General features: G+C 42.4%; 1 protein-coding gene across 1 annotated transcript; it reads right to left on the bottom strand.

Annotated features, from left to right (window-relative positions):
• Positions 1–85,826: 85,826 nt before the first annotated feature.
• reep5 (receptor accessory protein 5) lies at positions 85,827–138,993 on the bottom strand. The gene is made up of 5 exons (XM_070988493.1): positions 138,760–138,993; positions 138,368–138,461; positions 122,492–122,630; positions 88,675–88,843; positions 85,827–86,958 (listed from the first exon to the last, which is right to left on the bottom strand). Exons 1-5 carry the CDS (start codon positions 138,875–138,877, stop codon positions 86,909–86,911), a joined length of 570 nt encoding a protein of 189 aa, XP_070844594.1. The 5' UTR covers positions 138,878–138,993; the 3' UTR covers positions 85,827–86,908.
• Positions 138,994–144,179: the final 5,186 nt, after the last annotated feature.

The raw sequence follows: 144,179 nt of genomic DNA, 5'->3' as shown, positions 1-144,179 counted from the left end.
TGTGTGTGTGTGGGAGAAGCAATTAGGCTCAGAGGTTGCCACGGCAACTTGAGATCAGGCCACCTGCGGGTCTGCGAGACTCTGAGAAACGTCTGAATTTTGCCTCTGCGCACCCTCCGAACAAACGCTTCTCACCCCGACACCGAAACTCCTATTGCCGAAATTTCTTCACCGTGAGAGCCACAAGGCTTTGCTGTACACTCTGATCACTTTCTTTTTTCGCTGGGCTGAAAAATGCGGATTTTAGAGCGAGTTAAAAAACGGCTGGTTTCTGTCTCTCCCATTTTTCATTTGTATTGGACCTTATGGGCGAGGTCAGAGGCGCTCTCCTCGCTCAGAGGCTCACAACTCAAAAACCGAAAGTCCTGCCGCTTAGCCAGGCACATTGTGAGAATCAGCGCAAGTGGCACTACAACCTTGGAAAGTTTTGCGCACGTACAGCGAAATTTGTGCTTTGGAGGAGCGTGGAAAGACAAAAGTTTCACGCAATTTTCAGAGCTTCTCTCCACTCTGGCAGTTAATCCCCTCCACTCTAGCGCGAACATTCCGTGCAATACACACCCATTATAAACTCAAAATTTTTCCCAAAACGCTCACGGTCATTGAACGGCGACTGCTCAGAAATTATACGACCTATCAATACGACAATTACTACATCAATAGACGAGACTGGTGTCTACGTTTTAAAGTTGGAACGGCATCTCTAGGTAAAAGTATGCCCGAGCAGTAACCCTTTGAAAAAGGGGGAGATTTTTTCGCATTTTTCGCCGTCTCCCATTCATTTCTTATGGGATTTTTTCGTGCGTTTTTCGCGTCTTACGACGCGAAAAACGCGTATTCTGTAGAGAAAAATAATAGCCATCGATTCCCGATCGAGCCGCACGTTTTGATATATAATTTGCCTGGGTGCTCGCTATCGTTTTAGACTAGTAGCGAACCGAAAAAAGTACGGAAGAGGAATAATAATACTAGACAAATTCCCCTCGGCGGGAAATTTGGAGAGTGATACAGTGCGCAATCGCCGGGCCGTGCGCGTGCCTATCAGCGACAATGCTAAGCTGACATTAGCATGTCAAAAAACACATTGAAAAGGTCTGAAACACCCTTAGAATGCCTTTACCAATCATTTTAACATATGTTAGCATGTTAGCATTAGCATGCTAAATTAGCATGTCAAATAACACATTAAAAACCTCTGAACCATCATTAGAACGCCTTCAAGATTCATTTTAGCCTAAGTTAGCATATTAGCATTAGCATGCTAACATTAGCATGTTAGCACACCAAACTGACATCACTAGTCAAACCTCCAGGCACCACCAAGTTCATAGGACCTCATGTTAGCATTAGCATGTTAGCATTGTGGCTAATGCTAACAGCCCAACATCACTCATTACATCACTAACATATACAACTCACCAGTAGATAGCTTGGCTGTGGCTGGTTAGCATGTCACTACAGAGCTTAATGGAGAACTGGTCATTTGACTGAGCTGAACTGCAGCTGAAGCTACATATGTGTGTGTATGTGGGAGAGGAGTGCTCAGAGAAGTACTGAGGCTCAGAGGTTGCCACAGCAACTTGAGGTGGCCTGATCAATGATGTCATCCACTCAGACACAGGTGCAGACACACATGCATTTGAGTGGAGTCAATGAGGGGCAGACAGAGAAACGTCTGAATTTGGCCTCTGCGCACCCCTCGAACAAACGCTTCTCACACGACGACCGAAACTCCTATTCCAGAAATTTCTTCATCGTGAGAGCCACAAGGCTTTGCTCTACATGCTGATCACTTTCTTTTTCCGCTGGGCTCAGAAATGCGGATTTTAGAGCGAGTTAAAAAACGGTCAGTTTCTGTCTCTCCTGTTTTTGATTTGTATTGGACCTTATGGGCAAGGTCAGAGGCGCTCTCCTCGCTCAGAAGCTCACAATTCAAAAACCATAAGTCCTATCGCTTAGCCAGGCACATCGTGAGAATCAGCGCAAGCGGCACTACAACTCTGGAAATTTTCACGCACGTAGAGCGAGATTTGTGCTTTGGGGGAGCGTGGAAAGACGAAAATTTCAGACAATTTTCAGAGCGTCTCTCCACTCTGGCAGTTAATCCCCTCCACTCTAGCGCGAACATTCCGCGCAATACACACCCATTGAAAATCCAGCGGTTGCCGTGGGGACGAGGTTTTTCGTTTTTCGCGTCTTACGACGCGAAAAACGCGTATTCTGTAGAGAAAAATAATAGCAGACCGAGTCCGATCAAGCCGCACGTTTTGATATATAATTTGTCTGGGTGCTCGCTTTCGTTTAGGACTAGTAGCGAACCGAAATTTGTACGGAAGAGGAAAAATAATATTAAGAAGAAGAAGAAACACGCAGAAGAACAATAGTGTTCAGTGCTTCGCACTGAACACAGCAGGGGCTTCGCCCCTGCTGTGTTCAGTGCTCAGCACTGTATCACTAACTAGACAAATTCCCCTCGGCGGGAAATTTGGAGAGTGATACAGTGCGCAAACGCCGGGCCGTGTGCCAAACGCCGTGCCGTGTGCATGCCTAGTGCCATCATATTAGCACAGCAACCCGATATCACAAGTCAAACCCGTTCATAGGACCCCATTTCAGCATCGGCGACAATGCTAAGCTGACATTAGCATGTCAAAAAACACATTGAAAAGGTCTGAAACACCCTTAGAATGCCTTTACCAATCATTTTAACATATGTTAGCATGTTAGCATTAGCATGCTAAATTAGCATGTCAAATAACACATTAAAAACCTCTGAACCATCATTAGAACGCCTTCAAGATTCATTTTAGCCTAAGTTAGCATATTAGCATTAGCATGCTAACATTAGCATGTTAGCACACCAACCCGACATCAACAGGTATACCTCCAGGCACCAACAAGTTCATAGGACCTCATGTTAGCATTAGCACGTTAGCATTGTGGCTAACGCTAACAGGCCAACATCACTCATTACATCACTAACACATACAACTCACCAGTAGGTAGCTTGGCTGTGGCTGGTTAGCATGTCACTACAGAGCTTAATGGAGAACTGATCATTTGACTGAGCTGCACAGCTGCAGCTAAAGCTACATATGTGTGTGTGTGTGTGGGAGAGGCAATTAGGCTCAGAGGTTGCCATGGCAACTTGAGATCAGGCCACCTGCGGGTCTGCGAGACTCTGAGAAACGTCTGAATTTGGCCTCTGCGCACCCTCCGAACAAACGCTTCTCACGCCGACACCGAAACTGCTATTGCCGAAATTTCTTCACCGTGAGAGCCACAAGGCTTTGCTGTACACTCTGTTCACTTTCTTTTTTCGCTGGGCTGAAAAATGCGGATTTTAGAGCGAGTTAAAAAACGGCTGGTTTCTGTCTCTCCCATTTTTCATTTGTATTGGACCTTATGGGCGAGGTCAGAGGCGCTCTCCTCGCTCAGAGGCTGAGAACTCAAAAACCGTAAGTCCTATCGCTTAGCCAGGCACATCGTGAGAATCAGCGCAAGCGGCACTACAACCTTGGAAAGTTTTGCGCACGTAGAGTGAAATTTGTGCTTTGGAGGAGCGTGGAAAGACAAAAGTTTCACACAATTTTCACAGCTTCTCTCCACTCTGGCAGTTAATCCCCTCCACTCTAGCGCGAACATTCCGTGCAATACACACCCATTATAAACTCACAATTTCTCCCAAAAAGCTCACGGTCATTGAACTGCGACTGCTCGAAAACTATACGACCTATCAAAACGAGACTTAATACACCCATACACGAGACTTGTGTCTGCGTTTTAAAATTGGAACGGCGTCTCTAGGTCAAAGTATGCCGGAGCAGTAGTCCTTTGAAAAAGGGGGAGATTTTTTCACTTTTTTCGCCTCTCCCCATTCATTTCTTATGGGATTTTTTCGTGCGTTTTTCGCGTCTTACGACGCGAAAAACGCGTATTCTGTAGAGAAAAATAATAGCCATCGATTCCCGATCGAGCCGCACGTTTTGATATATAATTTGCCTGGGTGCTCGCTATCGTTTATGACTAGTAGCGAACCGAAAAAAGTACGGAGGAAGAATAATAAGAAGAAGAAGAAACACGCAGAAGAACAATAGTGGTTCAGTGCTTTGCACTGAACACAGCAGGGGCTTCGCCCCTGCTGTGTTCAGGCAAAAGCACTGTATCACTAACTAGACAAATTCCCCTCGGCGGGAAATTTGGAGAGTGATACAGTGCGCAAACGCCGGGCCGTGTGCCAAACGCTGGGCCGTGCGGTTAGCGCTAGCATATAAGCGCAGCTAACATTAGCATGTCAGAAAACTCATTGAGAAGGTCTCTAACATCATTATAATGCCTTTACCAATCATTTTAACCTATGTTAGCATGTTAGCATTAGCATGCTAAAATTAGCATGTCAAATAACACATTAAAAACCTCTGAACCATCATTAGAACGCCTTCAAGAGTCATTTTAGCCTAAGTTAGCATGTTAGCATTAGCATGCTAACATTAGCATGTTAGCACAACAACCCGACATCACTAGTCAAACCTCCACGCACCACCAAGTTCATAGGACCTCATGTTAGCATTAGCATGTTAGCATTGTGGCTAATGCTAAGAGCCCAACATCACTCATTACATCACTAACATATACAACTCACCAGTAGGTAACTTGGCTGTGGCTGGTTAGCATGTCACTACAGAGCTTAATGGAGAACTGGTCATTTGACTGAGCTGAACTGCAGCTGAAGCTACATATGTGTGTGTATGTGGGAGAGGAGTGCTCAGAGAAGTACTGAGGCTCAGAGGTTGCCACAGCAACTTGAGGTGGCCTGATCAATGATGTCATCCACTCAGACACAGGTGCAGACACACATGCATTTGAGTGGAGTCAATGAGGGGCAGACAGAGAAACGTCTGAATTTGGCCTCTGCGCACCCCTCGAACAAACGCTTCTCACACGACGACCGAAACTCCTATTCCAGAAATTTCTTCACCGTGAGAGCCACAAGGCTTTGCTCTACAAGCTGATCACTTTCTTTTTCCGCTGGGCTCAGAAATGCGGATTTTAGAGCGAGTTAAAAAACGGTCAGTTTCTGTCTCTCCTGTTTTTGATTTGTATTGGACCTTATGGGCGAGGTCAGAGGCGCTCTCCTCGCTCAGAAGCTCACAATTCAAAAACCATAAGTCCTATCGCTTAGCCAGGCACATTGTGAGAATCAGCGCAAGCGGCACTACAACTCTGGAAATTTTCACGCACGTAGAGCGAGATTTGTGCTTTGGGGGAGCGTGGAAAGACGAAAATTTCAGACAATTTTCAGAGCATCTCTCCACTCTGGCAGTTAATCCCCTCCACTCTAGCGCGAACATTCCGCGCAATACACACCCATTGAAAATCCAGCGGTTGCCGTGGGGACGACGTTTTGCGTTTTTCGCGTCTTACGACGCGAAAAACGCGTATTCTGTAGAGAAAAATAATAGCAGACCGAGTCCGATCAAGCCGCACGTTTTGATATATAATTTGTCTGGGTGCTCGCTTTCGTTTAGGACTAGTAGCGAACCGAAATTTGTACGGAAGAGGAAAAATAATATTAAGAAGAAGAAGAAACACGCAGAAGAACAATAGTGTTCAGTGCTTCGCACTGAACACAGCAGGGGCTTCGCCCCTGCTGTGTTCAGTGCTCAGCACTGTATCACTAATTATACTAGACAAATTCCCCTCGGCGGGAAATTTGGAGAGTGATACAGTGCGCAAACGCCGGGCCGTGTGCCAAACGCCGGGCCGTGCGGTTAGCGCTAGCATATAAGCGAAGCTAACATTAGCATGTCAGAAAACACATTGAGAAGGTCTCAAACACCATTAGAATACCTTTACCAATCATTTTAACCTATGTTAGCATGTTAGCATTAGCATGCTAACATTAGCATGTTACATAACACATTAAGAACCTCTGAACCATCATTAGAACGCAATGAACATTCATTTTAACGTATGTTAGCATATTAGCATTAGCATGCTAACATTAGCATGTTAGCACAACAACCCGACATCAACAGGTATGCCTCCAGGCACCAACAAATTCATAGGACCTCATGTTAGCATTAGCATGTTAGCATTGTGGCTAACGCTACCAGGCCAACATCACTCATTACATCACTAACACATACAACTCACCAGTAGGTAGCTTGGCTGTGGCTGGTTAGCATGTCACTATAGAGCTTAATGGAGAACTGATCATTTGACTGAGCTGCACAGCTAAAGCTCCGTGTGTGTGTGTGTGTGGGAGAGGCAATTAGGCTCAGAGGTTGCCACGGCAACTTGAGATCAGGCCACCTGCGGGTCTGCGAGACTCTGAGAAACGTCTGAATTTTGCCTCTGCGCACCCTCCGAACAAACGCTTCTCACGCCGACACCGAAACTCCTATTGCCGAAATTTCTTCACCGTGAGAGCCACAAGGCTTTGCTGTACACTCTGATCACTTTCTTTTTTCGCTGGGCTGAAAAATGCGGATTTTAGAGCGAGTTAAAAAACGGCTGGTTTCTGTCTCTTCCGTTTTTCATTTGTATTGGACCTTATGGGCGAGGTCAGAGGCGCTCTCCTCGCTCAGAGGCTCATAACTCAAAAACCGTAAGTCCTGTCGCTTAGCCAGGCACATCGTGAGAATCAGCGCAAGCGGCACTACAACCTTGGAAAGTTTCGCGCACATAGAGCGAAATTTATGCTTTGGAGGAGCATGGAAAGACAAAAGTTTCACACAATTTTCACAGCTTCTCTCCACTCTGGCAGTTAATCCCCTCCACTCTAGCGCGAACATTCCGTGCAATACACACCCATTATAAACTCACAATTTCTCCCAAAACGCTCACGGTCATTGAACAGTGACTGCTCAAAAACTATACGACCTATCAAAACGAAACTTAATACACCCATAGACGAGACTTGTGTCTACGGTTTAAAGTTGGAATGGCGTCTCTAGGTGAAAGTATGCCGGAGCAGTAGCCCTTTGAAAAAGGGGGAGATTTTTTTGCGTTTTTCGCCTTCTCCCATTTACTTTGAATGGGATTTTTTCGTGCGTTTTTCGCGTCTTACGACGCGAAAAACGCGTATTCTGTAGAGAAAAATAATAGCCATCGATTCCCGATCGAGCCGCACGTTTTGATATATCATTCGCCTGGGTGCTCGCTATCGTTTATGACTAGTAGCGAACCGAAAAAAGTACGGATGAAGAATAACTAGACAAATTCCCCTCGGCGGGAAATTTGGAGAGTGATACAGTGCGCAAACGCCGGCCCGTGTGGCAAACGCCGGCCCGTGCGCATGCCTAGTGCCATCATATTAGCACAGCAACCCGATATCACAAGTCAAACCCGTTCATAGGACCCCATTTCAGCATCGGCGACAATGCTAAGCTGACATTAGCATGTCAAAAAACACATTGAAAAGGTCTGAAACACCCTTAGAATGCCTTTCCCCAATCATTTTAACATATGTTAGCATGTTAGCATTAGCATGGTAAATTAGCATGTCAAATAACACATTAAAAACCTCTGAACCATCATTAGAACGCCCTCAAGATTCATTTTAGCCTAAGTTAGCATATTAGCATTAGCATGCTAACATTAGCATGTTAGCACACCAACCCGACATCAACAGGTATACCTCCAGGCACCAACAAATTCATAGGACCTCATGTTAGCATTAGCATGTTAGCATTGTGGCTAACGCTAACAGGCCAACATCAGTCATTACATCACTAACACATACAACTCACCAGTAGGTAGCTTGGCTGTGGCTGGTTAGCATGTCACTACAGAGCTTAATGGAGAACTGGTCATTTGACTGAGCTGCACAGCTGCAGCTAAAGCTACATATGTGTGTGTGTGGGAGAGGCAATTAGGCTCAGAGGTTGCCACGGCAACTTGAGATCAGGCCACCTGCGGGTCTGCGAGACTCTGAGAAACGTCTGAATTTGGCCTCTGCGCACCCTCCGAACAAACGCTTCTCACGCCGACACCGAAACTCCTATTGCCGAAATTTCTTCACCGTGAGAGCCACAAGGCTTTGCTGTACACTCTGATCACTTTCTTTTTTCACTGGGCTGAAAAATGCCGATTTTAGAGCGAGTTAAAAAACGGCTGGTTTCTGTCTCTCCCGTTTTTCATTTGTATTGGACCTTATGGGCGAGGTCAGAGGCGCTCTCCTCGCTCAGAGACTCACAACTCAAAAACCGTAAGTCCTGTCGCTTAGCCAGGTACATCGTGAGAATCAGCGCAAGCGGCACTACAACCTTGGAAAGCTTCGCGCACGTAGAGCGAAATTTGTGCTTTGGAGGAGCGTGGAAAGACAAAAGTTTCACACAATTTTCAGTGCTTCTCTCCACTCTGGCAGTTAATCCCCTCCACTCTAGCGCGAACATTCCGTGCAATACACACCCATTATAAACTCACAATTTCTCCCAAAACGCTCACGGTCATTGAACTGCGACTGCTCGAAAACTATACGACCTATCAAAACGAGACTTAATACACCCATAGACGAGACTTGTGTCTACGTTTTAAAGTTAGAATGGCGTCTCTAGGTGAAAGTATGCCGGAGCAGTAGCCCTTTGAAAAAGGGGGAGATTTTTTCGCATTTTTCGGCTCGTCCCATTCATTTCTTATGGGATTTTTTCGTGCGTTTTTCGCGTCTTACGACGCGAAAAACGCGTATTCTGTAGAGAAAAATAATAGCCATCGATTCCCGATCGAGCCGCACGTTTTGATATATAATTCGCCTGGGTGCTCTCAAAACTCTAGGACTAGTAGCGAACCGAAAAAAGTACGGAAGATGAATAATAAAAAAATATAAGAAGAAGAAGAAACACGCAGAAGAACAATAGTGGTTCAGTGCTTTGCACTGAACACAGCAGGGGCTTCGCCCCTGCTGTGTTCAGGCAAAAGCACTGTATCACTAATAATAAGAAGAAGAAGAAGAAGAAACACGCAGAAGAACAATAGTGTTCAGTGCTTCGCACTGAACACAGCAGGGGCGAAGTGCTCAGCACTGTATCACTAATAAGAAGAAGAAACACGCAGAAGAACAATAGTGTTCAGTGCTTCGCACTGAACACAGCAGGGGCTTCGCCCCTGCTGTGTTCAGTGCTCAGCACTGTATCACTAATAATAATAATAACTAGAAATGCATTTCCTGAAGAAAATGCGTGGGCAAGCTGGTAGATGCAGGAACTATAAGCCAAAAGCACAGCAACACACTGAATACAGAAGACGCCGTCAGTCACGTAGTCAAGCCACATACACATCCACACCTCACCTCCTTTACCCGGCATCAATTTCAAAATAAAAGTTCCTTCAGAATAAAAGACACATGTATGGTGTGTTTTCCGCACGCATTTCCATTAATTTCACACGTCATTCTATGTCTTCCTGTGTTTCTGTCACACACACACACACACACACACACACACACACACACACACACACACACACACACACACACACACACACACACACACACATATACAGGTTTGCAAATCTGCGCGATTCCCAGATCACACCCTTTAAATGTGTAAACGCTACGCTGAAACTACGCTGGAACTGAAGCTATTTAAAAACTCACCTCTTCTCTGGGCTATAAAATAACAGCACCACAGTGTGACAGAAGACAGATTTCTCTACGTTTGTATTTTAACATTGTACATGAAGGTTGAACAATGAGGGAAATACAAGACGTTGAAAGACGTTTGACGAGCGGAGCTGAAGCTCGAGCACGGGTCACATGACGCGCGCTGTCTGTTTGATGCCGTCCCACAGCGGACGCGATCTAAGTTGGTTTTCTATTAATACATAAGAAATTTGGAACTTCCTGAAGCACTGTCGTTACTTCATAATTCCAGCATTAAGTGTGGTTGAGAAGGAGAGAGCACACACACACACACACACACACACACACACACACACACACACACACACACACACAGGTTTGCAAATCTGCGCGATTCCCAGATCACACCCTTTAAAAGTATAAACGCTACGCTGAAACTACGCTGGAACTGAATCTATTTAAAAACTCACCTCTTCTCTGGGCTATAAAATAACAGCACCACAGTGTGACAGAAGACAGATTTCTCTACGTTTGTATTTTACCAGAAGGAAAGAGCGCACACACACACACACACACACACACACACACACACACACACACACACACACACATCACTCCTCATCATACTGTCTTCATTTCCACGGGGAAAATGATGTATGGCACGCTGGTATCGAACCCGTGTTTTTCGTTTCTTAGCGCTAATTCTTATCCGTTACGCCATGGAAAAGCAACACGCAGCCACGGAGAACACAGCATGATAACAAGAACCTGACGTCGTTAGCTGGCGCGTAGAAACATGATTGAAACCACAGACTTCAGAGTTTTACTATACTTTTCCTATATCTCTGGTTAAAAACTCACCTTTTCTTTGGGCTTAGTCCTGTTTTGAAATGGTCCGCAGACACCACGGCGCGCTGTCTGTTTGATGCCGTCTCCATGTGCGCGCTTCCCAGATCACAGCCTTTACAAATCTAAACGCTACGCTGTCATACGTCCACGTAGAAACATGATTGAAACATTTTTCGGGTCTCAAAGACTTCAGAGTTCTCCGGTGAAATCTGTATTTTGATATCTAGTAGGGTTCTGACAATATCGCAATTTAAAAAGTCCCCTCATTTCCGTGTTCAGGCAGTGTTTCGCAGCTGCAGTTTGAATGGCTGTCTATGGGCCTGGTGGTCGGCACTCTCTGCAGACAGAGGCGATGTATTCCAAAACCGTAATTCGTATCACAATGACAACAACACTGTGTGACAGAAGACAACTTTCTCTACGTTTTTATGTAGACATTGCGCATGAGGGTTGACAAATGAGGGAAATACAAGAGGTTGAAAGAGATTTTTTCAAGCCAGACAGCGTTAGAGCGTAGGTCACGTGATACGCTCTAGCTGGGCGCAATACACACCAATGGGACAGATCTGAAAGGCTCGGAAAACAGCAGTAAACTTAAATTATGATATCGCCGAAACTATGACACATACCAAAACGATGTGTACAACATGTAAAGTACAACTTCTTCTGACCCGTTTAAAAGTTGAATGAAATTTCTAGGTGAAAGTATGAAGGAGTAGTTAGAGTTCAAAGAGGGCTGAGTTTGAGCTTTTCCAAACGTGTGTTCCATAGACTTCAATGTTAAAAATATTGTGGAAAAAAATTAATTATTGGAAGAGTACAGGACATATCACAAAGTTGAATTGTAGAAAAATTCTGCTAGGTAAGATGAATAGTTTAGATTTTAACTGAAATTTCTGGCTGGAATTATGAAGGAGTTAAAAATCTGGAAATATTGCTGATTTTTTAACTTCCAGTCCAATGTTTTTTAATGGAGAAAAAAGAGGACATACTGTAGAATATTTCCAAGACTATGACAGATATCAAGACTCAAATTAATAGCATACTGAATCAAAGGAGGCTTCATTTTTTAAACTTTGTTTGAAATTTTTAGGTTCAGAATTGAAGGAGGAGTTAGGGGTCAAGAAACTGAGAGAATAATAATAATAATAATAATAATAAGAATAATAAATAGTGGGAAGAACATAAGTGAGCAAGCGGCTTTGCCAGCTTGCCCACTAACTAGACAAATTCCCCTCGGCGGGAAATTTGGAGAGTGATACAGTGCGCAAACGCCGGGCCGTGTGCCAAACGCCGGGCCGTGCGCATGCCTAGTGCCATCATATTAGCACAGCAACCCGATATCACAAGTCAAACCCGTTCATAGGACCCCATTTCAGCATCGGCGACAATGCTAAGCTGACATTAGCATGTCAAAAAACACATTGAAAAGGTCTGAAACACCCTTAGAATGCCTTTACCAATCATTTTAACATATGTTAGCATGTTAGCATTAGCATGCTAAATTAGCATGTCAAATAACACATTAAAAACCTCTGAACCATTATTAGAACGCCTTCAAGATTCATTTTAGCCTAAGTTAGCATATTAGCATTAGCATGCTAACATTAGCATGTTAGCACACCAACCCGACATCACTAGTCAAACCTCCAGGCACCACCAAGTTCATAGGACCTCATGTTAGCATTAGCATGTTAGCATTGTGGCTAATGCTAACAGCCCAACATCACTCATTACATCACTAACATATACAACTCACCAGTAGATAGCTTGGCTGTGGCTGGTTAGCATGTCACTACAGAGCTTAATGGAGAACTGGTCATTTGACTGAGCTGAACTGCAGCTGAAGCTACATATGTGTGTGTATGTGGGAGAGGAGTGCTCAGAGAAGTACTGAGGCTCAGAGGTTGCCACAGCAACTTGAGGTGGCCTGATCAATGATGTCATCCACTCAGACACAGGTGCAGACACACATGCATTTGAGTGGAGTCAATGAGGGGCAGACAGAGAAACGTCTGAATTTGGCCTCTGCGCACCCCTCGAACAAACGCTTCTCACACGACGACCGAAACTGCTATTCCAGAAATTTCTTCATCGTGAGAGCCACAAGGCTTTGCTCTACAAGCTGATCACTTTCTTTTTCCGCTGGGCTCAGAAATGCGGATTTTAGAGCGAGTTAAAAAACGGTCAGTTTCTGTCTCTCCTGTTTTTGATTTGTATTGGACCTTATGGGCAAGGTCAGAGGCGCTCTCCTCGCTCAGAAGCTCACAATTCAAAAACCATAAGTCCTATCGCTTAGCCAGGCACATCGTGAGAATCAGCGCAAGCGGCACTACAACTCTGGAAATTTTCACGCACGTAGAGCGAGATTTGTGCTTTGGGGGAGGGTGGAAAGACGAAAATTTCAGACAATTTTCAGAGCGTCTCTCCACTCTGGCAGTTAATCCCCTCCACTCTAGCGCGAACATTCCGCGCAATACACACCCATTGAAAATCCAGCGGTTGCCGTGGGGACGAGGTTTTTCGTTTTTCGCGTCTTACGACGCGAAAAACGCGTATTCTGTAGAGAAAAATAATAGCAGACCGAGTCCGATCGAGCCGCACGTTTTGATATATAATTCGCCTGGGTGCTCGCTATCGTTTTTGACTAGTAGCGAACCGAAAAAAGTACGGAAGAGGAAAAATAACTAGACAAATTCCCCTCGGCGGGAAATTTGGAGAGTGATACAGTGCGCAAACGCCGGGCCGTGTGCCAAACGCCGGGCCGTGTGGCAAACGCCGGGCCGTAGCATGTCAAAAAACACATTGAAAAGGTCTGAAACACCCTTAGAATGCCTGTACCAATCATTTTAACATATGTTAGCATGTTAGCATTAGCATGCTAAATTAGCATGTCAAATAACACATTAAAAACCTCTGAACCATCATTAGAACGCCTTCAAGATTCATTTTAGCCTAAGTTAGCATATTAGCATTAGCATGCTAACATTAGCATGTTAGCACACCAACCCGACATCAACAGGTATACCTCCAGGCACCAACAAGTTCATAGGACCTCATGTTAGCATTAGCATGTTAGCATTGTGGCTAACGCTAACAGGCCAACATCACTCATTACATCACTAACATATACAACTCACCAGTAGATAGCTTGGCTGTGGCTGGTTAGCATGTCACTACAGAGCTTAATGGAGAACTGGTCATTTGACTGAGCTGAACTGCAGCTGAAGCTACATATGTGTGTGTATGTGGGAGAGGAGTGCTCAGAGAAGTACTGAGGCTCAGAGGTTGCCACAGCAACTTGAGGTGGCCTGATCAATGATGTCATCCACTCAGACACAGGTGCAGACACACATGCATTTGAGTGGAGTCAATGAGGGGCAGACAGAGAAACGTCTGAATTTGGCCTCTGCGCACCCCTCGAACAAACGCTTCTCACACGACGACCGAAACTCCTATTCCAGAAATTTCTTCATCGTGAGAGCCACGAGGCTTTGCTCTACAAGCTGATCACTTTCTTTTTCCGCTGGGCTCAGAAATGCGGATTTTAGAGCGAGTTAAAAAACGGTCAGTTTCTGTCTCTCCTGTTTTTGATTTGTATTGGACCTTATGGGCAAGGTCAGAGGCGCTCTCCTCGCTCAGAAGCTCACAATTCGAAAACCATAAGTCCTATCGCTGAGCCAGGCACATCGTGAGAATCAGCGCAAGCGGCACTACAACTCTGGAAATTTTCACGCACGTAGAGCGAGATTTGTGCTTTGGGGGAGCGTGGAAAGACGAAAATTTCAGACAATTTTCAGAGCGTCTCTCCACTCTGGCAGTTAATCCCCTCCACTCTAGCGCGAACATTCCACGCAATACACACCCATTGAAAATCCAGCGGTTGCCGTGGGGACGAGGTTTTGCGTTTTTCGCGTCTTACGACGCGAAAAACGCGTATTCTGTAGAGAAAAATAATAGCAGACCGAGTCCGATCGAGCCGCACGTTTTGATATATAATTCGCCTGGGTGCTCGCTATCGTTTTTGACTAGTAGCGAACCGAAAAAAGTACGGAAGAGGAAAAATAACTAGACAAATTCCCCTCGGCGGGAAATTTGGAGAGTGATACAGTGCGCAAACGCCGGGCCGTGTGCCAAACGCCGGGCCGTGCGCGTGCCTATCAGCGACAATGCTAAGCTGACATTAGCATGTCAAAAAACACATTGAAAAGGTCTCAAACACCATTAGAATGCCTTTACCAATCATTTCAACCTATGTTAGCATTTTAGCATTAGCATGCTAACATTAGCATGTCAAATATCACATTAAAAACCTCTGAACCCCCATTAGGACGCAATGAACATTCATTTTAACGTATGTTAGCATATTAGCATTAGCATGCTATCATTAGCATGTTAGCACACCAACCCGACATCAACAGGTATACCTCCAGGCACCAACAAGTTCATAGGACCTCATGTTAGCATTAGCATGTTAGCATTGTGGCTAACGCTAACAAGCCAACATCACTCATTACATCACTAACACATACAACTCACCAGTAGGTAGCTTGGCTGTGGCTGGTTAGCATGTCACTATAGAGCTTAATGGAGAACTGATCATTTGACTAAGCTGCACAGCTGCAGCTAAAGCTACATATGTGTGTGTGTGGGAGAGGCACTCAGGCTCAGAGGTTGCCATGGCAACTTGAGATCAGGCCACCTGCGGGTCTGCGAGACTCTGAGAAACGTCTGAATTTGGCCTCTGCGCACCCTCCGAACAAACGCTTCTCACGCCGACACCGTAACTCCTATTGCCAAAATTTCTTCACCGTGAGAGCCACAAGGCTTTGCTGTACACTCTGATCACTTTCTTTTTTCGCTGGGCTCAAAGATACGGATTTTAGAGCGAGTTAAAAAACGGCTGGTTTCTGTCTCATCTGTTTTTCATTTGTATTGGACCTTATGGGCGAGGTCAGAGGCGCTCTCCTCGCTCAGAGGCTGAGAACTCAAGAACCGTAAGACCTATTGCTTAGCCAGGCACATCGTGAGAATCAGCGCAAGCGGCACTACAACTCTGGAAATTTTCATACTCGTAGAGCGAAATTTGTGCTTTGGAGGAGCGTGGAAAGACAAAAGTTTCATACAATTTTCAGAGCTTCTCTCCACTCTGGCAGTTAATCCCCTCCACTCTAGCGCGAACATTCCGTGCAATACACACCCATTATAAACTCAGAATTTCTCCCAAAACGCTTGCGTTCATTGAACAGCGACTGCTCAAAAACTATATGACCTACCGAAACAAGAATTACTACACCCATAGACGAGACTTGTGTCTACGTTTTAAAATTGGAACGGCGTCTCTAGGTCAACGTATGCCGGAGCAGTAGCCCCTTGAAAAAGGGAGAGATTTTTTCGCATTTTTCGCCGTCTCCCATTTACTTTGAATGGGATTTTTTCGTGCGTTTTTCGCGTCTTACGACGCGAAAAACGCGTATTCTGTAGAGAAAAATAATAGCAGACCGAGTCCGATCGAGCCGCACGTTTTGATATATCATTCGCCTGGGTGCTCGCTATCGTTTTAGACTAGTAGCGAACCGAAAAAAGTACGGAAGAGGAAAAATAATTTTAATAAGAAGAAGAAGAAACACGCAGAAGAACAATAGTGTTCAGTGCTTCGCACTGAACACAGCAGGGGCTTCGCCCCTGCTGTGTTCAGTGCTCAGCACTGTATCACTAATAAGAAGAAGAAACACGCAGAAGAACAATAGTGTTCAGTGCTCAGCACTGTATCACTAACTAGACAAATTCCCCTCGGCGGGAAATTTGGAGAGTGATACAGTGCGCAAACGCCGGGCCGTGTTGCTGACAGAGGTCAGTGTCCAGTACTAAAAACACAACGCAAAGCTAACATTAGCATATCAAAAAACACATTGAGAAGGTCTCAAACATCATTATAATGCCTTACCAATCATTTTAGCCAAGGTTAGCATGTTAGCATTAGCATGCTAAAATTAGCATGTCAAATATCACATTAAAAACCTCTGAACCCCCATTAGAATGCGATGAACATTCATTTTAACGTATGTTAGCATATTAGCATTAGCATGCTAACATTAGCATGTTAGCACGCCAAACCGACATCAACAGGTATACCTCCAGGCACCAACAAGTTCATAGGACCTCATGTTAGCATTAGCATGTTAGCATTGTGGCTAACGCTAACAGGCCAACATCACTCATTACATCACCAACACATACAACTCACCAGTAGGTAGCTTGGCTGTGGCTGGTTAGCATGTCACTATAGAGCTTAATGGAGAACTGATCATTTGACTGAGCTGAACTGCAGCTGAAGCTACATATGTGTGTGTATGTGGGAGAGGAGTGCTGAGAGAAGTACTGAGGCTCAGAGGTTGCCACAGCAACTTGAGGTGGCCTGATCAATGATGTCACCCACTCAGACACAGGTGCAGACACACATGCATTTGAGTGGAGTCAATGAGGGGCAGACAGAGAAACGTCTGAATTTGGCCTCTGCGCACCCCTCGAACAAACGCTTCTCACACGAAGACCGAAACTCCTATTCCAGAAATTTCTTCATCGTGAGAGCCACAAGGCTTTGCTCTACAAGCTGATCACTTTCTTTTTCCGCTGGGCTCAGAAATGCGGATTTTAGAGCGAGTTAAAAAACGGTCAGTTTCTGTCTCTCCTGTTTTTGATTTGTATTGGACCTTATGGGCAAGGTCAGAGGCGCTCTCCTCGCTCAGAAGCTCACAATTCAAAAATCATAAGTCCTATCACTTAGCCAGGCACATCGTGAGAATCAGCGCAAGCGGTACTACAACTCTGGAAATTTTCACGCACGTAGAGCGAGATTTGTGCTTTGGGGGAGTGTGGAAAGATGAAAATTTCAGACAATTTTCAGAGCGTCTCTCCACTCTGGCAGTTAATCCCCTCCACTCTAGCGCGAACATTCCGTGCAATACACACCCATTATAAACTCAGAATTTCTCCCAAAACGCTCACGGTCATTGAACTGCGACTGCTCGAAAACTATACGACCTATCAAAACGAGAATTACTACACCTATACACGAGACCTGTGTCTACGTTTTAAAGTTGGAACGGCGTCTCTAGGTGAAAGTATGCCCGAGCAGTAACCCTTTGAAAAAGGGGGAGATTTTTTCGCATTTTTCGGCTCGTCCCATTCATTTCTTATGGGATTTTTTCGTGCGTTTTTCGCGTCTTACGACGCGAAAAACGCGTATTCTGTAGAGAAAAATAATAGCACACCATTCCCGATCGAGCCGCACGTTTTGATATATAATTCGCCTGGGTGCTCTCAAAACTCTAGGACTAGTAGCGAACCGAAAAAAGTACGGAAGATGAAAAAAAACTAGACAAATTCCCCTCGGCGGGAAATTTGGAGAGTGATACAGTGCGCAATCGCCGGGCCGTGTTGCTGACAGAGGTCAGTGTCCAGTACTAAAAACACATCGCGAAGCTGACATTAGCATGTCAGCAAACACATTGAGAAGGTCTCAAACACCATTAGAATGCCTTTACCAATCATTTCAACCTATGTTAGCATGTTAGCATTAGCATGCTAACATTAGCATGTCAAATAACACATTAAAAACCTCTGAACCACCATTAGAACGCAATGTACATTCATTTTAACGCATGTTAGCATGTTAGCATTAGCATGCTAACATTAGCATGTTAGCACAACAACCCGACATCACTAGTCAAACCTCCACGCACCAACAAATTCATAGGACCTCATGTTAGCATTAGCATGTTAGCATTGTGGCTAACGCTAACAGGCCAACATCACTCATTACATCACTAACACATACAACTCACCAGTAGGTAGCTTGGCTGTGGCTGGTTAGCATGTCACTATAGAGCTTAATGGAGAACTGATCATTTGACTGAGCTGCACAGCTGCAGCTAAAGCTACATATGTGTGTGTGTGAGAGAGGCAATTAGGCTCAGAGGTTGCCACGGCAACTTGAGATCAGGCCACCTGCGGGTCTGCGAGACTCTGAGAAACGTCTGAATTTGGCCTCTGCGCACCCTCCAAACAAACGCTTCTCACGCCGACACCGAAAGTCCTATTGCCAAAATTTCTTCACCGTGAGAGCCACAAGGCTTTGCTGTACACTCTGATCACGTTCTTTTTTCGCTGGGCTCAAAAATGCGGATTTTAGAGCGAGTTAAAAAACGGCTGGTTTCTGTCTCTCCCATTTTTCATTTGTATTGGACCTTATGGGCGAGGTCAGAGGCGCTCTCCTCGCTCAGAGGCTCACAACTCAAAAACCGTAAGTCCTGTCGCTTAGCCAGGCACATCGTGAGAATCAGCGCAAGCGGCACTACAACCTTGGAAAGTTTCGCGCACGTAGAGCGAAATTTGTGCTTTGGAGGAGCGTGGAAAGACAAAAGTTTCACACAATTTTCAGAGCTTCTCTCCACTCTGGCAGTTAATCCCCTCCACTCTAGCGCGAACATTCCGTGCAATACACACCCATTATAAACTCAGAATTTCTCCCAAAACGCTCACGGTCATTGAACTGCGACTGCTCAAAAACTATACGACCTATCAAAATGAGACTTAATACACCAATACACGAGATGTGTGTCTACGTTTTAAAGTTGGAATGGCGTCTCTAGGTCAAAGTATGCCAGAGCAGTAGTCCTTTGAAAAAGGGGGAGATTTTGTCGCTTTTTTCGCCTTCTCCCATTTACTTTGAATGGGATTTTTTCGTGCGTTTTTCGCGTCTTACGACGTGAAAAACGCGTCTATTACGGAGAAAAATAATAGCACACCATTCCCGATCGAGCCGCACGTTTTGATATATCATTCGCCTGGGTGCTCGCTATCGTTTTTGACTAGTAGCGAACCGAAAAAAGTACGGAAGATGAATAATAAAAAGAAGAAGAAGAAACACGCAGAAGAACAATAGTGGTTCAGTGCTTTGCACTGAACACAGAAGGGGCTTCGCCCCTTCTGTGTTCAGGGCAAAAGCACTGTATCACTAACTAGACAAATTCCCCTCGGCGGGAAATTTGGAGAGTGATACAGTGCGCAAACGCCGGGCCGTGTGCCAAACGCCGGGCCGTGCGCATGCCTAGTGCCATCATATTAGCACAGCATCCCGATATCACAAGTCAAACCCGTTCATAGGACCCCATTTCAGCATCGGCGACAATGCTAAGCTGACATTAGCATGTCAAAAAACACATTGAAAAGGTCTGAAACACCCTTAGAATGCCTTTACCAATCATTTTAACATATGTTAGCATGTTAGCATTAGCATGCTAAATTAGCATGTCAAATAACACATTAAAAACCTCTGAACCATCATTAGAACGCCTTCAAGATTCATTTTAGCCTAAGTTAGCATATTAGCATTAGCATGCTAACATTAGCATGTTAGCACACCAAACCGACATCACTAGTCAAACCTCCAGGCACCACCAAGTTCATAGGACCTCATGTTAGCATTAGCATGTTAGCATTGTGGCTAATGCTAACAGCCCAACATCACTCATTACATCACTAACATATACAACTCACCAGTAGATAGCTTGGCTGTGGCTGGTTAGCATGTCACTACAGAGCTTAATGGAGAACTGGTCATTTGACTGAGCTGAACTGCAGCTGAAGCTACATATGTGTGTGTATGTGGGAGAGGAGTGCTCAGAGAAGTACTGAGGCTCAGAGGTTGCCACAGCAACTTGAGGTGGCCTGATCAATGATGTCATCCACTCAGACACAGGTGCGGACACACATGCATTTGATTGGAGTCAATGAGGAGCAGACACAGAAATGTCTGAATTTGGCCTCTGCGCACCCCTCGAACAAACGCTTCTCACACGAAGACCGAAAGTCCTATTGCCAAAATTTTTTCACCGTCAGAGCCACAAGGCTTTGCTGTACATGCTGATCACTTTGTTTTTTCGCTGGGGTCAAAATTGCGGATTTTACAGTGAGTTAAAAACATGGTTGGTTTCTGTTTCTCCTGTTTTTGATTTGTATTGGACCTTATGGGCGAGGTCAGAGGTACTCTCCTCGCTCAGAGGATCATAACTCAAAAACCGTAAGTCCTATCGCTTAGCCAGGCACATCGTGAGAATCAGCACAAGTGGCACTACAACTCTGGAAATTTTGACGCACGTAGAGCAAAATTTGTGCTTTGTAGGAGCGTTGAAAGACGGAAGTTTCAGGCAATTTTAAGAGCTTCTCTCCACTCTGGCAGTTAAACCCCTCCACTCTAACACAACATTCCGTGCAATACACACTCATTATAAAGTCACAATTTTTCCCAAAAACGGTCACGGTCATTGAACGGCGACTGATCAAAAACTACATGACCTATCAAAACGAGATTTAAGACACCAATAGACAAGATTTGTGTCTACGTTTTAAAGTTGGAATGGCGTCTCTAGGTGAAAGTATGCCGGAGCAGTAGCCCTTTGAAAAAGGGGGAGATTTTTTTGCATTTTTCGGCTCGTCCCATTCATTTCTTATGGGAAACGCATGAGACGAGCCTGAGAAACGTCTGAATTTGGCCTCTGCGTACCCCTCGAACAAACGCTTCTCACGCCTACACCGAAACTCCTATTGCCAAAATTTTTTCACCGTGAGAGCCACAAGGCTTTGCTCTACAAGATGATCACTTTCTTTTTCCGCTGGGCTCAAAAAAGCCGATTTTACAGCGAGTTAAAAAAAGGTCGGTTTCCGTCTCTGCTGTTTTTGATTTGTATTGGACCTTATGGGCGAGGTCAGAGGCGCTCTCCTCGCTCAGAGGCTGAGAACTCAAAAACCGTGAGTTCTATCGTTTAGCCAGGCACATTGTGAGAATCAGCGCAAGCGGCACTACAACCCTGGAAATTTTCACGCGCGTAGAGCGAAATTTGTGCCTTGGAGGAGCGTGGAAAGACGAAAGTTTCAGACAATTTTCAGAGCATCTCTCCACTCTGGCAGTTAATCCCCTCCACTCTAGCGCGAACATTCCGCGCAATACACACCCATTGAAAATCCAGCGGTTGCCGTGGGGACGACGTTTTGCGTTTTTCGCGTCTTACGACGCGAAAAACGCGTATTCTGTAGAGAAAAATAATAGCAGACCGAGTCCGATCGAGCCGCACGTTTTGATATATAATTCGCCTGGGTGCTCGCTATCGTTTTTGACTAGTAGCGAACCGAAAAAAGTACGGAAGAGGAATAATATTAAAAAAAATAAGAAGAAGAAGAAGAAGAAGCGCACAGAAGAACAATAGTGTTCAGTGCTTCGCACTGAACACAGCAGGGGCTTCGCCCCTGCTGTGTTCAGTGCTCAGCACTGTATCACTAATAATAAGAAGAAGAAGAAACACGCAGAAGAACAATAGTGTTCAGTGCTTCGCACTGAACACAGCAGGGGCTTCGCCCCTGCTGTGTTAAATAATAGCAGACCGAGTCCGATCGAGCCGCACGTTTTGATATATAATTCGCCTGGGTGCTCGCTATCGTTTTTGACTAGTAGCGAACCGAAAAAAGTACGGAAGAGGAATAATATTAAAAAAAATAAGAAGAAGAAGAAGAAGAAGCGCACAGAAGAACAATAGTGTTCAGTGCTTCGCACTGAACACAGCAGGGGCTTCGCCCCTGCTGTGTTCAGTGCTCAGCACTGTATCACTAATAATAAGAAGAAGAAGAAACACGCAGAAGAACAATAGTGTTCAGTGCTTCGCACTGAACACAGCAGGGGCTTCGCCCCTGCTGTGTTCAGTGCTCAGCACTGTATCACTAACTAGACAAATTCCCCTCGGCGGGAAATTTGGAGAGTGATACAGTGCGCAATCGCCGGGCCGTGCGCGTGCCTAGTGTTCAGCATCAGCGACAATGCTAAGCTGACATTAGCATGTCAAATAACACATTAAAAACCTCTGAACCACCATTAGAATGCCTTTCCCCATCATTGTAACGCATGTTAGCATGTTAGCATTAGCATGCTAAATTAGCATGTCACATAACACATTAAAAACCTCTGAACCATGATTAGAATGCCTTCAACAATCATTTTAGCCTAAGTTAGCATATTAGCATTAGCATGCTAACATTAGCATGTTAGCACACCAAACCGACATCAACAGGTATACCTCCAGGCACCAACAAGTTCATAGGACCTCATGTTAGCATTAGCATGTTAGCATTGTGGCTAACGCTAACAGGCCAACATCACTCATTACATCACTAACACATACAACTCACCAGTAGGTAGCTTGGCTGTGGCTGGTTAGCATGTCACTATAGAGCTTAATGGAGAACTGATCATTTGACTGAGCTGCACAGCTGCAGCTCAAGCTACATATGTGTGTGTGTGGGAGAGGCAATTAGGCTCAGAGGTTGCCATGGCAACTTGAGATCAGGCCACCTGCGGGTCTGCGAGACTCTGAGAAACGTCTGAATTTGGCCTCTGCGCACCCTCCGAACAAACGCTTCTCACGCCGACACCGTAACTCCTATTGCCGAAATTTCTTCACCGTGAGAGCCACAAGGCTTTGCTCTACAAGCTGATCACTTTCTTTTTTCGCTGGGCTCAAAGATACGGATTTTAGAGCGAGTTAAAAAATGGCTGGTTTCTGTCTCTCCTGCTTTTCATTTGTATTGGACCTTATGGCCGAGGTCAGAGGCACTCTCCTCGCTCAGAGGCTGAGAACTCAAAAACCGTAAGTCCTATCGCTTAGCCAGGCACATCGTGAGAATCAGCGCAAGCGGCACTACAACTCTGGAAATTTTCATACTCGTAGAGCGAAATTTGTGCTTTGGAGGAGCGTGGAAAGACGAAAGTTTCACACAATTTTCAGAGCTTCTCTCCACTCTAGCAGTTAATCCCCTCCACTCTAGCGCGAACATTCCGTGCAATACACACCCATTATAAACTCACAATTTCTCCCAAAACGCTCACGGTCATTGAACTGCGACTGCTCGAAAACTATACGACCTATCAAAACGAGACTTAATACACCTATAGATGAGACTTGTTTTTACGTTTTAAAGTTGGAACGGCGTCTCTAGGTGAAAGTATGCCCGAGCAGTAGCCCTTTGAAAAAGGGGGAGATTTTGTCGCATTTTTCGCCGTCTCCCATTTACTTTGAATGGGATTTTTTCGTGCGTTTTTCGCGTCTTACGACGCGAAAAACGCGTATTCTGTAGAGAAAAATAATAGCACACCGATCCCGATCGAGACGCACGTTTTGATATATCATTCGCCTGGGTGCTCGCTATCGTTTCAGACTAGTAGCGAATCAAAAAAAGTACGGATGATGAACTAGACAAATTCCCCTCGGCGGGAAATTTGGAGAGTGATACAGTGCGCAAACGCCGGGCCGTGTGCCAAACGCCGGGCCGTGCGCATGCCTAGTGCCATCATATTAGCACAGCAACCCGATATCACAAGTCAAACCCGTTCATAGGACCCCATTTCAGCATCGGCGACAATGCTAAGCTGACATTAGCATGTCAAAAAACACATTGAAAAGGTCTGAAACACCCTTAGAATGCCTTTACCAATCATTTTAACATATGTTAGCATGTTAGCATTAGCATGCTAAATTAGCATGTCAAATAACACATTAAAAACCTCTGAACCATCATTAGAATGCCTTCAAGATTCATTTTAGCCTAAGTTAGCATATTAGCATTAGCATGCTAACATTAGCATGTTAGCACACCAAACCGACATCACTAGTCAAACCTCCAGGCACCACCAAGTTCATAGGACCTCATGTTAGCATTAGCATGTTAGCATTGTGGCTAATGCTAACAGCCCAACATCACTCATTACATCACTAACATATACAACTCACCAGTAGATAGCTTGGCTGTGGCTGGTTAGCATGTCACTACAGAGCTTAATGGAGAACTGGTCATTTGACTGAGCTGAACTGCAGCTGAAGCTACATATGTGTGTGTATGTGGGAGAGGAGTGCTCAGAGAAGTACTGAGGCTCAGAGGTTGCCACAGCAACTTGAGGTGGCCTGATCAATGATGTCACCCACTCAGACACAGGTGCAGACACACATGCATTTGAGTGGAGTCAATGAGGGGCAGACAGAGAAACGTCTGAATTTGGCCTCTGCGCACCCCTCGAACAAACGCTTCTCACACGACGACCGAAACTCCTATTCCAGAAATTTCTTCATCGTGAGAGCCACAAGGCTTTGCTCTACAAGCTGATCACTTTCTTTTTCCGCTGGGCTCAGAAATGCGGATTTTAGAGCGAGTTAAAAAACGGTCAGTTTCTGTCTCTCCTGTTTTTGATTTGTATTGGACCTTATGGGCAAGGTCAGAGGCGCTCTCCTCGCTCAGAAGCTCACAATTCAAAAACCATAAGTCCTATCGCTAAGCCAGGCACATCGTGAGAATCAGCGCAAGCGGCACTACAACTCTGGAAATTTTCACGCACATAGAGCGAGATTTGTGCTTTGGGGGAGCGTGGAAAGACGAAAATTTCAGACAATTTTCAGAGCATCTCTCCACTCTGGCAGTTAATCCCCTCCACTCTAGCGCGAACATTCCGCGCAATACACACCCATTGAAAATCCAGCGGTTGCCGTGGGGACGAGGTTTTGCGTTTTTCGCGTCTTACGACGCGAAAAACGCGTATTCTGTAGAGAAAAATAATAGCCATCGATTCCCGATCGAGCCGCACGTTTTGATATATAATTTGCCTGGGTGCTCGCTATCGTTTTTGACTAGTAGCGAACCGAAAAAAGGTACGGAAGAGGAAAAATAAAAAGAAGAAGAAGAAACACGCAGAAGAACAATAGTGGTTCAGTGCTTTGCACTGAACACAGCAGGGGCTTCGCCCCTGCTGTGTTCAGGCAAAAGCACTGTATCACTAACTAGACAAATTCCCCTCGGCGGGAAATTTGGAGAGTGATACAGTGCGCAAACGCCGGGCCGTGTTGCTGACAGAGGTCAGTGTCCAGTACTAAAAACACAACGCAAAGCTAACATTAGCATATCAAAAAACACATTGAGAAGGTCTCAAACGTCATTATAATGCCTTTACCAATCATTTTAGCCAAGGTTAGCATGTTAGCATTAGCATGCTAACATTAGCATGTCAAATATCACATTAAAAACCTCTGAACCATCATTACAACACAATGAACATTCATTTTAACGTATGTTAGCATATTAGCATTAGCATGCTAACATTAGCATGTTAGCACAACAACCCGACATCAACAGGTATACCTCCAGGCACCAACAAATTCATAGGACCTCATGTTAGCATTAGCATGTTAGCATTGTGGCTAACGCTAACAGGCCAACATCAGTCATTACATCACTAACATACAACTCACCAGTAGGTAGCTTGGCTGTGGCTGGTTAGCATGTCACTATAGAGCTTAATGGAGAACTGATCATTTGACTGAGCTGCACAGCTGCAGCTAAAGCTACATATGTGTGTGTGTGGGAGAGGCAATTAGGCTCAGAGGTTGCCACGGCAACTTGAGATCAGGCCACCTGCGGGTCTGCGAGACTCTGAGAAACGTCTGAATTTGGCCTCTGCGCACCCTCCGAACAAACGCTTCTCACGCCGACACCGAAACTCCTATTGCCGAAATTTCTTCACCGTGAGAGCCACAAGGCTTTGCTGTACACTCTGATCACTTTCTTTTTTCGCTGGGCTGAAAAATGCGGATTTTAGAGCGAGTTAAAAAACGGCTGGTTTCTGTCTCTCCCATTTTTCATTTGTATTGGACCTTATGGGCGAGGTCAGAGGCGCTCTCCTCGCTCAGAGGCTCACAACTCAAAAACCGTAAGTCCTGTCGCTTAGCCAGGCACATCATGGGAATCAGCACAAGCGGCACTACAACCTTGGAAAGTTTCGCGCAGGTACAGCGAAATTTGTGCTTTGGAGGAGCGTGGAAAACAAAAGTTTCACGCAATTTTCAGAGCTTCTCTACACTCTGGCAGTTAATCCCCTCCACTCTAGCGCGAACATTCCGTGCAATACACACCCATTATAAACTCACAATTTTTCCCAAAACGCTCACGGTCATTGAACTGTGACTGCTCGAAAACTATACGACCTATCAAAACGAGACTTAATACACCCATACACGAGACTTGTGTCTACGTTTTAAAGTTGGAACGGCATCTCTAGGTCAAAGTATGCCGGAGCAGTAGCTCGTTGAAAAAGGGGGAGATTTTGTCGCATTTTTCGCCGTCTCCCATTTACTTTGAATGGGATTTTTTCGTGCGTTTTTCGCGTCTTACGACGCGAAAAACGCGTATTCTATAGAGAAAAATAATAGCACACCATTCCCGATCGAGCCGCACGTTTTGATATATAATTTGCCTGGGTGCTCCCTATCGTTTTTGACTAGTAGCGCGGCGAAAAAATACGGAAGATGAATAATAAAAAGAAGTTGAAGAAGAAGAAGAAACACGCAGAAGAACAATAGTGGTTCAGTGCTTTGCACTGAACACAGCAGGGGCTTCGCCCCTGCTGTGTTCAGGGCAAAAGCACTGTATCACTAATAATAACTAGACAAATTCCCCTCGGCGGGAAATTTGGAGAGTGATACAGTGCGCAAACGCCGGGCCGTGTGCCAAACGCCGGGCCGTGCGCGTGCCTATCAGCGACAATGCTAAGCTGACATTAGCATGTCAAAAAACACATTGAAAAGGTCTCAAACACCATTAGAATGCCTTTACCAATCATTTCAACCTATGTTAGCATTTTAGCATTAGCATGCTAACATTAGCATGTCAAATATCACATTAAAAACCTCTGAACCCCCATTAGGACGCAATGAACATTCATTTTAACGTATGTTAGCATATTAGCATTAGCATGCTATCATTAGCATGTTAGCACACCAACCCGACATCAACAGGTATACCTCCAGGCACCAACAAGTTCATAGGACCTCATGTTAGCATTAGCATGTTAGCATTGTGGCTAACGCTAACAAGCCAACATCACTCATTACATCACTAACACATACAACTCACCAGTAGGTAGCTTGGCTGTGGCTGGTTAGCATGTCACTATAGAGCTTAATGGAGAACTGATCATTTGACTAAGCTGCACAGCTGCAGCTAAAGCTACATATGTGTGTGTGTGGGAGAGGCACTCAGGCTCAGAGGTTGCCATGGCAACTTGAGATCAGGCCACCTGCGGGTCTGCGAGACTCTGAGAAACGTCTGAATTTGGCCTCTGCGCACCCTCCGAACAAACGCTTCTCACGCCGACACCGTAACTCCTATTGCCAAAATTTCTTCACCGTGAGAGCCACAAGGCTTTGCTGTACACTCTGATCACTTTCTTTTTTCGCTGGGCTCAAAGATACGGATTTTAGAGCGAGTTAAAAAACGGCTGGTTTCTGTCTCATCTGTTTTTCATTTGTATTGGACCTTATGGGCGAGGTCAGAGGCGCTCTCCTCGCTCAGAGGCTGAGAACTCAAGAACCGTAAGTCCTATTGCTTAGCCAGGCACATCGTGAGAATCAGCGCAAGCGGCACTACAACTCTGGAAATTTTCATACTCGTAGAGCGAAATTTGTGCTTTGGAGGAGCGTGGAAAGACAAAAGTTTCATACAATTTTCAGAGCTTCTCTCCACTCTGGCAGTTAATCCCCTCCACTCTAGCGCGAACATTCCGTGCAATACACACCCATTATAAACTCAGAATTTCTCCCAAAACGCTTGCGTTCATTGAACAGCGACTGCTCAAAAACTATATGACCTACCGAAACAAGAATTACTACACCCATAGACGAGACTTGTGTCTACGTTTTAAAATTGGAACGGCGTCTCTAGGTCAACGTATGCCGGAGCAGTAGCCCCTTGAAAAAGGGAGAGATTTTTTCGCATTTTTCGCCGTCTCCCATTTACTTTGAATGGGATTTTTTCGTGCGTTTTTCGCGTCTTACGACGCGAAAAACGCGTATTCTGTAGAGAAAAATAATAGCAGACCGAGTCCGATCGAGCCGCACGTTTTGATATATCATTCGCCTGGGTGCTCGCTATCGTTTTAGACTAGTAGCGAACCGAAAAAAGTACGGAAGAGGAAAAATAATTTTAATAAGAAGAAGAAGAAACACGCAGAAGAACAATAGTGTTCAGTGCTTCGCACTGAACACAGCAGGGGCTTCGCCCCTGCTGTGTTCAGTGCTCAGCACTGTATCACTAATAAGTTTAAGAAGAAGAAGAAGAAGAAACACGCAGAAGAACAATAGTGTTCAGTGCTTCGCACTGAACACAGCAGGGGCTTCGCCCCTGCTGTGTTCAGTGCTCAGCACTGTATCACTAATAATAATAATAATAAGAATAATAAATAGTGGGAAGAACATAAGTGTGCAAGCGGCCTTGCCAGCTTGCCCACTAATAACCTGAATTTCAATTGACATATGTAACGTGTCATACTGAAAATCACCAGTAGGTAACAGTGTAGGATCATGAATAACACAAAAGCCTGGCGCAGCAGGCAGGTCACGTGACCAAACTAAACTGAGACAGCCCCGGTAATTACCGATCCGGTCAATCTATCACACTTGCATACAGTATAATAGCAGCCTCAATGAGCAACAGCTACACGGCTAAACAATGACAGGAACAATTAAATGCACGGTAATTAGCTATGTTACATGCCGGGCCGTTCACGTTTCACGAGGCTCTGTAAACATGCTACATGGTAAGATATACATGGAACTTATTAACCTGGTAACAATAACAACTCTCGTTACGTACAAAATATAAACAACATCCGCTCATCATATAACTTACATCATCACCGACGCACACTGTCGTACTGTACAAAGGGAATAAAGGAGAGTGCTGCCAATCGGCAAGGAGTTACTCACTAGTGAGCGACACAGAAAGTTATCGAACACACACTGCGCGTGCGCAGAGCAGTCCATAGTCTCTGCATGGGGCAGCTTGCTGTGACGTGGGGTCCTCACAGCAGGGAATTCACAACACAACTCTACCCTCAGCTTACAAATCTCCACCTCGTGGGATTTCCTTTTGTCCACCAGCTGTGCAGAAGGGGCCAGGGACACACCTAAAAGAAAGAAACTGTTCATTATAAACGTTTAAGTATTCATTTCTATTCAGTATATCTGTATATAGTCCGTCCTCCACAGGGGCGTAGCACCAAATTCTGGGCCCTGTACACTCTCAATGTCAGTGGGCCCCTATCCATGCCAGTGCATGAGGCGCGTGGGCAAAAAAAAAAAAAAAAAGAAAAGAAAAAAAAAAAAAAAAAAGAAAAAGACAAAAAGAGGGTATTTATTTGAAATTAAAAAAGCATAAATAGGGTTTTAAGCTACAGCCAGATCAGATTATATTGATGAGTGGTTCTTTCATTCACCACCTGAATTGATGCATTTGGTCTACTTCTGCTCAAATACCTAAAACATTAGGCTACATCTGGTTTCTGTACTAACGTTTTGATCCATGACAACAGGAGAACAGGAGACAACTGCACACTCAGAAACATCTCTCTCTCTCTCTCTCTCTCTCTCTCTCTCTCTCTCTCTCTCTCTCTCTATCTATCTATCTATCTATCTATGGCAAAAATGTATGGCAAAAATCATAATCACAATTATTTTTGATTCATATTGAGGTCACACTTATTTAACATGATTACTCATTGGCTTTGGTAACATCATGAATTTATTGAGCACTGATAATAGCTTTTAAGTACAGCACTACTCTGCACTGTTAAGGCTTTTTACCAGACAAAAATAAAGTTCAGCACAGAGTTTTACTTTTCAGCTCTGCTGTGTCAGTAGACAATAAGCTATAGCACATGGACTGAACCAAAAGGCTAACTTACTTTAAACTTAAGGTAAACAACTCGGATTTAGGCAGCAATTCTACCAGCCAGCGGCTCTCTCTCTCTCTCTCTCTCTCTCTCTCTCTCTCTCTCTCTCTCGAACCAACATACCAACGTAAGGGGGGGTCGGAGGGGGGAGCTCATCTTCAGAGGATCCGCCAGGACTGGCCACTGCTGCTCCAGCTGCTGCAGCTGCGCCACTGTTTGTTTCTGAAACTGGTTAATAGTGACAACTAACGTTATCTAAAGCTGCAAAAATCTGCAAGCAGCCTGGTTGGAAACTAGCAAAGCTAAAGACTTCACATGAGCATACAAACATCAGCAGCAGCTGTCTGTAGTGGCCTACGTTAACTTTAATTGGATTTTGCAAAACAAGCAAACTCGGTTCACCTTTTGGAAAGAAAGCAGTCAACAGCTGCCTCCCTTCATTCTGCCTTTTTTCTTTTGCCTTCCGCTCTTTCTTCTTTTGATACCCCGATTTTTGCTTTTTGGGCAGCATGCTGTCTAACCCCCAGGTCATTCAATCTGGGCTCACTGACGTTACACTTGTCGCCGGTCGCTGTCGGGCGGACTAAACCATTTTGCGCGTCCAAGAGGGGGGGCCCCCAGAATGTCCAATATGTTGGAAGGACTGTGACATAAAGTTCATTCTCTCAGTTGATGTTATAAATATTTTTGAAATAAATTATGACACCAATTAATTGGAGGGCCAAATTCATTCGAAATAAAAACATCACAAAAAAAAAAATAAAAATAAATAAAAAATCAGGATTGTCATGGGCCCCTCTCCCTACTCGGGCCCTGGGTAGTCAGGTCCACTTTTCCCCCCACTACTACCACTACTGCATTTGGCAGACTGATTCATGACATGTACAAAAAATACAAGTGGTCATACACAGCCACCATTACGACGGAGGATTAGGGCCACATTAAGGGAAAAAAAATTTATTTACGAGATTAAAGTCATTATTAACGAGAAAAAAGTCATTATTAACGAGACTAAAATCATTATTAACGAGAAAAAAGTCATTATTTATGAGATTAAACTCATTATTATCGAGAAAAAAGTCATCATTAACGAGATTAAACTCATTATTAACGAGAAAAAAGTCATTATTAACGAGAAAAAAGTCATTTTTAACGAGATTAAACTCATTATTAACGAGATTAAACTCATTATTAACGAGATTAAACTCATTATTAACGAGAAAAAAGTAATTATTTATGAGAATAAAGTCATAATATTCAAACCTGCTACTTTTGGAGACACTTGTTAACATGAGGGCTACGGAGGATTTTGTTGAGTTGTATTTTAGGATAGGTTTCACAAACAAGGAGAATCTTTTGGCACATCAGCATCACATTATCATCAGTATCAGGACTTTAAAAAGAATATGCAAGAAACTGCATCTTTTCCGGCGAAAGAACCAGTCGGACTTTGAGGATATTGCTGCTTTTCTGGAGGGGGAAATGGCTGGAACTGGTCAACTGCAGAGTTATCGTTGGATGCATCAACGGGCTATTCAGAGGGGTTTCGTTGTGTCTCAAGAAACAATCCGACTGACGATGAAGATTCTGGATCCAGACGGAGTCGAACTCCGCCGAGCACGGCGTCTCCGACGCCGGCAGTACACCTGCAGAGGCCCCAGCGCCTTATGGCACATGGATTCTTACGATAAACTAAAGCCCTATGGCATTGCAATTAACGGCTGCATTGATGGATTTAGTCGCCACATAATGTGGATGGAGGCCTACACAACTAACAGCAACCCCAAGGTAATAGCTGATTACTTCATAAATATTGTGATGCGCATTGGAGGCTGTCCACAGCGGCTGAGGGCGGACCCAGGTACAGATAATGGACACGTCAGGGACATGCAGATGTTCCTGCGGCGGAATCACACGGACCATCATGCAGGAGATGGGAGCTTCATTTTCGGATGCAGCACTGCCAATCAGCGCAGGGATCTTACGCAGACAGAGTGTCCAGTTTTGGATGGACATACTTCAGACCCTCAAAGATGATGGGCTCTTCTCAGGGGACTTCCTGGACAAATCCCTGGTCCAGTTCTGTTTCCTCAACCTCATCCAGGTATAGTGTTGAATGAAGTTGTTCTTGCATACAATGTCATTTTAAAATGTTAATGTGAGAGTAAAGTTAAAGTATCTGACATTCAAAATATATAGTATGTTTTATTATATTATATAACAGGCCTAGTTATTCGTGTCAGTGTATTTCCTAGTTGATAGTCACCTTTCCTCCTGCAGGTACAGTGCTTTCAGGGCAGAGCATATCAGGAAAAGGGATCTTCAAAATACAGTCCATTTTCATTGTGATCAACAGTGGTTGTATTGAGTATAATTAATGTTAAATGGTTATTTATTTACAGGATGAACTTGACGAGGCTGTCAGGGTTTGGAACACTCACCAGATAAGATCAAGACCAGCCCATGGTGTGCAGACAGGACGTCCTATTCTCATGTACTCTATGCCACAGCTCTATGCAGCAGAGGACAAACTCCAATGTGCGCTACCTGAGGAGGTTGCTGTTTGCAAGGAGGAGTGCACCCCAAAAGGGCAGTACCCCTGTGATGAGACTCTTTTCGAGTTCTGCGTTCTCCTAATGGCTGAAAATGTTTGGTCTCCTCCTACGGATGCATACAGTGCCACAGAACTGTATTCACTATTAAGAAATGAAATACTTGAAAATCTATGAATGTTTCACAGTGTTCACTTGGTTTTTGTGTTAGGACTGTTTGACATGACTTCACAAGAGGCTGCCTCAGTACTATGCTACAGACCTACAGCATCTTTCCAAATAAGGGTCTAAACTGTGTGGACATAAAGACAGTTTCTTTGAACTCATTATAACTAAAATGCCAGTCCTACCAAGATCAATAAGCACTGTTCAACTTGAGGTACTGATGTGCAGCAATTATTCTGAAGCATTTCTATGCACGTCATGCTACTGTACAAACATGGCCTCCTCCATAAAAGGGAACCTGGTACCCCTGTGTGTGTGTGTGTATATATATATATATATATATATATATATATATATATATATATATATAAATTGCAAGTACCACAATGTACAGTACAAGTGCAGCAACAAAGATTCTATTCCATCACTGATGAGTTAACTTTTGAAATGTTCAGCAGATGCCTGTTTATGACTAAAACACAATTGTGTCAAAAATATCTTTTAATAACAATAAACAATAAAACTTCATTTTGATGCAAACACATCAATACAATTTTCTGTAAACAATAAGAAACCTGTCAAGATCAAGATATACTTCTGTAAACAATTTGATTACCAGTTTGTCAAAACCGATCAATAGATTTTTTCTGTAAACTGTTACCTCAGTTTGACCACAAGAAATCAATATTTTTTTCTGTGAACAGTTACCTTAACTTGATCACAACCAATCAATACATTTTATCTGTGAACATAGTTATCCGAGTTTGATCCCAAACAATCAATACATTTTTTTAACAGTTATCTCAGTTTGACCACAACCAATCAATATATATTTTCTGTGAACAGTTACCTTAGCTTGAACATAACTAATCAATACATATTTTCTGTGACCAGTTACCTCAGTTTGATCCCAAACAAACAATCAATACACTTTTTCTATGAACTGATCATCTGTTTTTCCCAACTGGTTAATACATTTTTTCTTTAACAGAGATACATTTGAAAATTCTGTTAGAAATGCCTTTTTCTGAGATGTGTGCATTTAACATGTTTGTATTAAACATCTGTACTGATGACAGCATGTGTTTGTACCTTGTGTATGGAAGTAGTGAACTGTGTAACAATAAGTCAGCAGTAATATTTGATGCCACACATCCTAGATAATATCCATTATCCAGATGTTGCTCTCTAGAATAGAATTAAATTCGCTGTGGAACTCAGGAAAATGGTCATAGCTGTCAGACAGTTTCAAGACCATTCCACAGGTGTGGGAAATGGGCCGTCTTGAGAGAGTGCTCTGAACAGTGAACTCCACCTTGATATGACCAGACAACAACAAATCTGAGCCGGTACAAAACCTTAAAAACCTACCCAGCTTTTCTTCATTAAGCTCCCTGATGTATCTTTTAAGGTGCTGGGAGACCTCTGCTTCCTTCTGTGTCATCCCTGTAGGAAACTCCAGTATTCCCACCACTTTCCTTGGCATTGGTTTGAGGTCATTGTACATTTTGGTCAGTTCTGCATAATTCAGGTGCAGCTCTGGCTGTGTGATCTCCCTCCAGCAGTCAATCACAAACTTGGGTTTCTGTACAAGTTCCTTGTGAGAGATCTCATCTAAGATGTCTGGCAGGGTTGCAGCAGAGACCGTCTTTCTACACTCATAGGTGGTCAGCACTTCAAGAAGGTCATCAACATCAGCAGATGAAAAATCATCTAGAGCCTGTCTTAGGACATCCTGCTCTTGGCAGCTCACAAACTGAAGAAAACTTGTCTTCAAATCACTGTGAACTTCCCCAAAAAGCATTTCCTCTACAAAACGTGGGGCTAGTTTGATGGGCAAGTATTGGTAATCTTGGAATCCTTTCAGAAGGATTCGTCCAATTGCTTTCCATGTAGCTGCACTGAAATCATGCCTGAGAAAAGGCACTTTCAAAGTTGTTCCAAGGGTGCACCGTTCATAAAACTCTTCCCAGAAGCTACTGAAGCTGTCTCTGGCTACGCCAGAACCACTGCCCTTTTCCACTGAGTTGTCAGGAAGTAGACGTTTTACTTTCAAGGTTTTGTTCATGATCTCAGGATCAGAAAATGCCTCTATCATTTCACTGAAACTGTTTGTGTGGTGTAAGACCAAGGTGATTTCAGGCAAAGTATGAAGAGGGCTCACAGGAAACTCATCAGGCTGGTAGAGCAGTGTGTCACTGAGAGACTCATCATTAGCTGTTTGCTGTGCACCAAATATGATTTCAGGGTCAGAGATATCTACCTCTCTCACTTCTAAAACATCTTCTAAAACACCATAGTTTGCATCCACTACAGTAATGTTGTTTACAAATGTGCTTGCAACATGACTTGAGCTTGTTGGATTTCTGCTGGTTATTGATGACTCGGTGCTTTCTTCTGAGATAAATAACACCTCTTGAAGGGAGCTGTGAGGTTCATTTATAAACCCCAACTGATTTCTGCCCCTTGTAAACTCGGGTGTTGGTTGTTCATCAGCTGGCACTACAGCATGCTCAGACACATCAGTAGCAAAAGTAAGCTCATCATCAGACTCCTCGCTCAGCAATAGTCGTGGTTTAGTTGCTAAGTAGAAGCGCAAAATTGGGAGTTTTACTGTGCTGTAAATGTTTTCAATTAAAACATCTTTGGGAAGAGAACTTTGTTTGAAATCCCAAACATCAAATTCAAAGTCAGATTCTTGACCTTTGCTAGATGTGCCCTCTGGAAAGAACAGGGCCTTTCCTTGTTTCAGAATGTCATCATAACCTGACTGAATGTCCATTGATACCTTTCTTGTCCCTCCACCTTGTTTTGTTCTGATCTGCTTTGTCACCTTATTTTCAGTGTGTATCCACCCAATTTCGATGTTTCTTTTGCACTGTTTCGGTCTACCTCTTGCTTTCTGTGATGTTTCGGGCTCCTCTTCCCTTGCGTGGTTTTCCTTTCAAATTTTTAGTTTTTCTCTCAGTTTTTCAAACAGTCCCTGTTTTCGCTTTGATGAGCTTGTGTTGACCTTGCAAAAATTTAACAGGGCAACCCTGTCTCCATAGGAAGGCAGATATTGGTCCAGTTGTTTGTCCTCCATGAGAAGGATGACCTCTTTGTCAATCTGGGGATAGGAGAGAGAAAGATTATCAACTTAAGATGCATAAGAACAACAAAGTTTAAATATGCTAAGTAAAAAGCAAAATACAAGACATTCCTTAACTGTTGTGAAAAAATACTTGAGTTATGATTCAGCTTCTTTGAAAAATGGGTGCATGAAGTATTATCAAGTCTTATTTTAGACACCTTGGGACTACATTCCCTCAGCCATATAATGTCAAGTCAAGTCATAGTTAATTTATAAAGTACATTTAAAATAACCTCAGTCGATCACAGTGCTGTACAGTTGTAAAAATACAATATAGTTAATCACAGACACTAATGAGGAGTAGGAGCAATGAGAGCTCAACTGAAAACACAATTAGAATAAGAGAGAGAGACAGAGACAGAGAGAGAAAGACAAGATTACTTAGTTGAGAGTGAAGGCTAAGGAGAAAAGTTATTGTTGTTGTTGACGTTTTCTGTCTATATTCCTACTCAGAGGTGCAGCTGTGATGAGAGCTATGTGCATCCCTTTTAAGCTGTGTTTTCTTATTAGTAAGTAAGGTGCTCTGACAGGATTCTTATGTTTATAGATACAGTCTTCTCAAAGCTTAATTTTCTTGCCCCCTTAAGTAACAAAACTAGCTGGGTGGGTTACTGGTTTATCTTACAGTACATTCAGAACAGTACCTTTTCCTCTTCAATCACCAACAAAACCTCCTCTGCGACACCTCGCCCTCGCAAGAAGGATATAATTTCAGCCATGATGGATCTGCAGAACAAAAAAACAATAGCCTATAGTTCATTCATAGTGAAAACGTGTGTGTGTGTGTGTGTGTGTGTGTGTGTGTGTGTGTGTGTGTGTGTGTGTGTGTGTGTGTGTGTGTGTGTGTGTGTGAGTGAGAGAGAGAGAGCGAGAGAGAGAGCGAGAGAGAGAGAGAGAGAGAGAGAGAGAGAGAGAGAGAGAGAGAGAGAGAGAGAAAGTCGGGGTATGAAAAGAGGAGTGTTAAGAGACATCCTTTTGTTTAGTGTAGGCTACTCAGTTATGTTAATGCACATGATGTGTGATATGAGGTGATTGTGATGTGTACATCCACAGCCCTGAGGCAGCACTCTCCTTCTGTTCTGCACATACCCAGTGGGCATCTGATGTCAATTCAACATCAATATGACATCAAACACGATTAAAAAAAAATGTCATATTGATGTTGAATTGACAGATGCCCACTGGGTAGCTTCATAGCTTTTCATTCAAACAAACTAATGTGACTGCCACCACAGTTGTTAGATTTAATCACTGAGACCAACATTTGACACTGATGACGACGCTTGTTGACCGAGCGATCACACCAGCTGCTGTGTCTCTGACGAGCCGCTGCTCTCGGTGACAAGCGGCCGCTGCTGCTGCTTGCTAACTTAATCGTTTCAGCCATAAATCACTACCGTTCTCGGAGATTACAGAAAAGAGCATTAGCCCCACTTCTGAAACAACAAACATTAAAAAACCTAGGTTTGCTCAGTAAGCAGAACAGTTTAATAAACGTTTAACATGTAATGTCTGCATTAGCCTAGCGTAGGGCTCTCAAGTTTTGAATGCAGGTAAGAGTGACACCCCCCGACAGCTAATTATCTGGGCAACATTTTCTGACATTCTTGACAGCAGTCAAGTTGTCATTATTATTGTTACTATTATTGTGTCAAACAAGGTGTGAATTTATTAAAACAAGATACGACTTACTCCTTTCCATGCTCTGATCAATGGGCAAGTATTGATCAGTTTCCGCTGTAGCAGAATCACGTGATAATAATGCTCTTTTTTATTCGTTGTTGCGTTATCTTAGCCCGCCCCTTTACTTTTTTGATTGACATGTAAGTGACAGGCTCGACTCCAAAGCAGACGTGCTTGATTCCCCCCGGTTCCATAGCAACGGTGTACCAGAGAAATTTACCAGTATTTTTTCTCAGCGTGAGAAATACAACGTGTGGCGGCAGTGCGTGACAAAAGACCGACTGTCACGTTCAATGCGTGAGACTTGAGAGCCCTGTGTAGTACATCAACCATCCTTACCCGTCTCTGGCGTTTTCTCCCATTTACTTCTCCCGTAAATTTATGAGTCGGAATGTAAAATATGACTCCTTTGTGAAACCTATCCTAAAATAGAACTCAACAAATCCTCTGTAGCCCTCATTTTGCCAAGTGTCTCCAAAAGTAGCAGGTTTGAATATTATGACTTTATTCTCATAAATAATTACTTTATTCTCGTAAATAATGACGTTTTTCTCGTTAATAATGACTTTTTTCTCGTAAATAATGACTTTAATCTCGTTAATAATGACTTTTTTCTCGTTAATAATGACTTAAATCTCGTAAATAATGACTTTTTTTCTCGTTAATAATGAGTTTAATCTCGTTAATAATGAGTTTAACCTCGTTAATAATGACTTTTTTCTCGTTAATAATGACTTTAATCTCGTAAATAATTTTTTTTTTTCTCTTAATGTGGCCCTAATCCTCCGTCGTACACCATAACCATTGTTAGTAATAATTTCTCTTTCTGTGGGAGATAATTAATTCCAAGGAATCAGCACACTTTGTTTTTGTAATGTTGTAAAAATTTGCTGTCTTATTTTATCATGTGTTGACTATTTTATCTGTCTCAAATAATTTTCAAATAGACTTTTCTTGAAGATAGGATTTAGAATTACGTTAGCTTGTGACACTGAAATATTTTCTGACTTTATTTTTGTTTACGGACAGATTTTATTTTATTTTTTTCAAAGAAACATTTTATTTGCTGTACTTGAATCTCTGTGATCCACTGTTGGTGTTGGCAAGTTTTTATTCAGCCATGCTTACCCTTGTTTGTCTTACATCAACAGAACAGTTATACAGTTACAATATGTTGGGAAATTGCAATAAATATGAATGCAATATGTTCTATATCCCTTTGTGTTGTGCCTCTCCTTGGTCTGTTAAGATAACCAAATTTTTTGTGAGTCTTGAGGCATTGCCATCCTTTAAATCTCATTTGTAAATGCCTTATAAGGCACAGATAGTGCCCACTTTAGATGAGCTCACACAAAATGCTTAATTAACTTAAGCAGTAAGTGCATTGTAACTGCCTGAATTCATGAATTCCTATATTAATAATTGTTTATAAGACATCCATTGGAAATGGAATTTGTGAGTTTTTCTAAAACATCTACTAACATACTCACTAACCATTAGTACATGTCTTAGACATGTACATCTAAATAGATTGTTCATCATTTATATATACTCTAAATTATCTTAAAACCACTGACAAATCCTAGATAACTGGTGGGTAAGTGATCTAATAATTTAGAAATGCTGAATCCATCATTTATATAGATGAGCTTATTAATGAAGAGTAAAACATTTAGAACTGTGATTATAAACCACATACTAATTAGTATTTACGTCAGAAACATGCTTTTTATGATGAATTCAGTGTTTACGAATCCATAACTATTGTGCTTATTAATGACGAGTAAAACATTTTTAACTGCTTATAAACTACATACTAATGAGTATCCATAAGTTATAAATGAAGAATACAGTATTTATTAATGCTTAACTAATGCTTAATAGTGTGCTTGCTACATTAAGCTGCAGAACTTTTTCAAAGTTAAAGCCGAATCAATTAATAATAATTTTGCAGATGCTCTCGACCGACCATTGAAAGTATTTTCAACTTTATTATTAGCCGAAAGGTTTTTGCCATACAACTGCCGCCCTCTTGGGACCGAAGTCCTGCAGCCAGCCTTAGCCCATCTGTCTGGGTCAAACAACCTTCGAAAAGATGCTTCTTGTCTGTTGCCAACACCAGAGGTTGAAAGCCCTGAAACATCTCTGTCCAAAATTGGCTCAGCATCACAGTTCGACGGGCTCCCCCCTGCTCACCCACCTCACCTCCATGAAACTGAAGTTTACCTGGTTTGAGGAGGTGGAGCGAGCTTTCCATTGGATAAAGTCATTGTTTACTGCTGCACCTGTTTTTATCCAACCAGATCCCATCAAACAATTCTTTGTGTAGGTGGACCAGAGTTGGAGCGGTGCTGTCCCTGCATTCAGGCCCAGACCGGCATCTACATCCCTGTGCATTCTTCTCTGAAAGACTGTGCCCTGCAGAGAGGAACTATGATGTGGGGAACCGGGAGCTGCTGGCGGTCAAGATGGTGCTTGAGGAGTTGCGTCACTGGGTGGAGGGGGCCGAGCTACCTTTTGTGGTTTGGACAGATGACAAGAATTTTCCATACATTTAGATGGCTAAAAAACTGAATTCTCGCCAGGCCAGATGGGTGTGTGGCAGCCCAAAACCAGCACCTCCTTTGGGTAGAGTACGCACACAATGTGCTGACCACCTCAGCAACTAACCTCTCATCATTTGAGGCAACATTGGGGTTTCAGCCTCTGCTGTTTCCTGATCAGGATTGCGGTGCCTTCGGTCCAGGATCACATTCGCCGATGCCGCAAGGTTTAGAGGGATAGGCAGATGGCTCTACTATGCACCACCAATCTCAACAAAAGGGTAGCGGATAGAGTACCACGCTGGGCAACAGGTTTGGCTTTCCTCTAAAGATACCCCTCTCAGGGTAAAGTCCCGCAAATTAGCTCCCCATTACATTGGTCCATTTTCTGTTGACAAAATTATATCACCTTCCACGGTTCGTTTGAAACTCCCAAGTAATATGAAAATCCACTCCACCTTCCACGTCTCTCAGCTGAAGCCTGTTGCCTTAAGTCAGTTGTGCCCATCTTCCGAGCCCCTTCCTCCCACCTGGATCATTGACGACCACCCGGCTATGATGATGCGGCATCTGGTGGATGTCCGGCAATGGGGCAGAAGTCTCCAGTGTTTGGTCGACTGGGAGGGTTATGGGCCGGAGGAACATTCCTCTGCGCTTTATTTTGGATCGCCACCTCATCTGGAAATTCCACTGGTCCAACCGTGGCAGGCCTGGTGGGACGCCAGGAGTGTAGGAATTAGATGACTTACTAATCCTGGGAATCAGTCTATGAATTGTAAAACTCTTTGTGGCCCTTTGTCACTGAGCGGAGAAAGAGGATCAAAGGACATTCAGAGAGGGACACTGGATAGAGGGGGAAGGTTAAGGTACAATTCACTGTACCTGAGGAGTTTATGGTATAGTATAAACCCTAAAGAAACAGGATGAGTGAACTCCCCTAGTGTAAATGGTCATTGTTCTTTAAGGAAAGATTTATGATTACCAGGTTTGTGTGTGATAACCAGTTGTCCTTTTCTTGCTAACAGTATAAAAGCCAAGACATTGTGGAGATCTGGAGAGAACACTCTGCATGAGTCTTCCCTCCATGCTGCATGTATTAAAGAGACCTGATTCATCACACCAAGTCTGTAATTCTTCAGAGAATTAGCAACTCTCAACAAGCAACATGGAGAATTTCCCTTACAGGAGTTGTCCCTTGAGGAGGGGGTACCGTTAAGCAGTGTGTTGTTTATTATTTTGTTATGTTTTTTCTGTGTAATGTGTTGTGTGTGAGTTTCCCCTCCAGTGTTGCAGTGGAGGTGTGGCCAGGCTGTTTGGTGGGCAGACGGCGCACCTAATTCTCATCCACTGATTCTCTCCCCATTTAATGGTGGAGATGTCTCGCTGCCAGATTGTTCAAGCTTCATGCTAGACTTTCCAGCCATTCTTGTCTCGTGTATTCCTATAAGCCCTAGTACGGTTCCTTGTCGCATGTGAGTATTTCTCAGTAGAAGTTGGTTTGTTATCCATAGTTTGTTTCCCTAGTCTTGTTTGCTTGTTACTAGTTTTGTGTTATTTCCTACTCGCTAGACACAATGTAGTGATGTTTTGTGTTTTGAGACTGTGTTTTTGTTTGTTCTTATTTAAACTATTGTATTAGAGTTTTTTTGTTATTGTTAATAAACCGTTTTGGTCTAAATGGCTCCCTTCGTTCCGTGCCTTGCGTCTGCCCCCTGGGTCCTATTTAAATTTAAAAATCTATTTCTAAAAAAAGGCAGTACAAATATTGTAGATTAAATCTCTCAATGTTGATAGACCCAGTAATTCAACAACAGCTGAAACAAACTATTGAAGAATATTTTGAAATCAATGATGATGGATCTGTGTCCTCCTCTACTCTTTGGGATGGAGCTAAAGCTGTGTTTAGGGATAAATGCATTGAAATAGATGTTAAATTAAATAGGCAACAATCAGAACAAAAACAATTGGAGAATGATCCAAAAAGACTTGAGCATGCACATAAAGCAACCGGCGATGATAACACATTGAAGCAGCTTCAGTATTGTAGAGCCACTTTAGATGAATTACTTACATACAAAGCAGCAGGAGCTCTTAGATATGCAAGTCAAAGGTATTATGAGATGGGAAATCTGGCAAGCCATCAAATCACTGAAAAACAAGTCGCCTAGGACAGATAGGTTCCCCTGTACATTTTACAAGTCCTTTGTGACAGAGCTTACACCTATATTACATCAAAATCATATCATGAAAATGACCCACCCAAGAGCTGGTCAGAAGCTATAATATCAGTAATCCATAAGGAGGGGAAGGATCTGCTTGAGTGTGGCTCCTAGAGACCAATTAGTCTGCTTGGGAATAACGTGAAGATTCTTAATTCCATACTCACAATTAGGATGCAGCTATCTAAGGAAACTAACTAACCCCGACCATACTAGTTTCATACTGGGACGTCAGGGAGCAAATAATATTAGAAGAGCATTAAATTTACAATCTGTAGTAAAGGTTTCCATCTACCCTGCAATGCTTCTTAGCCTTGATGTGGAGAAGGCATTTGACAGGGTGAACTGGTCATTCTTAAATTATACTAAGAAACAAATGGGATTCAGTTCAACCTTTATCAGACGGATTAATATTTTAAACAAAGAACCTATATCTAGACTGACAGTTTCACTCTATTTACACGGCTATTCTGAACTTTTCAAACTGAAAAAAGAAAAACTTTACTGAACCATCCAGCCATCCATTTTCTATACCGCCTATCCCTTTCGGGGTGCGGGGGGGGGGGGGGGGTTGGAGCCTATCCCAGCTTCGGTGGGCGAGAGGCGGGGTTCACCCTGAACCAGTCGCGAGCTGATTGCAGGGCAACATGCAAAGACAGACAACCATTCACACTCACACTCACACCTAGGGGCAATTTAGAGTGACCAGTCAACCTAATGAGCATGTTTTTGGTCTGTGGGAGGAAGCCGGAGTACCTGGAGAGAACCCACGCATGCACGGGAAGAACATGCAAACTTCACACAGAAAGGCCCCGTCCGGGGATCGAACCAGCAACCCTCTTGCTGTGAGGCATGCGCACTACCTGCTTGCTCCACCGTGCCGCCACTTTATTGAACCATTAGCTGAATTTATTAGTGAGAATTATCAAGTTAAGGGGATAATTCAATTCAATAGTCCTTTATTAGTCCCGCAAGGGGAAATTCACATTTTTTACAGCAGCATCAATAGAGCAGGTAGAGTAGTCAAACAAGTGCACGCAAATTAAAAACAACAATTATATACAGAAAAGTGAGATGAGAAGAAACATCATCTTAAAAAAATTGTAAATACTATTTACAGACTGTTATGTACAGTAACAGATTGTTTTGCACAGGTTGTTGCACAGATTATTGCACTGATTACTTGGAGCAGTTTTTGTTGTATAGTCTGACAGCTGCAGGAAGGAATGACCTGTGATACTGCTCCTTCACACACTTTGGATGTAGCATCCTGTCACTGATGGAGCTCCTCAGTACAGTGAGTATGTGTTGGAGGGGGTGGGAGTCATTGACTGTCATGGAGGACAGCTTGGCTGTCATCCTCCTCTCCCCCACCTCCTCCACCAGTTCCAGAGGGCATCCCAGGACAGAACTGGCCTTCCTGATGAGTTTGTCCAGCCTCTTCTTGTCAGCTGTTGTGATGCTGCTCCCCCAGCAGACTACACCGTAGAAAATGGCAGAGTCCACAACAGAGTCATAGAAGGTCTTTAGGAGTGCCCCATGCACCCCAAAAGACCTCAGCCTCGTGATGGTGTTGAAAGCACTGCTGAGGTCCAGGAAAAGGACCCGAACAGAGCTCCCAGGCGACTCCAGGTGAGACAGAGCTTGTTGGAGGAGGATGATGAGGGCATCGTTCTCTCCGGTGCCAGGCTGATACGCGAACTGCAGCAGGTCCATGGACGAGCTCATCAGGGGGCGCAAGTGGGCAAGGACCAGCCACTCCAGGGCCTTCATGAGGTGGGATGTTAGGGCCACCGGCCTGTAGCAGCTAGGGTCCTTGGGATGTGGGGTCTTTGGCACAGGTACAACACAGGACGTCTTCCAGAGGTGTGGCACCCTTCCCAGTCTCAGGCTCGGGTTGAACAGATGTCCAAAGATCCCGCTCAGTTGATCAGAGCAGGATCTGAGGAGCCTGGGACTGAGGCCGTCCAGTCCTGCAGCCCTCCTGATCTTTAACCTCCTGAGCTGATTCCTCACCTCCAGAGATGTGAGGGACAAGTTGAAGCAGGGGGGCTGAGTGTCTAATAGATGGAGGTGGCAAAATGAAAAAAAAAAAGTGTTGTTCACAGATAACATTCGTTTGTTTACAAGACACCCACTATCATCCATACCTGCTCTTATGCAATCTTTGAGAAACTACAGAGAAATTTCTGGATACAGGGCCAATGAATCAAAATCTGAAGCAATGTTGATTATGGGAAGTTGGTCTGCACAGTTGAGCAAAGAGGTGAAATTTAGATGATCAAAAGGAGGCTTTAGATACTTGGGGTTACTTTGACTAATAGCTCTGCTCATTTACACACAGCCTATTATGACAAGCTTATTTCCCAGATCAAATATGATTTGGAAAGGTGGGAGATGCTTCCCATTTCTATAGTAGGCAGGGTGGAAACTATCAGGATGTGTTAGGATCCGCTTACCTGTCTGCTCCTAGTGTTTTCTGTTCCCCTTTTCCCTAGTGTTATATGTCTGTCTGTCTGTCTGTCTGTCTGTCTGTCTGTCTGTCTGTCTGTCTGTCTGTCTGTCTGTCTGTCTGTCTGTCTGTCTGTCTGTTCCCCTGTCTGTCTCAGCTGGGTGTTTTCTCTGCACTCAGCTGGCCACGCCTCTCCAGCAGCGCACCTGGAGCGCATGAGCCTAATGAGAGGTCTAGTATTTAAGGAAGATGCTGAGCTTGGGTTGTTGCCAGATTATACTGATCTCTCACATGAGTTTCCAGAGCCTGTGCCTTGTGAGTACTCTTAAATTTTGCTAGTTGCTGTCTCATACGCACACTTTCTTGTGGCTGTTTTTTCCTCTGCCCTCACATGTGCTTTCTTTTTTTTCTAGTGCCTCCCTGCTGCGTTCAGCCCTTGCTCAGCCACAACCCACCAAATGGAGAATTGTTTGTTCCACTTGTTTCAGTGCAGCTTCAGTTTGCTGTTCCACTCCTTATGAGTGCACCTTTTGTTCTTTTTCTCTCCACTCTTTCTGAGTGTGTTTTTTGTTCTACTTATTGGAAATAAACCCGTTTTTTCCTATACTCTTGTCTCCGGTCTGTCAACTGAGTCCAAGTACAACCAAATTTAAGGCAATGCCTAACAGGATGAACGTGTTGCCATGGCTGCTTTTTCACTTATGCTCACTTCCCATAATTGTCCTGTATCTACATTCAAATTTCTGGACAGACTTGTCTCCAAATTCATTTGGCAAAACAAAAGGCCCAGAGTAAGACTTAACCTCCTGACTACAAGCAGTTCAAAATTGTCCTCTGTGGACCTAAATATCTCCCATTCACTGCATACTACTGTATTAACTCCTTTTGCTATCTACAGAGAACATTTGGGCTTTTCAATGATACCAAATGTGAAGGGATGGGGCTTTGGTACCTTTCTCTTTCTCATTAAGGAAAATGGTGTCCATCAGTGCAAGCGCATTTTATGGGAAGAGGAAAAGTAAGTGCATAATACTTTTTATTGAGCAAATTTTCACTTGAAATGTTGACATATTTTACATGACTCTCTTAACAACACATTAAAACATTGTCTGAATTATTTTAAGTATATTTTAGCATATTATTTGAGTGTTTAAAGAATGTCCAAAAAAATCTTTTTCTTTCTTTTTTTTCCAAAAAATAAAAAAAGTTTTCGATATTCTAATTACCTTACAAAGATTGGGGAAATTTTAAAAAAAAAGTGATCGGACAATATCTTTTTTTCGTGGTAGCCAGGTTATAGTTCTGTTCCCCCAAAGTAAAAATCAGCTTAGTCTTGCTTCATTTCAGAAATTACTACTGGCCATAACAACTTAGAACATTGGTCTCATGGATTAGGTTTGATGTAGATTCAAATTAGGGTCACATAGAATAAGGTTCTGTATCCATTTCTGTTCTCCCCTTTCTAAAGGCAAAGGCTTGGCAGAAACTTAAGATACAGAATAAATGGATACATTTTAAAGATCTGGGAGAAGATAAGAACAAAATTTAATCTGCTTCTGTCTTTATCAAGGGCAACAAAAAATAGCATCTATTTCAGATTTTTTACCAGCCAAACTGGATAAAGGTTTTGGTAAGTGGGCAGAGAGTGGCCAGATGACAGTAAATCAGTTGTTTGAAGGAACATCTGTCAAAGCATTTTCTCAGCTTCAGGCCCAGTATGGTATTGCATCAAATTAACTATTTAGATATTTCCAGATACAACATTATTTAGTGACACACGGGGAATGGAAAAAACATTAAGACATACCAAAAATATTTAAATAGTAGATTTGGATAGTTGAAAACCAAATACACTCAAGGAAAATATCTTGTTTATACAATAAGATATGTATGGATTTATCTGACAATTGTTCTGGCAATTTTGTACTAAAAAGCACAGTCGTTTGTTGTCTTTCTGTGAGTTTATTCTGATGCCTGCAAACAGACTCCTCTTTGTCACAGTCTCTGTCTCTCATCCACCTCCGATCACTCAGCTGCAGTGTTTTTTCCACTCTCACTCCCTCTGCTCCACTCTACCTGCCAGCCACGCCCACCTCATCAGCTCTACTCTGCTCACCTGCTGACACAGCTGCAGCTCTTCATAATCAGCCCTGCATATAAGCCTCTCCAGCACTCTCACTCATTGCCAGATTGGTCTACTGCAGTATGCGAGGCTTTCCAGCGTTATCCTGCTTGATCACCCGTTGCTGACTTTGCCTGTTCCCCACTTGCTCTCCTCGTCTGCCTCCCGGTAAACTCACCTGCCTTCTGTCCCTGACCTCATGCTCTGCCTCAGCGTTTCTGGTTTCTGATTGCTCTGGTGGAAACGATTCATCCGCCTGGCTTCAGCTATCCTCTTGCCTGCTCCCCATTGGTACTTCTGCTTCCGTGGACTGCTCATCTGGTTTCGACCCCCCCGCCTGCCTCCGACTACTCCTCTGCTCTCTCCTCACCGGCACCGCTGCCCGATCAGCTGTTTCTTCAGGCTGCGGAGCCCCCTCCTCGTCATCAGCGGCTGTAGTAAGCTACTTCTCTTTCCCTCGCTTGAGCCCCAGAGACATTGTGAGGACTCTCCGCCCGGAGAACGAACTTTATTCCGAGTTTACTTACTCTGCTTCGTACCTTGTTTTCTGTGGTAATAATAAAGGTCATTACCAACTGTTCCTGCTCTCCGTTGTACTGCATTTGGGTCCAAAACACGCCCGTTTCACCCCTCTTGCTGTCTCAAGTGTGAGATGACAAGAAAGAGCCCAGAGCAGGAGAAGTTGAGAGATTATACACAATACATTATCTTTGTAGACAGGATGACTTTGTTCTATCATCAGAACAATATCAGCACAATAGGCATGTCATAATATGTTGTACAATCAGGACACAAGGTTCACTTAATCAGTGTATAATAACATACTGTACGTGGTTACATGGTCAGCAGATTATGACACACGCACACACCTAATCATATGACATGGTTATTCATTTGGCTTTAAGACAGTGAATACTTATGATTGAGTAAAAGGAAAGATGAATAATAAGAATTCCCATTGCACAATACATTAGATATAAAGAACAAATGGGAATTAGAACAGCATAATTGATGATTAGGGTTGAGAAAGGTCTTGGATATCTTGGCATAAATGCTTAAGTAGGCCAACCTGGAGAGTATTTGGTTGGAATTTGAGAATTAGATTTTTTAAAAGCCAATTAGTGATATCCAGTTATGGAAACAAATATAGTCCTCTCTGTTGGAGGGGATGTGGATTAGTTGGAGATTTTTCTCACATTTTCTGGTATTGTCCTAAACTACAAGTTTACTGGGAGAAGGTATAAAAAGAAATAAAAGAAATTTTGAAGACCTTGAACCATGTCAGTTGATTCTAGGCAATATTTCTCTAACAGGGATGGAGAAAAACAAATCATATATGCTCAGAGCACTCATGCTAATAGACCATAAAATCATCACAACAAATTAAGTTAAACCCCACCCACCGACACTGGATCGATGGACTCAAAGTTTGTGAGCTGTACGGAATACATAACTTCAAAACTGCAGCACCGGATGGATTTTACTTAGAAAGATGGTCTTGTTATACTGCAAAATGAAAGCACTGCAAACGTTTAAATGGTTATTTTTGGGTTGATCGTGCTTCCAAATGTAACTTGTCTTGTGTTTTGATGTTGCTAACATTATCATTCTTTTGATTATTTATTTTGATATGTATATACAGTACTAGTCAAAAGTTTGGACACGACTTCTCATTCAATGGTTTTTCTTTATTTTTTTTATTTTCTTCATTGTAGATTAATACTGAAGGCACCCAAACTATGAAGGGATACATATAGAATTATGTAGTAAACAAAAAGTGTTAAACAAACCAGAATATGTTTGTTTGAATATATGAGACATTCCATGACAATGGTTAAAATTGGACTTGGATATTTCCACATTTTTTACTAAAATGTATTATTTCTATGTATATCCCACATCATTAAGGATATATTTAACTACTAGAAAAACACATTTTCCCATCTCAGGCATTACTTTTCTTTTATTATTGATCATTATTTTAAGATGTGGTCACTGTAATTCTTCAACCCCCGTTATGTACACTATGGAGGCTCTCTGAATATTATCATAAAATATATTCCTAAAGAAATTAATATTTTCACATTACTCAGATGTCTCCCATACTAATTCAATAATTTAAAATAGAAAAATTACATAAAATCAGACATTTTTGCTCTCTTAAATCCTGAAATGTAACAAATAAGTGAAAGCAATCTTGTCATTTTTCATCAAAAATTTAACTGAAGAATTGTAATCAAAATCAATGATGATATATGATAGCTCTCAATATTTTAGACAAAAGTCAACAAACATTAAATTTTTTCAACATTTTTAGGAAATAATATATGAAAATGTAGGTGTGATGGGTTGAGACTAGCATAACAGGGTTGAAGATGGTAATGGGGTAGAAGGGACAAATACAGCTTTACATATAAAGAGTTGTTTACTCTCAAATTCAATATATAGGACTTTCCATTAGCATTGTATTTCATTTTGTAACCATGGGAAGGACACCAGATACAAATTGCAGCTGAATTGAGTTTTATTAATCTAAAGTAAAAACAACCACAACAGCATATTAACAACAAACAGCCATTGTAAAGTGAATTGCTCAATTGTAACATAATGTGTATTGTCTGTTTGTGTGTGTGTGTGTGTGTGTGTGTGTGTGTGTGTGTGTGTGTGTGTGTGTGTGTGTGTGTGTGTGTGTGTGTGTGTGTGTGTGTGTCTAGGCATAAGAGAGCCTCATGAGAGGTGTGCTAGAAGTCACCTCATTTTTGTTCCTATAACATAGAATTAAACATGTAAATTGATGAACTGGTTGTAATCAGGGACGGACTGACCATCTGGCATACCGGGCATTTGCCCGGTGGGCCGACGTGCCATTTGGGCCGACAGTCGGCCACTTTTTTGTTTTTTTAACCTTGATCTGACCGGCCCATACAGTTGATCAGCGGCCCGATTGACACTGGGCTGGCCCAATCACGTCGTTAAACACCTTTTCGCTTTGGCCCTGCGGCGTAATGCATTCGGCGAAAAAAAAGTCAGCTCAAGAGTTTGTTTGTTAACACCGACCGCCCCTCCACACACGCAGTTCTGCGGCCGATAGGTAATTTTCTTCTCTGACACGAGACGGGGCTCATCTCGTCCAATCATATCATGAAACACTTCCCTTCTTTCACGTCGGTCACGTAATGTGTTAGGAGGAGAATGGAGAGAAAACGAGGTGCAGAGAAACTGCGAGAGAAAAAGAAGCTGACTCTTCAAGCCAACGCTGCCAAATGCGCAAAAAATTATGCTACGTTTGCCACGGCAGGGCCTTCATCAGCTCCCGTGGCCGATGACAGTGGTTCTGTTGGCGACATTGAACAGGGACATATGGTAAAACCTGCGGTAAGCTGGACTGCTTTCAGAACACGTGTCATGAGGAAAGCAACCCAACGCCTTGGTAAATCTGACAATGATAAAACGTCAATAACATATTTTTGGCTAATGTTCAATGGCCAGGTTAGTTTGTATTTTAGTTAGTTTATAATACCTGTATAGGCAAGTTTTTTGTTTTTTTTTAAGACATTGTGTATGTAGCCCTCTCCTTCATTCATGTGTCATCATCCCTCTTAAGTTTTCAGTTTCTATACTACTATTTTTATCTTGAAGATTGACCAATAATTAAATCTCTCTCTCTCTCTCTCTCTCTCTCTCTCTCTCTCTCTCTCTCTCTCTTACTACTACTCTTGGAAGAGTTAGCATCTGATCCATCATTTCTCATCTCTATTCTTTCTTTTTTCTTCCTCCCTGAAACACATAGATACACCCAATAGGATGAATTCTGCTTAAAGATTCATTACTGTGATGGAGTGGTGGAGTGTACTTTTTTGTAGTGTTAATAAATTAGACTTTTTGGAAATATTTAATGTGTCCACTCTCATTGATTCCCATTAACTCATTGCATGGCTTAAGGTACGTGGTTTTAAAGAGTTGCACAGTTGGTACACACATTCAAGAGACTGAAAAGACCGAAACATTGCGCGTTATGAAATGTGGTGGGCCGGTCTGGTCCAATATGCCAGGGCCGATTTCTTGTCCCAGTCCACCCCTGGTTGTAATAATAACAAACTGTATCAGGGCCTGTGTCTGTGTTAGTGTCCATGTCAGAGTGTTTTTGCATGTGTGTGCCTGCATCAGTGTGAGTGTCTGTATATATGCATAAATGTGCCTCTTGTTTCATTGAATTCATCTTGTGAGTTGGTCCCACACCTCTTTCAAGACTTCCACATGGCGCTTGGTCACATTCTGTGGGGGTGGAATGAGTTTAAGGACATCATCAAACAGGTCCCAGAGGATATCATCCTGATGCGGCCAGAAAAATCGGTTTGACCCAACACGATGCATGCATTTGACCAGAGGCCTATACCATAAAGCTTGATTAACCTAGCCGGGCTTCCTCTTATTTATCGGGCTTCACTTAACGAGACATCCGCCCTCTGGATTTTCGGTACCATAAAGCCGGCTATCAACTCACTAATTCAATTCAGGCTTGTCCAATCTAGATCTGTGCGCGCTCACATAAAAAGGGCGGAGTTTGCTGAATGCATCGACAAGCTCAGTCAGGGCCCCCGCGACTTTATGAATAGCTCTACATACTGTGTTTTTCCCGAGGTTTTCGGCATCGCCAATGGAATACATAAAAGTACCTATGAATGAATGAATCAATCCATGATTTACTTAAATAATTGATTAATGGCATTTTATCTGTGGCTTGCTTGTAACCCATCCAACGAGGGATTTAAAGACATCATAATAATTACAAACATCACTAAGAAATATATTACCTGTGGCAAAAAACCTCAGTGCAATGCACACTGTCTGCGGGACTGTCAGCGCGTGGTTGCAGTGCGTTACATTACTGATGTAAGCCTCCAGCAGCTGACAGATGTATTGTAACCCCTCTCCCGAAAACCTGTACCTTTCGTACAGTGATTGTTCAGACAATTCGAACGGATTACAGCGATCTCTAAATATTCTCTCCGCCTGAGTGCTCTTCGCACAAGCTGTGCACCAAGATCCACCGGGTTCTCATAAAACGGACAGGCCATTTTCCAAGAGAACTGATTGGTCAGTAGGTGGGGCTTTTATACCTGCTGAGCTCTTATCCTGAATTTATCCTGCTCCGGAGCAGGTTAGGTGTTCAGCATAGGTTACCACGGCAACGTAGCCCGATAGAAAGTAAGCCACCTTTATGGTACTGAAAAGCCAGGGTTAAACCTGAAGTTATCTCGCTAAGCCGTAATCCAGCTTTATGGTACAGGCCTCTAGACATGTGTTTCTTGTATGTTTAGAATGATGGATACAAATCATCATCATATCTGAGAATACCCTATTTACGAATCAGCTCTGGACTTCCCACTGGATTTCTTTTTCTGGATTCCCCCCACTGGCTGGCTGTGATACAGACGTTTGTATCTTCTGGCCAAAACTGAAACACTGGGTGGTGAAGCACTTGCAGTTAAACTGCTTCTGTGTTGTGCACATGCAGCTTACATCACGAACCATCAGTTCTCCTGGAGCCAGAGTAATGACCTGGTGAATTTCCAGGAACAGCTGGTATCTGCTTTGGCATTTTCTCCATTGTTTCCTCAACATCTTCACTTTTTACAAAGAACAGTTTCACAACTGTTTGTTTCAGACAAGGCCCTGAATAACTCTTCTGCATTTGGGATGTCATGGCCCTTTGCCACCATCATGTCAGCTGCTCTTTTTAAGGCTCCCCCGACACCATCTGGTACTCCTTTTCCATGACTAGCCTCGAAAAATTTCCAAGAACCAGCCTTGAATCATCTTTTGTCCAGTTCTGTAGTGAAAAGGTAGAAGTTGCCCTGTTGTTTGTATTGCGTACAGGGTCTGTTGCTTAAAAAGTGCAGCACAGACACTTGTGGATGTTGGGCTTGGAGGTAATCCGACACAGGATTTAGGAGGTGCCTTAGATGGTGCTAAAGCACACAGGCTCTGGGTGTCCACCAACATGTAACACACCCGTATGAAGGGTGGCCTGCTGATGCGAAGCCCCAAAGTGGACCGCCTGAACTTGAGAACTGTATTTACAGCTGTAGTTTTCTAAGAAGTCAATATGTATCAAAATCTCTTCCCCTGGACATCTTGTTCTTCAGCTCACGGCAGAAGGCATACTGCTGCTCGATATTAAAGGGATGCATTTTAAATCTCTTTACATAGCTGTGGAAGACCTCAATGAGGTCCTCTTGTGTGCCCTCCATAGATTTCTTGAACGTCACCTTGACAATTTGACAGTTGCCTTTTCTCCCTTTTTGTCCATCTCCTCCTCTGTTACCCACTGGGTAAATGATATGTTTGAGGTGCTGTTGTATGCACTTGTGATGTGGACAGTTTTGTCCTTTCAATGGACACAATTCAATATATCTTTATTCGTCCTGTGAGGGGAAATTCCAAACAAACAAACAAACAAACAAACAAACAAACAAACACTCCATACATGCAACTCTTGCTGAGATGAGTTGCAGCAAACCTTCTTTATCAACTCTTCAATGTTGGCAGTCTCAATGAGTTTCAACTGACTGAGCTTCACTGCCAGAAAGCTGAGATTTTCATGCAACTTACACATGCATGTGTCACGTTCAGAGAGAGTTGGATTCACTATCCAAAAGGGGCGAAGATGACAGAAAAGGGAGTAGGATATCATCTGGTGTGGGTTTTCTGCCAAAAATCTTCTGTGGATATTTCGTGTTGTATCCATCAGGAACCTCTTCTGCATTTTTAATTTGTTCTTTGTGAGTGTTTGTTTGGTTCAGTAAACGTGCTGGTCCTCTTTCTTTCAAAATGAAGACTGTCATGATGTCTATAATTCTTTCTTTATTTGAAAATCCGAGGGAGTCACTTGCAAATATTTGCAACCGGTATTTTTTTATTTTTTTTTTTAGAATTCTCTCTGTCGTGACTTTGGTAATCAGCTGCCTTTCTCTGTCCTTGGTGGCTTTTTTGTATTTATTTATTTTTATTTATTTATTTATTTATTTATTTATTTTTTGTATCTAATATCTTGAATGAGTGATTCATGGTAAAGTAAGGTTGTTGTTTTTTTGATTTTGGGGTTAACAGGGCAATTTCAAGTGAGTTGTGTTATTTTTGACTGTGGTGAATCTGAATATATCTTTGAACACTGGCACCTTTTTTTGTATTTTTCTTTGCTTTTTTTTCTTTTTCAAGTTTTTCCTGTAGTTCCACTATTTTCAATTCAATTCAATTTTATTTGTATAGCGCCAAATCACAACAGAAGTTGTCTCAGGACACTTTCCATATAGAGCTGGTACAGACCAAGCTCTTTTATCTACAAAGAAACCAACAATTCGCCTCTTGAGCTTATTTTTTTCTCCTTTGTCCTTCCTCCAAGTGCACCAGGCATCGCCACAAAACAATAAAAATTGATTTGGGTGTGGAAAGTTATGTCTTTTTCCTCCGGCCCTCCCTGTTTCTAAAATGACATTGTGAAAAATGACATAAAATGATATTTTCACTATAACACTGTTAACTATCCATTGCCCTAACCTTGAAGATCTTGCCTGCGAAGGCTGCTGTGGGTGATCTCCCTGATCTGGACTCTATGAAGGAGTGCTCAAGTTCTTGAGCACTTCTTTCCTCTCCTTGCTCCTATGGTAAGCTGCCCTCCACATTTTTCGTTTCTTACACTGTTCTCTTTCACTCAGTTCTTTAATTGCTTTCTTCTTCCCTGCCTCTACATTCTTTCTCCATCTCTCATACTCACTCTGCAGGTATCTCTCCCTTCTTTCAGGATCAGCTTTAAAGTGTTCCTGATACTTCCTCTGCCTTTCTGCTGCTGTTGTTAGTGCCATCTTACTTGCATCTTTAACATGGAACATAAATCACATTCAGCATGCATGCAGTCTAAAAATGTTGATTGAATATAATAATAATTAATTTACATAACTGGATAACTTAACAACCAAAGTCTTAAAATCTCAACCCTGTCACAATCTCACAATCCCGTTACAATCAAACACATAACGGGGTTGAGTGTGACGGGGTTGAGATTTTTGCACAAAATGGCCGCTGCTCAATGTAGTGAATACCAGACAGAGAGCACATGGCATGCATGAAATGCAGAATTAGCATATATTCTTGAAATAACAAAAAACTTTTTCAGAAGTAATAGTTTTCTATCTTTTTTTTAATGTTACGGTGTTGAGTCATTAAGTTTGATGACCACAATATCACAAGATAAATGACCAAAATACAGGAAAGGAAGGAGATGGGAGCAATTTGCCTGTCTCTGTGGTCCTGTTGTCCAAAAGACTTCAATGATGTCACTTCCTGATGTATATGCAATTCTGGATCACACCATTGTATTTGTGGGGGTGGGATCATTTGTGTAATGGGGTCGAGGGGTTACTCAGGTACAGAAATAATGTGATTTTAATGAATAATTAACAATTAACTTTGAAAAAAAAAAAAAAAAAAAGCATTACCAGCAAAAGGGCACAAATAGATGTTTAGGTTAATATCAAAATTTATTGACTTTTTAAATAGTTTTATTTGGTATTTTCAAAGTAAACTTTCATCAAGACCATGAGAGACGACAAAATAGGTGTTGTCAAATGAAAAAAAAAAAAACTGTATTATTTCTCATAAAAAGGTAAAATTACATATTATATATTATAAATTATATATATTTTATATATATTTTAAATTATATATATTTTGTTACCGTTTTCACCAAGCTTTTCAATAAGACCCAAGGATGCAGACCAGAGAGAAAGCAAGTAAAAGAACAAAAATTATTAATAAAGAAAAGCACACTCGAGCAACCGGTGTGCATAGGGTGCAGGACACACCCAGCTACACAGACAGGGGGAGACAGACAGACAAAAACCACACTGGGAAAAGGGAAAAGGAAACACAAGGGTGAGACAAACTGCCAGGTCCGAACATATTTAGTTTTACTTAGTTATATTTTTATTTTTAATCCTGCTTACACTTTTGTCACTTAACTTAATAATTTTGTCTACATTCTGTGTTTGCCTCTGTGTTAATGCTACTGCAACAAAATAATTTGCCAAACTGGGATCAATAAAGAAGCAGTCTAAGTCTAAGTCTATGGTAATTCAATTCAATTCAATTCAATTCAATTCAATTCAATTCAATTCAATTCAATTCAATATTTCAATTCAATATTCCTTTATTCGTCCCTCGAGGGGAAATTCCAAATTCACAGCAGCACCAATAAAGTGGATAGAATGGTAGAAAGTATATACAAAAGGGTGGGATAAAAATGTCATCCTTAAAAAAAAAAAAATGTAAATAGTATTATAATTCTTGCTCTTCCTTTCCTGTGGCCTCTTAAGAGCCAATTTCATTATAGTGTTTGATGGTCTTTACGACTGCACTTGAGGATACATTCAAAGTTTAGAAATTTTCCAGATTCATGTTCAGTAATGATGGACTGTCGTTTCTCTTTTCTTAGATGAGTGATTCTTGCCATAATATGGATTAGAACAGTAGTCAAATAGGGCTATTCACTGTATAGACCTTTGAACCAACCCTACCTCTGCACAACACAACTGATGGTCTCAAACACATTCAGAAGGCAAGAAATTCCAGAAATAAACTTGACAAGGCACAACTGTTAATTGAAAACCATTCCAGATAACTACCTCATGAAGCTGATTGAGAGAATGCCAAGAATGTGCAAAGCTGTCATCAAAGCAAATGGTCTACTTTGAAGAATCTAATATAAAGCATATTCTGGTTTGTTAAACACTTTTTTGTTTACTACATAATTCCATATGTATTCCTTCATAGTTTGGATTTTTTCAGTTGTAGTGACTTGATTTTTAACCTTGTTCAGATGTCACTATACGTCATTACTAATTGCTTGTGGCATCCTGCAATAGGCAAAGTTTAGTGACAGGTTGTCTTGGTCTGGAGATGCACAGAGCGTACCAATCCCTTTTTGTCAGGGAAAGTTTCCAAAACTCTTCCAAGAAGCCAAGATCCACGTGGAGCAGCAGAATCCATCACAATAACAATGTCTCTAGGAACAAGATTTCTGCTTGACAAGTCGACAAGCTTGACAAGTCGAGCTGATGAGTGTGTGTTGACGTGCTGAGGTAAGCATATCGTCTCACTTCCTGTTTCTGGTTGCTGCCTTACGAGTAGTGTGCGTTTGTCGCTCTTGTTCCTCTGAGTGTAATTTGCTCTGTGTTTTGTTACAGCGGCTTTTTATCCGCGCTCTAGAGTAGCATTAGTTCTGCTCAAGCACCCATAAGTCTGTTTATTTAGCGACCGTCAATTTTATTTGTCTACGCGCTTGTCTGCTCTGCTAGCTATACCAGTTTAGCCTAGCAGCTAGCGATGGCTTCTCTATGTCCCTCTCCAGCTCTCTCATGCTTGGTGTGTCACATGTTTAGCTACTCCTCTGCCTCCTTTAGTGATACTGGTACGTGTAATAAATGTAGTTTATTTGGTGAGTTGGAGGCAAGGCTTAGTGAATTGGAAGCTCGGCTCCGCACCATGGAAACAAAACCATTAGCTATAGTTAGCCAGGCCCCCGTAGTCGGTGCGGACCGACCAAGTGCAGCTCCGGCTAGCCGTCCCTCGACAGCTCCCGAGCAGCCGGGAAACCAGGGAGGCTGGGTGACTGTTCGAAGGAAGAATAGTCCCAAGCTGAAGCCCACGGGTCACCACCAACCGCTTCATGTTTCTAACAGGTTCTCCCCACTCGGCGACACACCCGCTGAGAAACCAACTCTGATTATTGGCAGCTCCATTTTGAGAAATGTGAAGTTAGCGACACCAGCGACCATAGTCAAATGCCTGCCGGGGGCCAGAGCGGGTGACGTCGAATCAAATTTGAAACTGCTGGCTAAGGATAAGCGTAAATACCGTAAGATTGTTATTCACGTCGGCGGTAATGACACCCGGTTACGCCAATCGGAGGTCACTAAAATTAATGTGGAATCGGTGTGTACATATGCTAAAACGATGTCGGACTCCGTAGTTTTCTCTGGACCCCTGCCAAATCTGACCAGTGATGATATGTTTAGCTGCATGTCATCATTCAATCGCTGGCTGTCGAGGTGGTGTCCAGCAAACGGTGTGGGCTTCATTGATAATTGGCAGACTTTCTGGGGAAGACCTGGTCTGATTAGGAGAGACGGCATACATCCCACTTTGGAGGGAGCAGCTCTCATCTCTAGAAATCTGACCGATTTTATTTATGAACCTAACCCCTGACAACTCAGAGTTGAGACCAGGAGGCAGAGCTGCAGTCCTACACGCTTCTCTGCGCCTCCATTAGAGCAGTTACCCACCCAACACTCCATAGAGACTGTGTCTGCCCCCCGACCACGTAAACTAAGTAAACCAAAAGTACAGAGAAGAGGAGTTAAACATAAGAATCTAATTAAAATTAGAACAACCTCTGCAATAGTACAACAGGATAGGAGAATTAAATGTGGACTCCTTAACATCAGATCTCTGTCCTCTAAAGCTGTTCTAGTAAATGAGTTAATATCAGACCATAATGCTGATTTATTTTGTCTGACTGAAACCTGGCTGTGTCCTGAAGAGTATGTGAGCCTAAATGAAGCTACTCCTCCGAGCCATATTAATACTCACATTCCTCGAGTTGCAGCCATTTTTGACTCAAGCCTTTTGATCAACCCTAAACCTAAACTCGACTATAACTCATTTGAAAGCCTTGTTCTCACTCTTTCTCATGAGAAATGGAAAACAGTGCAGCCACTTTTATTTGTTGTAGTATACCGCTCTCCTGGTCCTTACTCCGAATTTATAGCTGAGTTCTCAGAGTTTCTATCAAGTTTAGTTCTTGAAGCAGATAAAGTAATTATTGTAGGTGACTTTAATGTACATGTCGACGTTGATAATGACAGCCTTAGCACTGCGTTTATCTCAGTATTAGACTCAGTTGGCTTCCGCCAGAATGTACATGAACCGACTCACTGTTTTAACCACACCCTCGATCTTGTTCTGACATATGGCATTGAAATCGAAGACTTAATAGTCTCCTCACAGAATCCTCTTTTATCAGACCATCATTTAATAACTTTTGAATTCATATTACCGGACTACCAGCCAGTAGGCAAAAATTCTTATACCAGACTCCTGTCTGATAGTGCTGTAGCTAAATTTAAGGATATGATCCCATCAGTATTTAATTCAATGCCATGTCTCAATACAACAGAGGAGTCTTATGCTAACGTTAGTCCCTCCCAGATTGACTTCCTGGTTGATAGTGCTACAGGATCATTGCGTATGACACTTGACTCTGTTGCTCCCCTAAAAAAGAAGAAAATTAAACAGAGGAGGTTAGCTCCATGGTATACTCCTCAAACCCGCAAATTAAAGCAAACTTCACGGAAAATAGAAAGGAAATGGCGTTCTACCAATTTGGAAGAATTTCGGTCCGCCTGGCAAAACGGTCTTAAAATATACAGGAAAGCCCTCCGCAGTGCCAGGGCAGCCTATTACTCTGCACTAATAGAGGAAAATAAGAACAATCCCAGGTTTCTCTTCAGCACTGTAGCCAGGCTGACAGAGAGCCATAATTCTGTTGAACCATGTATTCCTTTAGCTCTGAACAGTAATGACTTCATGAGCTTCTTTAATGATAAAATTCTAACTATTAGAGACAGAATTCATCGACTCCTGCCGTTAACAGGTACTGTTTTGTCTTCAAACGCAGAAATCGTAGAAACTGTTACTCAGTCTGTCGCAGTTTTAGACTGTTTTACTCCTGTTGACCTTCACCAACTAATTTCAATAATTTCATCATCAAAATCATCTACCTGTATTTTAGATCCTATCCCGACTAAGCTGTTTAAAGAAGTATTACCTCTAATTGACTCTTCAGTTTTAGACATGATCAATCTCTCTTTATCAACAGGCTACGTACCACAGTCCTTTAAAGTAGCTGTGATAAAACCGCTACTGAAAAAGCCTACTCTTGATCCAGGGGTTTTAGCCAACTATAGACCGATATCCAACCTTCCCTTTCTCTCAAAAACTCTTGAGAAAGCAGTTGCCAATCAGCTGTGCGACTTTCTAAACAATAATAGTTTATTCGAGGATTTCCAGTCAGGATTTAGAGTGCATCATAGCACAGAGACAGCACTGGTTAAAGTTACAATGACCTTCTAATTGCATCTGATAAAGGATTTGTCTCTGTACTAGTCTTACTGGATCTTAGTGCTGCATTTGACACCATTGACCATGGCATCCTATTGCAGACACTGGAACATTTTATTGGCATTAAGGGAACTGCGCTAAGCTGGTTTAAATCCTACTTGTCAGATCGCTCTCAGTTTGTACGCGTTAATGACGACTCCTCTGTGCTCACTAAAGTCAGCTATGGAGTTCCGCAGGGTTCTGTGCTTGGACCAATTCTATTCACCTTATATATGCTTCCTTTAGGTAAGATTATCAGGAAGCACTCAATAAATTTTCATTGCTATGCAGATGATACCCAGCTATATTTATCAATGAAACCGGAAGAAACCAGTCAGTTAACTAGACTACAAGCATGTCTTCATGACATAAAGACCTGGATGACCTGCAATTTTCTGATGCTAAACTCGGACAAAACTGAAGTTATAGTAGTAGGCCCTAAACATCTTAGAAAGTCACTTTCTGATGACATAGCAGTTATGGATGGCATTGCGCTGGCCTCCAGCACCATTGTAAAGAATCTGGGAGTTATCTTTGACCAAGACATGTCCTTTCACTCCCATGTAAAACAAATTTCAAGGACTGCCTTTTTTCACCTACGTAATATCGCAAAAATCAGGCATATTTTGTCTCAAAATGATGCAGAAAAACTAGTCCATGTATTCGTAACTTCCAGGCTGGATTATTGCAATTCTTTACTATCAGGCTGCCCAAATTCATTGCTGAATATTCTCCAGTTGCTCCAGAACGCTGCAGCACGTGTTCTGACAAAAACCAGGAAGCGAGATCATATTTCTCCAATACTCGCCACTTTGCACTGGCTCCCTGTAAAGTTTAGAATAGAGTTTAAAATTCTCCTCCTTACTTACAAAGCCATAAATGGCCAGGCACCTTCTTATCTTAAAGAGCTCATAGTACCTTATTGCCCTACTCGAACACTGCGTTCCCAGAATGCAGGTCTTCTTATGGTTCCTAAAGTCTCAAAAAGCAGAACAGGAGTCAGAGCATTTAGCTATCAAGCTCCTCTCCTGTGGAACCATCTTCCAGTCTTTGTCCGGGAGGCAGACACTGTCTCTTCATTTAAGAGTAGGCTTAAAACTTTCCTTTTTGATAAAGCTTATAGTTAGGGCTGGCTCAGGCTTGTCCTGGACCAGCCCCTAGTTATGCTGCTATAGGATTAGACTGTCGGGGGACATCCAAAGATACACCGAGCTCCTCCGTCCTTCTGTCCCTCTCCATCCGCACGCTCTCATGTCCTACCACGGCGTGTTACTAACTTAGCTCCTTCCCCGGAGTCTCTGTGCTTTGTCGTCTTGCAGGTTCCCATGGACAGTGGCTGAATCTGGATTGTGGATTTCAGCTGCATCTCCTGCCTTGGCCCTGCCTGACATCCACTGCAACTGCTACTGCTGTTATTACATCCACTGTCACTGTTACTGTGACTGCATGTCTGTCTCTCTCTCTCTCTCTCTCTGACTGCTTTTCTGTCTGTCTGTCTGTCTGTCTGTCTGTCTGTCTGTCTGTCTGTCTGTCTGTCTGTCTGTCTCACTCTCCCTCTCTTGCTCTTCCTCTCTCACCCAACCGGTCGAGGCAGATGGCCGCCCACCCAGAGTCTGGTTCTGCTCGAGGTTTCTGCCTGTTAAAAGGAAGTTTTTCCTCGCCACTGTCGCCAAGTGCTTGCTCATGGGGGAATTGTTGGTTTCTTTGTAGATTAAAGAGCTTGGTCTGTACCAGCTCTATATGGAAAGTGTCCTGAGACAACTTCTGTTGTGATTTGGCGCTATACAAATAAAATTGAATTGAATTGAAAAATTGCTCTTTTGATTCCATTTTTGGCACTCCTGGAGCAAAGGGAGGTACTCCTGTACCCATCTTTTCCAAAACAAATCTGCAATGTATTGGACTTGTCGTCATCTCCTCTTCACATACACATCATCTTTGTTAAACAGTCCAGGTGATAAGACTGGTTTCCCTTTCATTAGGAGAATGTGGTTGGGAGTGAGCGGCTGAAGATCAGTGGGATCATCAGATAGCTTAGTAAGGGGGCGACCATTTAATACAGCATCAACTTCGCACAAAACAGTGTGCAGCCCATCATCGTCCAGAGTTTGCAGATGTAACACAGAGGTGGGAACTTTCCTTACCATACAAATGACACATTCCCAAACACCACCATGGTGTGATGCTGAAGGTGGGTTAAAGCTCTACTTGATGCCATCTTGCAGTAACACTCTCTGTATCTGGTTGTGATTTAAAGATGCATGTGTTCCTTTCAGCTCTTTCTCTGCTCCCACAAAGTTCGTACCATTATCTGAGCGCATGGATGACACTTATCCTCTTCGGCTGATAAACCTTCGTAATTCACTAATAGAGGCATCAGTATCCAAGGATGGAGCTACTTCCAAATGAACAGCTCTGCTTGACAAACAGGTAAATATGACACCATAACGCTTGTACCGACTTCGACCTCTCTTCACCTCTAAAGGCCCAAAATAATCCACTCCCACATTTGTAAAGGGAGGAAGATCAGGAAGAAGCCTTTCTTTAGGTAGGTCTGCCATCTTTTGTTCACCAAGCCTCCCCTTGTACCGTCTACAGAAGTAACACTGTGATGTGATTTTTCTCACAGCTGAAGTGGCGCTTGTTATCCAGAACAACCGGTTCCGGTTACGGTTGCTACCTGTTGCGGTAGGAAAAACTAACCTGGGTAAATCAAGTGAAAACACGGATTAAAACTCTGTTGTGAGTGTTCGCTTTGGCTTTCCAACTCAGTGAATCTGTAACTGAACAAAGGTGGAAGCTGGGTGGAGATATTATTAGGGAGGATGCGGCGATTGTGTTTTAATAGCCGTGCCTGCGTTAGCAGTAACCATGGCTCCACTTACCTCACCGTTGGGCTGTCAAAGCTGTGTCGACCTCCGTAAGAAAATCGCTGAGCTGGAGCAGAGGATCTCCACTCTTTACAAAATCCAGGAAGCTGAGAGACACCTGGACACTATCATCTTCGGCCCTGCACAAGTCTCTGCCACCAGTAAGGAGCTTGAGGCCACGGCTCCCTGCTCGGCTGATACTTCCACTCCTCTGTCTTCTGACTCCACGCAGCACGCTACTGTGACCACGGCCACCGGTTCCATTTCACCCGCTGCTGCTTCTGCTCTGGCCGCTGCTACCGCTCGGTCCTATGCAGACTGCTGCTACTGGTCCCGCTGCACCTGCCTTTCCTGAGGACTCCTGGTTCCAGCTTGGGGCTAAACCCAAGGCCCCAGTCAGCTCCACTCCTTCACACCCGGACACCTGGGTGGTTGTCGGCGATCGCAAAAGGAGGGAGAGGCTGTCACTTCGCACTCCTACAACCTGTGATATCCAGCTACAAAATCGCTATGACATCCTGGACTCACACGAATTTCCTCTGCTGGCTGGGAACCTGGGGCCTTCTTCTTCTCCTCCCAGACATCAGACCCGAGCGAACCACCTGCCCCACACCTCGCTGTGCACGGCAGAATTTTACCCCGGCTCCGCGGGGATTTTGTTCTGGTCGTCCTCCATCATCCTCTCCTATACCGGGTGCACAGTCTCATCCTCCGCTGCAAACTACATCTCCTGTCACCTTGATTATCGGCAACTCGTTTATGAGGCACGTCAGGAAACGATCGGCCGAGACATTGTTCTTTCCGGGTATTAAAGTGGCTGACATCCAGGCGAAAATTCCCGGCCTCCTGGTGAAGTATCCCAGCGCCAGGAATGTTGTTATCCATGTTGAATACAATGACATCTCCAACCAGACTTCTGAAATTTTAAAACGGGATTTTAGCAGGCTCCTTTGTGCGCTGGAGGACTGTGGAAAGCGTGTTTTCATTTCCGGACCTCTGCCCCCACTGGGCCAACGCATCGGCCGTTTCAGCAGGACCCTTAGCCTTCACACATGGCTCCAGTCTGCCAGTGCAGCACACAGGATGGTTTTTATTGACAATTTTAACCTCTTTTGGAATCGTCCTTCTTTTTACTGGAGAGATGGTATCCATCCCAGCAGGCTGGGTTCACGTATATTAACAGACAACATATTTTACTCTGTTTTAAATGCTCCGACAGTTTGACTGTGGCCTGCCACCTGGTCAAATGACCAGGAGTGCTCATCACAGGTCATTACTGGTCACCAATCACCGTCCGACCGCCTCTCGGCACCACTGTTGTCATCCCAATCAGGTACTGTCTCACCAGCTCCCCCTTGTGCTCAGGTGGTTTCAAGACCAATACCAGTTCCTCCACTAAGTGCTTCTCTGAAGTCCGAAATTGTTCCTTGCCCATCCCTTACTCCTTTAGATTTTAAGAATAGGAGAGGGCTGGGTTTAATTCACTTAAATATTAGGAGCATTTCTCAGCATGAGACGCTGGATCAGCCGAAAATTTTAATAACTCATACAAATCCTGATATTGTGGTTTTATCTGAAACTTGGTTAAGATGCACTGTAAGCAATCCTGAGGTGGCCTTGGATGATTAGAACCTATTCAGAATAGACAGAAATACCAGAGGAGGAGGTGTAGCCATTTATTCAAGAACTCGTTTAACTTGTACTGTTCTGAAAGCACTCTCATTTCACAAATCTTTTGAGCTCTTGGCACTGAAAGTGTCTATAGCACAAAATAATTCTATTGTTGTGGTTGGTATATACAGACCACCTACTGCTCCCTCATCTGCTACTAATGAGATAGCTGACCTCTTGTCAACTTTTAAAGATTCAGAGCTGATTGTACTTGGTGATTTTATCTTAAATTGGTTGAGCTCTGCCTCTGAGCACTTTGAGCACAACATTAATCTCTCAAAGTTAATTACTGACCCTACCAGGCCAAACTTAAAGGACCCCTCTAAGTCTTCTCTTCTGGACTTAATTTTAACAAACAGAAAAGAAAAAATTACTGAGTCAGGAGTATTTGAACTTGGCATTAGTGACCACTGTCCAGTAGCCTGCATCAGGAATACCAGAACAAGAAAACAATGTCCTCGTATGGTATCCAGAAGAAACTTCAAACATTTTGATGAAGTAATGTTCCTGAATGATCTTCTGACAAGTGATATTCATGACACTGCCAAAATGTCAGATGTTGATCAAGCTCTAGACCACTTCTGTAAATCATTCAACTCAATAGTTAATAAGCATGCACCCTTTAAAAAATTTTGAATACAGAATAGGTCAAGCCCCTGGTTTTCATCAGAAATTTCCTCTCTGATTAAAGACAGAAATAAAGCCTGAGCCTTGGCCAGGCGTACTGGGGATTCTGGTCACTTGCTTTCTTTTAGACAGCTTAGAAATAAATATACTTCTGCAATAAGAAAGGCCAAATCTGATTATTTTTTAAATCTTATTCCAAAATCTTCTTCTAATCCTGCGAATTTCTGGAAGGCAGTAAAATCTTTTAACCGTAAGTCTTCTGTCTCATTCCCTCCTCTCACCACAGCACAGGGGTACTCTATATCAGACCACAGGGAGATTTGTATTGCTTTTAATGATCATTTTGCATCTGCTGGTAAATTGTTCGACAACTTTTATACAGGACCACCACCCTCTACTATTGATCCCACCGCCCATATTACGCCAACTACTTACTTTTCACTGCGGCCTTTTTCTATCGATGAAGTAGCTAACGCACTTCTTTCCTTGGATTCCAAGACATCTGTGGGAAGGGATAAACTTGACCCCTTCTTTCTAAAAGTTGCTGCTCCAATTGTTGTCAACTATATTACACACATTTTTAACCTTTCAGTTTTAAATGGCACAGTTCCTAAGGTTTGGAAAGTCGCTTATGTAACACCTTTGCATAAAGGTGGTGGAACTGCTAACTTAAATAACTACAGACCTATTTCTAAATTATCTAGCCTGTCAAAAGTCTTGGAGTCTCTTGTCAAAAAACAATTGAAATCTTTCATCTCAACACATTGCATCCTCAGCATGCATCAATCAGGATTTAGGGAAAGGCATAGCACTATCACTGCAGCCACCTTTGTTTTAAATGACATTATTACAGCCTTAGATAGGAAAAAACACTGTGCAGCTCTTTTTATTGATCTTTCAAAAGCATTTGATACAGTGGATCATGTACTGCTCTTAAAAATACTTCGTAGTCTCGGGTTTGATGACTTGGCTTTCAAATGTTGATATTTTATACATGCATGCCTCTGTTGCCACTTTGAAGCCATTGGACTCTGTTTATCACTCGGCTTTGCGATTCATCACTGGAGATACTTATGACACCCATCACTGTGACCTATATACTAAGGTTGGGTGGCCCTCTCTCAGTGTAAGACGGGAAAGACACTGTGTTTTATTTATTTATAAAGCTCTTGTTGGTCTTTTACCTTCTTACATTAGCTCTATGCTCTCTTTTAATGTGGGTTCTTATCATACTCGGTCCAGTGATTGGATCATGCTGCAGGTGCCAGCTGTTTTTACTGATCTTGGAAAATCCAGTTTTTCATATTGCGCACCTGCAACATGGAACAAGATGCAGAGCCATAAATGAGGTCTCTACTTCAATGTATTTTCCGAGTTAAAATAAAGGTTGAATGAATGAATGAATGAATGAATGAATGAACTTCTTTCGCAGCATTAAGAGTGTATGATTTCTTCCACTGTGACCCACTTGTTAGTGCATATGTCTTAAAATGAGTGTGGAAATATGTTGATCTCTAGACAAGATGAGTGGATGCTTTGTTTCTTCAGGCAAAGCTGCTCTACTCAATCGTCCACCAACTCTCACCAGTCCGTCCTCCAGACACGGGTCCAGTTTGTGAATAGAACTGTTCCTTGGCATAGATTTTCCAGCTGATAAGGTGGCAATCTCCTCCTTAAACCTTTTCCGCTGACTGTGGTAAATGATGGCAACTTCAGCATTCAAAAGATCCTCAGATGACAATGTTTGAGTCACTGCCTTTTTGGCCCTCTCTCTCCAGCGACACATGAGATCCGTCTCCATTTTTTCCTTTTAGCCTTAGCTGTAGAAGAATCCTCTTCCATTTGAGAAACCACGCCACTGCCAATCAGAAAAATATGACAGGAGCTGTCTGTGGCATTAGAAGAGTCCTGAGTGATGATTGTATTCATTGTGGCCTCCCTTGACCTCTACATCATCAGCTGCAATTGTGGCTTCATTGATGTCTGACGGCCAATCATCGACTGAGTCAAAGAGAAACCTTGGTCCTTCAACCCAGGTACCATCACTCAGCAAGTCTCTGCCTTTCATACCTCTGCAGGCGTCTTTAGTATTGATGTATCTCCACTGAGACACATGTGTTGCATCCCTAATGGTTGATACTCGATTTGCCACAAATGCGTGGAAACGTCTGTCCTCATTCTTTATGTATTTGAGCACTGAGGTGCTGTCAGTCCAGAAAGTTGACTTCTCCAATGGCAGCTCCAATTCTGCTCTCAACATCTGATCAACTTGAATGGCCAGGACAGCCCCAGATGGGGAATGGTTATTCGTTTCAGGGGGGTGACTCTGGCCTTTCCCAGCAGGAAGGAGACATGGACCTGTTCTTAGCTGTTTTCAATTCTGAGGTAAATGACCATGCCAAATCCATCTTCACTGGCATCAGAAAAGTTATGCAGCTGCTCTTTAATAGGCTGTCCAAAGTGTTTGGGCTTGATACATCTCTCAATTTTAAGGCCCGCCCTTTCAGATCCTCCAGCCATCTTGTCCACTGATGACTAATGTCTGCAGGTATGTTGTCATCCCATCCACACCGTCTGTAGCAAATTGCTACACCGTCCCCGACAGAGCTCTTGCAGCATGACCTTGGCTGGCAGTGTCCCTGGTGCAAGGAATCCTAAGGGATCATAAACTACAATCCTCTTCTGCTCTGTGGGTGATCTTTCACTATCATTTTGAATTTGAATGTGTCTGACTCCACACACCACTGTAGCCCAAGGGCTCTCTCAACTGGCAGCTCATCCCTGTCCAGATCCAATTCTTTTCAGTCCTTAGCTCTGTGCTCCTCTTCAATGGTTTGCAGCACTGTCCGACTATTACTGACCCACTTTGTCAGAGTGAAGCCCCCCTTCAGGCAGAGGTCACAGAATTACAACTGCTTCTTCCTCTGAGGGCATGCTCTTCACACATCATCCTCATAAAATTTTTGCTTGACTGTTTTCACCACTTCTGATGAAAAATGAACGTGATTCTCTTCTGCTGTTTTCCTAAGTGCATAACTGGTACAACTTTGAGATGAAACGTCCCCAAACAAGAGCAGCCGTACGATACTCCACAATCTCTTGGTTCACTTTACCATCAGGCCACCACAGAAGCGAAGGAAGTCTTTGTCCTCTTCAGCCACCTTAACCTGGTAGAACATAGACTGAATGTCATGAAAGCTACTGGCTCCTGCCTGAATCTAATGAGGACGCCGAGTGACGAACTGGCCAGGTTTGGGCCTTGAAGAAGCTGGCTGTTGAGTGAGGTTCCTTTAAACTCAGCTGATCAGTCAAAGACAACACGCAAAGTACCTTTTCTTGGATGACGCATACCATGATGGGGAATATACCAGACCCTTCCATTTTCTCCATCCAGCTGATGTTGAGGCACTTTCTCTGGATAGCCTTTCCGTATGACATCAGAGAAGAAGCTGGTGTATTCCTGGTTGATCTTTCCTGAACTTCCTCTTTAATCCCAACAGTCTTTGCTTAACCATGGAGAGATTTTTAGGAAGAGTGAGCTGGGGGGTATTCCAGGTAGGAGGTTCAACAAACTCTGAGTCTATCCCTGAACTCTGAGTTGACTTATTCTGAAATGGGAAACTCTGAGTATCTGGTTCCAGAACAGCTGATCTGAGTTAGTTCAATTAACTCTGAGTATGTTAAGATTAAGTTGTGCACATGCACAACCACTTTAAAAAGCCATCATCAACCACCACGAGTCACCATGACAGCTGAAAAAAAAAAAAAAAAAGATCAAGTTATTTTACCTCGATGGAGTTGGAGGTCTTATTGCAGGCCTATGTGGAGTATGAGCACATAGTTCAGCATAAATGTATCACCGCTGCAGCAGCAAAGAGAGAAATGGCATGGGAGAAAAATTGCTACCCGAGACAATGTGTAAGTTTGAATGTATTATTCCATTGACTTAACATTTAACCGTACTTAAGATCGTAGCATACAGTTATGAATCTAAATAGGAACAAAAATTGATTTTCATTTAGGTGCAATCCAAAAGGGGAGAGAGAAGCAGCTAAAAATAAAATATAAAAACATCATTCAAAAAGGTAAGGCATATTTTGCTAGGCCATGATTGTACCTCACTTTGATTTTAATTTTATTTTTTAATTGACTTAGGCTATTAAAGGGTAAATATTAATTTAGAGGCTAATTCAAGTAGCAATTTAAACCCCTAACAAAATGTTGTTTTAACACGTCATCTCACGTAATATCCCACTTTGTAGATAAACACTTGATATAATGTTTACACATTTTTATTTTATAGGTAATTTAAAGTCATTTAAAATATGACGATGTGTCCACGAACACTCAATAAAATACTAAAAAAAGATTAACATTTGAGTTCTGTTCAGCCAACAAAAAGAAGGCAGAGGCCCGAAAAACAGCCAGAAGGCCACCTCAACCACCTCTGACAGAGGCTGAGGAGCTGGCCCTCAGCCAAAACTGTGATGGACTGGTGGCTGAAGGCATCCCTGGGGGAAGCTCATCTGAGCCTGTCACCACCCAGGACACATACACTTGTGTCTTTTTAAAAAATAAAACGTATATTATATATAAAACTTCTTATATATAAAATCTCCACCCCCCAACAGTTGTGGATGGTGTCATCTGCCTCATTCAGCCTCCTACTACTGAAACAATTGAACACCCTGCAGCTGTAAGTATTCCATACTCAGATCTTGCCTCAGATGGTAGTTTTCTGATTAGAGTATTCTAAAACAGTATCTTTTCCTTCATCACAGGATGATGATGATGATTTTTTTTTTTTTTTTATTGGTGAAATTTAGTGACAACAGACAAGGTGACATAAGCAAGGGGACAATGGGGGACAAATAAATTGCACCAAATGAACATAAGGTACAGACGATGGACATACAATACAAACCACAACAGACAACAACATAGAGTTGCACTGGTGTGTATATAGGTGTGTGTGTGTGTGTGTGTGTGTGTGTGTGTGTGTGTGTGTGTGTGTGTGTGTGTGTGTGTGTGTGTGTGCATGTGCTTCATGAAAAGACAGAGGGTATGGTATTATTGCATCCAATATTGTATAGCTAATATAATGAAAATAGATGAATAAATAAAGTATAAAGAATAAATAAATTAATTAATTAATTAAAAAAAAAGAAAAGAGGAAGAGAAAAAAGAAAGAAAAAACGAAAAAAGAAAAAGAAAAAAGTATATATATATATACATATTCATACATACATATATATGCATAGTATATACATACTTAAACATACATACATGAATGCAATATAATATGGCATATCTTAATGTAATATAATGTAATGTATTTTAGCTTAATATAATGCGGCATAATATTATAAGATAATGTAATATAATCCAAGCTGATACAACACATTATGACGTGATATAGCACAATATAGCAATATTCAATTCAATTTTCAATTTAAATTTTATTTGTATAGCGCCAAATCACAACAGAAGTTGTCTCAGGACACTTTCCATATAGAGCTGGTACAGACCAAGCTCTTTTATCTACAGAGAAACCAACAATTCCCCCATGAGCAAGCACTTGGCGACAGTGGCGAGGAAAAACTTCCTTTTAACAGGCAGAAACCTCGAGCAGAACCAGACTCTGGATGGGCGGCCATCTGCCTCGACCGGTTGGGTGAGAGAGGAAGAGCAAGAGAGGGAGAGTGAGACAGACAGACAGACAGACAGACAGACAGACAGACAGACAGACAGACAGACAGACAGACAGACAGACAGAAAAGCAGTCAGAGAGAGAGAGAGACAGAGAGAGAGAGACAGACATGCAGTCACAGTAACAGTGACAGTGGATGTAATAACAGCAGTAGCAGTTGCAGTGGATGTCAGGCAGGGCCAAGGCAGGAGATGCAGCTGAAATCTACAATCCAGATTCAGCCACTGTCCATGGGAACCTGCAAGACGACAAAGCACAGAGACTCTGGGGAAGGAGCTAAGTTAGTAACACGCCATGGTAGGACATGAGAGCGTGCGGATGGAGAGGGACAGAAGGACGGAGGAGCTCGGTGTATCTTTGGATGTCCCCCGACAGTCTAATCCTATAGCAGCATAACTAGGGGCTGGTCCAGGACATTTATAAGCTTTATCAAAAAGGAAAGTTTTAAGCCTACTCTTAAATGTAGAGACAGTGTCTGCCTCCCGGACAAAGACTGGAAGATGGTTCCACAGGAGAGGAGCTTGATAGCTAAATGCTCTGACTCCTGTTCTGCTTTTTGAGACTTTAGGAACCATAAGTAGACCTGCATTCTGGGAACGCAGTGTTCGAGTAGGGCAATAAGGTACTATGAGCTCTTTAAGATAAGAAGGTGCCTGGCCATTTATGGCTTTGTAAGTAAGGAGGAGAATTTTAAACTCTATTCTAAACTTTACAGGGAGCCAGTGCAAAGTGGCGAGTATTGGAGAAATATGATCTCGCTTCCTGGTTTTTGTCAGAACACGTGCTGCAGCGTTCTGGAGCAACTGGAGAATATTCAGCAATGAATTTGGGCAGCCTGATAGTAAAGAATTGCAATAATCCAGCCTGGAAGTTACGAATGCATGGACTAGTTTTTCTGCATCATTTTGAGACAAAATATGCCTGATTTTTGCGATATTACGTAGGTGAAAAAAGGCAGTCCTTGAAATTTGTTTTACATGGGAGTGAAAGGACATGTCTTGGTCAAAGATAACTCCCAGATTCTTTACAGTGGTGCTGGAGGCCAGCGCAATGCCATCCATAACTGCTATGTCATCAGAAAGTGACTTTCTAAGATGTTTAGGGCCTACTACTATAACTTCAGTTTTGTCCGAGTTTAGCATCAGAAAATTGCAGGTCATCCAGGTCTTTATGTCATGAAGACATGCTTGTAGTCTAGTTAACTGACTGGTTTCTTCCGGTTTCATTGATAAATATAGCTGGGTATCATCTGCATAGCAATTTATTGAGTGCTTCCTGATAATCTTACCTAAAGGAAGCATATATAAGGTGAATAGAATTGGTCCAAGCACAGAACCCTGCGGAACTCCATAGCTGACTTTAGTGAGCACAGAGGAGTCGTCATTAATGCGTACAAACTGAGAGCGATCTGACAAGTAGGATTTAAACCAGCTTAGCGCAGTTCCCTTAATGCCAATGAAATGTTCCAGTGTCTGCAATAGGATGCCATGGTCAATGGTGTCAAATGCAGCACTAAGATCCAGTAAGACTAGTACAGAGACAAATCCTTTATCAGATGCAATTAGAAGGTCATTGTAACTTTAACCAGTGCTGTCTGGCAACTGCTTTCTCAAGAGTTTTTGAGAGAAAGGGAAGGTTGGATATCGGTCTATAGTTGGCTAAAACCCCTGGATCAAGAGTAGGCTTTTTCAGTAGCGGTTTTATCACAGCTACTTTAAAGGACTGTGGTACGTAGCCTGTTGATAAAGAGAGATTGATCATGTCTAAAACTGAAGAGTCAATTAGAGGTAATACTTCTTTAAACAGCTTAGTCGGGATAGGATCTAAAATACAGGTAGATGATTTTGATGATGAAATTATTGAAATTAGTTGGTGAAGGTCAACAGGAGTAAAACAGTCTAAAACTGCGACAGACTGAGTAACAGTTTCTACGATTTCTGCGTTTGAAGACAAAACAGTACCTGTTAACGGCAGGAGTCGATGAATTCTGTCTCTAATAGTTAGAATTTTATCATTAAAGAAGCTCATGAAGTCATTACTGTTCAGAGCTAAAGGAATACATGGTTCAACAGAATTATGGCTCTCTGTCAGCCTGGCTACAGTGCTGAAGAGAAACCTGGGATTGTTCTTATTTTCCTCTATTAGTGCAGAGTAATAGGCTGCCCTGGCACTGCGGAGGGCTTTCCTGTATATTTTAAGACCGTCTTGCCAGGTGGACCGAAATTCTTCCAAATTGGTAGAACGCCATTTCCTTTCTATTTTCCGTGAAGTTTGCTTTAATTTGCGGGTTTGAGGAGTATACCATGGAGCTAACCTCCTATGTTTAATTTTCTTCTTTTTTAGGGGAGCAACAGAGTCAAGTGTCATACGCAATGATCCTGTAGCACTATCAACCAGGAAGTCAATCTGGGAGGGACTAACGTTAGCATAAGACTCCTCTGTTGTATTGAGACATGGCATTGAATTAAATACTGATGGGATCATATCCTTAAATTTAGCTACAGCACTATCAGACAGGAGTCTGGTATAAGAATTTTTGCCTACTGGCTGGTAGTCCGGTAATATGAATTCAAAAGTTATTAAATGATGGTCTGATAAAAGAGGATTCTGTGAGGAGACTATTAAGTCTTCGATTTCAATGCCATATGTCAGAACAAGATCGAGGGTGTGGTTAAAACAGTGAGTCGGTTCATGTACATTCTGGCGGAAGCCAACTGAGTCTAATACTGAGATAAACACAGTGCTAAGGCTGTCATTATCAACGTCGACATGTACATTAAAGTCACCTACAATAATTACTTTATCTGCTTCAAGAACTAAACTTGATAGAAACTCCGAGAACTCAGCTATAAATTCGGAGTAAGGACCAGGAGAGCGGTATACTACAACAAATAAAAGTGGCTGCACTGTTTTCCATTTCTCATGAGAAAGAGTGAGAACAAGGCTTTCAAATGAGTTATAGTCGAGTTTAGGTTTAGGGTTGATCAAAAGGCTTGAGTCAAAAATGGCTGCAACTCCACCTCCTCTGCCGCTGCCTCGAGGAATGTGAGTATTAATATGGCTCGGAGGAGTAGCTTCATTTAGGCTCACATACTCTTCAGGACACAGCCAGGTTTCAGTCAGACAAAATAAATCAGCATTATGGTCTGATATTAACTCATTTACTAGAACAGCTTTAGAGGACAGAGATCTGATGTTAAGGAGTCCACATTTAATTCTCCTATCCTGTTGTACTATTGCAGAGGTTGTTCTAATTTTAATTAGATTCTTATGTTTAACTCCTCTTCTCTGTACTTTTGGTTTACTTAGTTTACGTGGTCGGGGGGCAGACACAGTCTCTATGGAGTGTTGGGTGGGTAACTGCTCTAATGGAGGCGCAGAGAAGCATGTAGGACTGCAGCTCTGCCTCCTGGTCTCAACTCTGAGTTGTCAGGGGTTAGGTTCATAAATAAAATCGGTCAGATTTCTAGAGATGAGAGCTGCTCCCTCCAAAGTGGGATGGATGCCGTCTCTCCTAATCAGACCAGGTCTTCCCCAGAAAGTCTGCCAATTATCAATGAAGCCCACACCGTTTGCTGGACACCACCTCGACAGCCAGCGATTGAATGATGACATGCAGCTAAACATATCATCACTGGTCAGATTTGGCAGGGGTCCAGAGAAAACTACGGAGTCCGACATCGTTTTAGCATATGTACACACCGATTCCACATTAATTTTAGTGACCTCCGATTGGCGTAACCGGGTGTCATTACCGCCGACGTGAATAACAATCTTACGGTATTTACGCTTATCCTTAGCCAGCAGTTTCAAATTTGATTCGACGTCACCCGCTCTGGCCCCCGGCAGGCATTTGACTATGGTCGCTGGTGTCGCTAACTTCACATTTCTCAAAATGGAGCTGCCAATAATCAGAGTTGGTTTCTCAGCGGGTGTGTCGCCGAGTGGGGAGAACCTGTTAGAAACATGAAGCGGTTGGTGGTGACCCGTGGGCTTCAGCTTGGGACTATTCTTCCTTCGAACAGTCACCCAGCCTCCCTGGTTTCCCGGCTGCTCGGGAGCTGTCGAGGGACGGCTAGCCGGAGCTGCACTTGGTCGGTCCGCACCGACTACGGGGGCCTGGCTAACTATAGCTAATGGTTTTGTTTCCATGGTGCGGAGCCGAGCTTCCAATTCACTAAGCCTTGCCTCCAACTCACCAAATAAACTACATTTATTACACGTACCAGTATCACTAAAGGAGGCAGAGGAGTAGCTAAACATGTGACACACCAAGCATGAGAGAGCTGGAGAGGGACATAGAGAAGCCATCGCTAGCTGCTAGGCTAAACTGGTATAGCTAGAGCAGAGCAGACAAGCGCGTAGACAAATAAAATTGACGGTCGCTAAATAAACAGACTTATGGGTGCTTGAGCAGAACTAATGCTACTCTAGAGCGCGGATAAAAAGCCGCTGTAACAAAACACAGAGCAAATTACACTCAGAGGAACAAGAGCGACAAACGCACACTACTCGTAAGGCAGCAACCAGAAACAGGAAGTGAGACGATACGCTTACCTCAGCACGTCAGCACGTGATCCAATATAGTATAGCATCATATGATATAATGTAACATAACATAGTAACCCATTATTATATGATATATACCATAATTTAGTATAAGCCGATATATCGTCATGATGACAATCTCGAGAATAATAATTGCTAATATATAATTGCAATGAGGGGCAAGGCCAGACCAGGGCATCAGGGAAACGAGCATGAGGCCCCCCCACCAGGCCCCGAGTAGTATGGCCGGAGGCTCCAGCGGGAGCAGGGCAAGACTGCAGCGGAAAGAGCCCGTCCCCCCAATTTGATTTTATTTTCATTTTAGTCTATGGCCGATCATGCCTTGGGCTGCACCCAGACCCTGAGGTGGCTGTTGGACCGTTGCAGATCTAGCCTCCTGTGCCTCTTCCTGGTCAGGGCAACTCCCAGACCCTTGGGACGGAGTCTGCCTACTAAGAACTGGCGTTATTTATTTATTTTTATATTTATTATTGTTATTTTCTTTATTTATGTTTTGAGAGAGGGAGAGAGGTGGGGTCAAACCACCCCGTCCACCACCTGTCCCCACCGGAGGTCCTGCCATATCCCCAGAGAGCCAGGCACGGAGCTCCCGCTGTCCTCCACCCTCAGCCAAACCAGTCCGGCCTCACCCCCCCCGACCCCCCCCCCCCCCCGTCTTTATTTTATTATTATAATGTCATCATCACGATTACCGTTACAATAACATGAAGTAAGTTTCAATAGTTATGATGATGATATAACAACAAAAGGATAATAATGAAAAGTAATAATAATATTAATAACAATAGTGATATTTATCCCAATCATAATCATAGTTGTGATAATACTAGTAGTTATAATATAATAACAGTAATAATGATATGATCATTATCATAATAATAATCGAAATAATGATCATTCTCCATAATGATGATGATAATAATAATAATAGTCATAATAATAACAGCAACGTAGTAACAGTTCTAGGTGTGTGTGAACAAGGAGAATGGGCAGAAAGGAAAGAAGAATAATATTGGTAGAGGGGAAAAAAGAAGAAAAAAGAAAAAGAAAAGAAAAAAGAAAAAAGGGGGGGAAGTAAATACGACTAAATAAATAAATAAATAAAATAAACAAAGAGCGTGTTTTATGGGCTTATGGAGGAGTGGGCTTGTGGAGATGTGCGTGGGCTGTTCTGGTGTGATATGGTATCAAATAAGAAATGGGTTCCAGGTGTCATTAAAGGTCAACATATTGCCTTTGTTAGAAGCTGTCATTTTCTCTACTGAGATGAATTCTGTAAGAAGGTTGGTCCAGTGGTTGATGTGTAATGATTGTTCTGATTTCCAGTTTAACAGAACTGTTTTCTTGGCGATAGTTAGAAATATGAGCAACGGGTTCCTATATTTGGTTGGGAGGTTAATTTGTGTGATATTGCCGAGCAAGCAGAGGGATGGGGATGGTGGGATTCTGCAACTCAATATACAAGAAAGTTTTTTTGTAACTGCTATCCAAAAAGAGTGAACCGGTTGGCATGTCCAGGTTGCGTGAAAGTAGTCATTGGTGCTACCCAAAGTGCATTGTGAACAGGTGTCTGTGTCAGTTAAGCCCATTTTTAGCATTTTGTGTTGAGTGATGTGAGTCCTGTGTAGAGTCTTATACTGTATAAGTTGCAAGTTTGTGTTGTCCGTCATAGAGAAGATATTTGCGCAGATTTGTGTCCAGAAGTCGGGGTTGGGAGAGATGGCCAAGTCGTTTTCCCATTTTGAGGTTGGGAGTGTTATGGATTCATCTGAGTTGGATAAAAGTTTATAGATCTTTGAGATTATTTTATTTGAGTCTGTGATTTTCTTAATTTCTTCACCTAGTTTGAAGGGTTTGAGAGAGTTGTTGGTTATGTTCATCTTAGATTTGATAATAGATTTAAATTGTTGGTATTGGAAGAGTTGATTCTTCCCAACCCCATACTTCTGGATTAATTTGTTGAAAGTTATGAATTGATTATTTTCAAAAAGATGGTGAAGGTGAGTGATTCTTTTGTTTTGCCATGTGGGAAAGTGAATGGGGGTGTTGTCAGAGAGAAAATCAGGGTTGTGCCAAATTGGGGTGTACTTACAGGGTGATAGTGATGAGCTAGTGATTCTAATGGCTTTCCACCAGGCTGTCAGAGTTGTTGAGATTACTGTATTCTTGAAGAGGTTGAGCTTTTTAATTGATTGGGGTAGGAACGGTAGGTCTGTGATTAAGATGTTTTGACATTGGGATTGTTCTAAGTCTATCCATGAGTTATTGTAATATGGTTGCTGAGTCCATTTGGTTAGGTACTGTAATTGGTTTGCTAGGAAGTATAGTTGAAAGTTTGGTGCTTCGAGGCCGCCTTGGGATTTTTTCTTCTGTAAGGTTGAGAGTGAGATTTTTGTTTTTTTATTTTTCCAATAGAACTGGTTAATTGAGGTGTTGAGAGATTTGAGCCATTTGTCTGTTGGGGTAATGGGAAGCATGGAAAATAGGTAGTTGATTTGAGGTAGGGTTTTCATTTTAACTGTTGCGATTCGTCCTATTAGTGAGAGTGGGAGATTTGTCCATCGTTTGAAGTCGTCTTGTATTTTTTTTAGTAGTGGAGTGTAATTGAGGTTAAATAACTCTGACAGCCTGGGGGAAATATTAATACCTAAATACTTAATGTTTCCGACATGAAAGGGAAGGAGTGGGTCTTGAGTTGCAGGATCCCAAACATTTTCAGACAGAGGGAGTATGATTGATTTGTTCCAGTTAATTGTGTAGTTAGAGATGGCAGAGAAGTTGTTGATTAGATTGAAGGTTTCTTTTAATGATTTGTGGGGGTCCTGTAAAAACAATAGTATGTCATCTGCATAAAGGCTGATTTTATGTTGTGAATGGCTATTTTGAATTCCTTTAATGTTATTGTTTTTTCGTATTGCTGCGGCGAGGGGTTCGATGAAGATGGCAAATAAAGATGGTGAGAGTGGGCATCCTTGTCTGGTTCCTCTGTGAAGTGTGAATCCCCGTGATATGATACCGTTCGTGGTTATTGTGGCCATAGGTGAAGTGTAAAGAATTCTGACCCAGTGAATGAACGACTCTCCAAAACCGAGCTTGTGAAGAGTGTTAAGTAGAAATGACCAGTTAACTTTGTTGAATGCCTTTTCTGCGTCTAATGATACAATTATAGTTTTGTTTTTTGTTTGATTTGTTATGTTAATCAGGTTGAACAATCTGCGGGTATTATTGGAAGCATGTCTATTTTTGATGAAGCCTGTTTGGTCTGGGTGGATGATAATAGGGGTGGCTGTTTCGAGTCGTGCTTTGGTGATAATTTTTAAATCAGTGTTGATTAGGGAAATGGGGCGGTAGCTAGCAGGGTAGGTTGGGTCTTTGTTAGGTTTTAGTATTAGTGATATATTGGCAGTATTCATATGTGTCGGAATTGTGGATGTAGTTTTTATTTCTGAGGTTACTCTGTGAAATAGTGGTGAAAGTATGTGCCAGAAATGTTTATAGTATTCTGCTGGGAATCCATCCGGTCCAGGTGATTTGTTGTTTGGCATTTGATTTAAGGCTTTACTGAGTTCTTCTGGGGTGATTGGTGCATCTAGAGTATCGACTAGTTCTTTGGGTAGTGTGGTCAGGTCAAAGCCGTTAAGGAAGGATTCTATTTCTGATGAAGGAGGTTCATAACTGGAAGAGTATAAGTTGCTATAAAAGGTCTGAAAGGTTTCATTTATTTCCTGTGGGTCCTGAGTGATTTTGCCGTTAGAGGTAATTATTGATGGAATAATTGACTTTTCTTTTTTGTGTTGTAGTTGGTTTGCTAAATATTTCCCTGCTTTGTTGCTATATTGAAAATTGTCATACTTAAGTTGTTGGATTAGAAATTGTGTTTTTTTGTGTATTATATTATCGAGTTCTGTTTTTAGGTTACTGAGTTCCTTTTTTATCTCTTCTGTGTGGTTATTGGAGAGATGGTTTGTAAGTTGTTTGATTCTTTGTTCTAGGCTGTTTTCCAGTTTTTGTTGTTGTTTTTTCTTATACGATGAATATGATATTATTTTCCCCCTGATTACTGATTTACCTGTTTCCCATAATAGTGATGGTGATATGTCTGGAGAGTCGTTCATTTCCATAGAGGATGCCCACTCTTCAGCTATTGAAGTGTTAAAGTCAAGGTCTTGAAGTAATGATGTATTGAATCGCCATCTTGTAAGGGGTCTGGTATATGATTGAATGTTTAAGGCAAGAGAGACAGGGGCATGATTGCTTATGGTAATGGGACTGATTATGGATTCATGGATGTTAGGAGCAAGTGAGTTGCTGATCAGAAAAAGGTCGATTCGGGAAGGAGACTGGTGTCGGGGGGAGAAATAGGTATATTCTCGTGTCAAAGGGTTTCTCATTCTCCAAATATCGCCAAGTCCGTAGTCATTCATGTATTGTTTGATTATTTCGGTGGAGTGCCAGTTTCTTGTATTACCAGAGGTGCTTGAACGGTCAGTTGTGGGTTCTATAACGGTATTGAAGCCTCCTGCAATTATGATGTTTGTTGATTCACTCAGTAGAGAAAAGAAGGCATGAAAAAAAGACTGGTCATCGTTATTGGGTCCATATATGTTAGCAAATGTGAATGTTGTGTTGTTTATAGATGCTCTGATGATGATGTATCTTCCTTCTGGATCTACAGTAGATGTGTTATGAATTAAGGGTAAGTTTTTATTTATTAGGATTGAGACGCCTCTCTGTTTGCTATTGTATGTTGAAGAGAATATTTGATTGAATCGTTTAGGTTGGAAATATTGTAATTCTGAGTCTGTAAGATGTGTTTCTTGTAAAAAGCATATGTCGGCCTTTAACTTAATTAAATGATTAATAATTTTTATTCTTTTGGTTTGATTACGAATGCCACGCACATTCCAGGTCTGTATAACTGTGTGTTAGTTAGGTCTATGTAGGGAAGGTCTGTCTGAATTTGAGGATGCTGCTGCAGCTGGAGAGAGGGGGGGAGAGAGAGAGCAAGCCAGCAAGCAAGCGAGAGTGTGTGAGCGCACGTGTAGTGTTGTGTGTCTGTCTGTCTGAAAGAGAGGCTTGAGTGAGTGAGTGAAAGAAAGTGTGCAGTCATATATACAACATAGACACACAGACATTAACATATAAGACGAAAAAAAAAGAAAAAAGAATAAAATAAGGGGGAGATATGAAAAAGACAAAAAACATTTAGAATGATGAAGGATGATGATGATGATGATGAAATGCTATCTGCTGTATTAAGTGTGTCTTAATATTATGTATAGTTACTGATAGTGCTCTACCCATTCACATTCCTTTACATTCTTGAGTGGAATTTGGAGTTTGACACGTACACTGAAGTGATGAGCATAGATAATGGACAAACAGCTAGCACATCCTTGTCCTTGTCCTTTCTCAAATTTAAATGCCGTCCATATGTTGCCCAGTTACCAGTGAAGGAGTTTTATAAAGTCCACCTCATGAAGAGTATAGAGAAAAGTGAAAAAATGGTCCATCTGGATCACCAGATTAGAAAAACAGACCTTGAAATTCTATTACTGGAACGCCAGTTGAGGTGGGTGCACTTCACAGGTGAAATATGTTAATGGTTGGAACTATATTACAAATCCTAACCGCTGCTTTTGTACTTTTATGGAATAAAGAAGACCAAATCACATGTGAATTTGTCTTTATTTTACTGTTTTAATCAAAAGTAGTTTCTGCATGTGTAGGGGAACTAACTTAATTTGATGTTGCATTCGTTGATAAACTATTGGGGCACCACCTTCCTCAGCTAAGAAGGACCGCAGAAATTAATTGCTATAACGCTGATGAAACACTAACGAATGAACTAACAGTAAATCAGTCTGATAATCTGAAGTGTAAACTCTGGATACAGGGATAATTTATATTCAGCTCAAATGGACACTGTCTAACCACAACTTAAATCAAAATCTCATTTATTAAGCATGATTATGGATAATGAATAATGTATCATGAATAGTACAACAGAAGATGTAGATGATATGGCATAACACAAAGAATTGGAGAGAGAAACTTATGGCAAAACAATGGCAGAATGAGTTTGGCGATAGTGAGAAGTAGTTTTAAAGGGAAAATGGGGACGCAAATGGAGAGTTAATTTCTTGAATAAATGGTTGAGAGAATTTACTGTAGGTAAATTAACATTATCATAACCTCACGGGCCAACTTTTATTCAAACCCGCTTAATGCATGCCTACTTGTCAGCAACGTTCCTGTAGAGGCCTGCTCCAAACTAGCCGAAGATGCTTCCAGTGTCCGTCTGTGGCTTGTCTGCTCGGCAGTCGGGTGGAAGACCCAGGCACACCAAGGTTCAGAGCTGATATTGGACAGTGATGATTCAGGAACTGGATTTCGGATGGTTATCTGACCTGGACCAGCGGGTTAGCAGCAGGCCGCAGGGCTTTAGCTTGGTTTATAACCGTGAAGCAAGACTTTAGATTTAACAATAATAAGATTGATAACCTCTTCGATGGCCGGTCGAAAAGTGTCTCCAAAATTATTATTACTTGACAAGAATTTACTAAATGGACGATTTTCAATTGGCATTTTAACACTGTTCATAATGGGCATTAGGCAAATCTTGGAGTGGATAACAATCTTCAACAATAATCAAGACAACAATTTCTAACACTCATCGTAATATGACAATATTCAACAATAGTCACACAACAATTTCTAATACTCATTGGCATATATATTGTTCAAGGGATAATTATCATAACATAGAAACAAAATAATAGAAAGGCAGACTACATTTGCTGAAATGATTATCACTATTATGACTACTCCAAATAAACATCTCATAAAGCACAACTTAAACACTACAAACCATTAGATGGCAGGAAGACTCCATGGTGGAATGTCAGACAAATTTTGTAAGAAAGTTAAAATCACAGCTTTGTCATTTTATAAGATACAAACATGGGAAAAACATTGATATTATACAGATTATGAGTTTAGTAATGTGAAAAAATCCAAAGTTAAGTCAAATATAGAGATTCAGTTATCCTAGTCTACTAGAAAACAAGGTACCCAGATCTACAAACAGTTTGTTTCAGGGCTGTCTAATTTACGACCCATTAGCATGATCTGGTTTGTGGATTCCACTGAGGCCTGGCTTTTGTTCTCCCGGCCAGTTTTATTGTCCGTATCTCTTATGGGGCTATCATGATGGAGCATTAGCATCCTCATGACAAACATTGTGAGCAAGGTAATCTTTGATATAAAGGTATTGGTAATCTCACTTCCTTGGGAGAGTGTAGAGAAGATGTCTCTAAGCCAGACATCCTGTCTCTCTACCTCTACCTGTGGACATTCCAGATGGTAAATAATTCTTAAAAGTTAGTCTGTTTTACAACTGCATTTGTCCTGAGAAATGCGGAGGGGAGAAGAGAAGGTCAGTTAGAGGCCAGTTCTGCTACACGTCTGCAGGGTGGATGGGATGGTCATCCTCAGGGTCATTCATTTGTACAGCAGGGTGTTGCTCTCCTCTAATAGTTGCAATATTATGGAGAACAACACATGCCACAGTGATGTCACATGCCCTCTCTAGGGTGACCCTGAGCTTACGCAAGCACTGGAACTGGGATTTGAGTATGCCTATGGCCATCTCAACCCGGGCTCCAGTCCTGCAGTGGGCCGCATTAAAACATTGTTGGGGCCCCGGCTCAGGGTAAGGGGTCAACAGAGTGGGCTGGCATTGATAGCCTCGATCCCCCAGTAGGTAGCCATCAAACACTCCTGTAATTATAGAGGACACATTTGAGTGCATTAAAAAGGGAGACAAAGAACATTTGTACAAAGTTTTAGCTTCCTTGGATGTGCAAATCTGTTGCTCAGACTACACTCCCAGTAAATCCGGGAGTCATGTCCAGAGCCGGGCCACTTGGCTTCTACATTTGTAATGATGTAGGCTGCATCACATATGATCTTCACAATGCAGAGAATGACATGAGTTACAGTGTATTGTAATGTATATATTTTCATCATTTTTAAGATGGTAGTCCATAAACCTGGACATTGATGCTGTTAAAGGATTTTTTGTTCACATAGTCCCCTTCGTTTTCTGCAGGCGCTGTAATAGGAATTGGTGTCCCATCTGTGCATCCTATCACATTTGGAAGCCCACATGCAAAATGACAGCTAATTAAGCTACTGAACCCACTCTGAGGTCACAGCAGAATGTATATCATAATTTAAAATAACAGGATATATGATTTCTACATCAGTCACCTGCAATCCTGTGGAATTCCTCTTTGATGTTTCTAAGAGGTTTGTGTCCGGGAAAAATCTACCATCATTGGTAACATGCGTTTCAGTGCGAGGATCACTTTCCTCACAGCTCTACACACTGTTGCCTTTCCGAAGTGCTCTGCATCCCCAATGTCATACAAAAAACTACCGCTTATGCGCTATGCTTAGAATTTGCTGTGATGTGAACGCACGTCTGCGGTGTGTGAAGTTGGTGATGTAGAATGCTATCAAAATAGATTATACCGTCTGATGAAAAGCGGTAGCGTTCCAACAGATATTCCTCTGGAAATAACAGGACATCTAATCTGGGTTAGAAGATTCTCTCGCGACGTAAAGCATTTTGAATCAGTTGGTTTTCGATATCAATCGGATTGGGAATGAACGGGCAATCCATGTCTAACAGCTTTCTTCGCAAGGGAGGAGACAGGTAGAAAGTCAGGGTTTCTTATAGTAAACCTGCCAGCAAGCAGGTTATGTTCACAGAGTCTGTTACCATGGTGAGTGACTCAGAGTTTGTTACCTCTCTTTCTGGAACAGAAAACTCAGAGTTTCCCTCATCTCAGGCTTAACTTACTCTGAGTTTTCACATAACCTGCTTTCTGGAATACCCCCCGTTCTTTCTTGAAGGGCATTTTTATGCTGTAATGTCCATGTTGAAGCTGTGCTGATTCATCCATGATCTTCAAGAACCTGATGTCTTCTCTTGACATTCCCTTTTCCACTGTTCTTCTTTCATTGAAGTCATGATTGTACTGGTTGTTTGACATTTCCTCCAGCTTACACACAGAAATCCTGTTGACGGCAGCCCCTGAGAATCCTGTGTTCAGTCTGTTATTCTCTCCGTCATGAAGGGGACCATTAACAACCCAACCAAGTACTGTTGTCACTGCATATAGGCCATTCCCTTGGCTGTTGACAACTTCCCAAGGTTCCAATACTTTGGGGGCGTTGGTTCCAATCAACATGTCAACTTCAGCATCTGTGCAGGGGATCTGAATGTCAGAGAGGTAAGGCCACTTTATTAGCTCTTCCTTTGTGACAATGTTGTTAGGGGTCACAGGCATTTTACTTTGAGTGAGAGCCTCTGGAAGACTGTAGAAATGGTTATTGTCCAGACTAGCCACTTCCAAACCATTCAACGCATTGGTGGGAACAACCCTTTCTTGTCCCTTGGTTCACAACAGGAAATTTGTTCTTTGCCCAGTTATGTTCAACCTGTGCATAAGATCCTCTGAACAGAATGTTACCATACTGCAAGGATCCAAAAACGCAAAGGTTTGTATTATTGTATCTCCCTTCCTGGATTTCACCTGGATTTGCAGAATGGACAAAATACTGTCCTTCCTTCCAGCCCCTGTATGACCACATGTTTCAGAAGAGGGGGGGTTAACATGTCCGGTTTCTTTGGAGTGTTTGCTTTCCCCACTGGTGCTTGGCTTTTAAGAAATATGAAGCACGGTAGGATGATTCTGGCCACACTCTTTGCAAGTTAGGTGCCTATTGCAATCCTTGCTCATGTGTCCACTACACAGGCAGCCAAAACAAATCCTTTTTTTCTTTTAGGAAGATAATTTTGTCCTGATGCTTCTTCCTCTTCAGCTTTGAACACTCCTCAATGTGTGTTACATGCACTTGAGTCCTTGTGACATACTTGTAAGTTGGTTTGTGACACTGCACCTGTTGTCAGGGGTTCATATGGATTTGCTGCAGGATTGAGACCTTTGGAAGTGATTTTTTGTCCTTTTTGCCTTTGCAGGTATGAATTCATTCCATCTGATGATGCTTTGGATCCAACTGAACATTCTGAAGCAGACTGTAAAACTGCCAGTTTTGCTGTAGAGGCAGCTAAATCTCAGCATCAAGTTCAAGCTGCCTCTGCTTTAATGTAGGTAGACGCTGTTGTGTGACCACTTTTGCTGCTGCTTTTACGGCTATGGGTGCTTTTCCTCTGGATGAACATCATCAACCACATCACCACTGTTTTCATTATTTTTTAACCATTCTTTTACACCATCAATGAAACCATTTTCAACCAACATTTTTGCAGCAAACCATGTATTTTGTCTCTCGCTTTCTTCAGCGGACATTAATGACACAAGGGAAACGTGCAATTCTTGCTTCTTCGCACAAAGAATTTTTTCCAGTGCCTATTTTACCTGCTTAACATTATTTTTATGCTGAAGAAAGCATATTAATCTACAGTGAAGAAAATAAAAAAAAATAAAGAAAAACCATTGAATGAGAAGGTGTGGCCCAACTTTTGACTGGTACTGTATGTACACACATTATCTATGTATAACTGTGTGTGAGACTCATTGTCAAGGAACTTGTTTAAATAAGTGTTGAAAAAAAAAAAAGAGTCTAGATATAAGTCAAAAATGCTCGACTTGAAGGTACCTGTAAACAAACTTACTTAACCTGTTTTCCTTTTAACGAATGAAAACCTTATAATGTATACAAATCAAAAAGTACATCAACTTATAAAGAAGCTTTGGAGAAATTAGAAATTCTTGCCATTTTTGTAATTGCAGCGCCCAATATACTGAAAAAATCAAAATCAGAGAACCACTTCAGCAAATTTGTTTTTATTTGGTTCATAAAGCATATCAGGGTAAGAGTACAATCATCTGACAGCCAGAAGGCAAAGTTAAATCAGTAAATTGACCTGGGGAATGGCTTTAATGTATACATGTAACATGTAACATCTAATATAGGTTAGATGAAGATTAAGGTTTCTTACTGAACACAATCTCTAAAAAACAAGCAAGGCAACATTTCTTCTGTAACAGAGTCAGCTCCAGAGATTTCAGTGAGGACAGGAAGCCTCCTTAGGTGCTCTTCTTCTCCTCAAACATGATGTTTGCTGTGGCTCTCTTGGCTGTGGACAAATTAGACACAAATGTCAGGTGTATTCACCAGAGTGGTGAGTATGACAGGACAGTTGTGCTACTGGAATTTGTGCTGTGGAAGTGTGCATCATGGAGGAAGTGTTCAGTTTACTTAAACAGGTAAACTGAACACTTCCTCCACGATCACCTGTTTTTTTAAAGTCAGTGTCTTGCACAATTGCCCACTAATTAAAAGAGGAGCACAACAGAAAACAGAGAATCATTTTAAACTCAGTATAAAACGAATAATTACAAATTAGAGCCTGTCTCTAATATAAAACAATTTCATATAAATGACTAGTTCTCACTGCAGTTAAGCTAAATAATTTTATTAAATTAATAAATTCCGGTGAATGTTATATGTGTGCTAAATCTTGCTTGCTAGCAAGTTTGTCACCTGACTATCAGTCTTTGGAAGTTTTGTGAGTGTCTTCTTTAAGAACCACTAAAACAGCTATAATCTATATCTTTATACCAATTTATTACATGTCATTTGCAACAATGTGAAAAGACATTGCACATAGTGATGAACGTACAGAGGACAATCAATCAAAACTTCAGCTCCCCTTTTCTTTGTGGAGCTTTATAGTGAGTTTCAGCTCATTGATTAGTTGTCTGGTCCACAACCTAACTGTTCTGATTCACTCTCATCACTCTCAAAGCATTGTTTTCAGCCATAGTAGGTAGCTGTTTTCAGGAAAAAGCTTTAAAAGCCCACTGTACACTACCTGCTCAGTGTCAAACAGAAGACAAACAGCTGGAGATTACCTGGTGAACATAATGGCTAAAGAGAAAAGAGATATTTCCCTCAGGACTTGGTAGACCAAAAATAGCAATAAAAAAGAGTGAATGTTGGCTAGAAACTCTTTACTAACATGTTCAACACATTAATTTCAAAAAGTTCATATTGTGATCTGATAAATAAATTCATACAAATAATAATATTTATTCAATTCACCATTTCTTAGTGCAGGTGTGTGTGTATGTGTGTGTGCACGCGTGCGCTGTGTCTGTAAACTTGGTGGGCATTATACTGGTAATTTCTCTGCATGAGAAATACAAGGTGCGGCGTGTGAGCGTGTGAATGGGTTGAAATGCATGTGTCTCACACCCAATGCATGGGACTTGAGACCCCTGCTGTTTTTATCTATAAACAATAACATTAAACATTAATACAAGAAAACTCCGTTTCTTATAGCTCTTATGCAGCTTTTCCAGAGTAATTTACCTGTCATGATGTTTCGTTTCATAGTGTCTTACATTACATTCTTTCATTACAGCCACACTGTCTCAGCACAGAAGACAAACAGCTTTGTCCTTCATATCTGCAAACATATACTCTGCCTCTCACCTGCCTTGAAAACCCCTGTTTTCAAAGTCCACCTTCTGTTTAGCCATTTTTCGGAGGAAAGGGTAGCTGAAAGTTGACCACAGGTAACTAGCTCCATCAGTCTGCTGATGAACAAGTGGGGCAGGGACTCTCACTTGCGGGCCTTTGATTGATGTGCCAACGCACTGGCAGTGCCTTGTGGGACATGTAGTACCAATGGTGCATGCAATATACCGGGGGGCCAGCTCTAATAATAATTATATATTATCATACAGGCCAAAGATAATTCTATTGTGGGCCGATTTTGGCTCACAGGCCTTGAGTTTGACATATGTGATGTACGGTGAACACTACACAAACCTGTTAATTTACTCACCCTCATCTTTGAACTTGTCAGCAGCTTCTGATGCCTTGTCCTTGAGGTTTTTCACCACATCATCAATCTTGGCTTCATTCTTGAGGAAGAACGGTCGAATGATGCGGTTATAAATCTGGACTGATCCATTAGAGGGAGTCGGAGCCATGCACCACACCAAGAAGGCACACTGGGAAAGAAGACAAGAGCTCTCTGATCACAACAGAACAAGACACAAACATTACAGTTACATCACAGGCTGCACTAGTGACACTATTCATACTGGTACAGAGAACCTGAGTGGACTGGTTACAGTGGGACAGAGAAGCTGAGTGGACTGTCACAGTCAGACAGACAGGCTGAGTATGACTTACAGTCTGAGTGGACTGTTATAGTGGGGCTGAGTGAACTGGTTATGGTGGGGGAGAGAGGCTGACTAGATTGTTTATAACGCAACAGAGAGGCTGAGTGGACTGATTATAGTCGGACATAGAGGCTGAGTGGACCGGTTAAAGTGGAATAGAGAGGCTGAGTGGACTGGTTAGTGTGGGAAACAGAGGCTGAGTGGACTAGTTAGTGTGGGACAAAGAGGCGGGGTGGACTGGTCACAGTGGGAGAGAGGTTCAGTGGATTGGCTATAGTGGGACAGAGAAAGTGGGCTGGTTGTAGTGAGATAGATAGGGCACGTGGACTGGTTACAATGGGACACAAAGGCAGAATGGACTCGTTAGTGTGGGAAAGAGGCTGAGTGGACTCGTTAGTGTGGGAGAGAGAGGCTGGGTGGAGTGGTTATAGTGGGACAGAGAACCTGACGGCACTGGTTACAGTAGGTCAGAGAGGCTGAGTGGATTGGTTACAGTGGGAGAGAGGATCAATGGACTGGCTAAAATTATTTCCTGCTGGCCTACAAAGAAGACACTTCTCCTGCTTGCTCCCTGCTTTGCTTCCATTTTTTTGCTGATATCCTTAGCCAGAAATAATACTGGTAAACCTACATCTCATAAGCCAGAAACCCTTTCTGACTGGGGATTACCAAGCATGCAACAATGGCAAAGACTGAAAGCCTCACCATGAATGACACATCTGTCAGAGAGCTAACAGACTTACTGCCAGGCATCCTCTCTACGTATCCAATTGACTGGAAAATTATTATTCATGTTGGATGTTTTGACATTCTGCAAAGGAAAACTGGCTCTGATGTCCTGAAAAAAGACTTTTGCCTGCTACTGGAGGAACTGATGGACTGTCAGTCAAATCATGTATTCATATCAGCACTGAATCTTTCAGCAGACTCCTTGACCTGAACATGGCTGACATCAGAATGCATCAATCACGTGATGAGATTCATTGACAATTTCAATATCTTTTGGAACTCTAAATAGCACTTTAGGCCTGAGGTACAGGTATATCCAAACATGCATCATGTTCTTGGTATGCTGTGCTAAAACAAGAATACACAGATGAGCATCATGGTCAGCCTGCACAGTCAGAGAGCCTCACCAGACCCTCTGCTTCACATCACCCAAGACCATTCAAAGCGCTTTTACAACTCAAGTCTGCATTCACCCATTGTGCACACATTCATACGGCACCTAAGCCACCTGCTCATTATGAGCGTTATCCACTCACACACCAATGGCACAGCATCAACAGTTTTGGGGTTCTGTATCTTTCCCAAGGATATTTTGGCATGTGGACTGCTGAGGCCAGGGATCAAACCACCAACCGATATAGCTCCTCAGCCATAGCTATCAATCAAGGAGCTACCACACTGAAGCTCAGTCAAATTGGTGAACTATTGAACAACAGTAACGACAGACATCATAGATTCAGATGTCTATCAGAAATTAGGCAGACATCATTCCAATCCCTTTTTTTTTTTTTTTATTAAGTGATGCAATACAGGACAAAACACGTGACATGAGACATGTGACATGACAGAAGCATCCAAATAACACAGTGAAGACACGGCAAAACAAAAAACAACAAACAAAACAGAGATGAGCAGGCACCAGTGGAGTATTTTCACATTGTATGTTGAGGGTGTTGAAGGGCAGTGTGAGTTTGTGTGTGCGTGCGTATATGCATTGCTTTTGTTTCATTATGATTTGACCGGCTTTGTGGCATAAGTGTGTGGAAGTGTGCGTGTGTTGAGAGATAGAAGATGAGAGATGGCTTGAAAGTAGTTGTGGTGGGCGGCGCCCGGCTGCTTGGGGCAGCGCCGGGCTGCTAGGGCGGCGCCCGGCTGCTAGACAACGAGCCAAACAAACCCATCCTCGGACTTAAAACTTTTCATTTTCCTTTTTCTTTCCCATCTCCCTCATTCCGTGTTTCTTTATCTTGACCGGATTACAACACCATTCGACCTGGACCACCTGGAACAATACATCAACAAGTTTTTCGACAGATTTTGCACTATGAACAAGGACAATACAAAATCGAGGATGACCGGCTTCATCCTCTAGCTCAGGTACAACACCATCTACTGCTCCAAAACCTCCATGCTGCAACGAGGTAGGCGATATTCTCTCTCACCATCGAACATAATCTTTCCGGACTCGACAACAGATTAGCGCTCATTGAAGTACTGCATAAGGAATTCCAGGCTCTACGCCAGAGCCTGGAATTCAGTCAGGAACAAATCAGCTCACTTACCAAGGAAAACCAATCACTCAACTAATCCGTCAACACACTCACCACCGAACTTACGTCTATCGCCGCCGACAATAAAGCCATGAGTGAAACGGTTCTGGACTTACAAGCATGCAGCATGAGGGAAAATCTTGTTTTCACTGGTATTCCCGAACACCCCACAGACGACCTGGAAAAATCAGTCAAGGACTTTATGATTCAACAACTCAAACTTCCCACTGAAACCGTGAACAACATCACGTTCCACCGTCTTCACCGTTTGGGTCAGAAAAACAACACTTCCAACTGTCCACGTCCAATCGTTGCCAAATTTGAACATTTCAAACAAAAACAACAAATCCAATGTCAGGGCAGGCAGCTTAAAGGAACTGGCTTCGGACTCAGTGATCAGTTCCCGAAAGAAATCATGCAACGACGCAAACAGTTATATCCCATTCGCAAACAAATGATGGCAGAAGGAAAGAAAGCAGTACTTTCAGTGGACAAACTCTACATAGATGGACAGCTGTTCCGTAAAAAAGACATAACCCCCTGGCTCTTCTAAACATACCGCTCAACACAATGTTATCCTTTTTTTTCTCTTCTCTCCTCTCCCTCTGAATCATTACACACACACACACACCGACATACACACACGCACACACGCACACACGCACACACACACACACACACACACACACACACACACACACACACACACACACACACACACACACACACACACACACACACACACACGCATAGTTTTCACTCTGCCCCCCCCAAATCTTTCACCACTCATTTCACCTCACTGTTATCATGAATTATCATGAATTCATCATTGCACCTATGTCTCACTGTATTCCACAGTATGTGCCCTGAACAACAACGGTCTCCCCCTGGCATTTTATTTTTTTTTGTTTGTTACCTTTATGTTTTTTCAATGTCTCGGCAGACCCTTCCACCTTTATTTGTGCTGTTATAGATGTATGTTGTCTCTGTTTCATGTTTTTTTGTTTGCGGGTCCTACCTCATCATGCACACACAGACACACACCAGCACACACATATGCTTACTTAAGCACACACGCACACACTTATATCAACATTAATTCCCGTTTCATAAAATGTCACCACTAAAATTTGTATCATGGAACATCCGTGGGATTGGTTCTCAGGCAAAAAGGATACAGATGTTCAATTATCTAACTAAACTACAAACAGACATATGTTCACTACAAGAAACTCATCTCTCCGATTCAGACCATCATAAATTAAAATCATCACAATTCCACCGAATATTCTCATCTTGTTATAATACCAAGCAAAGAGGGGTATCTATTCTAATTAACAACAAAATCTCATTTACCCATAACTCCACCATTACAGACCCGGAAGGTCGCTTCATCATCATTAACATTTCAATCAACAACAGCCCTATCACAATTGGTAACGTTTATGGCCCGAATACTGATGACCCATCCTTCTTTCATATTTTTTTTTCTTCCATCTCACTCAACTCAAACTGCCCAATCATAATAGAAGGTGATTTCAATACAGTTATCAATCCGTCAATTGACAGAAGCATCACCTCAAACAATAAATGTACCTGGCAATCCACAGAAACAATAAAACAGTTCATGAATGATTTTGGTCGTGGCGATAGTTGGCGGCTGCAACACCCAGCTGCAAGACAATATTCCTTCTTCTCACCGGTTCACCAATCATTCTCACGCATTGACTTCCCTCTCACCAGCAATTCAATTATATCCAATATATCAGACTCAATTATTCACCTTATTATTATCAGTGATCATGCCCCGGTAACATTTACATGGAACAGAATCAGCCCGCATAAACCTAACACTAGATGGCGCTTTAATACATCCCTTCTCAATGACTCAGAATTCGACAGTCTCATTAAAAGGGAGTGGGTATCCTTCCTAGAGATAAATGATTCCCCAAAGTCATCTCCGTCCATTCTTTGGGAAACCGGTAAAGCAGTTCTGAGAAGTATAATCATTTCATTTTCCGCTAATAAAAAAAAGAAAGAAAACCAAAAAATCAAGCAGCTCGAAAACATTAATGCATACAACCCAACAGAAACAACTCAGACTGAACTAAGAAAATATAAATTCCAAATGAATGAAATTATGAATAAGAAAACTCAATTCCTAATACACAGACTCCGGCAGGGACATTTTCACCACAATAATAAATCTGGTAAATACATGGCAAACCAAATTAAGCAACAAAAGGAAAAAACATTTATCTCCGTCATTAAGAACTCAGCAGGGAAGCTAACACATTCACCAGAAGAAATAAACAACATTTTGAAAGATTTTTATGCAAACTTATACTCGTCAGAAAATGACCCAGACCAACAAGACATTAACTCATTTTTCAACAGCATTGACCTCCCCCATCTTACTCAAGACCAAGCCGCTATACTTGACTCACCAATAACCGATAAAGAACTTTCTATTGCCCTCAAACTAATGCCAAATAACAAGTCACCAGGTCCTGATGGCTTCCCTGCTGAGTTCTATAAACACTTCTGGTCCATTTTAGCACCACTATTCCAGAAAGTAATAACCGAAGTAAAACAAAATTCAAGGTTCCCGGCAAGCATGAATACAGCGACAATTTCACTACTTCTAAAACCAAACAAAGATCCATCACTACCTGCCAGCTACCGCCCAATTTCTCTCCTCAACGTAGACATAAAAATCATTACAAAAACTCTAGCTCACAGAATGGAAAAATTAATCTCATCCATAATCCAACCTGACCAAACCGGGTTCATCAAGGGAAGATATTCATCTAATAACACATGCGTGCTCTTCAATCAATTTAATGGACTACTCACAACAACAAAGAGAAAGAACCATCATAATCACATTAGATGCAGAAAAGGCATTCGACAAAGTTAACTGGTTATTTCTCACCTCCACAATGCGAAAATTTGGCTTTGGGGAATCATTTATTAACTGGGTTAAAATTCTATACACCGCACCTTCAGCCACAGTAATTACAAATGGACTAACCTCACAACCTTTCACACTGCACAGAGGGGCTAGGCAAGGATGCCCATTCTCTCCCTCTCTGTTTACCATATTCGTCGAACCCCTTGCTGCAGCAATTTGCCAAAACATCAACATCCTTGGAATCAAAACACCGAACGCACATCATAAAATTAGTCTTTATGCCCCGACATACTGCTCTTCTTACAAAATCCTCATTCATCACTCCCGGAAACAATTAAACTCATAGAAACATTCTCCGACATCTCTAACTACTCTATAAATTGGCATAAATCTTCCATCCTCCCCTTGCAAAGTAACAGCTGGGATGTGGCAGCCCACACACCACCTATCCCGTTATGCACAAATCACATCACATACTTGGGTATCAATATTTCCCCCAGGCTGTCAGAGTTGTTCTGTCTTAACTATACCCCATTACTCAAAACAATAACTGATAACCTTCTCCGTTGGATGAACTTACCACTTTCACTTGTGGGTAGAATAGCAACAATCAAAATGACAATACTCCCCAAAATAAATTATCTTTTCGCCATGATTCCAACCCAACCCACCCTCTCTTGGTTCAGATCTCTTGATTCAATTATCACCAAATTCTATTGGAAAAACAAAACACCAAGAATCAAACTAACAACTCTACAAAAACCAAAATCACAAGCAGGTCTTGCAACACCGAATTTCTATCATTACTTTTTAGCAAATCAACTGCAATATATATTCAAATGGATCCACCCCCTTCAGTCAGACAATACATGGTTAGACATTGAGCAGACAGCTTGTAATAACATTACCATTTCAGATTTACCCTTTCTCAGTCAATCCATTAAACACCATCACTGTTTTAAAACATTAACCATATCAGCAACTCTGACAGCCTGGTGGAAATTCCATAAAGTCAAAACTCCACCCTGGCACCATCTACATTCACCCCTATATGGAATAACCCGGACTATCTCAGCAATAAGAAACCGCTTTACTTCAGGTCATGGTCAGAAAAAGGCATCACACACTTAAAACACATCTATCAAAATAACGTTATGGTCTCATTCACACACCTGGTCCAGGAGTACGGCATCGAGAGCAATCAATTTCTGGAATATCTACAGCTTAAATCATCGATTCAAGTTACACAGTCTACGGCTACCAATCTTGATCTACCTCCAACAAGCTTAAACTTAATTAATATCCACTCAACAAAAAAACTCCTATCCAAAATATATAAAATAATATCTCAGTCGATAAAACCATATCCATACCTACAATAAAATGGGAAAAAGATTTATCGATTGCTCCTGATGCCGGCTTTTGGAACCAATTTTGCAAAAACATTTACCTCATGACAAAGAATGCAAATTTACAACTAATACAATACAAAATACTCCACAGAATTCACTTCACTGGACAAAAAATGTTTAAAATGGGTTTCACATCAGAAATTTATACTAACTGCACTCAAAATAATCTGGACAATTACATACACGCCATCTGGCACTACACACACATTCAACAATTCTGGTTTGAGGTCACAAAGTCACTCTCTGCCTTCCTGGGCTGCCACATCCCCACTCTCTGTTTACTAGGGGATACATCAGCAACTAACCTATCCACATCAAACAACAAATTATTCCTCATAGCCCTAACTATCGCCAAGAAAACTATCCTCATGAACTGGAAATCAAAAAACAACACAAACATTACACGGAAAAATGGAAAAATACATGGAAAAATTTACTTATGGATCATATCTCTATGGAAAACTTACCTGCCCCCAACCAACACACTGCAATAGAGCCCCTCTCCATCTGGTCACCACTCATCACCTTTCTACAAACCTGATTCACTCATCCATTCAGTTAACCTGCGTCTTTTTTGCCTGAGAACCAACCACAATTTACGGCCACCTCATCAGATATGCGTGCATTCATGTAGACATGCACACACACACACACACACACACACACACACACACACACACACACACACACACACACACACACAGGGAAATGTAACTAATGACTAAATATTATTTCATAATAACTAGCTTATTACTATGATTACTCTTATTGTGGCAATGATTATTACTTTATTATAGTACTGCATTATGTGTATATGTATATATGTTTATATATGTGTGTGTGTGTGTGTGTGTGTGTGTGTGTATATCATTTATTTACCTATAAACTTATTCATTAATGATGGTGATGATTATGACTCAATAATGTTATTCTGACTAACATTTGAGAAAAGAAGGGATAAAAGAAACATGGGAAAAAGAACAAAAGAACATCTACTTATTTTACACAATTTCGCCCCCTTTATTATTACCATTACTGTTGTCATTCCAATCCCTTTAACATATTGGTGATCTTAAACTGCCAGTGGCATGGTCAAACACATCCTAGTAATCACAGACCATCTGGTACCTGTCTCGGTAATCTTAAAATTGTTTTTGTTCTTCTATCACAGAATCCCTAGAGCTTTTTTTTAATGTCAAATCATTGGCTAACAAATCCTTTTTAGTTGTAACCTGCCTGTTGCAGTACCTCCGTTGTTTACGTTTGTTTTTTCTTCATTTTGTGTGTTTTTTTCCATTCTTTTTAATTCAGTCTCTTAACTGTGCTTTTGGAAACGTGAGTTCCTTGGCAAATAAGGCAGACAAGCTTGTCACACTGGTTAAGACTCTGTTGGTAATACTGACAGTGCAACCTAATTGTCAGGCAGAGCTCTGTCTTCCCTTTTTTCCCCGTGTTTCCCTGCGTTTTCCTTGCCCCCTTGTGGTCTGGTCTGTCTTCCCCTGTCTGTCTAGGACCATGCAGTTAGGCTGCACCTGTCAGTCAAGCTCCACCTGCCTGCCTCCTCTCACACCTGCAGATCATCAGCTCATCACCACCTAATCAGCAGCTGCATTTAACCCCAGCTTTTCCCTCCAGTATTCGTCAGATCGTCTGCTTACCTCACTGACCTGTGTTTTGTCTTCCCTCTTCCAGGAGCCTTTGCCCTGTGGATAAGCCCTCAGCCCAGCCCAGCCTCGGTCGTGAGAGGAGTTGGAGCTTCATCTGAACAGAGTATTTTTTGTGCTCTCGCCCTAAGTTTTTTCCCATTTTGGAGGACACCTTTAGTTGAACTGTGCAGAGTGTTTTTGTGCTCTCGCTTTTCGTTTGCCCGTTTTTGTGGACACCTTTGGTTAATAAACATTCTGTTGATTTCTACCAGCCTTAGTCCTGTGTTCTCTCTTAGCCATCCCTGTGAGTTCGCCTTCCTCTGGTCTCGGCGTGTGCTTACTCTTAACACTAATGGCCTTCTCTGAGTCGTGGCTTCACTCAGACATCCCTGACCGGAGTGTGGAGGTACCCAGCTTCAGCTTCAGCTGTGGGGGCAGTGGCTTGGAGTGGTAAAAAGAAGCGAGGAGGGATGAGAAGTGGTGTAATCCTGGACATGTTACCATTAAGGGACTTTTCTGTAGCCTGGACATTGAGTTGCTAGCTGTGGGGATTATTTGCCTTGGGAGTTCATGTCCGCCATCACGATCACTTTATACATCTCTCCAAAGGCTGACGGGGAAGCAGCGTGTGTCGTCAACCACTCCACCGTAGCGGAGCTACAAACGCAGCAACCAAAAGCATTTGTAGTCACTAGGGACTTTAATCACAATACTTTGGAGAAAACTCTGCCAACATTCCACCAGTTTATTAACTGTCCCACCAGAGACAACACCACACTAGACCCACTTTATGCTAACGCAAAGGATGCATACAGTGTCACAGCCCTTCCCCCCTATGCAGAGCTGATCACAGCCTGGTGTTGTTAGCACCACAGTATGTCCCTCTTGCCCAGAGGCAGCTTGTGTCCACAAGGACAGTGAGGAGGTGGACTCAGAAGGCTAATGAGTCAATGCAGGACTACTTTGAGACAACAGACTGGAATGTGTTGGAGGGAGGACATCAGCCTGACAGAGTGTATCACAGAGTACATCAAATTCTGTGAACAGACCATGAACCTGGACTGTGCGCTGCTTTTCCAACAACAGCCCTGGATCACCAGTGAACTGAAAAGTCTGCTAAACAGGAAGAAACAAGATTTCAGGTCAGGGGATGAGAAAGAACTGAGGAGTGTTCAGCACGAGCTGAGGAAGAAGCTGAGGCAGAGCAGAGATGCCTACAGGAGGAAGCTGGAGGCTAAAATCCAGCAGAACAGAGGGGAGGGTGTGTGGACAGGAATGAAGGAATTCCTATGAATGATCACAGGGCTCAAGGCAAGAGACAGACCAGCAGCCAGCAGCTTTGAGAGGGCCAATGAGCTAAACCACTTTTTCAACAGGTTTAGCTCATAGCTCACACTGGCCTTGCATTCCCGCACCCCTTCACACCTCACCATTATCCACAATGGCCTCCATAACCCCCCTCTGCTCAAGCTTTCTCCTTCCCTTGCTGCAGCCCTGTGGAGATCACTTTGTTTGATTTCTCTAGTGCATTTAATACTATAATTGCCTTACTGACTACCTGACAGACAGACCACAGTTTGTTCTACTGGGCAATGTTCTGTCTGAGACCGTGGAAAATAGTACAGGAGCACCACAGGGGACTGTTTGGGCTCCTTTTCTCTAGACGGTCATGTGATGCATCTTGTCACCCACCGCATACCTCCAGTGACACTGAATTTTCCTGATTCACACACTGAGTTAATAACTCTCCAATGTTTGACTCTGCCCAACATCCTCTCATCTTGGGTTATCCCTGGTTAACCAAAGATAACCCCCATACTGATTGGCTGTCCAGCAAGATACTCTCATGGGGGGAACTGTAAGACGTGGTGCTTCCTGGCCTCACCGTCTTCCAGCACTAGGGGGGTGCCCAAGTCACAGGAGGAGATCAACGAGGGGGAGTTTCCTGGTCTGTCAGCCGTAAAGATCTTTACTAAACTTGACCTATGCAATGCTTATCATTTGGTCTGCATCAGGGAGAGGGATGAGTGGAAGAATATTTAGTGATGCCTTTCGGACTAACTAGTGCTCCTACTGTGTTTCGGTCTCTTGTCAATGAGGTCCTTCGCGAATGCCTGAATAAGTTTATATTTGTAAATCTTGACGATGTTTTGATTTTACGCCTAATCCCGCAACTTATGAGGGACATGTTAGACAGGTGCTTGAACTGCTCTTGCAAAATCAACTATTTGTGAAAGCTGAAAAATGTGAATTCCATGTTTCCACTGTTTCATTTTTGGGATTTGTGGTGTCTGAGGGGAGGGTTGGCATGGATCCTAAGAAGGTCAGGGCCGTCCAGGAGTGGCCTACTCCCACGTCCAGACAAGAAGTCCAACGGTTCCTCTGGTTTGCAAATTTCTAAGTTTGTATGCAACTTCAGCCACATTGCTTCTCCCTTGCATGCTCTAACCTCTTCTAAGGTGCAGTTCCTTTGGTCTCCTCAGGCAGAATCTGCCTTCAAGAAACTCAAGACTAGCTTAGTCTTCGCTCCCATGTTGATCCTTCCTGACCCCAAGTGGTGGTTCATGGTGGAGGTGGACGCCTCCGACCTGGGCGCAGGGGCAGTACTCTCACAGCGGGCTGAGAGGGACGACAAGCTCCGCCCTTGTCCGTTCTTGTCTCACAGGTTTTCCCCCGCTGACAGGAACTATGATGTGGGGGACTGTGAACTGTTGGCCATTAAGTTGGCCTTGGAGGAGTGGAGGCACTGGTTGAAGGGGACAGAACAACCTTTTCTGGTCTGGACCGACCACAAGAATGTAGAGTACATCAGGTCAGCAAAGAGACTCAACCCTCGGCAGGCTAGGTGGGCTCTTTTTTTTTCAAGATTTAATTTCATTAAACCCAGAACTCTGGCCTGGGTCTGTGAGAGGTTTTGGTGGTGGAATGAGGAATGATGTCAAGGAGTATGTGGAGGCCTGCCCTACCTGTGAAAAGAATAAGAGCAAGAACGCCCCCAGTGCTGGACTTCTTCAGCCTCTTCCTGTGCCACGGCGGCCGTGGTTGGACATCTCACTCGATTTTGTGACCGGGCTGCCCCAATCAGAGGGTAACACTGTTGTACTGACAATAGTGGACCGGTTATCCAAGATGGAACGGTTCATACCCTTACCTAAGATTACCTCCGCCAAGGAAATGGTGGAGGTGCTCATCCATCAATCAATCAATCAATCAATCAATCAATCAATCAATCAATCAATCAATCAATCAATATCCTTTATTTAACCAGGTAAAAGACTCATTGAGATTAAAATCTCTTTTTCAAGAGTGACCTGGCCAAGAGGGCAGCGAGGACAAAGTTACAACAATACATACAACAACAACAGCAATCACACACTATAGTTAGAAACAGAAAGTACTTACAACATACTTACAGCATGCGACAGGTCAAAATAATTTCGGCAATAATTTCATTTCGGCAGTAAAAAAATTTTGAAACAAGTACATTGCCCAACAGAACTGGCTTCTCTGTCCTTTAAAATGGACTGAAATTCCCCCAAAGTGATCAGTTCAGGTAGCCTCAGATCCTTCTGTAAGTCATTCCATGACCAGGGAGCAGCATATCTGAAGGCTTTTTTACCAAGATCTGTGTTGGTTCTAGGAACCAACATGCGGAGGACGTCCTGTGAGCGAAGGCTGTACTGACTAGAATCTCTACACATATAGGAACACAAATAGGTGGGAACCAGCCCGAGAAGAGATTTATATATAAAAACCATCCATCGAGAGAATCTGCAGACAGACAAAGATGGACAGTTTGCCGTTGCGTACAAAGTGCAGTGGTGGACAAGATTGCCACAACCAGTCATAAAACGTAAAGTACAGTGATATACAGTATCCAGTTTTTTCAAGTAAGTCTCAGGTGCATTCATAAAAAGCAAGTCTCCATAATCTAGAAAAGGAATGAAAGTGGTCAGGATCAAGCATTTTCTAATTTTTGTAAGGAAAAACAGGACTTGTTTCTAAAGCAATTTGATTTTAAGTTTAGACACAAGTTTTTCTATGTGTGAATTAAAAGACAAGTTCTCATCATTAACAATTCCCAATTACTTATATGTCGTGACCATTTCAAGCTCAATTCCACGAGCAGTTGATATTTTTGGAATATTCAATGGCAGTTGTTTACCATTTGAGAAAAACATCACCTTAGATTTATCTGCATTTAGCACTAGTTTAAGCTAAGTCAGCTGGGATTGAACAACATTGAAAGCTGACTGCAAGAGCTCAAGGGGTTTGCGCTACAACGGGGGATGAACAATATATGACCGCATCATCTGCATAAAAATGAAACACAACATCCAATACATCATCACAGAGATTGTTTACAAAAATGGAAAACAACAACGGACCTAATATGGAACCCTGAGGCACGCCCCTTAGGAAAGACGACGAGGACCCAGCAAACTGGACACATAGAGTTCTATCAGACAGGTAGTTTAAAAACCACTTTACAGCATGCTGAGATAGGCCAATCCTGTGCAGTCTATCTGCCAAAATGATATGATCAACCATCGTTCACTGTTGTTCACAAGTTGTTCACTGACAAACTTTTCAAGAACTTTAGCTAGGACACATAATTTGGAGATGGGTCTATAGCTATTAACTGCTGTGGGATCACCTCCTTTCAACAAAGGTAAAACAAAGACAGATTTCCATATGTTAGGAATCTCATTACTGGACAAGGAAAGATTAAAAATAAGAGGTTCTGCAATAAAATCAGCGGCTGATCTCAAAAAGAAGGGCTCAGGTTTGTCAGGACCCGCAGATTAACCAGGATCCACTTGTTTTAAGGCTCTCTTGACCTCAAACACATCAAGAGAAGTAAAATTGAATGTATAAGCCATGGGAGTATGAAGGGGTGGCAACGTGCAAACCTTCTGGTCATTCGGCTGATTCGGATGTGGAGATAAGGAGTCAAATAAAGAACCTGAAGAAATAAAATGTTCATTAAAACAATTGAGTGTGGCTGATTTATCAGTTAGACTACATGAGTCATTCACAATACAAGTTGGCAGCTCATTTGTGTTTTTATTCCCATAAGATGCTTTTATGACTTTCCAAAATTTCTTGGGATCATTTAAACTACTGGTGGTTTTGGCAAGATAAAACTCAGACTTTGCCTTCTTGACAAGAGAGGTAAAGTGATTTCGGAGCTGCCTAAAAACCAGCCAGTCAGCCTGGGATTTGGTATTTCTGACCTTAGCCCAGGCAGTATCCCTTTCTTTTAGTAGAATGGACAGCTCTGGAGAAAACCAAGGATTATTTCTACCTTTCACTGAATTTACGGAAAGGAGCGTGTTTGTTTCTAATGTTGGTAAACACATCATGAAAATATTTCCAAGCCAGCTCCACATCAGTTATATGAGTGATCCTGGACCAATCAAAGAGCCATAAATCATGATGAAAAGCTTGCTCACAAAAATGTTTAAAATCACATTTAAAAATGATTTGTGGCCTAACTTTTGGTAGCTTAGCTTGCCTGACAGTGGCGATAACATGGTGATCACTCAAATCATTTGCAAAAATACCAATATCAGAGTATTTATGAGGAGCGTTTGTTAAGAAAAGATCAAGAAGGGAAGATTTCTCTGGGCATTTAAGATTCGGACGGGTTGGACCGCTAATTAGCTGCGTGAGATTAAAAGAGTCACAGGTTGAATTAAAACCATCAGAGACAGATGACAACCAATCCCAAGTCAAGTCCACAATAAGAAGAATCTCATTGAAATTTAAGGTTGATAGTAGGGATGCACATTTAAAATTTTTTTTATGACCGTTAACCGACGCCCGTTAACGATTAATAACCGTTAACCGATAAGATTTAAATGCCCTTACATGCTGCCATTCCGACATTCCGTCATTCCGACATACCACCATTTAGACATATCACCATCCCAAAATACCGCTATTCCGACACACAAATGTCCCACCATTCCGACAAGGCTTTCCATGTAAGGAAAGGTTGGAATCAGAGAGTCACTGACTCTGCGCTGTCCGGTGCTGAACTGCAGATTTACAATAACGGCAAATAGTTAGATTACTCATCTAAAATGTAAAAAAAAAAGCTACAAGATTTAGATAATTAACAGTACTGTAGGCTTCAATCGTCTCCTATTGCTTTTTAAATTATGTCGAGAGCGAGCGTGCTGGTGATTTCTTTGTGTGTTCTGATTCATGTCCAAAATAAAGTTTTAGCCTCTGAAATCAGATTTTTAAACAGTTCTGATGGAGCTCAATGTTTATCTGGATGATGCGGCTTCATTCCGAACCATTTTACTGTAACCTGGACGACACGCGGCGTGTCTGGAGATAAAAAAATAATATTCAATGTAACGTGTGTTTTGTGCGTAATTGCGCACAATAAGCTGGTGCTTCGGAAGTTGCATTTGGTCCTGTTTGGCCTCCAGTGCCTTGCATGCAGGTGTGCTGTGGCTGAAGTGCCTGACAAGCCGCCCCGCTGCAACAATAACACGCACAAACACATTAAATCCGTCATTTACCACCAGCTGCAGTGTATATGCAAAACAGGGGATCGAGTCCCAGCTGACCCTTCCGGGAGAGTTGGCTGTCACCATGTTGCACGCGTTGTCGTGGACGCATGTGGACACTTTCCCACTAAGTCGCCACGTCTCCACTGCATCAACCAGTTTAGCTGTGAGGTTATCAGCTGTGTGTCTACCTGGCATGCTCTGCGTTAACAAGACAGCTCTCTGTTGTGAGCGCGGTCCAGCAGTCCGTTGTAATAGCCACGAACTTAAGAACTCGACACGCCCCCATGAGTTGATTGACTTACATAGCTAAAAAACAATATTGACCGTTAGTATTAATCGGTTAACATTCCTGTTATCGGTTAACGGTTTAACAGTTAACCATGTGCATCCCTAGTTGATAGTTAATTGTTCAATGACAATAAGGCCTCACTGCTTGCTGAGGGGGGTCTGTAGCAACCTACAATAGTAATAAAATGGTCCTTAAGGAGTTCCAATTTAAGGGCAAGGAATTCAAATTGTTTGCTGCGAGTTACAGATAATAGAAGAGCAGCATTAAATTTATGTTTTATATATATTGCAATTCCACCACCTTTTCTAGGATGGTCACAACAAAAAACATTATAGCCCTTGATTGCAATATCTTTATCTGTGATGGATTTCTTAAGCCATGTTTCAGACAGTATCAGTAGGTTTAGCCCAGATCTTTACTAGATCCAGTTTGGGAAGTAGACTTCTAATATTTAAGTGAATAATGCCAAGTCCAGATCTGGATTTAAAATCACTAGGGGTACTCAAGCACTTAAGATCTGGACCAGGGTTAGGTTGAACATTACCTGACAGTAAGAGCAAAAGAACAATAAAACTTCTCTTTTTCACCAGCATTGATGAAGGTGCTGAATGAATATACCTAACCCATGGTCTACTTGCTGGATAAGAACAGAAAGACAACAACCAATCATAAGGACTAAAAAGATAAGTAAAATAAGGTACAGTCAGTTTTTCAGTTGGTAAGATCCAGTTAGGAAAGTATCTGCGAGAATCAAGTTCATAGTTTGTGCCTTTTTGAGAGACTAAAATATGATGATGCACATTATAGTCTCCATAGCTCTGTAACGGGTGCAGCACAGCCAAAAAATAAAACAGGAGAGTTGCTGGAAGAAGCATGCTGATTCCCATGCAGCACAGAACAGGAATATCCGAGTTTTTATTCAATCCTGAACCAGACAATGACGTTGTATGACATCGCATGTAAACAGGAACTGAGACCCAGTGAAGCCGCACTGTGAATAAAATACGTTAAAATCAGGACTCGCCTCGGTCTTAAACAATCGGAAAGCAATTTCCAGCACCAGAATCAGAAGAAAGAAGCACTTTCCTTTCTCGTGTGAGGATTATGCTCATCAACATCTCTCAGAATGTCAGCATTGCTTCACCGGGAGGCAAGCAGGCTTCCTGGTCCAGGCAGATGGGTCGATGCGGCGGTCTTCCAAAGTCAGTGACGAAGTAAGCCACACTTCAATCCATAGCGGATTAAAAGGAAGTGTATACAGTGACATCGGGAGTCATGGCAACTTTAATTACTGCGACTAGCCAGACCCATCTTGTAGCAATTTCTGAGGTTGTCAATCAAATGGATAAGATGATCAGCAATGTAAGCCGAAGTGCAGGGCGAAGGACTTGCGAAAGTTACCGGCATGTTGTTTTGTTCGGTGTCTTGACTTCCCCGTGTGTGTGATTGTTCATTGTCTTCACCTGTCAGTCTCTGGTCTGCTCTGTGGGTCCCCAGTTTGTCAGTCTGAGTTCTGACACTACCAGTCTGTTGTCGCCAGTGCACTCTTTGCTGCAGTGTGCTGGGGGAGCAGCATCAGAACCGGCGACAACAACAGACTAAACAAACTGATCAGGAAGGCAGGTTCCATTATTGGCTTCAAATTAGACACTTTTGAAGAGGTGGTGGGGAGGAGGACACAGACTGTTATCCGTAATGGATAAACCTGAACACCCTCTTCACCACCTCGTGGACAGACAGTGGAGTTTCTTCTCCAATAGACTGCTCCAGCTCACTGTCACAAGGACCGCTTCAGGAAATCATTCCTGCCACAAGCCACCACACTGTACAGCAGTAATTTAAAGAGTTGATCTCTACCAACCTTACAAACCCCATATTTCAATGTTATATATTATTTGCACTAATACAATATTGCACATACTGCTTATTATTTACATTCATTTGTCATCTGCAAATTGCACATATTTTTTCTGGTATCTAGTTTATAGCTCTGGCTTGCTCTCTCTCTTAAGAACTGCTGTTAATACTTGCTTATATACTTAGTTAAATAGTATCTTTAATATCTTATTAGAATATTAAATGATATGTATTATATATTATTATACATACTATATAACTACATCTTTAATTATACTTTAAACAATTGCTATTATTCTATGTTTATATTCTTTTTTTCTTATTATTTTTTGGGGTTTTGAGCCTTTATGATAGGGACAACAGGAAAGGGGGCAGAGAGAGGGGACAACACGCAGCAAATGAGTGTATGTTTAACCTGCTGCTCCAACAAAAGAGTTTCTCACATTGGGATCAATAAAGGAAAAGTCTAATTCTATTAACCATGATATCTTAATCAATTGTCTTGAACAGTTCGTTGGTCTTGTAGACTGTGTTTTAAACTAGGTTAAAACATGAATCAAAAGGAAAAAGTTTTACACTTTTAGTTTTAGTCATGAAAACCATGAGTGTAAGAAACATGACATCTGTTTTGGAGTTGCAGAAAGGAGGCTGCACGGTGGCGCAGCAGGTAGTGCGCATGCCTCACAGCAAGAAGGTCGCCGGTTCGATTCCCGGTTCGGGCCTTTCTGTGTGAAGTTTGCATGTTCTTCCCGTGCATGTGTGGGTTCTCCCCAGGTACAGACCAAAAACATGCTCATTAGTGACTCTAAATTGCCCCGAGTGAATGTGTGCTTGTGCCCTGCGATCCAGGGTGTACCGCCCGAGCCAAGCCGAGTTAGGCTCCGGCCCCCCCACGACCGACATGATAAGCAGCCTAGAAAATGGATGGATGGATGGTTGCAGAAAGGAGTTGCCTTGGTCCATTACTGTTCTTCCGACACATGCTGCCCACTTGGTGATGTCATTATTGAGCACAAAGTATGTTTTCATTGTTATGCGAAAGATATAAAACTGTGCTGAGGCAAAGGCTGATGCTGCAAATATAGACTCCATTCCTTACTGTCTTTTGGCAACAAATAAATGAATGAGCAATAATTTCTTGAAGTTAAATGAGGATAAAGTTGGAATCCTACTAGTCAGTTCTAAAACAAAAAGAGAAATTCTGTTTAACAATCTGAGGAAATGAACTCCCTGGATTAAATCTGAGGTTGCAAGTTTTGGTGTTATGCTAGATTCAGATCTAAGTCCTACATCAAAAAGGTGACAAAAGCTTCCACCTTTTAAACATCGCTAAAGTATAACCATTACTAATTTACACATGCTGAAAAACTGATTCATGCCTTTTTTTCAAACCAACTTGATTATTATAATGCACAGTTTAATAGCCTTCAAAAAAACAAAACACAAAAAACAGAGACTTCAGCTCATTCAAAGCTCTGCAGCTTGGCTGAACATTAGTCCAGTTTTAACTGCTCTGCACAGGCTTCCTGTAACATCTAGAAATGATTTCAAAATCCTCCTCCTTGTATACAAAGCCCTTAATTGTTAGGCTGGCAAGCCACCAAATAGCTGGACCCAGTAATGCAGACCCGGAGACAAGACTTAAATGAATCAAACAATAATTTATTAACAAAACGGGAAACAGAAAACACGCTCACCGAGTGGATAAGAAACAAACAAAAGACGCACTCAAACGGAGTGGATAATAACAAACAAAAGACGCACTCAAACTGAGTGGATGCAAACACAAGGAGCTCCGACCAAGCGGGTATGAGGCACGCGTGGAAGCGGCAGGAAACACTGAAAACACAGCACACGGTAAGTGGCTGGATAGTAGACTGAATAACAAAACACACTTTCTCTGAGAAGAGATCGAACCAGAGACGTAGTACTTACAACCAGAAGACCAGACACCGTCATGGGAGGATGAGAGAATAATCCGGCGACTGGGAGAAGACTGCATGCTCTTTAAATACTCCAAACAATGAGGAAATGTGCTCCAGGTGAACACCTGGAGGCAGAGCCAGCTGCAGGTACAGGGATGCCCAGCCGCGGGAACAAGGGTGACAGACAGACACACACATAGGGAAAAGGGAGAGGAAACACAAAAGGAGAGACAGGAAGGTAGGATCCTAACAGTACCCCCCCCCCCCCCCCCCCAATGGTCGCCTCTTGGCGGCCTAGCAGGTTGATCCGGGTGTCTACGATGGAAGTCATCGATGAGGGTGTGGTCAAGTATGAAGGATCGAGGCACCCAGGAGCGCTCCTCCGGCCCGTACCCCTCCCAATCGACGAGATATTGGAACCCCCTGCCCCATCTTCTGATGTCCACCAGGCGTCGCACCGTGAAGACTGGACCCCCATCAATAATTTGGGGCAGAGGGGGGGATCAGATGGAGGACACGGAGGGCTGGAGGAGACGGGTTTGAGCTGCGAGACGTGGAAGGTAGGATGAATCCTCATCGTCTCCGGGAGTTTGAATGTGACTGCCTGGGGGTTAATGATCTTGTTGATGGGAAAGGGTCCGATGTACCTAGGCGACATTTTGCGAGATTCTGTCTTTAGAGGGATGTTCTTTGTAGACAACCAGACTGACTGACCTGTCTTGATTCCTCTGCTTTTTCCGTGTCAGTCCGCCGCCCGCTGTTTCACGCCCTGGTTATGCTCAAGCGCCCTGGTAGCCGTCTGCCAAAACCCCCTGATCCTCTTCACGTGGTCGGCTGCGGAAGGAACAGAGATCTCAGCCTCCTGTGCAGGAAACAGAGGGAGTTGGTAGCCTAGGGAGACTTCGAACGGGGACAGGCCGCTGGCTGATGAGGTGAGGGAGTTGTAGGAGTACTCTACCCAGGGAAGGAACTGACTCCAGTCTGCAGGGTTGTCAGCGCAGATGCACCTGAGTGCCGTCTCCAGGTCCTGGTTCACCCTCTCCGTCTGCCCGTTGGACTCGGGATGGAACCCGGAAGTGAGGCTAACTGTGGCGCCCAGGGCCTTGGCGAAAGCCTTCCACACTTGCAAGGAGAACTGGGGCCCGCAGTCCGACACGATGTCCACTGGTATGCCGTGCAGACGGGCCACGTGGGTGACCAGTAGCTCGGCAGTCTCTAGGGCAGAGGGAAGCTTGGGGAGGGCAATGTGACAAAATCTATGGCGATGTGAGACCACGGTCTGCTGGGGACAAGAAGAGGAAGGAGAAGTCTAGCCGGAGCCTTGTGGGAGTCCTTACCCTGGGCACAGGTGGAGCAGGCAGCAACGAATTCCCGTGTGTCCGCGTCCAAAGTAGGCCACCAGAAGTGGCGACGCAGCAGGGAGATGATGTGGTTAGCTCCGGGGATGGCAAGCCAGCCGATGAGCATGCGTCCACTGTAACACCTGTGAACGGACGGTAGGAAGGACAAAGAGCTTGTTGCGTGGCCCGTTACCTGGGTCAGGATGAAGACGCTGGGCCTCCCTGACCACCCCCTCAATCTCCCAGGAGAGAGCAGCGATGATGCGGTCCTTAGGAAGGATGCATTCAGGCTCGGAGGTGGCCTCAGCAGGAGAGAATTGTCTGGACAGGGCGTCTGGCTTGGTGTTGCGGGAAATTAAAGCGACTGAAGAATAGTGCCCAGCAGGCCTGCTGGGAGTTGAGGCGCTTCGCCGCTTTGATGTAGGCCAGGTTTTTATGGTCAGTCCACACCATGAATGGATGTTCAGCCCCCTCCAGCCAGTGCCTCCACTCTTCCAAAGCCAGTTTCACCGCTTACAGCTCATGATTGCCCACATCATAGTTCTGTTTAGCAGGGGAGAGATGAAAAGAGAAAAAGGCACACAGGTGCAGCCGGTTGTCTGATTCAGCATACTGCGAGAGAACAGCCCCTACCCCACTGTCAGAAGCATCGACCTCCACAACGAACGGTCTGGAGGGGTCGGGCTGGATGAGGACAGGAGTAGAGGTGAACAGTGACTTGACAGTGACAGTGTGACAGTGGCTTACGCAAGGCCTTGTCAGCCTCCGCTGACCAGTCAAACTTCACTTTAACAGAAGTCAACTTGGTCAGGGGGATGGCTATTTTGCTATAATCCCGAACAAACCTCCGGTAGAAGTTGGCGAAGCCGAGAAAACGCTGCAACTCCTTCCGGGTCTCAGGGACAGGTCACTCTGCCACAGCTCTGGTCTTCTCTGGGTCGGCCCTCAGGTTGCCATCCTGGATGATAAACCCCAGAAAAGACACAGTAGTAGCGTGAAATTCACATTTTTCAGCTTTAACAAAAAGCCTGTTGGAGAGGACCTGCTGGACATGGTCTACGTGCTCCTCCAGGGACTGCGAATGAAAAATGAGGAAGTCGTCAAGATACACAAAAACAAATCTGTTGAGGAAGTCCCGTAGGATGTCATTAATGAGGGCCTGAAAGATGGCAGGGGCATTGGTGAGGCCAAAAGGCATGACCAGATACTCAAAGTGGCCCAAGGGTGTGTTGAAGGCCGTCTTCCATTCGTCCCCCTCCCTGATACGTACCAAGTGATAGCCGTTGTACAGGTCTAGTTTGGTGAAGATGTTAGCCTGCTGGAGGAAGTCAAATGCGGAGTTAATGAGAGGGATCGGATACTTGTTACGTACCGTGATTTCATTCAACCCACGATAATCTATACGGGGTCTGAGGGACTTGTCTTTTTTCTCCAAGAAGAATCCAGCTCCAAGCGGAGAAGTGGAGGGTCTGATGATTCCTGCCGCCAAAGACTCCTGGATATACTTCTCCATCGCCTCCCGTTCCTGTCGCGAGATATTGTAGAGTTGGCCAGAGGGCAGCAGGGCGCCAGGAAGCAGGTCTATGGCACAGTCATAGGGACGGTGAGGTGGGAGAGATAGCGCCCGCTCCTTACTGAAAACCTCCTGGAAGTGATGATATGCCGCAGGCACGAGGGAGAGGTCCGGTGGTTCTGGCGGAGCGCAGGGAATCCCCTTCTCATTACCTGAGGGAGGAACAGCTGAGCGGAGACAATTGGCATGACAGAATGAGCTCCAGCCCACAATTCTCCCCTGACTCCAATCAATGTGGGGATTGTGTCTTTGGAGCCAGGGGTGACCAAGAACCAGTGGGGAGTGTGGCGAGTGCACAATTAACAATGATAGTTCTTCGTGGTGATTGCCAGACACAGTTAATCGAACAGGAGTGGTGCGGTGAGTTACCTCAGCCATGATCCTTCCATCTAGCGCGTACGCCTTGAGGGGCTCTTCCAGTTCCTCCAGTTGGCAGCCGAGGTCCTCCACCATGTGCTCGTCGAGGAGATTCTCTTCGGCACCAGAGTCTATAAGAGCCCGCAACGGAAAAACCACCTCTCCCACACCCAAAGTAGCTTGGGCCTGGAGCTTGCGAGTCTCGGGGGGAACAGGGTTAGCAGAGACTGGGCTCGTCAGTATCCCCTGAGTTACTGACGAGCCTGGTCTTTTGGCTGTATAGGACAAGCAGGGAGAGCATGACCAGTCCGTCCACAATACATGCACTCACCCACACAAATCCTCCGTCGGCGTTCGATTCTAACATTAATGGGTTGTACTACATTGATAAATCCCATTGGGCACAGTAGTATTTTCGAGCGGTGCAGGCATTCGCATGGCGCACTTGGTATTTTGGTAAACCGAGGCGTACAGAGGTGCGCCAGGATGGGCGTTGCGGCGCAGTAGGGGGGAGGTGTCGGCATAATGAGCCGGCACATATTCAACCATTTCGGTCTGCGCCAGCGGCATAAAAATGCGCTGAAAGCTCGCCACCTCAGACCTGGTCAACTCTGTGCGCCAGTGGCGCAAGTGGATGAGTGGCTGAGTCGTGTGGCCATGTCACCAACACCTCACAGTCAGGTTTCCACAGTGTCTGGCATTTCACTGCGATCAATTATTAGCAACAGCCGCAATTCGATGCAACTATCTGAGTCAGCACATACAGTCAGACCTAAATTTATATATTTTGATCGGTATCTCATCTGACCACATCGAAAGTGCATTCGGCACGCGTAATGGTCACTCAACCTGACCAAATATACACAGGTGAAACAGGGATGTCTAGTGATCTGTGACTCAAATTGCCTGGTGACAAACGTATATGCCACTTTCCCCCGGGTCAGCACATGACTCGTTCATCGTGGCGAATTCTAGCATCCCTACAGTCTTTCAGGGGGACACCCCTCTGCATGGGTAGCTGCTAGGTGATAACAGCTATCCACTGAAAACGTGGCATATATCACACCGTCAACAAGACGGCAGCGTGGTTTTAATGGTGTTTTCAGCAGTGCTCGGTCAGTCATCGAATGCACACTGCGATCAATAATTAGCAACAGCGATGATTCAATGCAACTGTCTGAGTCAGCACATACAGTCAGACCTATATTTTGATCAGCATCTCATCTGATGACATCGCAAGCCTGTTCGGCATGCGTAATGGTCACTCACCCTGACCGAATGTACACAGGTGAAACAGGGATGCGAACTAATCGGTTAACGTTGCTGTGCCAACCAGAAACAGCTGTGACATCCTACAGAGCATATATACTGCATCTCAGAGCACTCGAGAGACAGAGAGACAGACACATGGAAAAAACGAAAGTGATGATCGTTGTCCACTATTACCCACGTCATTTCATTCCAAATACAAATGTTATCATTGTAATGCTTAACGTTATCTACAAAGATGGAGTACATCATTGCTTTGAGGAGGATGAGAGGATTTACCATCTAAGGACCTCATATTTAGACATCAGAATCAGAATCAGAATCAGAAATCCTTTATTTATCCCCAAGGGAAAACTGTTTTGGTTGCAGTGCTCCTTACAAGAATAGAATTAGAATAAAATTAGAAAAGAAAGAAAAGAGAAAGAACTATATATATAAAAAGCAAATCTAAAAACAAAATATTTATATTGAGAATATATATATATGTAAACAAAATACACCACAAAATTTATAACAGAATATAAAACAATATATATATATGTACTGAGAAAAAATAAACATTATATACAAAGGAGTGTGCAAAGTAATACAAACAGATGTCATGAGACATGAGTGACGTCAGTCTCCTCCTGGGAGAAGTTTGGGCATCGGACACTTTCCCGTGGGGTCTCAGTTATCCTCGAAACTTGCCATGCGCCTGGCCAGCGGCGTTCTTAAAGGTGAGGCGAGGAGCTGCTGTGATTGCTGAAAACTTCACTCGGCTGTGTCAAACCCACTCCACGCCTTCTCCCCTCCCTCTTTCCCAGTTGCACCACTGGGTGGGACAGAGATGAGAAGGGGAAGGAGAGGCGCTGGCAGCGCAGTGGATGAAAATACCAAAGTCTGCACCATCATGCCCCATCGGCGCAGCGGACCTGACTTTGAACCGCGCCTGCGCTGGCAGCAGAGTCGAAAATAGAGCCTATTATTTGCCTTCAAGAATACTGCAATTGTCTGCAGCTGGTTTGTTGGAGGGTCCCAGCAACAGCTTTCTTTGTTAGTAACTTAATTTTTCTATCTATTGTTATTCATTCTCTTTATAAAAGACTGTGGTGTTTTTATTTTCATTTTTTTAACCCCCACAGCATCACAACAGGGTGGAGTTTTTCGGGGCAGCTTCAGGCTATGCCTGACATAGATGATACCAGTGAGGTTAAACCTGTGAGAAGACGCTCTGGGATAGGCTGACTTTTTTTTCAGTTAATTAGGAGTGGTGGTGAATCTGAATCTACCAATAACATTGAACCAGTGTGTCCCAATACTCACACTTAAAGTATTTTCTGGTCGTGCCTACTTGTGTGACATGTAACTACAAAAGTGGCCGTTAAGACTACAAGAGAGTTGAGGTTTATCAAAGCTCACTGGGACACATAACTTCTGAGGACATCCTGTTTGCACAAATACATGGTTCAGTCCTGTTCAGATGCTTTGTTTGTTAGGTAGTGCTTGTTTTCCTCCTCGCCCTATTGTTTCTGTGTGTCCCCTGCCCTCTTGTGGTCTTGTGCTGTCTACCCTGTTTTGTCTAGATTGGTGTATGGGCTGCACCTGCCGGCAAACTATGCCAGACCTGCCACACCTGTAAATTATCAAGTCATCACTCTACCCCCTCACCTGCCTGTATATAAGCCCGGCGCAGTTCACCAGTATTCGTGGAATCGTCTGCTTGCCTTAGCGAGTTTGTCCTGTCGGTGAGCCCTCAGCCCAGCCCCGTCCTGCCTGTGAAGGAAGAAGTCTCCTTTGTTTCCAGTTCTACTCAGAGCTCATTTTGCTCTCACCTTTAGTTCGCATTCTGGACTTCCTTGTTTAATAAATAAGAGTGTTTATTTTCAGTATCCACGTGTCGTCCTGCGTCTCTCCCTGGGTACATCACCGTGGGTTACTCGTCCTGTTCAAGTGTGTTTTTGCAACACATGACATTGTTGGTTTTACATAAATTCCAAATAATGAACAAATAACTAGAATCAACTCTACAACATTACAGCTACAAATCATATTGTAAAAGAAAGCATGTCCAGGAGCACAGCAAAGTAACAAAAGACAACACATCTTATTTTGAATACTTTCTGTCACGAGTTATTCATAAAATCATATTTTATATTTCCATGTTGGCAATATCATATATGCAACATTATTCTGATCAGTCTAATTTAGAATAATATCCATCCATCCATCCATTTTCTCCCACTTCATCCGGGGCCGGGTCGCGGGGGGAGCAGTCTGAGCAGGGACGCCCAAACGTCCCTTTCCCCGGACACTTCCCCTAGCTCTTCCGGGGGGATCCTGAGGCGTTCCCAGGCCAGCCGAGTGACATAGTCACTCCAGCGTGTCCTGGGTCTTCCCCGGGGCCTCCTCCCGGTGGGACATGCCTGGAACACCTCCCTAGGGAGGCGTCCAGGGGACATCCGATAAAGATACCCGAGCCACCTCAGCTGACTCCTCCCGATGTGGAGGAGCAGCGACTCTACTCTGAGCTCCTCCCGGGTGACAGAGCTCCTCACCCCATCTCTAAGGGAGCGCCCTGCCACAAAGTGGAGGAAACTCATTTCAGCCGTTTGTATTCGGGACCTCGTTATTTAGGTCATGACCCAAAGTTCATGACCATAGGTGAGGGTAGGAACGTAGATTGACCGGTAAATCGAGTCAGCTCCTTCTTCACCACGACAGACCTGTACAGCGACCGCAATCTCAATAATAATAATATATTTCTGATATTCATCGGAACTAATACGTTCTTGTAGAGCATGACCTGAAGTTACAGCCTGTTGTTTATACTCTGCAGTTGGGGGGGACGACCATTAGCAGTGTTAGCAGGAGGCTAGAACCTGTGTTTTGGTATTGAGGTGCCTGACATCCAAATGATTAATTGATTCCTTCATCGTAATAATGCACTCACTTTTCATTCATTTGTGTTTCTTGTCCTTTCTCTAACACTGTTTTATTCAGTTGTGATACCACACTGGACATTGTTTCAGAAATACTATGAGGCTTTGGCTGCTGTATAAACACTGATAGTTTACTTTGACGCAGCTTTGTTTCGATTGTGGACAGAGATAGGTAGATATGCTTAGTATTTTCCCCATTAATCAACACTGTGTTATCTTTGACATACACAGAAAATGTATGTTAAAATGTCAATAATATGTCAAATGCAATTTTCCCTTTGTGTATACCAGTTACTGATCAGAGATCACATTCATTTCTGCATACAAATCAGTTTCTTTATTGACTCCAGTAATACAACTGAAGGGTCTGACAGTGTGCCTGTGGTAACACTGGCACACTGTCAGACCCTTCAACTGGCACAACTGGTTTACTTTAGTGTACAGAGACTATGGCTGCATATTATAAATCATTACCTCATCAAAATATTGTTATTATGTGTGTCAAGATCACGAGGAAACAAAATTCAAATAAAAATGAGAAAACAAGACCCTCAATGCTGTACCTTTCAATATATCTTTCACACTGTGTCTCTCACTCTCTGCATGTCAGTCCTCTATAATGATGAAGATTAACACACACATTGTACACCGCGTTCCAAATTATTAAGCAAATTGGATTTAAGTTTCACAAACATTTTATTTTTTGTTTTTCAATTAAACTCATGGATGGTATTGTGTTTCAGGGCTCTTTGGATCATTGAAATCAATCTCAGACACCTGTGATAATTAGTTTGCCAGGTGAGCCCAGTCAAAAAAGAACTACTTAAGAAGGACATTCCACATTATTAAGCAGGCCACAGGTTTCAAGCAATATGGGAAAGAAAAGGATCTCTCTGCTGCCAAAAAGCATTGAATAGTGCAATATCTTGGACAAGGTATGAAAACATTAGATATTTCAAAACTTAAGCATAATCATCACACTGTGAAGATATTTGTGGCTGATTCAGAGCACAGACGGGTTTGTGCATATGAAGGCATAATAAGGAAGGTTTCTGCCAGACAAATTCATCGGCTTAGGAGAGCAGCTGTTAAAATGCCATTACAAAGCAGCAAACAAGTATTTGAAGCCACTGGTGCCTCTGGAGTCCTGCTGAACTCAAGGTGTAGGATCCTCCAGAGATTTGCAGTTGTGCATAAACCTACTATTCAGCCACCCCTAAACAAGCAGAAATGGTCAGAAATACATGAACACTAATTTTCAAACAGTCTTGTTTACTGATGAGTGCCATGCAACCCGGGATGGTCCAGATGGATGGAGTAGTGGATGGATGATGGATGATGGATGACCACCATGTCCAAACAAGGCTGCGACGTCAGCAAGGAGGTGGCAGAGTCATGTTTTGGGCTGGAATCATGGGGAGAGAGGGAGAAAGCTGGTAGGCCCCTTTAGGGTCCCTGAAGGTGTGAAAATGACCTTGTTAAGTATGTAGAGTTTCTGACTGACCACTTTATTCTGTGGTACAGAAAGAAGAACCATGCCTTCCATAGCAAAATCATCTTGATGCATGACAATGCACCATCTCATGCTGCAAAGAATACCTCTGTGTCATAGGCTGCTATGGGCATAAAAGGAGAGAAACTGTGTGGCCCCCATCTTCCCCCTATTGAGTATCTTTGGGGTATCCTCAAGCAAAAGATCAATGAGAGTGGGAGGCAGTTCACATCAAAACAGCAGCTCTGGGAGGCTATTCTTACATCCTGAGTCAGTGTGGACGACGGCTGACGTGCTGACGTGCTGAGGTAAGCGTATCGTCTCACTTCCTGTTTCTGGTTGCTGCCTTACGAGTAGTGTGCGTTTGTCGCTCTTGTTCCTCTGAGTGTAATTTGCTCTGTGTTTTGTTACTGCGGCCTTTTATCCGCGCTCTAGAGTAACATTAGTTCTGCTCAAGCACCCATAAGTCTGTTTATTTAGCGACCGTCAATTTTATTTGTCTACGCGCTTGTCTGCTCTGCTAGCTATACCAACTTAGCCTAGCAGCTAGCGATGGCTTCTCTCTGTCCCTCTCCAGCTCTCTTCTGCTTGGTGTGTCACATGTTTAGCTACTCCTCTGCCTCCTTTAGTGATACTGGTACGTGTAATAAATGTAGTTTATTTGGTGAGTTGGAGGCGAGGCTTAGTGAATTCGAAGCTCGGCTCCGCACCATGGAAACAAAACCATTAGCTATAGTTAGCCAGGCCCCCATAGCCGGTGCGGACCGACCAAGTGCAGCTCCGGCTAGCCGTCCCTCGACAGCTCCCGAGCAGCCGGGAAACCAGGGAGGCTGGGTGACTGTTCGAAGGAAGCATAGTCCCAAGCTGAAGCCCACAGGTCACCACCAACCGCTTCATGTTTCTAACAGGTTCTCCCCACTCGGCAACACACCCGCTGAGAAACCAACTCTGATTATTGGCAGCTCCATTTTGAGAAATGTGAAGTTAGCGACACCAGCGACCATAGTCAAATGCCTGCCGGGGGCCAGAGCGGGCGACGTCGAATCAAATTTGAAACTGCTGGCTAAGGATAAGCGTAAATACCGTAAGATTGTTATTCACGTCGGCGGTAATGACACCCGGTTACGCCAATCGGAGGTCACTAAAATTAATGTGGAATCGGTGTGTACATATGCTAAAACGATGTCGGACTCCGTAGTTTTCTCTGGACCCCTGCCAAATCTGACCAGTGATGACATGTTTAGCCGCATGTCATCGTTCAATCGCTGGCTGTCGAGGTGGTGTCCAGCAAACGGTGTGGGCTTCATTGATAATTGGCAGACTTTCTGGGGAAGACCTGGTCTGATTAGGAGAGACGGCATCCATCCCACTTTGGAGGGAGCAGCTCTCATCTCTAGAAATCTGACCGATTTTATTTATGAACCTAACCCCTGACAACTCAGAGTTGAGACCAGGACGCAGAGCTGCAGTCCTACACGCTTCTCTGCGCCTCCATTAGAGCAGTTACCCACCCAACACTCCATAGAGACTGTGTCTGCCCCCCGACCACGTAAACTAAGTAAACCAAAAGTACAGAGAAGAGGAGTTAAACATAAGAATCTAATTAAAATTAGAACAACCTCTGCAATAGTACAACAAGATAGGAGAATTAAATGTGGACTCCTTAACATCAGATCTCTGTCCTCTAAAGCTGTTCTAGTAAATGAGTTAATATCAGACCATAATGTTGATTTATTTTGTCTGACTGAAACCTGGCTGTGTCCTGAAGAGTATGTGAGCCTAAATGAAGCTACTCCTCCGAGCCATATTAATACCCACATTCCTCGAGGCAGCGGCAGAGGAGGTGGAGTTGCAGCCATTTTTGACTCAAGCCTTTTGATCAACCCTAAACCTAAACTCGACTATAACTCATTTGAAAGCCTTGTTCTCACTCTTTCTCATGAGAAATGGAAAACAGTGCAGCCACTTTTATTTGTTGTAGTATACCGCTCTCCTGGTCCTTACTCCGAATTTATAGCTGAGTTCTCGGAGTTTCTATCAAGTTTAGTCCTTGAAGCAGATAAAGTAATTATTGTAGGTGACTTTAATGTACATGTCAACGTTGATAATGACAGCCTTAGCACTGCGTTTATCTCAGTATTAGACTCAGTTGGCTTCCGCCAGAATGTACATGAGCCGACTCACTGTTTTAACCACACCCTCGACCTTGTTCTGACATATGGCATTGAAATCGAAGACTTAATAGTCTCCTCACAGAATCCTCTTTTATCAGACCATCATTTAATAACTTTCGAATTCATATTACCAGACTACCAGCCAGTAGGCAAAAATTCTTATACCAGACTCCTGTCTGATAGTGCTGTAGCTAAATTTAAGGATATGATCCCATCAGCATTTAATTCAATGCCATGTCTCAATACAACAGAGGAGTCTACCTGGTTGATAGTGCTACAGGATCGTTGCGTATGACACTTGACTCTGTTGCTCTCCTAAAAAAGAAGAAAATTAAACAGAGGAGGTTAGCTCCATGGTATACTCCTCAAACCCGCAAATTAAAGCAAACTTCACGGAAAATAGAAAGGAAATGGCGTTCTACCAATTTGGAAGAATTTCGGTCCGCCTGGCAAGACAGTCTTAAAATATACAGGAAAGCCCTCCGCAGTGCCAGGGCAGCCTATTACTCTGCACTAATAGAGGAAAATAAGAACAATCCCAGGTTTCTCTTCAGCACTGTAGCCAGGCTGACAGAGAGCCATAATTCTATTGAACCATGTATTCCTTTCGCTCTGAACAGTAATGACTTCATGAGCTTCTTTAATGATAAAATTCTAACTATTCGAGACAGAATTCATCGGCTCCTGCCGTCAACAGGTACTGTTTTGTCTTCAAACACTGAAACCGTAGAAACTGTAACTCAGTCTGTCACAGTTTTAGACTGTTTTACTCCTGTTGACCTTCACCAACTAATTTCAATAATTTCATCATCAAAATCATCTACCTGTATTTCTGATCCTATTCCGACTAAGCTGTTTAAAGAAGTATTACCTCTAATTGACTCTTCAGTATTAGACATGATCAATCTGTCTTTATCAACAGGCTACGTACCACAGTCCTTTAAAGTAGCTGTGATAAAACCGCTACTGAAAAAGCCTACTCTTGATCCAGGGGTTTTAGCCAACTATAGACCGATATCCAACCTTCCCTTTCTCTCAAAAACTCTTGAGAAAGCAGTTTCCAATCAGCTGTGCGACTTTCTAAACAATAATAGTTTATTCGAGGATTTCCAGTCAGGATTTAGAGTGCATCATAGCACAGAGACAGCACTGGTTAAAGTTACAAATGACCTTCTAATTGCATCTGATAAAGGATTTGTCTCTGTACTAGTCTTATTGGATCTTAGTGCTGCATTTGACACCATTGACCATGGCATCCTATTGCAGACACTGGAACATTTCATTGGCATTAAGGGAACTGTGCTAAGCTGGTTTAAATCCTACTTGTCAGATCGCTCTCAGTTTGTACGCGTTAATGATGACTCCTCTGTGCTCACTAAAGTCAGCTATGGAGTTCCGCAGGGTTCTGTGCTTGGACCAATTCTATTCACCTTATATATGCTTCCTTTAGGTAAGATTATCAGGAAGCACTGACATAAAGACCTGGATGACCTGCAATTTTCTGCTGCTAAACTCGGACAAAACTGAAGTTATAGTAGTAGGCCCTAAACATCTTAGAAAGTCACTTTCTGATGACACAGCAGCTACGGATGGCATTGCGCTGGCCTCCAGCACCACTGTAAAGAATCTGGGAGTCATCTTTGACCAAGACATGTTCTTTCACTCCCATGTAAAACAAATTTTAAGGACTGCCTTTTTTCACCTACGTAATATCGCAAAAATCAGGCATATTTTGTCTCAAAATGATGCAGAAAAACTAGTCCATGCATTCGTAACTTCCAGGCTGGATTATTGCAATTCTTTACTATCAGGCTGCCCAAATTCGTTGGTGAATATTCTCCAGTTGCTCCAGAACGCTGCAGCACGTGTTCTGAGAAAAACCAGGAAACGAGATCATATTTCTCCAATACTTGCCACTTTGCACTGGCTCCCTGTAAAGTTTAGAATAGAGTTTAAAATTCTCCTCCTTACTTACAAAGCCATAAATGGCCAGGCACCTTCTTATCTTAAAGAGCTCATAGTACCTTATTGCCCTACTCGAACACTGCGTTCCCAGAATGCAGGTCTACTTATGGTTCCTAAAGTCTCAAAAAGCAGACCAGGAGTCAGAGCATTTAGCTATCAAGCTCCTCTCCTGTGGAACCATCTTCCAGTCTTTGTCTGGGAGGCAGACACTGTCTCTACATTTAAGAGTAGGCTTAAAACTTTCCTTTTTGATAAAGCTTATAGTTAGGGCTGGCTCAGGCTTGTCCTGCACCAGCCCCTAGTTATGCTGCTATAGGATTAGACTGTCGGGGGACATCCAAAGATACACCAAGCTCCTCTGTCCTTCTGTCCCTCTCCATCCGCACGCTTTCATGTCCTACCACAGCGTGTTACTAACTTAGATCCTTCCCCGGAGTCTCTGTGCTTTGTCGTCTTGCAGGTTCCCATGGACAGTGGCTGAATCTGGATTGTGGATAGCAGCTGCGTCTCCTGCCTTGGCCCTGCCTGACATCCACTGCAACTGCTACTGCTATTATTACATCCACTGTCACTGTTACTGTGATTGCATGTCTGTCTCTCTGTCTCTCTCTCTCTCTCTCTCTGACTGCATTTCTGTCTGTCTGTCTGTCTGTCTGTCTGTCTGTCTGTCTGTCTGTCTGTCTCACTCTCCCTCTCTTGCTCCTCCTCTCTCACCCAACCGGTCGAGGCAGATTGCCGCCCACCCAGAGTCTGGTTCTGCTCGAGGTTTCTGCCTGTTAAAAGGAAGTTTTTCCTCGCCACTGTCGCCAAGTGCTTGCTCATGGGGGAATTGTTGGTTTCTTTGTAGATAAAAGAGCTTGGTCTGTACCAGCTCTATATGGAAAGTGTCCTGAGACAACTTCTGTTGTGATTTGGCGCTATACAAATAAAAATTGAATTAAATTGAATTACATCCTGCAAAGAAATTTCAGCAGAACTTTCCAAAAACTCACAAGTTCAATAGATGCAACAATTGTGAAGGTGATATCAAAGAAGGGGTCCTATGTTAAGATGTAACTTGGCCTGTTAAGATGTTTTTTTGATTTAAATAGCTTTTGATTTCAGATAATATGACCTCCTAATGCTGCAAATTTAACAAATGACCATTTTTAGTTTGTTACAACCTATAAAATGTTTTGAAACTCTGTTGTGCATAATAATTTAGAACAGTGCATTTTGATTTTTTGATTTTTTTAAAAAATACTGTTATCATTGGAGGGTTTGTTCAAAAAAATCTGAATTATACTATAACGGTTGATGACTTGAAATTATAATGACTGTTGTTTGCATCGACTATTTAGGAAATCTGAGAAAAATATCATTTGTATAATTTGGAACGTGGTGTACAACCCTTAAAGCAAACAGGCTCTCTGCATTATTTGTTGCTGGTGAATCTGCTGACAGTGTTCTCAGCATTCCTCTTATATTTCATCACATTTTCCGGCACACTGAGTGAAACACAAACAAGCATAACAGGTGCAAGCTGGATTACCTTTCCAATATAGTAGAATGGGAACCAGGAGAGAAAGATGTCAGCAAAAAACTCTGCCACACTGAAGACTCCATACACCACCCAGTAGGTCAGCCATTTAGTATCATCCTCTTTGGTGGCACTTTCAATGGCCTTAATCCTAGAAACAGATAGGAACAACATATAAGTGAAATGGTTTGATATATAAGGTCAACATTACTCTTGAAAATCATGTCCAGTATGTGGATGTCTCATTCAGTTTTGTTTTGTTTTGTTTTGTTTTGTTTTTTACTTCCATCCCTCATTTGTTTTTCCCTTTCCTTTTTTCCAAAATTTTCTTTCTTTCATTTATCTCTCCTTGAGGCTATACCTTGTGATGTCTGAAATTTCTTTGCAGGACATTCCTGACTAATTCAGTGATCAGTTGCATCACTCAGGGTGTTTTCTCACCTCTGAAGTCATGGTTTTGGTTAGGGAAAGACAGCCATGGATCAAAATAACTAAATGACACAGTTGGTAGGTGATGAATACCAAAATACAAGTTCTACTGTTGAAGTCACACTCTTAGTACACTTAACTATTCTTAAGCATCCACCCTCAGGGGTGTCAAGCTCAAATACACAGTGGGCCAAAATCAAAAAAATTGTTCCAAGTTGAGGGCTGGACTGGTTCAATATTTATTGAAAACTGATTGAAATGACCTTACTAAACATACTGAACCGGGAACTAACACAGCCTATAAGTTATTGCCTGTACAACAACATTAATAATTAAATATTACATTTTGGTGCGTGCAATATACCGGCAGGCCAGCCCTAATAATAATCTGATATTATCATGTGGGCCAAAGATAATTCCATCCATCCTGAGTTTGACATATATGGTTTAGAGAGTCTGGGAAGCCTCTCAGGCTTATATGAAGAGAAAGATTATAGCCAACTCCAGTAAGAAAAAAAGAGAGCAAATACAAAGAAAAGTAGGAAAAGTAAGGAATCTTAAAACTCCATTTAAGGAGTCAGAGGGAAACTACTGGCCAGATACTTACACGAAAAAAAGACTAGTTATGCCATACCAGCTATTAAAATGTGAAAAGAGAAATAGAGACCAACACAAGAGACACTGATAAAGGGTTTGCTAATTTTTAGAAACAACTTCACAATCAGAAATCAGAGGTGGGTGATTACGAGTAATAAAGGCTGGAAAGTTGCCTTGACTAGATGGTTTTCCCTCAGAATATCATCAAAAATATGTTGACAAATGGGCTCCTGTTCTACAAATATGAATGAGGAATCTTTTTCACTGGGGAAACTATCAGATACATTTAATGAAGCTCTGATCTCTCTTATTGTTAAAATAAACATAATAAATAAAGATCCAGGAAATTTTAGACCTATTAATGTCGACTACAAAATGACAACAGTTCTTGCTATGAGATTGCAAATTTTTTTTTAGCACATTTGATACACACAGATCAAGTGGGATTCATAAAGGGAAGGTCAGGAATGTCAGGTGCCTATTGCACCTTACCTATACTTTGGCAAAAGCAACTCAACAGCTTCCTTTTCCTTGGATGCTAAAAAAAGCATTAGATTGGGTGGAATGGGGTTTTTTATGATATACTCTTCAAATATTTGAGTGTGGGGAAGAAGTGGGTGAACGCAATTTATTCAGATCCAAGGGTGACTGTAACAACATATGGAATGATATCGCTCTTTTTTTACTTTAACACCTGGGACCAACACCTGGGACCAAACAAGGAGATCCCCTCAGTCCATTATTCTTTATACTATTTCTGGAGCCCCTAATCACTCCAATCAGGGTAGGGATTGGTACACAAGAGACATTTTACTAGTATCAAGGACCAGGTACCAACAATCCATAATGTTCTATGTACAATTGAATCTTTTTCAAAAATATCATGGTACAAAACAAATTGGCAAAAATACGAAGGCATGCTGATATCGAGAGTATGCAACCAATCAGCTATGGCCACATTTCAGTTTAGATGGATCCCAGTAGCAATGAAATATCTAAGTACTTGGATTTTGAAGGGATACATGCGGTCAGTGATCTCTACAGAGACATATCATTTATATCATTTGAGGACCTTAAAGAAGAATTTAATCTAATGGACAAAGGGGATTTCTGCAAGTATTTATAGATGAGGAGCTGCTTAAAAATGTTCTATCCTTAATTGGCTCTTCGTTATTTGATATGTGTAAGGATGTGCTCATCTGTCTATCCCTAGTGCTTTCCTTTACCCCTTTTCCCTTGGTGCTATTTGTCTGTCTATCTGTTCCCCTGTCTGTCTGAGGCTAGGCGTGGCCTCCAACTATCTCTGCTGGCTCCAACTATCTCTGCTGGCCTTCTCACCTGCGGACCTGCTGCACATTAGGCTCATCAGACCAGCTGTACATAAGGTTGGCTTTCTGCACCACTGGTTGCCAGTTTGTCCTGATCTCTCCCATGTGAAACGTCTTTTCTCCGTGTGAATATCGCTTGAAAAACCCTTCTTCAGAATTTATTCCCAGCCAGACTGAGTTCATGTTGGATTTTTGTGTTTGTGTTTTTGGACTTCCACTAAATGTTCTCTTTTGCAGTGCTATCCAGTAGGGCTGGGCAGTATACCAGGTCACACCGAATACTGGTGTATATTTTTTATTATGATATGAATTTTTAATATAGTGCCACACCGGTGTATGTGATTACACAACGCTGCACCGCACAACACTGTCTCAGACGGGACCGTTTTTCATTGGTGCAGGGCATGGTGAGGGTAAACTGTAGTGCTCTGGTGTTATGTTACGGTGAAGATGGATGGGACAGACATTGAAAGTTCCGAAATCGAAGCTGCAGAACTAGCAGAACAGGATGACACAGAAGAACTTGTGCCAAAAAGAGGAGCCATGTCTGTTGTATTTTTTTGGTCAGGCTAAAGTTGTCGCTGGAGATGGCAATACAAGCAACTTGCTCCACCACCTTAGCCGCAAGTATGTCTTGGAATATCAAGAATGTATGAAGTTAAGATCAGCGCCCTCCACATCAGCAGGTAACACAGGAAAAGCAGAAGAAAAATTGAGCCAAATGTCACTTCAAGGTGCATTTACTAGAGGGACTCCCTATGACAGAAAGAAAAAAAAACAAAAAACGGTGGATCGAGATTGCAAACTCTGTCACCATCCACCCAGGCAAAGACATGGTCCTGCATAACACTGTAGAAGAAAAAGGCTTCAGTCAGATGATCAAGACATTGGATCCCAGTTATGAAATGCTGAGCAGAAAATACTTAAGCCAAGTTGCGATCCCCAACTTGTACTGTTCAATAAGAGCGCTGCCTGTACAGGGGGCAGTATCAGATGCGTGCAGTGCAGATGGTCAACGCTCATGCTGGAAAGCACTGATCCTAATCAGAATGACAGGGAAAATGATAACTTTATAAAAATAACTTTATTTATATGGCACCTTTTAAAAACAAGGTTTACAAAGTGCTTTATAGAGCAGAGGGCCCAACAGAGGGCCAGTAAACAGGCTGAACATGCTTAGGTCAAGAGCAAAATAAAATAAAAAGATGGGGGAGAAAAGAAGGTCAAGAGTAAGAAGGCAATATCAATTTCTAAAAAGGAGACAAAGAGAAAGTGATAAGAAAAAGAAAAGAACAGAAAAAAATGAAGAGATAACATTATAAAAAAGCAAGTCTGTAAAAATGAGTTTTAAGAAGTGATTTAAAAGAGTCAACCGAAACTGCAAGCCTTATCTCCTCAGGCAGGTCATTCCAAAGTCGAGGGGCTCTAACAGAGAAGGCACGGTCACCTCTTGTCTTGAGTCTCGACGTTGGAACAACCAAGAGTGACTCACCTGAGGATCTAAGGCAATGAGCTGGATTGTATGGGGTCAACAAATTAGCAATATAATTTGGGGCCAAGCCCTGACGAGCTTTAAAAGTGATCAGTAGAATCTTAAAATCAATCCTAAAACACACTGGGAGTCAGTGGAGAGAAGCTAAAATCAGAGTAATGTGGTGATATTTATTAAAACCAGTGAGAAGCCTAGCTGCTACATTCTGGATCAGTTGGAGGCGAGAGTGTGTTTTGTTGTTTATAGAGAAGAAGAGTTAGTTGCAGTAGTCCAGTCTTGAGAAAATGAAGGAGTGTATTATTTTTTCCAGGTTGGTGCGTGAGAGCATGGGTTTGATTTTGGAGATGGTGCGTAATTGGAACAAGCAGGACTGGACGAGTTTATTAATCTGGGGTTGGAAGGTGAGGGCTGAGTCAAATGTAATTCCTAAATTTCTGGCAGTGGGCTGGATGTATGTGGACAGTGGGCCCAGGGTGTTTTCTGTGGGAAAGGTGGAATGTGGGGGAGTGAACAATAAAATTTCTGTTTTTGATTCAATGAGTTGAAGAAAGTTTTGGGCCATCAAACATTTTAAATCGGTGACAGTTGAACACAGCAGCTAGGCTTGCAGGGCTATCATCAGGTCTCAACAGGAGGTATATCTGTGCACTCTAAAAATTTTACTGTGCTCTACTCAATTTCCTTGGTGAAACATCTTTACACTTACAAATATTGAGTAAATTAAAAAGCTGCAAAATCATTTAAATATACTTTATGATCTTGGTAAATCTGAATAAAAATAACAAGTATATCTAACTAACTACATTTAGTACCGTGACATGAAACAATTGAGTAGATATAATAAAAAAAACCTGAGTCAATGCAATTGTGCCTTGTAAGTTGAAAACCACAAAAAAAAGTACATAAAATTCCAAATGCAAAGTAGATGTAACTGAAAATTAGACTGTTATTTAACCAAACATATGTGCTAATTTTACCAATTGTTGTGATGATTAATTATCAAAATAATTAGGTTGTGCTTACTTAATTTAAAAATTGTATTTTACCTTTTACTCAAGGAATGCTTTAATGGAATCAACAGCTAATAAAAAAAATGAAAAAAACAACTTTGCATATTAGTTAAATGCATCATAAACAATGGGCACTTCAATCAAACATAGTCATCAAAAACTATCAAAAGAAGCCAAAAGTTCTTTTCTTGCCAATGACAATGTGAGACCAACAGGCAGAATTGCTCTGCAGACTAAAACTCTGAAAATGGCCAAAATGTACAATTAGTAAAGTAATTAGTACAGTAAAAAGCACTTAAAACACCTAAAAGTTATAGGACCAATATGTAATTTCTACTGTACTAAATCATAAAATGACCTTAATATATCATCAGAGATTAAGGAAACATGCTATGTTGAGATCCAGACTTCTCTGACATGCAATAACCAGTATGTCCTCCTTCTAAATTTCCATTCTGGTCCATAATGTAACGTTTCTATTTGACCAGAGCGGGTAAGGAGTAGATATGCATTGTTAAGGCACTTTGTGGCACATTTCCACAGCCTGATGTGAAAGGTGTTGGAGTTATGTAAGCGGGCAGTGAACTGGTTGAGATAACTGATTCTACCCGACCAAAAAAGAAAACATATCCTATACAGTAGCTTGTGCAGGATTTGACGTTTAGTAGTTTTATAGTTTCAGCCTTGCTCCTGAAGCTTCAGTGTTCCTGACATGCATGAGCTTCAGGTCTGGGGACAACGGGGCAAGAAGAGACAGCTCTCTCCACTGTCTGAATTTGGATTGCAATACACATTTTAAATGCTACAAGTCAGAGATACATATTGGTCCTTTAAGAAACACATCATCAAACAATAACCGAGTGAAATTTTGTCATTAACACATTTGTTAAATGCATAAGAACAATGGGAACAATAGCAAAAATTTGCACTCAAATAAAAGTCAATGCAAAGTATGAAGAAAAGTTTTGATTATACAATTGTAAAACTGTCCAGCCTTTTATATAGCTCAACTTTCAACCAGTTTTTTCTTGCCAATTGAACTCTGCATACGGTTGAACTACAAGTAATATAACAACAGTCCAGAATGAAATATTTTTCTTGGCTTACCTTGCAAATAAAAAAGTCACATGATGCATATTGCTGAACAGTAGTCAGAGGACAGTAATCTAGCTACACAGGTAATTTTTCAGTCCAAGGCATAGGCTAGTCCCAATAGATAACAGCAAGCTCTGCTAAGATTGCCAAGGCTTCTGAGGACAGTGACACCCTCAATTACAATCCCTACATCAGCAGGTTCATCAACTGACCCAACTTGGTTGCACAGCATGTAAATCTTCATCACTTCATCTTCCAGCTCCTCTTGTACACTGACAGGTGTATAAGCAGCATCCTGCAGACATAAGGATAACTGGTTACAACTCATTTTACGTCAACTAAAGTTAGCCAACTACAATTGCAGTGGATATATAGACCCTCGAGAGAAGAAATGAAATGTGCAACCCTGCTTAACCATACGTAAATCTCACCAAACAAATTAAATGACGCACCAAAATGTCCCTAAAACACCCTCAAGCTAAATTTAAAAACTGAGTTAGTGCCACTGAGTATTTTTGCGATGTTCTTATAATCCAATTAGCTGATTAATTGTTTCATCAATTGATAGATTAATCAACTATCAAAACAGTTGTTATCTGCAGCCCGACAGAGGTACTGTAAATGCATAATATCGTATCAATGACCCAATGGTGGCTGTAATTGGTAACAATTAATACTACTATATCCTAAACATTTTATCACTACAGTTTGTGTTTCCAATTAATACTCCCTGACCAATGATGATCAAAATCAAAAGGTGCAACTCAAATTTGCTTACCTGTTGCTTTCCTGAGGCCCGTTGCACAAAACTAGGATAAGGGATTAAACCGGGATAAGTTGGTGATCCTGGCTCAACTTATCCGTGATCCAGTTGCACAAGAGCAGGATAGCGGAAAGTGGGATATGTTATGGGATAAATTACCATGGAGATTTATTCTGTGGAGCTAGCCTGCTCCAGACCGGGCTAAGTTCCTGGATCTATTTAATCTCATCTCTTATCTCAGTCAGCAGTAATCACAAATGGAAACCAATAGTTATTCTACTGACCACTACACATTGTTATCACATTCAACTAGATCCACTGTCATTATTTAAACATTGACACAAAACATAAGTGTTATGTACTGAACTGTGTCAGCCACCGTAGCAGAAGAGACGAGGGGCATTATGGGTACACACGAGTTTGTTGTTGTGGCTGGTTTGCCATATGAAGCTGTATCAGGATGATGGTGCAGAAATAAACCATGAGTTCGGCTGACCGGAGTTTATATCATTATTGTTATATAGCGCAAGTAAAGGCAAGACATAACAAAAAATGGCGACGAGGATGTCTGGACCGGCGCATGTTGTCCGCGGAAAAGTAAGGATTTTTCCTGTGTTCGTCGCGGGAGCTACATACTAATGCTAGCCGCCGCGTGTGATTGAGCTAGCTTTGTCGGCGCTGCCAGTGACGAGGGGAGGAGTGCACAGGTGGACAGCGGTCAGTAACAATAAGGAGGATAAAAATGCCGCGTGTAGTCTGAAGGGGATCGCCTGCAAGAGAGACTGAGCGGTAACCAGGAGCATAAAAGAAATGGCTGGAGTTATCAGCTCAATCGGTCCATTTGATGAGAGCATCGAGCAGTGGAGCTCCTATACTGAGAGGTTTGACTACTTTGTTGCGGCAAATGGAATAAGTGATGAAAAGATAGTGCCCACTTTCCTAAGTGTGATTGGACCAAAGACTTTTAATCTGCTTCGTAATCTCCTGCAGCCAGCAAAGCCAGGAAGTAAAACATACAAAGAAATTGTGGACTCATTAACCAAACACTTTTCTCCAAAACCACTGGTGATTGCTGAAAGATTCAGATTCCACCGACGCAATCAAGAGGAGGGTCAGTCTGTTACCATGTTTGTTGCAGCTTTACGCGTTGCGAGTTCAGAGATGTCTTAAATGACACATTAAGAGACAGGCTTGTCTGCGGATTTAGAAATGAAGCAGCACAGAAGAAATTGCTAACTGAAAGTGATTTGTCTCTTGAAAAAGCCATTAATATTAGTGTAAGGGTTAGGAAACCTAAAGAAGGCACCTAAAGAAGCACCTAAAGAAGCCCAACAGCTGCATGCTACGGGGAAAGTGCACAAACTCAGCAGTGGTAACCAAAACTCTCAAGGCCCATGTTTTCGCTGTGGGAAATCTGGTCACCTAGCATCTGCATGCTGGTGTAAAGAAATGGACTGTCATAACTGTGGAAAAAAGGCCATGTAATGCGGGCATGCAGAAACAAAAAGAGCACAGACAAAAACTCAAAGACTGAAAATAAAAAGGATAGTGCAAAATCTAAAAAGAAAAAATATGTTTGCACACTTGAACATGGAAAGGAGAGGAATAGTGATTCTTCAGAAGAGGAAATATCTACTACAGTAAATATGGTACGGATAATGAATGTGGATGAGAGCTCAGACGGGTTTTGGACTACAGCAAAGTTGAAAGGGCATTCAGTGAAAATGCAAATAGACACTGGATCGAAGACTTCACTAGTGTCTTATGAGATATACAGAAAATGTATGAAACATCTTCCACTGCGTCCCTCCGACACAACCTTCAGAGCATATACGGGAAACCTAGTGCATATGAAAGGAATGACAGATGTACTGGTACAGTGCAACAACCAAACTGTGACACTTCCAGTTTATGTCACCAAGAAAAACTATGCCGCCATAATGGGGCGTGTGTGGCTAAAAAAAATCCGCCTTAACTGGCAAGAGGTGAGGAAGCTGTCACCCAGATCCACTCAACTGCAGGTGATACTGGAAAAACATGAAGAGGTCTTTCGTGAGGAATTAGACAGCATGAAAGATATCACAGTGAAGTTGCATGTAAAACCTGGAAGCAAACCTGTGTTTTTGAAGGCGAGACCGGTACCATATGCTATTAGACCAAAGGTGGAAGCTGACCTGGATGCCATGGTCAAGAATGGGGTTTTAGAGCCTGTGACAACAAGTGAGTGGGCCACACCCATTGTTCCAGTGCCAAAAAAAAGATGGTGGTATCCGGACCTGTGGGGACTTTAAGGTGACCCTTAATCCTGTTCTAACTGCAGAGCAGTATCCCCTTCCCCTGATTAATGACTTATTTGCGGGACTGAGTGGAGGAGAAAAATTTAGCAAAATAGATCTCAGCCAAGCTTACCTGCAAATGCATGTGGAGGAGCAGTCACGTGAAATGTTGACTATAAACACACATGAAGGACTTTTCAGGTATTGCAGATTGCCTTTTGGCATCACCTCAGCCCCGGCAATGTTTCAGTGGGCAATGGATCAGATCCTCAGTGGCTTGCCAGGAGTGCAATGCTACCTTGATGATATTCTTTGCACAGGAGCAAACGATGAGGAGCATCTGCACAATTTGGATGCTACCTTGCACAGGCTGAAAGAATTCGGCTTGAGAGTTCGCAAGGACAAATGTGAGTTCTTTAAACCATCTGTAGAGTATCTTGGGCATGTGATCAATGCTAAGGGACTCCATACTGCACCATCGAAAATTGCAGCTATTGTGGATGCACCTCCACCTCAGAGCGTCAGCCAACTGCGATCCTTCTTAGGATTGTTGAACTATTATGGACGTTTTATTCCCAACTTGGCATCACTGCTACAGCCGCTACATGAGCTGCTATGCCAAGACATGGAAATGGACAGCAAACTGTCAGGATGCTTTTCAGAAAGCTAAGAGTGTGTTGACCACATCAGAGATTCTGACTCACTTTAACCCTGCACTTCCGCTCCAGCTTGCCTGCGACGCATCTCCATATGGAGTGGGAGCTGTTATTTCACACATCTGGCCAAACGGCGAAGAAAGGTTGATTGCATTCGCATCAAGAACATTGAACAAGGCAGAGGCTAACTATGCTCAATTGGAGAAAGAAGCATTGGACATTGTTTTTGGAGTCAGAAAATTTCATCAGTACTTGTATGGGAGGAAGTTCATGCTCATAACTGACCACCAACCTCTCACAACCATCCTTGGACCACATACAAGGATACCATCTCTGGCTGCATCGAGACTGCAGAGATCATATGATATTAAGTATCGCAAATCAGACTCCCATTGCAACGCAGATGGTTTATCCAGACTGCCGCTTCCTGTCACCTAGACTGAGTCAAACACTGTGGACATATTCTACTTGAGAGAAGTGACAAAAGCACCTGTTTCAGCTGTGCAGGTCAAGAAAGAGACTCTCAATGATCCACAATTGTCAAAAGTCATGGACGTTGTTGTCAAAGGTCGACCTGCTGGTGATGACATGCATCTAAAGCCTTACCTTGGGAGGAGTTTGGAACTTTCTGTCCAGTCCGGGTGTTTGTTGTGGGGGAGGCGGGTTATCATTCCGCTGTCACTTCGTGCAAAAGTGTTGCAGCAGCTACATGCAGGTCACAGTGGAATAGTTAGAATGAAAGAAATGGCGAGAAGCTACTTTTGGTGGCCAGGCATGGACAAGCAAATCGAAGAAATGGCTACAACCTCTCCATCTTGCCACAAAGTCAGAAATAATCTGCCACCAGCTCCCCTTCATCCGTGGGAGTTCCCACAAGAACCTTGGCATCGTGTGCACATTGATTTTGCAGGACCATTGGAAGACAGAATGTTTCTGGTTGCTGTTGATGCACACAGTAAATGGCCTGCAGTGGCTATAATAAGATCAACAACCACAGAGAAGACAATCGAAAAGTTAGCTGAAATGTTCAGTCGTTTTGGGTCTCCTGTTCAGTTGGTTTCTGATAATGGACCCCAACTTGTCTCTCAGGAAATGTCTGCATTTCTACAAGCCAATGGAGTGCAACACATCACCTCAGCTCCCTACCATCCTGCAACCAACGGCCTTGCTGAAAGGTTTGTTCAGACTTTAAAACATGCACTGAAAACATCACAAGGACAAGGGACGTTACATCAAAGACTGCACAACTTTCTGTTGAACTATCATAACACCCCACATGCCACCATGAAGACATCTCCTGCTAACCTGATGCTAAAGAGAGACCTGCGCACCACATTTGACCTCTTGAAGCCTACAGCGGTGAAGGACATTGTTCAAGGTCAACAAGAGAAACAGATAAAGCGCAGAGAACAACATGCCAAAGACCAAACTTTCACACCAGGAGAGACTGTGTTAGCAAGGAACTACAGTGGAGAACCTAAGTGGGTTCCTGCAACTGTTATTTTTCAAACAGGACCAGTCTCGTACACCGTTCAGACAAAGGACACTGTCTGGCGACGTCACGCCGATCAACTTCTGCAGACTCCACCAGTGTCATCGGAGCTGTTCTCTGGGGGTTCTTCAGATGCACTTGTCAACACGGCAATTCCCTTTCCTACACAGGTGCCACATTCTGCTGTCCAAGAGACAACTGTTCCTATTCAGGATGAGACTGCAGATGGAACAGAGACACCTATCTCACTGTCAGACCATACAAACATTGTACCACCAGTGACTAATAAGACTGATGTTCCTGCAGGGTGCAGATACCCCACAAGAGAGCGGCGCCCTCCTGCACGCCTGAGTTATTAGGTTAGATCAGTGACTGACCTATCCTATCAGGGGCAGAATAATCCCCTTGGGATCAGTCCAGGGATCGAGGCAGTCTACCCTCATCCCTTAGTTAGGTTTCATGTTCAGTTTTAGAAAAACAAAGGAGGAAACCTGATGTATGGTAACATTGGAGTTATGAGTTGAGCTATGTGTTTATGTTGATAACATGCAGATACCGTGATATGGTAAATGTTTATGTTTAGCCAGAGAGCTGCAGAGTCAACTAATTTTCTGTTGTTTCTTTAGTATGACATCTGTTGTAAGAGGGGAGGAGATGTTATGTATTGAACTGTGTCAGCCACCGTAGCAGAAGAGACGAGGGGCATTATGGGTACACACATGTTTGTTGTTGCGGCTGGTTAGCCATATGAAGCTGTATCAGGATGTTGGTGCAGAAATAAACCATGAGTTCGGCTGACCGGAGTTTATTTCATTATTGTTATATAGCATAAGTAAAAGCAAGACATAACAATAAGCATCATTAATTTCAATTTTAATTAATTTCAATCATTGTAGATAAATGATGATTTTAGATGGGTTGCAATCATCAGATAGACAGTTTCCCATAAGCTATATATAAAATACACATCCAATATAAATATAAATACACATCAAAGAGTAACATGATGTTCCTTTATTGAATAAGGATAAGTCAAAGCATCAGTTCCTTTCCAAACTGAAGTCACACAGTGACTCCACAAGATAGAAAGCACAGAATCAAAGCATACTATACAACACAAGAATAAATACACATTCAAAGGTCTGTATATAATACACCCCACATGTCTGCACACTGAAATAACAAATGAACAGACAAATGAATGGATGCAGGAGCCTGCAAGCTTGTGTACAGCACAAACATAAGAGGCCAAATCAATCTAACTTGATAAGATCAACTTTATTTATCCCGAAGAGAAATTATGTAAGGGATAATGCCCGACGAGGTGTCCATTATCAGAAATGAATGGACGACGCGGAGGCGTGAACCATCCAACGCGAAGCTCCGCATATACCACTTACGAAAGAAATAAATATTAAATCAATTATTAATACGTTAATGTTGTTTTCTACCATTAAAATCGTAAGTTTTTCTCTCGTTGTGACGCAATGCCAAGGTAACCGGCTCTGGCCACAGAACCTGTAGCTCAGTCTGCCGCAGCTGTTATATTAGGCCTAATCAGTGGAGGGAAGTGAGATGACTGCTTAACGTTATGTTACATGATACAAAGTATCATTTCAGAGGGCAAATGCACCTCTTACTGCTTGTGTGTGTCCAGAGGATGATGCGACATTTTGTTTCAAAGAATCAAAGTCCACAGATAGTTTCCTAAATCGTTTTTATTACAAGAAATATTATCCACCATTCACTCTGATCATTAAATGTGTATCAAGCAAGTAAGTCTATCCTAAATCGTTTTTATAAATATTATTTACCATTCACTCTGTATCAAGCGAGTAAGTAAGTAAGGTAAGCAAGACAGTTTCTGTTACCAACTAGCGTTTGAGCCAGCGCAATAATTTAGAACAATCAGGCTATTTGACCGGAACTTTTTTATAGGTGTCCTACAACACTTTTTAACGGACACCCTGCAGCTAATCAGAATCGAGTATTCATCCAGACCATGGTATAACAAGGAGTTATACAGTCTGATGGAGTTACATTTACACAATTTCACTTACAATTTCAACTGATTCATAATCAGAGTACAACTACGTTTTCGGAGATGTTAATCAACTATTTGGATTGTAATTGTGATGGTTTCAGCAGAGCACTGTGTGGGTATTTGTGCGCTATATACGCATTCAGGCAGTCTGCAATACTTTACCACGCTTTCTCTCGTTGTTTTATAACTATGGCGGTTGTCTGTCATTTTAATTTGGTCCATCACCTCCTCGTAAGCCTCCATGAGGACTGCCTCCGACGGGGAAAAATACGCCGCTCTAGTTGCCATGGTAAAATCGGTGAATCTGTGATCGATGGCAGGGTCTATTTGAGGAAGCCGCTTGCACATACTTATCCAGGATAGGTTTCACATGGCTTGTTGAATCTGTGTCTGCTCATCCTGGCTTGGTCTTTGTGCAACCAATTAAGCCTGGACGCTCATGTTTTGGATTGGTTGAACCCAGCTCAGACACTTATCCTGGATGTCTTAATCCTACTTTTGTGCAACAGGACCCAGATGTTTAAATACTTAATTTGTGGTTAGATTAAGCGGTCAACAAAAAATACGCTCTCCCTACTTACCCCCCCTCTCCATCAGCCACCACGGTGAACAGGTGAATATATGCCCACTCATTCAATCACTCAATCACTGCTCCTTAACCCCCCCCCCCCGTGACATGTGTGAATGGTGTCAAACTGACAGCTGATGCCAATGCGAACATAAACATCAATATCTCAGCATATTTTGAAGCATAGCACCTACACATGAGTTTCCAGAGCCCGTGCCTTGTCAGTACTCTCAGTCTTGCCAGTTGCTGTCTCGTACGCACACTTTCTTGTGGCTGTTTTTCCTCCGCCCTCACGTGTGCTTTTGTCTTTTTCTAGTGCCTACTTGCCATGTCAGCCCTTCCTCAGCCACAACCCACCACGAGGAGCATTGTTTGTTCCACTCGCTTGAGTGCACCTTCAGTTTGCCCTTATTGTTAATAAACCTAGTTTTCTTTTACTCTTGTCTCCGGTCTGTCTATTGAGTCCAAGCACTACCAAATTTAAGGTGTTGCCTAACAGAAGTCAGGGGTTCTCAAACTTATCACTCAAAGGTCCACATCTGATTTTTACCCAGAACAATTGGCCTTAACAAAATAATATTTAATCAATTAATAAACACAAAATCTCTTGTGATTGGACCAGCACAAAACCAAGGCAGACAAGGCTCAGACAGTTAGTCCATATTTTGTTTATGACTCAAATATTCTTAAAACTAGATTTACACTAGTTGTGGAAATTGTGTATGAGAGAAAAGGAGACACCTTCTGTATCTGCAATTTAGGTGTGGATAGCAAATCCTACAGTGTAAATTCTCTCTGTGAACCTTCTATCAACAACAGACAACACTCTCCAACAGTTAAAGTCACCAAGACAATGATGGGAAATAAAACAGATTATAACCACATTCATCTGGGGACAGGATCACTGTGAATGATCTCCAGCTCCATTAATATCCCATTTTGATCAGTATTTTCTTTTTTTTTTTTTTTTTAAGAAAATGTTACACTTCCTAATGTGTTGTACCTTATTCATAACACAAAGTGGCAGGGGTCGCCATTTACAAAGGCCAGAATTTCTCTGTGGGGGCTAGATTTAAAAAAATTAACAAATACATTAATTTAGGCCTCATTAGCCAATTATTGTTTAATATTTACATTTTTTCACTTCCTTACAAAATAAATGCTATTTTATGAGTCTCTGTCAGTATGAACAGACAAAAACCATTTACAAATCCATAATGATAACTAGATACTGTTCAAGAAAATGCTTTAAGACCCCCACCAGTTTTCAATACAAAACCCACAGTTCAACTACCGATGAATGAGATCTTCTTTCAAGCAGAAACTCCTATTCAGGGACTCAATATAACAGTTCGTCAATGAAAATAAACCAAGTGATACCTCTTGTTTTGCTTATAGACAAGCTTTGAGATTCTCCTGAGTAGCCATTTCTGTAGAACAGGTGAACAATGAATTACATACTTTTTTCAAAACAAAACCCACAGTTTAACTACCAATGAATAAGTTTATCTCAATAAAAAAAACCCTCCTCTCCAGAATTCCAGGAAGCAAACAAACATATTCAACTTCAGATACAACAATACAATAGTTGGCTAACAAAAATAAACCCAAGTGACTCCTCCAGCAGACAAGTTTTGTGAGCCTCTGTGACTATCCCTACAGTGGTTGAACTTTGAAATACTTTTTGGCTCATTGCAAGTCTTAGCAAGATGATTGACCATCACTCTACGGGCCAGATCGGGTCCAGATCGACTCACGATTAGGTCTGAAAGTGGACCGAGGTCCAAAATTTGAGAAGCCCTGGAGCAACTTATCATAGTTAACTTGAATGCACCAGTTTTGGACAAACTTCTGCAGAGTTGTTCTTAATACTGACATTTGTTAATTTAGGATTAATGCATTTGTGTGTCTGTGTTTGTGTGTCTAAGAGAGAGAGAAAAAGAGAGAGGGAGTGGGGCAAGGAATGGTTGAATCAATCAAGGCATGGGTCTACAATCAAATTGAAATCAGATTTTACCCATTTTGAATAGTAAAAAAAATAGAAAACCAACGTGTAGTGGTCAATGTTAATATTGTGGCATGCTGGAGGGGGGGGGGGGCAGGCCCTCACAGAATTGCTTTAAGAATAATATACTTACGATATGTAGGCCGGATAAAGAAAGCCGATGAGGTTACAAAGTAGGGAGGCTCCGTACCCAATGACCAAGTAAACTGCGATGACACCGATGACAGCTGTGGAAAAAAATCACATGTTTGTCACGTTTTTTTCGACAGTTATACTTTACTGAACATATTGCACAGACGATGACAATAAATAGATACAACAGACACCGATAACAATATACTGACTGAAGCAATATTTCATTTCTACTGTTGAATTATGAGTAAAGGTCAATGCAGCTGCCTCTGCCACGCGCTAAGTTCGTCCCTTATATAGCTTTTCCTCCGTGATGCACTCGGTGTCGTTCTGTTTTCTTTGTTTTCTTTCTTTTTTTTTCTTTTTTCCATCCCTGCCTCTATGAACACTCACCGAGAGCGATGTACGTCCTGCTTACTCCAGTTTTTGCCTCGATTTTTGCCAGAACATCTGTCATGAGATTCTTCTCATGGAGAAACTTTTCAAATCTGCTCTTAAGCCGCTCCGCCATAGCTGCACTTCCTTCTATAAAGATGCTGATGAATTACGAAATTGTTCTGAATCAAACTGCGACACTGCTGCAGCCCAATATACCGCTGATTTCAGAGGAGTCAAGTCAGACAGGGTGTACAACACAACCTCCGATCTCTGGCTTCAAAATAATAGCACAATGTTTATGTCAAACTGTAAATGTTTTTGTTTTGTTCTTTTACTAGCCTGTATCTGGAAAATACTGTATACATTATTACATGTAATTAGATTATACGGGAAATTCTGTCAGACAGACTACTTTTGTGTATAAACTAAGATTGGAATAGTGAAAGATTGTCTTAAAAACAGCAGTATGACACCAAATCATACTGACATCAGGTCTGTTTACAAGCTTTTTTCAGGGTCTTTCAACTGACCCCTGGTCTTCCTCACCAGATGAAGTTTATCTAGTTGACAGTTTTTGTATCTCCATGACAGTTAAGCAAAACCAAGTCACTGATGAAGGCCACAAAACACTATGGAAAAAGATAGTAAGTGGATCTGGAATTATAATTTCTTTGCCCTTTCAAATATGGAGGACGTTTGGATAGCATTCTCCCTCCGGAAGGTGCACATGGTATAGTAACTAGGCTGATGCTAAGTTGTGGGACTCCAAGAGAACTTCCAAGCAAAGCTGCATGAGAGATCTCATGTCAGCGTCAGATGAAACAGAATCAGACTATTCAATTCAATTCAGTTCAATTCAATTCAATATTCCTTTATTCATCCCTCAAGGGGAAATTCCGAATTTCACAGCAGCATCAATAACAGAATAGGAACTATAGAGAAAATTTAGCAGTTAATCAGTTAAATAACTGAACACCTGCACCTGCAGTGGTTATTGAGATGAACAATAATGAGCTGGGTATACACGTTTAGTCACTGACTGAACTGTATTAATGGACTGACAGTTGTTTCTACTGGTTATAGTCTAGTCTGATGCATTGTCATCGCCAGGACTTCTAGCTTTAGTTTCCAGTGCACTGAAATGTAAGTTCTTATACATTTTTGTACAAAATACAAATGTAACAGTCATCTAAAGAGTATGTATTCTGCATTCACCCAATGTGATAGACCTTACATTTGTCTGACGTGCTATAAGTAAACTTATCCCAAAAGTACACGTTCTCTCTTGATATGTTTTCAAGTTTCCCTTTCACTTTCCAAACACTTTTTTGAATTGAATTGGATGGAGTTTCAAAACTTAAACAGCAAGCTGGATGACAGGATGCTTTGAGAATGTGCAATTTAATGATTGCTGTTTATTTGTTTTATATAATTAACCACTGATAAGTCACTGATCAAATGTGTGTCCTCACCAGTATCAATAGCAGCTTATCCACAATATTAATTTAAAAGATTGTTCAATTATTTACGCACCAGCATGATGACTCATCCTTTAATTTTAAACTGAATCCATCACTATTGTATGTAACATTAGCAACTATAACATAGTTTTTTGTTTTGTTTTCCCACTCTGGAAATCGCACCCCTATGTGTACATAATTATTGTGAAGGTATATGGAAGTAAATGTGCTCTTTTACATATACAGTAACTGCGTGTAGCTTGATGCAGCTGGTGCTCAACGGGGTTTCCTAAAATCTTGGTATTTCACCCGGATAGGTGTGGTTTCGCATAATATAGCCGTGCACGTTTCGACGAGTTCCGGAATAATCTATGAGTTTTAATGTTGGCTACTTTAAATCATAACTTGCATGCACCTCTGTAACAGCGCAAAACGGTAGTCCTGAATGATTTTGCTTTAATGAAAATGAGAAGTTGGACTGCGGAGCAAGGAGTGGGCTAGTTCTCTTCCTTCAGTTTGGAAATATTGGGCAAATTTGGCTGAATTATACACACATACTATATAATACGAGTTTATGAGATGTATGCGAAATTTGAAGGCATATGGAATACAATATTTATGTTTTCCTTTATTTATTTAATTGGTCTCACGCCTATTTACAACGTACATGGAAACTGACAGTCTGCCTTGTAGCCCGATCAAATGGACATCTTTTGACGCAAGATACTAGAGTGATATGAAAATACAGACCCCCTTCTGACAAGATCTTTGTTCCCCTTTAATCTGCACTCAAGCATATTCCTAACCCTAACCATTTGGTGGGAGTATATGAAACACAATTTTAATAGGATGGGAACGGTATTCGACTGGCGACAAAACACAGTATTATTACTCAGCGAACATGCAAGTCACCGCCCCCGGCTGAAATACCAAGTTTTTAAGACGCTCTGTGGCTGATGTAGGAATATTTCCCTGAATTATACTCACAGGCATGGTACTCTCCGAAAATGTGTTGTTTAGCAAAAAGCTTTACCCAGAAAATCCTTAAGGTTATGGGTTGTTAAGATTAGGCAGAGGTTATGGTCAGATTGCGGATTGCCAGAGCAGCTGAATAACTGATAATATACATTAGAGGAATATTTCCTGAGAGGATGAAATCAGGGCACAATTATTTCAAAAAAATTGCAACCACACCTTACCTTGATTTGATGACACTGCAAAATATATTTGCTGGCATGAAATGCAGTTATTTTCAACAAGCTGCAGTGTGTGGCATCTGATTTACAGACATCTGATTGACAGACATCAGCTTGTGGATTGTGGTTTATTCAGGCTTTGCTTTTTTGTTGTCCTTTTTGGCACACTATTTCTGGTGTTGGCTCTGTATTCCATCATATTTGATAGAGGCCAAACATTCATTTGATTTCATAGGAATTGGGAAACTTTGTATATAGTGTCTACCATAAAGGGACAGAAACAGCAGCAGCAAGGAACCATAAGTAGGCCTGATCAACTGGAGAATATTCAGCAATGAATTTGGGCAGCCTGATAGTAAGGAATTGCAATAATCCAGCCGGAAGTTACGAATGTATGGACTAGTTTTTCTGCATTATTTTGAGACAAAATATGCTGGACTTTTGCAATGTTACGTAGGTGAAAAAAGGCAGTTCTTGAAATTTGTTTTACATGGGAGTGAAAGGACATGTCCTGATCAAAGATAACTCCCAAATTCTTTACAGTGGTGCTGGAGCCCAGCACAATGCCATCCATAATGTCCATGACATCCATATGTCATCAGAAAGTGAGTTTCTAAGATGTTTAGGGCCTAGTACTATAACTTCAGTTTTGTCTGAGTTTAGCATCAGAAAATTGCTGGTCATCCAGGTCTTTATGTCCTGAAGACATGCTTGTAGTCTAGTTAACTGACTGGTCTCTTCTGGCTTCATTGATAAGTATAGCTGGGTATCATCTGCATAGCAATGAAAATTTATTGATTGCTTCCTGATAATCTTCCCTAAAGGAAGCATATATAAGGTGAATAGAATTGGTCCAAGCACAGAACCCTGCGGAACTCCATAGCTGACTTTAGCAAACACAGAGGAGTCGTCATTAACACGTACAAACTGAGAGCGATCTGACAAGTAGGATTTAAACCAGCTTACGCTGGTTAATGCCAATGAAGTGCTCCAGTCTCTGCAATAGGATACCATGGTCAATGGTGTCAAATGCAGCACTAAGATCCAATAAGACTAGTACAGAGACAAATCCTTTATCAGATGCAATTAGAAGGTAATTTGTAACTTTAACCAGTGCTGTCTCTGTGCTATGATGCACTCTAAATCCTGACTGGCAATCCTCAAATAAACTATTTTTTGTGTAGAAAGTCACACAGCTGATTAGCAACTGCTTTCTCAAGAGTTTTTGAGAGAAAGGGAAGTTTGGATATTGGTCTATAGTTGGCTAAAACCCCTGGATCAAGAGTGGGCTTTTTAAGTAGAGGTTTTATTACAGCTACTTTAAAGGACTGTGGTACATAGCCTGTTGATAAAGACAGACTGATCATGTCTAATATGGAAGAGTCAATTAAAGGTAAAACTTCTTTAAGCAGCTTAGTTGGGATGGGGTCTAAAAATACAGGTTGATGATTTTGATGATGAAATTATTGAAATTAGTTGGTGAAGGTCGACAGGTGTAAAACAGTCTAAAACTGTGACAGGATGAACAACAGTTTCTACGGTTTCTGTATTTGAAGACAAAACAGTACCTGTTGATGGCAGGAGCTGATCAATTCTGTCTCTAATAGTTAGAATTTTGTCATTAAAGAGGCTTATGAAGTCATTACTGTTCAGAGCTAAAGGAATACATGGTTGAACAGAATTATGGCTCTCTGTCAGCCTGGCTACAGTGCTGAAGAGAAACCTGGGATTGTTCTTATTTTCCTCTATTAGTGCAGAGTAATAGGCTGCCTGAGCACTGTGGAGGGCTTTCCAGCATATTTTAAGACTGTCTTGCCAGGCAGACAGAAATTCTTCCAAATTGGTATAACACCATTTCCTTTCTATTTTTTGTGAGATTTGCTTTAATTTGCGGATTTGAGGGTTCATTGCGTAAGACACTAGACTCCCTCTAAAAAAGAATATAATAAAACAGAGGAGCTCCATGGTATATCCCTCAAACCTGCAAATTGAAGCAAACTTCACAAAGAAATAGAAAAGAGATGGATACTACCAATTTGGAAGAGTTTAGTTTCATCTGGCAAGACAGTTTTAAATATTACAGCTAAGCCCTCTGCAGTGCTAAAGCAGCCTATTACTCTGCACTAATAGAGGAAAATAAAAACAATCCCATGTTTCTCTTGAGCACTGGCTGACAGAGCCAGAATTCTGTTGAACCATGCATTCCTTTAGTTCTGAACAGTAATGACTTCATAAGCTTGAGCAGTACCATCACTGGCTGGAAGGAATAAAGATGCCCTTCCAGGTCTGGACTGACCATGAAAACCTGGAATACGTCCACACGGCGCAGAGACTAAACTCCAGGCAAGGCACTGTTCTTCACCCATTTCAACTTCTCCTTGTCCTACCAGCCCGTATCCTGTAACATAAAGCCTGATGCCTTGTCTTGCCATTTCCAGAAGAGGGAGGAGAAGGTGGCAGGGACCACACCTATTCTTCCCAGCATCGTGTCTGATAGCCCTGTCACCTGGGAGATTGAGGAGAGGTTTGGATGAGGGCCAGCCCAGACCCTACAGCACCTACCCACAGGACCATTTGTTTGTTCCTGGAATTCTGCACTTTGATGTCCTCCAGTGGAGTCACTCCTCCAAGTTCACCTGTCACCCAAGAATGTCACCCTAGGTATTCTCTGCCAAACAGTTCTGGTGACCCTCCTTGGATGAAGACATCAAGAGGTTTATCAGTGCCTGTCCTATATGCAACGAACAGAAACCCTTTCAAACCCACACTCCAGCAGGTT

This window comes from Chaetodon trifascialis, chromosome 20, assembly GCF_039877785.1.
Source record: "Chaetodon trifascialis isolate fChaTrf1 chromosome 20, fChaTrf1.hap1, whole genome shotgun sequence".
In the NCBI taxonomy this organism is placed as follows: domain Eukaryota; kingdom Metazoa; phylum Chordata; class Actinopteri; order Chaetodontiformes; family Chaetodontidae; genus Chaetodon; species Chaetodon trifascialis.
The sequence above is the reverse complement of the archived record's forward strand: the minus strand, read 5'-3'. Positions and strand labels throughout refer to the sequence as shown.

Bases quoted from the DNA above. Each gene is read 5' to 3' on its own strand.
- reep5 (XM_070988493.1), bottom strand. From the start codon at position 138,877: ATGGCGGAGCGGCTTAAGAGCAGATTTGAAAAGTTTCTCCATGAGAAG. The intron at 88,844-122,491 runs GTAATCCAGCTT...CTTCTTTCCCAG, and splicing joins CATTCTACTATATTGGAAAG to TGTGCCTTCTTGGTGTGGTG. The intron at 86,959-88,674 runs GTGAGTAAATTA...ATTTGTCCACAG, and splicing joins TGACAAGTTCAAAGATGAGG to CCAAGAGAGCCACAGCAAAC.